Below are 109,396 nucleotides of genomic sequence, written 5' to 3' on the forward strand. Positions count from 1 at the left end.
TGTCCTTACGGTGTCAGTTGGAGTGAGGACAGTGAAGACACTGGGGGCATCCGTTCTTAATGTTTACACGCAGGGAACTCTCCCTTCGCTGTAAAAAATAAAGTGAACAAAACTAAATTGGCGATTTCTAGCTTTAGTCATTTAAATCTCCAGGTGTTGACAACATACAGCCGTGTCTACTACAACACGGCGTGAATGTATTAGCTCCGGTTTTGACAAATATTTTCAGGATAAGCCTGGAATTAGACATAATGCCTAAGGGTAGCTTTCATTCAGAAAGCAGGCAAAAAGGCGGACCACACGCCAAACGCCTTTCAACCCATAAGCTTAACTTCTTTCCTGCTCAAAGCTATGGAAGGCATAATTGATCAATATATTAGAGACGCTTATCTTAGGGATTCGCCTCTCCATGAAAAGGCGTTGGCTGGTAAGGAAATTACCCTCTGTACATTGGTTGACATTACGGGGCACTCGGCAATGCTTCTTTCAGCTCTACAGCTCTATTGAGGAAGGTATGGTTAGGAAGGAAATAAATAGACTAATCAAAGCGTGGGTTCTCAATATGCTGAGGAATAGAAAACAATCTTTGAAACTGGACCAAAAAGATTATGTGTCAAGTCAACCAAAGGATGCCACCTTTGGATATTGATCACTGACGAGCTCCTATAGACACTCGATGATCTCGGATACGAAGTTCAGGGCTTTGCTGACGATCTAGTAGTCATCATGGTTAGAGGCAAATTTGACTCTACTATAACTGATCGCATGCAACTAGCTCTCGACATTATGCAAAACTGGTGTCTGAAGAAAGGACTTTCGTTAAATCCGAACAAAACATGTGTGACACCCTTAACCCAAAGAAGGAAATGAAGTATAGGGACCCTTAAAGTAGGGGATGCCGACTTAACTTTATCGAGGGACATAAAATAACTGGGAGTAATCTTTAATAAAACCTTGACCTGGAAAAATCACTTACCGTACATCACAAATAAAGCCTTGAAAGCAATATACGTAAGCCAAAGGCTTTACGGTAAAGCATGGGGTCTGCGGCCAAAGATAATGGCATGGTCTTGAAAGACAATAATAACGCCAATGATCACCTATGCCTCTCTGGTATGGTGGCCAAAAGTAGACCAAATTAAGACTCAGAATAGCCTGTCTGAGCGTAACGGGAGCAATGAGAACCTCTCTCACTCTATTTTATAGCCAAAGGGTCGGCGGTTAAAGCAGCCCTAAGGCTTCCTAATCTATTCCATCTCAAAGAAGGCAGTCTTACAGGACATGTAAGAATTCTTGGTTCAATCCTGAACTCTCCGTACCTGACAGTGCAGTCCAGGACAAGATGGAAAGGAAACTAGAATTCTCCTATAACTTCAAAGTGGTCATTAGTGATCGTTCAGCGTGGAGAAACAATGGAATATCCTTAAAACAGGGTAGTGCCGGGCCTGGAATTGTCGGACCACATTTCAAAAAAGGAATTGCAATGGGAAAACCACTTCTATTTTCCAGGCGGAGATCCACGCCTTAGAGCTTTGTGCCTGAGAATGTCTACGGAGAGGCACGCGCAGTGCCAATATTAACATTCTCTCTGACAGTCAAGCAGCTCTAAAATCGCTGAATAGCTTCTCATTCACAACACCTCAACACCCTATCATTAAGAAACTTTGTTACCTTGATGTGGGTTCCGGGACATGAGGGGCACGAAGAGAATGAAATTGCGGACACTTTAGAGAAAAAGGGGGCAAACACTTCAAAGGTCCTGAACCTTTCTGCGGGATAAATAACAGCTTCAAAAGTGCCTTTCTGCGTGTGCACGGAACAATGAGGCCTAATCGATTTCTGGAGAGCCCAATCGTGCATGCGGCAATCGAAAAGACTCATACATCCAGAACGGATAAAGGCAGAAGCAATCCTTAACCTGAACAGAAAAGACATACAACTTTACACTGAACTACTAACAGGACACTATAAACTTAATTATCACATGAAAAAGATAGGTGGGAACAGAACACGTTCTATGTGACTGCACAGCAGTGCCACGACACAGACTAAATTACGTGGGAAATAGGGTTTATAGATCCAAACCTCCTGGTAGAAATTAAGCCTACAGCAGTCTTAGGATTTATTAACAGCCAATCAATAATAATAATATCAATGGTACCGCAAGATGGCTTACCTTCTGGAGCATGACTGGGAAAATTCCATCGATTCCTGGAGATCTAAATGGGTCAAAACTTTGTATTGCCCATTCTATTTTGTTGAAAAGACTATTTTCACTTCTTTTTGTTTGTTTCTTCTGGTTTTTTTTTGCGTTCAATAGAGAACTTTGACAGCCAGAGTTGAAGTGTTCTGCCATAAAAATTGTGTACCCAACCCAAAACTGTCATGCCGATCCTTTGCAGAGTTTGAAAATCGCCGCAGCCGAATGGGTTGGTGCGTGACTATCATTCCGAATTCACAGAGGGAACGTAGGTTCGACTCTTGGTGAAACACCAAAATTAAGAAAAACATTTTTCTAATAGCCCCTCGGCAGGCAATGGCAGACCTCCAAGTATATTTCTGCCATGAAAAAGCTCCTCATAAAAATATCTGGCTTTCGGAATCTACTTGAAACTGAAGGTCCCTCCATTTGTGGAACATCAAGACGCACACCACAAATAGGAGGAGCTCGACGAAAACCCCAACAAGGGTGTACGCGCCAAGTATATATATATATGTATAGGTTAGGTTAGGTTAGCCTGGTTGGCAACAAGCTACGCATAGACCTTTTGGTCCCTAGCGATACCAGATAGAGACCGACCTCTATGAATACCTAAAGTAGACATCATGTAGAATGTCAGCGCTTTTGGCGAATCTAAGCAGAGTTGGGAGATCCGCTTTTGAGACGTCCCCCAGACCCTCAAACAGTGGGACTCCCTGGCATTTTAAACGCGTTTTTAATAATGCCGGACAAACGCACAGAAGGTGTTCTTAAGTTTCCTCAACATCCTCTCTACATTTCCTGCATTTGTCCGTGTTAGCAATCCCTATCTTGTACGCATGTGCAGCCAATAGATTGGTTGGCATACCTATAATAGTTCTGCAGTCCTTTCGCGAGAGCGTAAGTACGAATTGAGTCAGTTTTTTGTCTTTAGTTCTACACATGACTTTTGCTGTTTTGCATGTGGTTAGATTAGCCCACCTAGCTTCCACTCGCCTTTTCATGTAGTCGTCCATTTCATTGTATATTGTATTTAGCGGTTTTGGTTGTCGTTCTCTAGTTCAAAAGCTAGTCTAACAGCGCTTTGTGCTATCTCATCTACTATTTCGCTCCCCATAATGCCTTTGTGACCAGGCACCCAATAGATATGCAGCCTACTGTTTACGGCTATCCTTTCTATGGACTTCCTGCTCCGTCGAACATTTTTGAACTTAATACAATATGAGCTTATTGGTTTTATTGCTGCTTGTCTGTCCACGTATATATTAATTGTTGAGTTCTTTCTTGTTCTAGTGTAGGCTAGCTCCGCGGCCTTCCCCACAGCAAAAACTTCCGCTTGGAAAATACTGCTGTGCTCTGGCAGCTTGATAGGCTGCTTAATCCCTAGTTTTGAGCAGTAAACGGCCGCACCCATTCCATCTAAAGTTTTAGAGCCGTCTGTATAGATGTGAAAAGTTCTATGGCCAGGCTTCATGTCTTTGTGCCATCCCTCCTCTTTAATTGTAGTGCGAAACCTGAGCTCCACTTTCTTATTGAGCTGTGACCGAAGGTTCTGCAGGTGAATACCCCCGCAGCCATTAGCCTCCTCGCGGATTTCGCTGCCAGGTTTTCCGCCATGAGGTCAATAGGTGGCATGCTGAGTATCATTTCCAGCGCCGCCGTTGGAGTGGCGAAGTCAACCAAAGGATGCCACCTTTGGATATTGATCACTGACGAGCTCCTATAGACACTCGATGATCTCGGATACGAAGTTCAGGGCTTTGCTGACGATCTAGTAGTCATCATGGTTAGAGGCAAATTTGACTCTACTATAACTGATCGCATGCAACTAGCTCTCGACATTATGCAAAACTGGTGTCTGAAGAAAGGACTTTCGTTAAATCCGAACAAAACATGTGTGACACCCTTAACCCAAAGAAGGAAATGAAGTATAGGGACCCTTAAAGTAGGGGATGCCGACTTAACTTTATCGAGGGACATAAAATAACTGGGAGTAATCTTTAATAAAACCTTGACCTGGAAAAATCACTTACCGTACATCACAAATAAAGCCTTGAAAGCAATATACGTAAGCCAAAGGCTTTACGGTAAAGCATGGGGTCTGCGGCCAAAGATAATGGCATGGTCTTGAAAGACAATAATAACGCCAATGATCACCTATGCCTCTCTGGTATGGTGGCCAAAAGTAGACCAAATTAAGACTCAGAATAGCCTGTCTGAGCGTAACGGGAGCAATGAGAACCTCTCTCACTCTATTTTATAGCCAAAGGGTCGGCGGTTAAAGCAGCCCTAAGGCTTCCTAATCTATTCCATCTCAAAGAAGGCAGTCTTACAGGACATGTAAGAATTCTTGGTTCAATCCTGAACTCTCCGTACCTGACAGTGCAGTCCAGGACAAGATGGAAAGGAAACTAGAATTCTCCTATAACTTCAAAGTGGTCATTAGTGATCGTTCAGCGTGGAGAAACAATGGAATATCCTTAAAACAGGGTAGTGCCGGGCCTGGAATTGTCGGACCACATTTCAAAAAAGGAATTGCAATGGGAAAACCACTTCTATTTTCCAGGCGGAGATCCACGCCTTAGAGCTTTGTGCCTGAGAATGTCTACGGAGAGGCACGCGCAGTGCCAATATTAACATTCTCTCTGACAGTCAAGCAGCTCTAAAATCGCTGAATAGCTTCTCATTCACAACACCTCAACACCCTATCATTAAGAAACTTTGTTACCTTGATGTGGGTTCCGGGACATGAGGGGCACGAAGAGAATGAAATTGCGGACACTTTAGAGAAAAAGGGGGCAAACACTTCAAAGGTCCTGAACCTTTCTGCGGGATAAATAACAGCTTCAAAAGTGCCTTTCTGCGTGTGCACGGAACAATGAGGCCTAATCGATTTCTGGAGAGCCCAATCGTGCATGCGGCAATCGAAAAGACTCATACATCCAGAACGGATAAAGGCAGAAGCAATCCTTAACCTGAACAGAAAAGACATACAACTTTACACTGAACTACTAACAGGACACTATAAACTTAATTATCACATGAAAAAGATAGGTGGGAACAGAACACGTTCTATGTGACTGCACAGCAGTGCCACGACACAGACTAAATTACGTGGGAAATAGGGTTTATAGATCCAAACCTCCTGGTAGAAATTAAGCCTACAGCAGTCTTAGGATTTATTAACAGCCAATCAATAATAATAATATCAATGGTACCGCAAGATGGCTTACCTTCTGGAGCATGACTGGGAAAATTCCATCGATTCCTGGAGATCTAAATGGGTCAAAACTTTGTATTGCCCATTCTATTTTGTTGAAAAGACTATTTTCACTTCTTTTTGTTTGTTTCTTCTGGTTTTTTTTTGCGTTCAATAGAGAACTTTGACAGCCAGAGTTGAAGTGTTCTGCCATAAAAATTGTGTACCCAACCCAAAACTGTCATGCCGATCCTTTGCAGAGTTTGAAAATCGCCGCAGCCGAATGGGTTGGTGCGTGACTATCATTCCGAATTCACAGAGGGAACGTAGGTTCGACTCTTGGTGAAACACCAAAATTAAGAAAAACATTTTTCTAATAGCCCCTCGGCAGGCAATGGCAGACCTCCAAGTATATTTCTGCCATGAAAAAGCTCCTCATAAAAATATCTGGCTTTCGGAATCTACTTGAAACTGAAGGTCCCTCCATTTGTGGAACATCAAGACGCACACCACAAATAGGAGGAGCTCGACGAAAACCCCAACAAGGGTGTACGCGCCAAGTATATATATATATGTATAGGTTAGGTTAGGTTAGCCTGGTTGGCAACAAGCTACGCATAGACCTTTTGGTCCCTAGCGATACCAGATAGAGACCGACCTCTATGAATACCTAAAGTAGACATCATGTAGAATGTCAGCGCTTTTGGCGAATCTAAGCAGAGTTGGGAGATCCGCTTTTGAGACGTCCCCCAGACCCTCAAACAGTGGGACTCCCTGGCATTTTAAACGCGTTTTTAATAATGCCGGACAAACGCACAGAAGGTGTTCTTAAGTTTCCTCAACATCCTCTCTACATTTCCTGCATTTGTCCGTGTTAGCAATCCCTATCTTGTACGCATGTGCAGCCAATAGATTGGTTGGCATACCTATAATAGTTCTGCAGTCCTTTCGCGAGAGCGTAAGTACGAATTGAGTCAGTTTTTTGTCTTTAGTTCTACACATGACTTTTGCTGTTTTGCATGTGGTTAGATTAGCCCACCTAGCTTCCACTCGCCTTTTCATGTAGTCGTCCATTTCATTGTATATTGTATTTAGCGGTTTTGGTTGTCGTTCTCTAGTTCAAAAGCTAGTCTAACAGCGCTTTTTGCTATCTCATCTACTATTTCGCTCCCCATAATGCCTTTGTGACCAGGCACCCAATAGATATGCAGCCTACTGTTTACGGCTATCCTTTCTATGGACTTCCTGCTCCGTCGAACATTTTTGAACTTAATACAATATGAGCTTATTGGTTTTATTGCTGCTTGTCTGTCCACGTATATATTAATTGTTGAGTTCTTTCTTGTTCTAGTGTAGGCTAGCTCCGCGGCCTTCCCCACAGCAAAAACTTCCGCTTGGAAAATACTGCTGTGCTCTGGCAGCTTGATAGGCTGCTTAATCCCTAGTTTTGAGCAGTAAACGGCCGCACCCATTCCATCTAAAGTTTTAGAGCCGTCTGTATAGATGTGAAAAGTTCTATGGCCAGGCTTCATGTCTTTGTGCCATCCCTCCTCTTTAATTGTAGTGCGAAACCTGAGCTCCACTTTCTTATTGAGCTGTGACCGAAGGTTCTGCAGGTGAATACCCCCGCAGCCATTAGCCTCCTCGCGGATTTCGCTGCCAGGTTTTCCGCCATGAGGTCAATAGGTGGCGTGCTGAGTATCATTTCCAGCGCCGCCGTTGGAGTGGTTTTCATCGCTCCTGTTTTGCACAGAGCAGCGAGTCGTTGAATCCTTTCCAGTGGCATTAAGTATGAAAGTTTTCTTGTCGCAGTCCACCATACTAAGGCCTCAAACAGCAATATCGGTCTAACTACGGCCGTGTAGCTTGCATGCGTACAACGCATTACTGGCCTATATATATGTAAACGTTTTAGCAGAATAAAATCGATATTGCCTAAATAAAATTGCATGCATAAAATTTACTAGAAATTACAATCCCCGCATGAATAAAAATATTTTTACTTTTTATTGCAATACATTTTCGTTTTATGCTCATATTATTTTTACCTACATATTTTTTTACTAAAACCAGTTATAACCCATTTAAAATTTGGCTTAAATAAACCAAAAAAAAAACTTGTTTAAATCAACTTCCGTACTACGCATCTGCATAAAATTTTAATATTCATTTATACAAAGTATTCCAATGCATTTATTCGCTTAATTTTCCCAGCCGCTGCGTGTCAATATTGACTTTACCAAAACTCAAAATCAACTTTTCATGCCAACAATTCAAATTCGATTTAAAAATAAAAAATAAACTCCAAACCATAAAGAGAAAAGTAAAAAGTAGAAAATAAAAAATTCCAACGTACAATACTCGCTTGGGTAAATGCATAAACATGAATTGGGTGGAGCGGGTTATAAGTTGTGCGCCTCATCCAGCAATCACTTGATTCTTCCCAGTTTTGTGTTTGTGCTGAATTACGAATTTCGAATTCCAACCATAACCAATGAATAAATTTGGAAAGTACGCGCATATTACTTATCAATTCTGCAAGATTTCCCGTTGAGTTGAGTTCAGTTGAGTTGGTGTCGTACGGCAGGCTGGCAAACAAGAGCAAAGGAGAAATATCAGCAACATCAGCAGCAGCAGCAACAGCAGCAGAATGACGGCGAAACGACAACTTTCGCTTGTTACGACCCCCTTTCTATATCATCCAGATAGTTTGACCAACTTTTGCTTATTTGCCCACCGAGCGCATACGTTGCCAACTTGGAGGATATATGCGTCGATGCCAAGGAGAAAGTTTGTTGGGAAACTATTCCTGCAATTATATGAAATAATGCCGAAATCAGAAAATAAACGCATAGAATGTGACACAGAGCATTCGGCGCTCCATAGATGTATGCTTACATATGTATGTGAATATATGTATGTATGTGTATGCGCATAAGCTTGTATGTGTGCATTCTAGCATGCAAGTGCAGGCATACATTTCTCTTGCCACTTGCCCACGGAAACGGATGTGAAAATGCAATTGTTTGCGATGTGCTTCCCATACCACTTGTGGCAGCCAAGCAACATTGCGTGTATCAAAAACCGAAGAAATAGTGGGAGAGTTGTTGTTAGATCCTGTTTGTATGACACCGACACTCGCAGGTGGCTGATAGGTTGCGGCTGGTGGCTTTACACGCTCACCTCGTATGTGCTCCCAAAACGCACATTTTCCCCTATTTTTCAAATTCTTTCACATGCATGGCATATATCTTTGTTTTTGGAACTGCGAAAGTTTTCGAGCGCACACCTATGCCTTGTTGCGTACGTGTGCGTATTTTTGCCTGTGAGTACACCAAATTCTGCCACCAATCACACTTGAGAGGTTAAAGAAGCTGATAAGGTGAAAAGTTTTTGGAAGCACCGGCACAGGCGCTGGTAGTAAATATTCTGGTCTTTTTTCGTTGCTGAGTAAGTTTTGAAAATTTTATATAAGCTGATTTATTATATGATATTGTAAAATTTTAATTTTGTACTACTTCCACCTTCACCCCTAATCATACATAGGAGTATCAAGAAGTAATACCTAGTAACACTTAACGGTATTAGGAATCACCAAACTGCGTCACGCTGAACAGCAGCGCAGATTTTCAGGTAGAGGCAATAGGCCGCTCCCCCTCCCGTGAAGTATTACCTAACGGTCGCGGGAGGGAAACGGAGCTGGGGTGGGTTTTTAGTGGGTGAGTCGAAAGACAAGTCCCACACTTTTCGGCTTTCAATGCTTTTTGCCACCTCCAAAAAAAAAAAAAAAAATACCAGTCTAACGGTTAGACGCGATAGAAGTGAAACCTTCCGTAAAACAAACTGAGAGAGAATGAGACGAAAGCAGCATTAGGAGCGGGATAATTATAGGTTCATTATAATATTGCTATAAAGTTCATATTTTATTTTCTTCATTTTATTATTATTCATCCTCCATAGCTAAAATATGATACAATGCTTTGGTTTCGATGTTGTCAACATATCTTAGAAATACCGCGTCAATTGTTGTTTTTGATCTCATTCTCTCTCAGTTTGTTTTACGGAAGGTTTCACTTCTATCGCGTCTAACCGTTAGACTGGTATTTTTTTTCTGTCGAAATTCACGACACTTTTCTGCATTATTTTTCGGCATAATTGCGGTAAATATTTAAAAATGAAAATATTTACGAATATAAAAATACGGACGCAATACAGCACACGCGGTTGCTATTATGAGCGTCGTAACGCGTATAATACACAGACGTACTAACATACACGCAAACATTCGTAGGACGCTTAACCAATTGGTTTGAATTTTTTATACATATGTATGTATGCTATACTATGGCCTAGCCTATGTACGTACATACATATTTGTGTTCTGAACTTCCAGCAAAACAATGCTTATTAATATACACATACATATGCATCTACATACAACCGAACGCACAGGCCACTCACTTTATTCCTGTAAATGTGTATGACGTCCAAAGCTAAAATTCTATGCCTAGCGACTACAAGAACAAAATGCATTAATAGACGCAGGCGTAGTGGCCATCATCCTAATTGCCATAGCGCTGAACAGTCGCGGCGGTGCCGAACAGTTTCAACTATTGTACTGGGCAACAAAAACTCATCATCAAAAAATTGATTTATAAATTCGAGCTCATAGTTCTAAGAGCAAGTACTTTCATTCATAAAACGAGCCGCCCATATGCTAATTTTCTCGACAATTCGAAAATAGTCAATATTGGAATATTTCGCGTAGAATTATTTGCCAATATTCAATTTTTGTCAAGTCGAGTGCCCGCGGCTCCGTAAATATGTTTGCACCCATATATGTATGTAAATATATGTTTCTAAATGCTCGACAACCGCAGCTGCCTGTTCAAGGTTACTGTACATTAGGCCGGGTCGATTTGTGGGAAGGCAAAAAAATCGCCCATTGCTCTGTGAAAATCATATTCTAGGGATCAGAATAAGAAATTTTGCTGAAGGAACCATACCTCTAAAACGATTTCTGATGTCCCCCAATATGGGTCGAACTTTTTAGTTTCTTTTCTATAACTCACATTCATTCATTTACATATGTTCTGACTAAATAAATTTCTTAAGAGAAAAAATAGATAATATTATAAATAAATAAAAATAAAGAAAAAAACGTAGCCATTTAGCTGATTTTTTCATGTAAAGGCCAAAAATGGTGATATTTTGAAATTGGGGGACATCAGAATTCGTTTTAGAGGTATGGTTCCTTCGGCAAAGTTTCCTATTTTGATCCCTATAATACGATTTTTATAGAGCAATGAGCGATTTTTAAATCGACCCGCCCTACTGTACATGCAATGATGTGCCTATGAATGTGCGCTGTGCCTATGAATGCGCGCTGGATTTCTTGAGAAATTTTACCGTATGTTTTGCTGTGGCGAGGCACATATGTACATACACACAACATATATACATATATCCGCATATATACATACATATATAAATTCACAAATTTAAATTTGCTTATGCCATCCTTCTGTGTGCCTGGTAATGAAGCATTTTCTTCTTCTTTTTGGTGTCGCTTTTTCGTTTCACTTTTTCTCAAATCACTCCCAACGATTCTAAAGAAGTTTTCACTTCAAAAAGCACTATTTGTTAGAAAGCTTTCCAACGCAGAACTAAGTTGAATGAGCAAAAGAATTAAGTCGGCTTTAGTTTTCTAACTACTTTGTGATTCACTAGAGTAGGTGCTGAAAATGAATCCGGAGTTCAATGGGCAGATACAAGGATGTTAGCGCACTCAATTCGTCTTGGAACAGGTAGGCACTAAAATCTTAGCCTAAGTTTTAATCTTATAGACTAGACAGTAAAAGATGAGCCGCAGACAACAAATGCGGGTATTAGCTGCCTTGATACTAAAAAATAAATACAGGGTCCGGCTCAGCATCAGCTGTCTGTTAGTTAGCTAAATGACAGCCCAGAGTATTGTCTACAAGCACGCGGAAACATTTTGCCGAGAGTAAAAGAGCAAAAAAGAAAATCAGTAATGGATTTCAAACGTAATAGTGTGATTGCATTATATTTGACTGGAAAATCACAACCAGCGATTGGTCGTGAACTCGAGCACCTTAAAGTAAATGAAGTTTTTGATTATCGCACCATTACTCGTTACAATGATTCTGGTAGCACCGCGAAACGTCATGGCGGTGGTCATCAAAAGACTGCACGTCACGAGAAATGGTTCAAAAGGTCAAGAAGCGACTTGAGCGACAGTGAGACTCCCTCTGGTGGTTGGGGGAGTTTCGAAATTAGAAGAAATTAAAAAGCAAGGGTGAAAGCACACCACCCTGCGGTACTCCCTGCTTTCTTTTTCTCTGTTTTGACGTTTGGTCTCGAAATATCACCGACGAGTGAGGACCACTCAGGTAGTTCGCGGTCCACCTCTTCAGCCCTGGCGGAAGTGTCGACTGTAAAATGTCATCTAGTAGCGTGGCGTGGCTGACTGTATCGAAAGCCTTTTGTAAATCCAACGCTACTAGGACAGTCCTCTCGCAGGGGCGGTTTTGGTTTAGTTCGCGGTTTACCTGGGTGTTTATGACGGTGAGTGCCGTGGTGGTGCTGTGCACTCTTCGGAAACCATGCTGGTGTGAGGCTGGAGTCAGGTGTTCTGTAAGGAGTGGGAGTAGAAGGGCTTCAAGAGTCTTCACTACTGGGGAAAGGAGAGTTATCGGACGATAGGACTCCCCTTGGTTGGCGGGTTTCCCTGGCTTCAGTAGTGGGACCACTCTCCCTAATTTCCACTTATCAGGAATGATGAGAGTGGCCATAGACAGGTTGAAGACCTTGGTGAGAAATTCCATTCCCAGTCGACCCAGCTTTTTCAGCATCAGCATGTATAGTCCGTCAGGGCCAATGGCTTTAGATGACTTCATATGTTTAATGGCCCCCTAAACCTCGTCGCTGGAGAAAGCAAGCGGTGCACTGTTGTATGTTAGTTTGTGCAACCGTTTGGTGCAGTATAAATTGCCGGCTAAAGTAGCTCGCGCATCTCTTCGGATCCGACGAAGTACGACCGTTAAAGGTGATATCCACCTTGTCGTTGTGCTTCGTCGGGTTCGACAGGGACCTTACGGTGGACCAGAGCTTGCTCACACCAGAGGTGAAGTTGCAGGACTTCAGATGCTCTACCCATTTGGTCCGCTTATGTCGGGTTACCAGTTGCCGGATCTCCGAATTGAGATCCTTTATTCGAGGATCCCCGGGATCGGCCTGGCGTAGGCGATCACGCTCGTTCGCCAGAACAGCTGCTTCGGCTGGGAAATTGGGACGTATGTCCCGGATCCGTGCAGCGGGTATGAAGCGGGCCGCGGCGGCTGTGATCACCTTGCGGAATGCGCGTTCGCCTGTGCGCACATCAGTGGGAATGGGTAGGGCTGCGAAGATGTCCTCAGTAAATTCCGCGAATCTGGTCCAATCAGCTTTGTTAAAGTTGATGTATGACCGGTGATCCGCGGAAACGAAGTCGGCAGGTCTCTTGATCGAGATGATAATGCGCAAGTGGTCTGATGCAAGCGATAGCATAGGTCGCCAGGTTATGCTATTTATCAGACCTGCGCTAGCAATTGTGATGTCACGCGAGCTGCTGCAATTGCCCACTACCCTCGTGGGGGCGTCGTCGTTTACAGTGCTGAATGGCGAATCGTCTATCTGCTCTGCCAATAGCTGTCCCCTACGATCATTTGAATGGCTTGAATGCCAAAGATCGTGATGCGCGTTAAAGTCACCTCATCCCCTGATGAGTTCACCAATATCAGGGAGATATCCTACCGGACAGCAGGTGAAAGGGGGTATATATATAGATACTAGCATCGCCCAGTGGGCTTCGCACCACCATACATAAAATGTTTTTTTTATATCGCAAGAAATTTTTCATATTAAGTTTTCTTTATAGAGCTCGTAAAATGTTTAAACAGTTGAATAAGTTGATTTTTTTCATTCAACATACTTTCTAAAGATGTCACAATAGCCTTTTTTGTACTTTTTTAAAATTTGATTGTGGTGGTCACCTATATACAGGTAAGGTGAAAGAGCCGATAAAAACTTGTAATTAAACTTTGATTCTTTAATTTCCATTTCAATTTTTTACGCTAAATAAATTATGCTAAAATAAATAAAGTTAAAAATGTTTTTCCAGTTCCTTGAATGCTCCAGTTTTTACTATATTTTCGCCCAAAATTAATATTAACATAATACACTTACAACCACAACAGTACAACAGAAACGCTCATAAGCGGCTGTGTATTTGTTATTGTTTTTCCCATACAGGCATTTCGTATGAGAGGAAACCATTACTCACATAAAATATCATAACTCAGGCACGGCTGCACCGATTACAATCAAACTTCGAACAAACGACCTCCTCAAAGATAGAAAAGAACTCTAAAATTTTTGTGTCAATCGGTTCGGCGGTTCTTGAGTTATAAGATTACCAAGGAAATGTAATATATAACGACACCATGAAATAACCTAGGATCAGCAGTGTGGTTAGGAATTTCAGCTGATATAAGGCTATCGATTTGATCCGGAGTTATTTTATGTACCAGCCTAATTAGTATATGTGTGTGCGGCAATCCCCTTTTCTGCCATTCGATGGAGTACATATGGCAACGCACCTCCCCAAATACATATAATTTCACAATTAAATCCATAAGTGCTTTACATTTTTGCCGAAATGGATACTCATGTGGTTCAAACACATCCTAGGGTTATCCAGGTCCACGTTTTGGTCTATATCTCGAGACCCTAGTTACGGAGGGGCATTAAAAATACTCTATACTATAGAATCATCAGCAGCTTCCATTTGCTACCCATATTGTACAAACACACCTAGGGTTACCCGGGTCCACGTTTTGGATTATATCTCGAGACCCTAGTCACGAAACGGTATGAAAAATACTCTATGCTATAGAAATCATCAACAGCTTCCATTTGCTACCCATATTGTACGAACACATCCTTAAGTTATCGGGGTCCACATTTTGGGCAATATCTCGAGACCCTAGTTACGGAGCGGCATCAAAAATACTCTATACTATAGAATCATCAGCAGCTTCCATTTGCTACCCATATTGTACAAACACACCTTAGGGTTACCCGGGTCCACGTTTTGGATTATATCTCGAGACCCTAGTCACGGAACGGTATGAAAAATACTCTATACTATAGAAATCATCAACAGCTCCCATTTGCTACCCATATTGTACGAACACATCCTTAAGTTATCGGGGTCCACATTTTGGGCGATATCTCGAGACCCTAGTCACGGAGCGGCATCAAAAATACTCTATACTATAGAATCATCAGCAGCTTCCATTTGCTACCCATATTGTACAAACACATCCTAGGGTTACCCGGGTCCACGTTTTTGATTATATCTCGAGACCCTAGTCACGGAACGGTATGAAAAATACTCTATACTATAGAAATCATCAACAGCTCCCATTTGCTACCCATATTGTACGAACACATCCTTAAGTTATCGGGGTCCACATTTTGGGCGATATCTCGAGACCCTAGTCACGGAGCGGCATCAAAAATACTCTATACTATAGAATCATCAACAGCTTCCATTCACTACCCATATTGTACAAACACATCCTAGGGTTACCCGGGTTCACGTTTTGGCCTATTTCTCGAGACCCTGGTGTCCGATTCTTAAAATTTTAAAACACAAACCATCTACTGAATAGTCCAAACAAAGCCTAAAAGTTTGGTTTTGATAGGTGAGCCCGTTCTTGAGTTATAAGATTACCAAGGAAATGTAACTTCTTTTTATATATATAGATTAAGATTATTATAAATATTATATCATCATGCCCGTTCTAACGTATGGCGCAGAAGCGTGGACGATGACAACCCGATGGGGCAATTGGCTGGGTTGTGTCGTACGAATGTATACAAACGCCCCGGCTCTGAAAGTATTCGATGAGATACCAGCTGGTGGTAACAGAAGAAGAGGAAGGCCTCCTTTGGAGAAGATTAAGATTATTTATAAACATTTTTAATAGTGGTAAAAATATCCCTCAGGGTGGCAAAACTAAAAGTTATCTGGGCTATATAATAATAATAAATTTATATTAAGCAATGTGAATGTAATTCCATATTTTCATTTACATTTCCAATTGGTAATAAATCTGCATCCATATAATAATTTTGAGTTAAATTTTAAAATGCCGATCATATGCGATGTTTTCCTGCTGTAAAGAGTAACACATATGTATACCATTTGGAACACTTTAAGAATAATAAACGCTATACAAGTATTTAAAGTTAGTTTAACTACGACGCCTATGATGATGGGCCTGCCTCAACAGCTTTAGCTCTCGCCTGATGATGCTTCGCCACGGCCTCCTGTGCTTTGCTGAGTTTTATTTGGCCTTCAACGGCACGCGAACGTAGCTCATTTTCTACCGATTTATTGACCGTCTTCGAAATGGCATTTTTAATCTTCTGTTGCTCACTGAATTTCGCTTTTTTGGCCTGGATAGGTGCATCTAAAAAACAAAAGGAACAATAAACAGAAGCATAGGCTAAGTTTCGATATGTGAATAAGTGTGAAGAAGGGCACTATGCAAAAACTGATGCTTCTGCAGCTTGCAGCAGCGTTCCCATGACAGTTGGTTCTATGTAACCGGAACGACCCGGATTTGCACCCGGCCAAGGACTGTCAGTTCAGCAGCATTCCCGTATATGTGACGGGAATGTTTATGCTACTATAACAACAACAACAAGCTTGCAGCCGATGCTACTTAATTAGTTTCCCAAATTTGTCTGGCGCTTGTATTTACTTCCTCCAGCACAATCTCACGCTTTACACCACAATATTCAGATACTTACTTGATCTCCTTGTAAAAGCCTTTGCGTTCTTTTGCTTCTGCTTCTGCTGCACACTGGCTGGCAATTTCGCCTTTTTAAACTTTCCCTGGACCATTTTTCTGTTTACAAATGACTGGACTACTCTTTGTGTTTATTTAGTTTATTGATATGACAATAAAGCACGTGCTTCAGAGAACATTAAATTTAATGTTCTCTGCGTGCTTGACAAGGCTGTCAAATATCAGCTGTTTGACGTTTCTCATTCATCGGTGCTGCCAAGCTCCATAATTGAAACTACAGAAAGTTGAAGTATAATTATAGGCGTTATTTATTCAAAAAAATTGCTTCACGTGGAAAATAGAAAAATTACATATAGAAACGGCAAAATCAATACCAATTAATAAAAAATATATGGTTTAATTTGTGTATTTCCGCCAGAAAAAATCACCTCATAGAAAAACATATGCCGTTCGTTCCGATAACAGTCCGTTCTACGTTAACGGAGTGTCCCAGATTTAGTCATATCCGGCGAGGACTATCACTCCAGCAGCATTTCCCTTATGTGCGTAGGGACTAGCATTCGACGTGTTTTTCACTAATATAATTTTACAAAAATATCCAACTCCTGTCCCTTCTGCCAAACTACAGCACCTACTGGTATCTTGCCCGGAACTTTCTTCTTAAAAGCATCACCACTTCACAGGGTTCCTCTCCTACTTTTGAAAGATGTCACTGAAGATAATATAAAAAAAATTATAAATTTCTAAAGGACACCAACCTACTCAGTCATATCTGACCCAACACATGTCACCAGCCAGCCGAAAGCCTCTGCTTGTTGTTGTAGCAGCATAAACATTCCCCATATTCACATACGGTGAATGCTGCTGGAGTGACAGTCCTTGGCCGAATATAAATCCGGGTCGTTTCGGTAACATAGAACCGACTGTCGTGGAGCCTCTGCTGCTTGATATGCTGTTCACTAGGCAGGGCTAGTGTACCCGAGTCATTCCGGTAACGTAGAACCGGCTGCCATGGACCGCTGCCTCGCTGCGTTTGCTTCAGTTTACCAAATAATTTTATTATCATGCAAGTTTTTTAAAATAAAATAGAATGAATAAATGTTTTACAAAATCACTCGAAATGAGAAAGTGTTTTAAAGCGATATATGTAGTTGGTTTATTTACTGGTTAAACATAATATATTATATATTTAAGTTGTTTGTGGTATTTATTTCACGTATCCTTTTAAATGTCTATACGTGCCTCTTCATTATTAACTCTACTAAACATACATTTATTATATATTAATAAAAAATATGAATGTCCATTCACTTCCTGAAGGAGTGCATAATCCTATTCGTTTGTGTGCGCTTTGGAACGCATTGTTCGTCAAAAAAATAGTCATTACAGACTATATTTCAATAACATACTATTTAGTTTTAAATACATCAACGCAGAAACATATACAAATAACAAATTAACTAGTTATCTTTGCGACGATAATACCCGTCACAATTAATCCTATTATCACAGCGATCGCTAAAAGTATTAGAATTTTGCGACGATAACTACGACGATACTGCGCAGCTTTAGCCAGTTCTTCGCGACCCAATTCAACATCGGTTGCGGCATTCTCAACACTATTTTCGATATGATCTGAAATAAGAAATAAAATTATACAATATGCTCCAAATGCTTTTTTCGATCTCTCGCAGCATACTTACCCACTTGATCGCCCTGTGTTTGTACAATATCGTATACTTGTCGCATAATCGCATTTACATCCAGCACATCAGCTTCAATCTGTCGCAACTGACGGTCCCGGTCCATCAACATATCTTGTTCAAATTGTAAACCTGCCGTTATTTGAGCCTGCTGTTGCAAAAATTCTGCACGATCTGCTTCTGCCTGTTCATCCTGTTGTCGTCCTAACTGTTCAATACTCTGGCGCATCGCCGCAGTAATGCGCTTCTGCACAGACGAGTATTTCTCCACCACATTTTTGAAATCATTCGTTAATTTTTCAAGCTGCAACTTTTGCTGTTTGTCACCTCGTCCGACTACAGATGTTAGACGTTGTAAGTCACGACTGGTCGCCTCAATGCGCGTGTTAGCTTCCGCATGTATGTTATGCACTTTGTTACGTGTCGCCCAATTACCTTGACGACGTGTACCAATTACCTTGAGAATTTTCTCCAATTGTCTGGAGCTCGAATTCACGGCATTGATATTTTGTCCAATATCCTCACTCAGCGACATAAACTCAGTGGGACTGAAGCCCGAAAAGTTAACATCGGGCATTATAGCGTTGGTGCTGCTTGAAGTAGCACCATAATCACGATTACCACCAGGTGGATTGTTTAAGTTGCGTGACATCACTGCGTTTGACAAGCGCTCTACGCACAAAGACTGCGTTGTTTTAGCTCAATATGGAGATTGCGTGCTGCAAGAAAATCAATGCAATAAATATATGTATGTATGAGCATTCAAAGGCGAAGATTAGTAATACAAATATGTACAATGAAATGCCATCAGTGCATCGCAGTTTAGAGCAAATTATGCCGCATACAGAGACCGCACATACCGCACGAGTAAACGCTCGCAGCTAAACAAATGATTCATTCAATAGTTAAGGTTGCTGATATCGAATTCTTAACTATGCCCGCATAGAACATGAATAGGATAAGCAGCTGAAAGTGTGTGCGTAGCTCTATGTAGCACTCCGAGATATTTTATGGTCGTTGAACTCAATGTTGGTGAGATGGAGTTCATTGTCGAGATAATCAGCGACTTGTATGGCTTCTTATGCAGATAATCATCACATTTGTACCAAATATTTGCTTATCAACAGCTGCACTACGAAATGCCGAAATCTGAATTATCTGTATTTAATTTACAATTATTACTAAAACTCTACCAAATTCACTGAGCTTTATTCAATTACTCTCAGCAACAATCACAGTATATACTATACTCATATCAGGTAAAAGGCATTTCCAAAGCCTTCAGCAAATTCCATTCAACTCCCCTTGACTTACTTTCTCCAAAAGCCAAAAGGGGAAGTAACAACCACTTTTCAATGAATCGCTTCGTCACGACGTAAATATGGCAGACAAAGTGTTATGCTTTTATTTTGTATTACACTTACCACTAGCACTCTTATCGATTTAAACACAATGTTGAAGAATTTTAAGGCTAAAACAAGTTGTTATTTTAGAAAATGCGTCGCTGTGCAAATGATTGTACGATAGCAATGAAAATAAATCCACTTGCTCAAAACAATGTCATACGCAAAGCTGGCGCTGCCAGATGATGTTCAGCCGAAATTATAACTTGGCAGCACTGACAGTGACCCAGTGAGGCAAAATTGTTATACTTCACAATATGTTCCCTAGGATGATAGAGTACAAGGTTGCGTCTTCCGAATTCGCTGTGTCTTCAGAGCCCGTGAATAAACGAAAAAAAGAAAGGGGAATTACTTGTTTGTGTAGAGGAAGGGAGTAAGGAAAGCAATGGATACATCCAAACACAAAAAATTATTAGCACACACACACATTTTCTTGTCGCGGCGTCATTCGTATAAAAACGCAAACAAACTATTTTGGAGGATTTATATTCATTTTTGCTTTCACAATTTAACACGCGGCACTTCGTTTTTATTAGCTTGTTTAGTTTAAATCTCACTTATCACAATATTACCAAGCCGTGCACTGAATTTTCCTTCTGTTTGTTTTGTATTGGTAAGAGACCTGATGTCAGACTTGTCAAAATCTCGAAAAATAAGCTAACTGGTTTGGGAAGTCGCAATCTTCAGTACACAATTCGCTTTGGTATGCTCCAGTATTTATTTGAAAATTTGAGATATCGATCATTTCTGGCAAAGGACAATTAACTAGCAAAAAAATAACAAAATTACAATGTCAATCAACCATATCACTTTTAATAATTTCTTTGGCGCATTTAGTAAAAAATTAAGGATGGTAGTAACGTAAAAACCACAAGAGTAAGAGAATGCATAAATCTATAAACAAAGATTAACAGATCAAAGTAACTTAAACAAAATTTAACAATTTTGAGACCAAATAGAGAAAACAAAATCAAAATTGCCACCATACTGATGCTAGTTTCGTATTGTGCCTTGGCACCATGTTGTTGCTGTAGCAGCTTACTGAACTCTGCCAGTCTGATGTAGATACCGGTTGTCTTCGTCTGTCTGATCTAACGGTACGAGAGCCAGAAAAAGTGCTGTTTCGACAGGTTGGGTCTAGAAGTAGAGGAGTGTTAGGTGAGTAGGTTTGATGTGCTCCGTCTGGATCTTTCGAAACCACTGCGCGGTATACATTTGAGTTTTATTGCATTTTGAGCTCTTATGCCGAGTTCCGATGCCTCATGGCCTGGTTATATACTTGGAGTTGGGTTCTCGCCCAAATCCGTTCTTTTCGGTTAAGCGATCTCCAGAAAGTTTTCTAATAGTTTCAAATATAAAAAAAATATAAAAACTGGCAAAATCTGCCTTGTGCGGATCTCAGATCTAAGTGACGCAAAGCGGAAGTGTTTCTTTCTAGACAGACTCTACCTAGATAAGCTGAATTAGAGACGACAATGTTACAATTTCTTTTGAACCACGAAAATTCGTCCCTGATCGTGTTGAGCTTCAGACAATCTCCTAATAGCTAATGGATTCTTGGTAAGGGTTTTTCAAATAATGGAAACTTGTATACTATTTAGGCATAGGTTCGAATCTCCGTGCATGAAACAAATAAATGAAAATGTTTTTTTCTAATAGTAGTCGCTCCTCGGTGACCGCCGTAGCCGAGTGAGTTGGCGCGGGACTACCATTAGGAATTCAAAGAGAACGTAGGTTCGAGTCTCGGTGGAGCACCAAAATGAAGAAAAAGTTTTTTCTAACAGCAGTCGCTTCTCGGCAGGCAATGGCAAGCCTCTGAATGTATTTTTGCCATGAAAAAACTCCTCATAAAAAACCATTTGCCGTTCGGAGTCGGCTAAAAACTGTAAGTCCCTCCATTTGTGGGACAATATCAAGACGCACGCCAAAACTGGGAGGAGCAGCTCGGTCAAACACCATATACATACATATGCATCTCTGAACCAAAGGAAATTAGAAAATTTCCTCAAAACAGATTTCCTAAACATTGAGTAAGAAGTCTGAGGGAGGGAAAAGACAAAAGATACGACAAGGTTGTTCAGCTAGTGTATTGACGAAAACGCAAGAATGATATGTGTATTCTCTCAAACGTGACGAAATCGCTTCAACTCAAGTTGGTATCTGAGCGTTCAATTTCTGTAACTTAAATTAGCCATCTCATTCTTGTTTGGCACTATAACCGGTCACGCGATTTTAGCCAAGTTTAACAAATCGCGCCTGTCATTTATTTGTCGTGCTAACCTGCGTCAGTTGGACACACCAAGTGAAGCCAAGTCCTTCCACACCTGTTCTGCTCAATGCAGAGGAGGCATCCTCTTCCTTTGCATCGAATACTTTCAGAGCCGGAGCTTTCGTACGCATGCAAACGACATGACCCAGCCTACGAATTTACTGGGTTCTTCAGCTTTATATTAAAGAAATGACAGAGATAGCCAGCCTATCTGAAACTTCATTTTGATATCACGATTGAGGGAATATTGGAGGTTGCGCATCAGAGGATTGCTATTAGACTCTCAATAAATTTCAGAGTACCAGCTGATTGACGTAAATATAGATGTTTGTTTATATTTTTGTGCTTGTTAACAATTTTTTCTTTCTTAGTTCCGTCACAAATCTCATTTACACTCTTGCAAGGCAGGTTCATCAGGCAACAGCAGTATGGTGGCAATTTTTGATGTTTTTCTATTGATTTCGTCTTCAAAAGTTCAAAATTTGTTTAAGTTACTCTAAACTGTCAATAGGTCTGCTTAGGAGCAAATAATTAATAACAATTGTTACAAATTATCAAGTTTTGGTGTTCATGTATCCAAAAAACTTGCAAAGTAGGAGGAAGTGAGAGAGCAAAATGGCATCTCATTTTGAGGGGAAGTTGCAAATTTTTATTGGATAAATTTTTGCTGTAAGAATTTGAGAGAGAGAGAGAGAGAGTAAGAGAAAAACAGTTGATCACCAAGTGAAAATAAACACGAATTAAACTTTTTGAGCCAGATTCCAAATTTAAATAAAAATGTTGATTAAAATGGAGAATGTATCATAATTAAATATCATTTAGATAAAATTTATAAAGTTTATTGGAAGTCATATATTAAATAGGACTTCGTCAATGATATAAAGCTATGTACTTTTGAGCCACAGCCTCCAGTCACCGTTTCTGCATTTTTTATATTTATTTAATATATTTATTTTGTGTTTTATGCTTGTAGTTCTTTGTTATTAACTAATTCGGCAATATATGTATTGGAAAATATGAAGAAAGCTGTGATTGTCGCAATACAATTGGTAATGGAGTGTTCTTCATCTGACAGCAATGATGAAATGGAACAAATTACTGTGTGACGAAATAAAATCGTGTGATGCTAAGCTCGTTATTTAGCATTTTATTTGCTTTATTTTTTTAATTTTATACTACCTACGAAATTACAACTGAATTTTTTTTAGTTTTTGCGACTTTTCCCGCCGAAAATTTAATCAGCTGTTACTGGTTTTGCGTTCATCTACTTTTCTTTTTGATATTTTTCTCTTTGAGCGCGAATTCTCGGTTAATTAAGTTACTGGCAAGTTACTGGATCACTCTTGGGACCAAAAGCAAAAACAAGATACATTCCTCGTATTGTTTTTGCATCACTGCTGCTAACTGTTTAATGTGTCTTGCACTTGTGCTGCCGCTAAGCTACGCTCATTTTTTACATTTCAATCTACACAATTTTGTATTCTCATTTTATGTCTGATATCTATTGGATATAAAGCGTTTTTCAATAGGTGCGCTTCAACTTTTTTCCAATAGGGAGGGCGAACGACGGAATATTTTTTATTTTTCGCTTGTCATTTGTAAACTTCATTAGTATACATTTCAGCATGGAACGCTACACACTTGAGCAACGATTGCAAATCGTGCAAATTTTTTATGAAAATAATCATTCTGTTGCTGTTCCAATAAATCTGTTGTTTTCCAAAAAATCATCTTCAGTGATGAAGCTCTCTTTTGGCTCAATGGCTTTGTCAACAAGCAAAATATGCGTTACTGGGCAGAAAGCAATCCACACGTGATTCATGAGGCTCCGTTGCATCCCGAAAAAATCACTGTTTGGTGCGGTTTACATGCCGGCGGCGTAATTGGCCCATATTTTTTCGTTGACGAGAACGATCGCCACGTTACTGTGAATGGAAATCGATACCGCGACATGATAAACGATTATTTTTGGCCGCAATTGAATGGTATGGACTTAGACGACATGTGGTTTCAACAGGACGGGGCCACAAGCCACACAGCTCACGCTACAATTGATTTGTTGAAGAGTAAGTTCGATGAGCGCATTATTTCCAGAAATGGACCGGTCGAATGGCCGCCGCGCTCGTGTGATTTGACGCCTCTAGACTATTTTCTTTGGGGTTATGTGAAGTCATTGGCCTACAGTAACAAGCCGGCGACGATTTGTGAGCTCAGAGCCAATATTGAACGCGTAATTGCTGGAATTTCGGCCGATTTATGCAAAAGAGTGGTCGAAAATTGGGTTCAACGATTGGACTTCGTAAAACGTGCACGCGGTGGTCATGCAAAAAAAATCGAATTTCATACTTAAATGTATATGTTCAAACTCGATAATAAAAAAAAATTAGTTAAAAAAGTCAAACCGTTTGTGTTTTATTCAAAAAAAAAGTTGTAGCGCTCTTACTGAAAAACGCTATACATATTAATATATGGGATCAGAAAAGGATTGAACATATGGACAGAGAAAAATGAAGATAAGATACGATGCGCTCAAAGCACAAAAGCTGAAACCTGCACAGGGGTTGCTAAAATGCAAAGAGCAACAAGTCTCACATGTGCACTGCCTTACCGACTCAACCGACAAAAGCTAACTACGATTGATACCTGCCAAAAAAGCATACACACTCCACAATAACCGTGCACAAACTACAACAACAACAGTTGCAAATACAAACTACATACATACTTAAAGATAATAACAAAAACCACCGAACAGCCAAGAAGATACGCGCGCGCACTCAACGCTCTCCACTCGAGCCACATTTCTTTCTGCAAAAGCAAGAAGTTGGCAGCTACGCGCAAACGAGCAAACGAGCCAAACTGACACCAGTAACAGACAGTCACAATTCATCTTTCGCAGCAAACAAACGTTCCTTAAGCGTTGTCGGTGGAGCTAGAAGCATAAAAGCACAAGTAAAGAAGAACAACAACAACGATTTAAAAGTGCAAACTGGTGGTTGAACATTTGTTTAAAAAGGCGCAAACGATCGCACTGAAAAGCCAAACAGGAATCAAGAGGAGACTTTTTGTGTGAGTTAGCGAGAAAGTGATTCGGTATTCAATTGATTGCACACATACCTATACACACATGTGTGTATATACATACATACCCAAATAACGACATTGTGCCTTCACGCTGCGTCGCGCCGCACAGTATGTAATTTAAATTTCGAAATAAATCGAGACTTATTTGAAGGTTCTAGCGCGGAATTGGCGCAAACGCGTGCTGCATACAAACATATGTAGGTGCCTGTGTAAAGCTAAACGTCTAAAAAAGCCTCTACATACATATTTATGTATTTACTAATGTGCCTTGTTCATTGTTACAAAACTTTAATTGGCAACGTAAACGATTTCAATGCAATAATTCAAGAAAAAAAATCGCTCTTTAATTAAATGTTGTCGTTTGCATTTTCGAAGCTTTGTTTTTAGAAGTAGTGAAAACGAAACTAACAGCGAAACAGAAAATTAGAAAGATAAAAAAATTGTTGGTTCATTAAAGAGAACCAAAAGTACAAATTCTTATACATAATTAAAAAAGTAGAATCGAACAAGTCGACAGTGTTTGTTGTTTTTCTTTTTGTGTGTGAATCCATATATAACATATTGGCCGCTCCCTGCGCCCGCATACCGAAGTGTGCGACCTCACTTGCAAGCCGTCAGCCAGCAGTTGCCCAGTCAGCAATAACAATACGTATAATCGCCAAAAACTAAAACAATAACCACTTCCACGGCCAACTTCCAGCGCCAAGCGGCAAAGCGGCCACGAGGGAGTCGAACCGAAAACACCAAGCAAGCACCTAACAGCAAAAAAGCGCGTTCATTCGTTCGAACTGGAGTTGAAATTAGGTAAACATAATTTGCATACAAACAAACATAGATATCCACATGTTGCATACATGTACATATGTACACACATACACACCACATGCATGTACTCGCGCATACAGACACTTATAGGCTAGCGATTAGCCAAAGAAAGTGTGTACGAATGTGGGAGTTGTCAAACAAAATTTCAAGAATTATATCTAAGCCTGTCCCGTGCGCGGTGGGAGGTGCGGGTAATTCCACACTTAATAACTGTGCAGACCGTTACTTTCCTTCGGCGACAATTTAACTGAGTCTTGGTACTGCTTTCGCCAATTTTTATGGCACACAAAACAGCAAAAAAAAAAAATATGTAAGAAATAAAAAACTAACTGAGTTGTAAGTGCTGCTGTTTCCGGTGTTAAAACAAATTAAAAATTTATATTTGGAAAGAAAACTGGTTAATGAAGTTGTTAAAAGAAACGCGGAAAATTATAGAAAATTACCGCAGTACGTAAGAACTTTTTTCCTTTTTTTAATGCATATTTTATTAATAAAAGATTAATCAAACGCCGTCCGCATTTTTTATATTTTTCAACGTTTTGCGCTGCGCATTTGCATGTGTTAGAAAAATATGCGCTTATCGATTGGTAGGTGATTCATTGAAATTCTTTGCAAGTACGCGTAAGTGCATAAAAATCCCATCTTTGTCGAATCTGTGTATGGCGCTGAAAATATGTATTTTCCCCAGTTATAACCACATGTGTTTCAATTTATTGGATGTGCTTCGATTTATTGGAATTAATTTTATTTTTTTATAGAGAAGTTGTATTTAAAAACTATTTTCATTAAAATGTCTTGGTAAATTACCAAGTGCTATTGATTTGCATGCATTTTATAATCATTAAATCAAATTAATTGATTTGTAACGCAATGTTGCTTTTTAATAGCCGGCAAAGTGGAGGCATGGCAGACACACATAATTATTTCAGTAACGCAATGGGTGGCAGGTTTTTTTAAATTTCATATTACATAAAGGTTAATTAAGTCTATTTATAAGAATTTTTACAGAACAGTCTAATTTATTTTTTTATAACAATTTTTGGATCGGGCTTAGTAAAATGCTGCCTGGGCAATTCTAGGCAAAGCATATTTGATCCATTTAATGAAACTTTGAGGAGATGTTAGGAAATGGTGCGAGAACAACCTTTTTTTTTGGTGGGTGAGGTAGGGTTCAAAATGCCTTCGCACTTACAGCGGCCGTCGTCTACTGCGTCGTGTGATGAGGCCACCAAAACGATCCATCCTCTCCTTCTGGGGGGACACCCTTCCCGGAACTGCTTTCTATATTACTTCGGAAGGGCACAGAACGGCATCCATAAAATACTAATTCTATTCACCCACGTCTGGGTCCACCATATTTGTAGCCAGCTTTCATGCCATAGGCTCGCCTTCTTGTGACTCTATCTGTGCGGCTTCGCTTTGTTGCACTGTGTCGAGGTCAATCTTTCTTTTCCTAGTACGTTTTCGATGCATTTCTTTACCGCGTTCCAGCTGTCCGCGCGTTCGAGCGTTTTGCTGATTATGTTGCTCGGCGCGATGTCGCCAATCTGCTCCCTCAGAGCATTTCTTTTCGCGAGCCATCTGTTACAACTAAAAAACGTGCGTTCAGCGTCATTGCTTAGCGCTTCGCCGTATATGCACTTGGAATCGTTACCTTGCCCCTGCGGTATAGGTATCTCCGGAAGTATCCGCGGCCCGAGAGAAACTGAGTTATGAAGTAGTTCACTTCCCCAAAGTTCCTTTTGACCTATTTGCCTATTGATGATTCATCTGCCCCTCAGTTCACTGTCCCATCGGCTTTGCCACCGTAGCATGGTTTGGAATCTCCGTTCCGCGACGCTAGTGATGTCTTGTTTCTTCTTGAAGTCCCACGCATTCATTTCTTCCCGGGCCACGAGGTCTATGGGTATCTCCCTCCTGATCACAAAGACTACAGCGCCAGAGACAGTGCGGTAGGCTGAGGCCTCCAGTGCTTTGCGCTGGGCATTGCAGTTTAAGGCATCTCACAATACTTCGCTGCCCCACAAGAGAATTGAGTATGTGGCCGCTACGATTAGCCTTATTTTACTCTGTGTCGACCCACCGGTGTTTGCCATTAACCTACTTAGCATACCCGTGAGCTTTGCTGCTTTGGTAGCCGCATGCCGTATCTGGGCCCAGAAATTAAGCCTGCAGTCAAGTTGAATACGTAAGTATTTCACTACTTTTTGGGACTAAGGACGTGTCGTATATTTGCATGCTGAGAACAACCTTTTTAACTCCCAATATTACAGAAATAATAGTTTTGCCCTTATTTACCTGCAAAGTGCCTTCGGAAACTTCGCTATAGTTTGGCACATTAAAATACATTTTTTTCCAGACTTCACTTCAATTCATAAAATATACAGTCGCAGTGTTTCATTGAAAATTGAATGCAAATACGTTTATCAACATCATCACTCTCCAATTTTAAACGAGAATAACTATTCATTGGAATTGACAGCAGTACTGTGTTGTCGGATGCCTGCAAATGAAAATTAATTTTTGGTTTAATGGTTTTAACGCGGAAAGGAGCTGTACGCAAAAATACTGTAGATGGCGTAGTCAGAATTGGACACATGAGAGTGATTATTATTATCATTATTTTTTTTTTGATTTTTATCCCAAATTTTCTCCTCCGACAATTTTTTCAATAAAAAATATTGTTTATATTTTCATGTTTCTAAATTCTAAACTAAAGCAAAAAATACTGCAGATTTACAAATATCCCAGTGAACGTCTTTGCTTACGAACTTCATTCTTATTTGAGGTGTCAACTTTAACAATAAATTACCCACGATGGGTGCGGTTTTCAGTTTTAGGAAGGGGGTACAGTCATCTTTCCCTCATTTTTACGAAGTGTGTTGCATTATTCCGAATATTTCCCAAAGTTTTGTTTTTTTTTATTTTAATAATATGGTATTATATTGTATTTGTGCAATAATAATATTGTATTTTATGTTATTAAATTAAATTTCATTTTCTTTTATTTAATTTTGTTTTACAATATTTTATTTTATTATTTAACTTACATTTTTATTTTTAATTTTTTATATTTAAATATTTTTAGTTTTTTAATTTTATCTTATTTAACCTTTTTTTAATTTGTATTTTATGTTATTAAATTAAATTTCATTTTCTTTTATTTAATTTTGATTATATTTTAAATTTTGTTTTACAATATTTTATTTTATTATTTAACTTACATTTTTTTTTTTAATTTTTTTATTTTAATGTTTTTATTTTTTTAATTTTGTCATATTTCACTTTTTTTTCGCAAATGTTTGTTTTCTTTATTCTAATTTTATTACAATATATTTTAGGTTATTAAATAAATGAAAAAAAACTTAAATTAAATTTCATTTTCTTTTGTTTAATTTTTTTATTTATTTTGTTTTACAATATTTTATTTTATTATTTAACTTACATATTTACTTTTAATTTTTTATATTTAAATATTTTTTAATTTTATATATAATTTTTGTTTTTAATTTTGTCTTATTTCACTGTACTTTATTTTCTCTGTTTTCTTTCAACTTATTTTGTTTGTTCAATGTTATTTTTATTAAGTCATTCAACTTAATTTTTTATTTTAATATATTGCATTATATAATTTTTTAAATAATTAATTCTTTTCTATTTTATTTAATTTACTCTTTTTTTTATTACATCTTATTTTGTTATATTGTAATGTACTTATTTTTTTATATCCTTGACAATTACAATTTTATATCCTTGACATTGAATACAAAAAAAAATTAATGTAACGCTACAATTTAGTGTAGTTCCTAGCCGGAACGTAGGGCGGAGTTCTCCGTTTCTTGGGTATTTGGTTTTACGGCTGCACAATCACACGCACGTCAGTGGGGAAAGCTCTGATGGATGCATATTAAAGCATCCAGTTTTTCCTGTCATATCACATTTTTATAGTGAGCTGCTTGCTCCGATCTCACATGATGAATGGGACGTCGAGGAGAGCTAATTTTTTTTAACGAAGCTTGCATCTCCAATCAATAACTTAGAAATAAGTTGTTTTTCGTAACAATGCGTTTCAAGGAGTTGCTTCGCAAATTTAGCAACGAAAAGATTTCATTATAAAATTAATTTTATTGTAACCACAAAATGTCAGCTGGAACCCGACCAGTCGCAGTAGTGTTTTCCGTCCAGGTCGCAATAGGGGTCGAAGTGGATCAGCCGATCACCACCCGCTGCAATTCTGTTCCTGGCCTTAGAAGTCTATGCAAACCAAATGCCTGTGCTTCTCGACGCTCTGCGCCATGTCAAGTGCATTCATACTCAGAACATTTATTAGTTGCGTGGATGGTCTGAGTATGAATGCACTTGACCCATAATTACATTTTAATATAGCATTTCGAGTTCAGCGGCATCAAGTCCGTTTCGTTTTAGTTATTTGCGTTACATTCTTTTTTTTTTTTTTGAAATACCTAATCCCCACCGCCACCTAGTGATTAATACATACATAAGTTCAGATAAATTTTGTTCAGGTAGTTCAAAGCCAAATCGGATTACAAATAACTTTTTTTAGAATACGTCGACTCCAGCGCTGCCTAAGAAACTTTTTACTACGAAATACAAAAGGGCAAAAAGCACTTAGCTTGAACTCGATTTATCAAGATCTGCCAATTTTTTAGAATTTGTCTAAAACATTGTCTAGAAACAAAGCATTTTTTACGCATGTAGAGTTCATCATAACTTATATTTCAATTGCCTTTATTTCTGTTTATTTTTCTACATAACAAAGGCGACTTTTGGAGGAGGAATTACACAATCTTTTCCTCAGGAAAACGCAGAAAAAATGGAGCTCCATTTCTTCATGTGCTACTTAGAAAACCCTTTGGCCACAGTACAATAGACGAAGGGCTCAGAAAGCCTGGCCACTCCACGGCGTTCAATTTCCCCACTAATAGCTGTGTTTACCGGTCGGTCGATCGACACACAAGGGCGAAAGTTAAGTTTACCATTTAACCCCCTTTGCAAAAACTGTCTATGAGAAGGAGACTGCTGAGCACTTTCTCTATAAATGTCCGGGCTTGGCAGCTAGACTATTAAAGTCACTGAGTGCTGCTTTCTATGACAGCCTGGGCCAGTGCGCCAACCTAAATCCCATCTATCTTCTCCATTACATGAACAGCTCTGGCTGGCTGTAGGTATCTGCCTGTTGGAGGTCTCTTGGGGAGTGCCAGACTGGTACTTCAACTATTTCACCTGCCTACCTTCACACTACAATAGTCTACTTTACAACACTACAGAAGTATGCAAGCATAAATTCTAGAAAGTAACTATGAGCAAATGCCAGATCCCATTTATATATCCATTGAGCGTCTGGGACTTCCGCACATGGAGTGGCATTTGATTCCAGTCAAGGGGACAAGTAAACGCTATATGTTCAAATTCGTTAAAATCATTAATCAAATTCATAGCACATTGCAGAATTGGATGTCGACGCGCTATGGGTTGAGCAAGATCGTACTACGTGCAACATAACTTGTCCAACAATCGATCTTTTGCGCACTAAGGTCGATAGTCATGTAATCAGTAATTTTGGTGAAGTCAATCAGTGATGCTCTGCGTTTTGATACCGTTAGACTTGTTTGTGCAATGCAGTTAAATATCAATGCTATGTCGACAAACTAATCTTCCGAAACCAGTTAAGAGCCAAACTTCTATGCATATAAATATGTATGTATGTACCTTTATTAGGTCGCAGTTTTTTTTAAATAAACTAACTGCACCACCGAAAATCAGCTATAAATCATATTGCCACAAATATTTATTAGGCTAATTAATTTAAGTAAATAAATTAACTCGCTGCCATTTAATGCGTTGAAGCTTTACCACTTCCTATTTTTAGAGTAGCGAAGACATCGCTTGAGCACAATACAATACACATGCAATATATGTGTATGCATGTATGTATGTATGTAGTTATGTTATATTTATGTCTACACACAATGCTCCTTAGCTTCCTTCTCAAGCACAAAAAAACCGGCAGACAAGCCAATAAAAAAGATAGTGAGATCCAATAAAAACGCAAAGCGATGTTTTAGAAAAAGTAGTTCTGCCAGTTTAATATACAACTTTTGTTGTTGCTATTATACGTTTGTTTTTAGTGTCGCAGCGAATGTTGCTTATGTGCTTTCCTTAGCTTATTTTCTTTTACCACCACCATCATCATCGTCGTCATCATCATGAACATCATCATCCCCAGTATTTGAACTTCGCTGTGGTATTTGGCAATGTAAACGCTTCGAAACCCATACTAGCTAGCTAACGAGACAAGCAACACAGGCGATAAGACGGCTGGCGCAATCACTTGAAAGCAGCCGGCTCGACCAGGTAGACAATCTGGTTTACGCGTATTGGTGTTCCAAGCAACTTTGAAAGACTTTAACTACAAACACAACAACAACACACTCGAACTGTAACAATGGCATAAGGCACAATATTTTTTATTTATTTATTTTTTTGTTTTGGTTTTTTGTCTTTCTGCTGAAACACCTCGGCTGACCAATAAGTTGGTGAGTCAGCGACTGCGTGTGCGAATGATTTCCTCAATAAACACGACATATGTGCGTATGTATGTGCCAACAACGCTGTAACTGGTATGCTGTTCGACGCTAAAACTCTCGTTGGTGAAATATTGTAAGCGAGTTTATGATTTGCATTAAAAGTGGCACAAATGCTTAATTAGCAGTTTGAAATTAAGTGAGAAAACATTTTAAAATTGCCATACCCACTCGTTTAAACCGTTACATCTTTGATTATTCATCCCAATTGATAATTTTTGATTCCTACTGCTATCAAAGGGAATAACTTGACTTGATAAGCGTATTGAGTGCTTAGCTGTCACTACACCTACACCTACGCACGTTCATATATGGCATGTAAGTGCTGACGAATAAAATCAGCTATGTTATCTTGCGCAACGATCGAAACGAAAACAGATCCATACTTAACAAAGGAACGAGAAAGGCCAAGATGTAGAGTTCTGATTGCGGGCGATTTGATTGAAAGGTTTAGCATAGGCGGACTATCGCTAAGTGGGTGGTAAGAAAATTACTACTATGGTACTTCATGGCAAGTTTACTGGCAAAGATGGAAAAATTACAAAAAGGGCTTTAGCGGCGATACTCTCCCATTTTTCTTGAATTATTGAAAGCTGACGAAAAAGAGTCGCAACTGAGTGCTTGACTGTCGTGGAAAATTTGGTAAACTAATAATTTTTACTTGCTTGATAGTAGAAATATTTCAGTTTTACCACTTCTGTTTCTCAGCAATCACCTGTGTTCGAAGCACAGTATTCAAGGAGGAATCTTGTGTAAAATCATATTTGTTTGAGAACAGCTCTTTCAGTTTTTTCTGATAGTAGTCGCCCCTCGGCAGGCAATGACAAGACGTCCGAGTGTATTTCTGTCAAGGATGATAGATTAACAGTTTTGGCCTTCAGCTATAGTGGAAAAGGAAACTGAGCAAGTAACTTCTGTTGCCACTTTATGGCAGCGGAATTCTGCCCACCCAGGCCCGGAACAGAATTTCAGCGATACACCGGGTAACGCGTTGACGGGTGGTGATCAGCTGATTCACTTCCATCGGAAAATTCGGTCGGTTAAACATAATTGCGGCGAGAGCGAGAAACAAATTTACAACGTGCCGGTTTTCAGCTGACATTTTGTGGTTATAATAAAATTAATTTTGTAGTGAAATATTTTCGTTTGCTATATTTGCCAAGCAACCCGTTGAGGCTCATTGTTACAAAAAATAACTTCTTTCTAAGTTATTGATGATTTGCAGGGTTTATTGTGCAAATCGAATATTATTTGGTTGTTATTTGCCTGCTGTTGCTTGTAAATAAATAAATTGTTAAAAGTTAATCATGAAAGCAGCCCTGAGTCTTCAATAATAACCGACGGAAAAAAATCTTTCCCGCCGCAATTCTGTACAATTTCATGCTAATGAATGGGTTCTAATTTTGACAACCCATTACTCGTCCAATCTGTTGTTGTTCAGATGACAACAAAATAGCATGACCGAAGTTTATATTAATTTTGTTCGTATATCCCCAACAAAATCTCATTTTTTTCGTAAACAAACTGCTGTCGTAACCCCGGTTACGTCAGCCAATCAGCTGATTCTTTTAAATTTGCTGAGAACCGGTTAACAGTCTGATATTGACCCCACTTACTGAATTTTTTTCACCTTGGATTTCTGCCATGAAAACACATCTTCATAAAAACACCATCTGCTGTTCGAAGGCGGCGTAAAACAGTAGGTTTCTCCATTTGTGGAACAGCATCAAGGCACACACCATACAAGGAGCTCAGCCAAGCAAACAACGAATGACGAAAGTGCCCAATTATACAATATATACTCGTAGATATATGTATATAGTATGTATGTATATATGAGCATAGATCTATGTACTATCGTTAAAATTGTAGAAAATTTTTAAGATGCCTGATGGAACGCGCAAGCTTTTTTATAATTAGAAACACCAAAACTATCATCGCTTGCTCTTTTCAAATCTGATGTGGACGTTCTGAAGTAGTTCGGTCGTCAAAAAATGATCAGTGTGGTAACTTTTCGGAGATCAAATCTCTTGGGTGTGCAGTTAACATTTCACTGATCTGGGTTCCAGGACAAGGGAACATAAAGGGAAAAGAAATGGCTGAAGAGCTTGCTAGAGAACTGAATTGGTATCAGAGACCTCTTACGTCGGAACGGCACAACTTATTTCTAAGGAAAGCGCAAAAAAGATGGATCTCCATTTCTTCATGTGATGTTTCCAAAACCCTTTAGCCCCAGTACAGTAGAAGCAGTCCTGGGGACTCCATGCCATTCAATTTCCAAATTCGTAGTTGTGTGTGTACTGGTTATTGAACGGAAAAGCTGGTTTTACCATTTAGCTGCCATTACAGAAGCTGTGGGGATCTTTCAGAGAAGGAAACTGTTGATTCTCTGTAAATGCACGGGTTTGGCAGCTAGTCGGTTGAGGTCACTGGATGTTCCTTACAATACAATAATTTCATATACCAGTTTGTATACCTAAAGGTGTCGGCTCAAAATAATTAACTTTTCAGATAAGATGTTGCAAGCGGTCCAACGCCAGTCCTACTAAATCTGAGCAAGATTTATCTGCTGACTGAGTGAAAGAAATTATTTAGGATATTATTAGGTATGGGTATTAACAGTAATATAGGGAATAAAATGGTGGAAATGGTACCTATATGAGAATAATTTGCTGATTAACAACGTTTATGCTGTCAATTTGCTTCTGGATTCAGTGGAATGAGAAAAATTGGATACAGATTTGCCAAGTTGCTTAACTCTAGTTAGACACGTAATGTCTCTCAAAACAACTACTACTCGGTGCCCTCAAAACCTATCGAAATATTGCATTGTTCGTCTCGCGATAGTCGAATCAATGCCTCCGGAACGACTGCTCAAGGCTGACTCTCCGACAGGATTGTCCCAATATTTTTTGGGGAATGTTTATGCTGTTATAACAACCAAAACCAAGTTGTCTGAAAAAGTTAAGGGATTTTTTAATGAGAAATGCGGGGTGCTAATATATATATAGGTTAACTTTAAATAGGATTCATCACAGTACAGGGCAACCTTTACTAACACTAGCATATAAAAAGCCTGGTTTTTCGTGTATAAAACACAATTATGGCACAGCTGTTTATAATTTGTCAATCTTGATAATGTATGAGGGAGTTTTATGGTAGCTCGAATAATCTGCCCTCATGACTCCTGCTTGCTGATTTTCACTAAAGATATACTATATGAAGGATCTCCAGCAATTACCTATACTCGCATGTATCATACCTACCGATCTAGAGTTTTTAGAATTACAAGTATTATTATGGATGTAGACGATATTGCCATAATATTAACCCTCTAAGCGTTTTGCTTTATTTTGAAATAGTGCACGGGTGTGCACTCATTTTTAACAGGTATTTAGGCCGCGCTTCTGTTACAATTCGTGGCGCATGTCTCGATGTTTCGCTGCAAAAGAAGTGTGCTGCAGTATTTTGCCGCCTTTGAAAAGCAAATGGTTTTTTACGAGCAGTATTTTTTAGCAAAAATATAACCGACGTGTTAAACTGGCATATTATTTGCAGAGAGGCGGAAGCTGTATTAGAAACAAAAGCATTTGTATTGCTTCTATGATTTATGTCCGATATGGAAATAAGCTGCAGCTACTATTGCCGATATGTCGCACACAAACACACTTTAATGATCTTGCTAATGGCGATTAAAATTATACTATAAACCAGTGGGTATAGCGCATTAATAACTAAGTGAAATACGAAGGCTACAACAACAATAAAAGCAGTAAAATTTATGTTATGCCCGATTTGAAAGTTGTAAAATAAAAAAAAATTCCACACCGTCAAAATTAAAAATATTTATTGCTTTTTTTGCAGTACTTTGAATTTCCGCACACTATGCGGCTGACCGCCAACGGTGTGTGTTTTCCTTTTGCTCCGGACGTGAACTTGTTTGCAAACTTTTACCACAGGAACAAATAATATTTCCTAGGCGTAACATGATAGGATGTATTGACTTAACGCTTATACAAGATTATAGGTATACATATGTACGCAAATAATAGGGATGCCAATCTTGGGTTCCCTGGATCCCGAAAATGTTTAAATATATAATTGAAAAAGTAAAAACTTGCTTATCACAAAATTTGATTGCAATAAAATCTTTTCAATTTCCAAGAAACTTGCTTTCTTTTATTTATTATATGTTTATGTTCTAGAGATGTGAAATTACATTTGTAAGTATGCGATAGCGTTGGAATACGGTTCCACCAAAGCCAATGCCTGCAGGTTGCAATGTTTGCAGGTTTAGGGTTTGAGAGAATTGTCAGCTAGTTTCACTCTCTGTTTGATAGAAATTGTCTTTAACATGTACTTCATTTGTTTCCTCCAATGATGATAGATTACCAAGTTTGCTATTTAGCTATGGTGAAAAGGAAAATTTTGAGAGGAACTTCGGCTGACACGTCACTTGCGGATTCGGCAGCCGATTTCTACACGATCATTTTCCATGTATTCACACTCTCGTCCAATCTGTCGTTACTCAGATAGCGGTTGATTTTTTTCGTATATCATCCACAAAATCTCCGTTTTTTTTTTTTTGTAAACACACCCCAGGTGACGTTAGTCCATAACTGACCCTGTCCAATTCGCTCAGAGCCGAAAAACGGTCTGTTAAAGAGCTTACCCTTAAACTCTTTTCACCATACTTTCATGTTTGTGTATGTTTATCTAAATTTTAGACAGCGGCAACCAATCAAATTATCTCGATACTTGACAAGCCGCAAAACATTGTTGCCATGTTTTAATAAGAACCCAATAACAAGAGAGAAGAAATCACTTAAATGAACACTATTGCCATCATTTAATATTAAAATACATGCAAGCCCAACGCAAACGCGCTCTGAAATATGGGTTTGAAATGGAGTTGGGTTATGATTATAATTCAAAAAATAAAAGGTAGTATAAAGTAAGGGAGAAAGGGGCATAAGTTTATCCCCTTTCTGAAAAGGTTGAAAGAAGGTCGATATAAACCAAAGATTTTTCTAATAGCGGTCGCCACTCGGCAGATAAAGGCAAACCTCCGATTATATTTCTGCCATGAAAAAGCTCCTCATTCTCCTCAACTTTATTATTTTCTCGGTAGATGGCTGTAGTGATCGATATCTCGTAAAGTATCGATCAGACAATTTTAAGGGTGTCACACTAAAAAAATTATTTTACGGTTTTTGATTTGTTCCATTCAGTTGTGAGTTACAGGGTGTTAAAAATGATAGTCAACAAAGAGAAAATTCGATACATTTTACAGTTTTTCTTTGATAAAAGCGAAAATGCAAGCCAGGCGGCTGAAATTGTGAATGGTGTTTAGGGTGTAGGTGTTAGTTAGTGTTGGCGTTGGCTGAGAAGGGCAAATTGGGGGTCGATTCGATTCAGGCATTTTTGATGTTAAAGGAAATGTCGATAATGTAGAAAAAGTCAATAAATACACAGAAATAATCGAAGTTGGCTCGCATGTTAGAAGTCGCAGCATTGCCCAGGAGCTGAAGATCGACCATAAAACAGTTTTAAACCATTTGCAGGAAACAAAAAAATATAAATAACGGATTTAGTTTTCCCCAAACCAATATGTTAAGGGTTTTTTTTTTGTATAATTTTTTTTCGTGTTTTTCTTTATTTTAATTAATATTTCCAAAAGTACTTTGTATTTGTATTTCAGTTTTTTACATTTGAAAAATTATTTTACTTAAAAATTCATCACTATTAACTACTATACTATACATAATTTTTAAAATCAGTTTCCTTAATGTCCTTTTAAATGTTTTTGTTTCATGATGTTTGCTTTCAGTTATTGAATTTATTTATATTAAAAAGGCTACGTCCCAAGGTGAAACCCGCTGCATCTCCCAGAATCTCGGGACTACTTTCGAAACCCCGTAATTTCGGGATCAAATTTTTCTGTTAATATTAGCATCGCTAGCGCACACATACATATGTATATAATATTTTGACTTGAATGTCAGCATGTGGGAGCAACTTCTTCACCGGCACGGCTGCAACGCGTTGTTGACCGACTTTACGCCACCACTACGTGCAACCACAAGCATGTGTATGTGTATGTGGCGCGAAAACAAGAAATAAATATGTGTACTTGGGTATTGTTGTTTTGCGTCGATTACCAATTGACAGTGAATTTTGTTTCGTATCCTTATTACAATGCGCTCAGGTGGGTAGTTAGTTGACAAAGTCGGTCAGCATTTGACGTTACAGGAAAAAATAAACAACAATACCATCGATGACTTTCACTGTCGCGCGTAAAATGTGTCAAAACCCATGCCTAAACTGTCGCGTCAACCTTAGGATTTCATATTTAATGCCGCTTAGTGTGTGAAATGATACTTTGATAGTTTTGTGTGAGTTTTGTGTGTTAGCGTGACAACTTAACTATGAAAATAAATAAAAGCTTAAAATTGGGGCAATGAGTCGAGTAAATGGGTTAAACAGCGTAGGACGTGGTCATTCATGCACGCACACATACATGCATAAATTTAATGCAATGTACCTACATTTTCATGAGCGGTTTAAATTCATTTAACATGCGCATTTAATAAATTCCAATATTGAATGAATAAGCATAACCTTGAATGCATTAAAAATATTTTTTCTGTTGTAACTTTTGAAATTCAATACACTGCAACAATGGCAACAAGTACGTGTTTGATGCAGAGCAAAAAATTTTGCGGACCTCATACATTTTATACGCAGTTTTATGCGCGTATCTGCTTAGTAATTTCAAATTGGCAAAAATTGAAATAAATACAAAAATATGAAATAACATCAACGCAATTGCTGGGCAAGCCAATGTTGCCAAAACAGGCACACGAGCAATAAAAGAAAAGCAATAAAAAATCAAATTAAGTCATACTTTAAGATGAGCAGTGTACATACAACTTATGTATGTGTGTATGTGCATATGTATATATATACTTTCAATCTGTACTTGTGTATTATGGGTCTTGGCCGCCAACAAAACGACTGCTGTCTAAAGTACTGCGTTTCACACGCAGGTTAAGCTCATAAACTTGGCCATAAAAGGTTCTTGAGCATCAAAAGCAAGCGAGACTAAACGGCAAAAGACCGGTGGTGCGTAATATATAGAATATGAGGTAATGTAGAAATATTGAAGAAAAGGTAGATGTTCTCAAATGTAATAATCTGCAAATTTAATCATACAAACTGAATATATAATTTTTTTACTAAATAACAAAAAAATATTTTTTTAAGTTTTCTCTTTTTGGTTTTTTTACTAAATAAATAATTTTTTACTAAATAACAAAAAAATATTTTTTAGTAAATAAATAAATAACTTTTTACTAAAGAACAAAAAAAATACTTTTTTACTAAATAAATAAATAATTTTTTTACTAAATAACAAAAAAATATTTTTTTAATAAATAACAAAGAAATATTTTTTACTAAATAAATAAATATTTTTTTTTAATAAATAACAAAACAATATTTTATTACTAAATAATCAAAAAATATTTTTTTACTAAATAACCAAAAAATATTTTTTTTCTAAATAACTAATATAAATAATTTGTTTACTAAATAACAAAAAAATATTTTTTGTTTCTTTGTTTTACTAAATTAATAAATCATTTTTATAATAAATAACAAAGAAATAGTTTTTTACTAAATAAATAAATGATTTTTTTACTGAATAACAGAAACATATTTTTTTAATAAGTAAATAAATAATTTTTTTAATAAATAACAAAAAAATACTTTTTTCTAATATAAATAAATAAATATTTTTTTTTACTAAATAACCAAAAAATATTTTTTTACTAAACACAGAAAAAATGATTTTGAGTGAAGGAAATCTTTATTTTGAGGTTTGAAAATGGTTTCCCTACGACGCCATTTAGAAAAATCATAAATTTTCCGTTGGGATGACTAATTTTGCGCCTTGTATATGTAAAATGCGCAAATCATTCTGATGAGTAGATTACTTAGTTAAGTTAAACCGTTTGAAAGGTCAAACTGTTGCAAAATGGGAAAACGTCCTCAGTTGGTGTGCTTTACTGGTTCCTTAAGGTAACTCAAAAACCAATTGGCGCCTGAATTTGTCGCGCCTCTCGTGGTTGATAATTCATTATATCTGCCGTAGTGGATTAGTCAATCCATTTGGACTCCCAAAAGTTCGCTTATAGTCATGCCGTATATCAACTTAAGCATATGTACTTCCTCAGCGTTTGAGAAAATGCTGGTAGGTTTTGTCACAAAACTGTCGAAAAACATCAGGATGCACAACACAAAGTGGAGGAGGAGTTTGGCCACACACCCAACAAAGTGTGCAAGCGATAAATATATATACAATATATATATATATATGTACATTAAGGCTAGTACAAACCTCTCAAGAGAATGAAGGGAATAAAACAATTTCTAGCAATTGTCGCTTTTCCTTTTAGAAATAACACATGGGTTGAAAAGTGCCGGGCCTAACAAAGAAAGCACGATTTTTTTGTTGTTCAAAATTAGCTGTATTCATCAACGTAATTTCCATCAAAAACAACGCAATCAGTCCAGCGCCGCTCTAACATTTCAGTACCACTTTTGTAGAATGATTTATCTTTTGCCTCAAAACAGGCCTCAGTTTCAGCGATAACCTCTTGATTCGAGCGATATTTCTCATCACCGTATTCGCCATATTTGGCTCCTAGTAGTCAATGGATGTGGCAGCAATTCGAAGTTCAATTCATGTAGTTTTGCCATTGTTTTGATTTACTTGTGACATGGACAAATTTTTTTCTTTTCCATATGCGGATGTTTCTTTGCAATTTCAGCCTTCAAACGCTTCAATAACGCTATATAATATCCACTATTAATGGTATTTCCCTTCTCAAGATAGTCGATTCATGTGTCATATTCACCACGCACATTCCAAAATACCGAGGCCATAACCTTTCTAGCTGATTGCTGTGCTTTTGGGCCCTTTGAACAAGGTTCACCAGTTACAGCCCACTCAGATAACGATCCTTTTGATTCCGAAGTGAATTGATGGATCCATGTTTCATCCATAGGACAGTGGATGGATCGATGCGGAAATTCCTTTTTGGTTTACGTTTAGACATGACCAAACCCTACGCAGAATCATAACACGATCTTTTTTGTGGTCAAAAGTGAGCGAACGCGGCACCCACTTTGAAGAAAGCTTTCCCAGAGTCAAATGCTCATGAAATATGAAGCCAAAACGTTCGATTGATATCTTTACAATGGCAGCTAACTCACACAACTTCACTTTTCAAATCATTCAGAACAATTTTGTGGATTTTTGTATGTGTTCTGGTGTTACCGCCTCATTTGGACGTCTACTGCGTTGAGCATCATCGGTGTCTGTACGACCACGTTTGAAGTCAGGAAACCATCGTTTTATTGTTGTTTCTGATAGAGCGGAGTACTCATAACACTTTTCAAGTCACTGCTTCACTGGAACAGTATTTTTCCCCATCAAGAAGCAGTGTAAAATTAAAAAACGAATTTCATTTTGATTCATTGTTTTGAAAATAAAGCAAGTACTAACGCTACTAGCACAATAGCTCACGAAGTAATGAATAGAATATCTTGAAACTTTAACAGCTGTCTTTTAGGTTAGTGCTAACTGAAAAAGAGGTGAATGCAATAAAACTAGTGCCATCTATGTATGTGTTAGGCACGGGCCTTTCAGCCCATGTGCATATAGTGTAAGGGAGTTAGGCTTTATTAAACTCTCTAAAAACTCTTTTTTTCTCCTTACTCTCTTCATTTATATCAATTCCCCTTAAATAATTTCATTTTTATTTAATATAATTTTATTAGAATAATGGAACTTATGCGTCATATCGAATGAGTTTGACTCCATCAAAAGTGGTATTTTTTATACTTTTTGGTAGTTCTTTGGCAAGATAGTGGTGCGCCGGTATTATCTGTTTTTCTAAAGAAATAATATTGATGCCTTCGCACAAACCTCTCCTCTTCGGCTGACCTCCACCCGGGATCCCAATTGCACTACATCGAGGGTGGACGTATAGAGATTATATGTACGGCAGTGATAGTCTCCACTACTTTCGTCATGAAGAAAATGGAACTTCGGCACGTCTTGTTGTTGTTTTTGTTGCTGTAGCAACAATATTATTTTCCATACAAGTACGGAGAGTGCTGCTGGAGCGATAGTCCTTGGCCGGATATATAGTAAATCCGGGCCGTTCCAGTAACGTACAACCCCTGGCGGGGAAACCACTTGTCAGAAATTTCGGTGTGATCAGACGCGGCCCGGGACGTTGATGTTATTTAGCTCTAACTGCCGCTGCTGAAACAGCTCTATTATTCGGTTTTCTTCGTCCTGCTAGCTAACGCAACACTTGCTTGGCAAACTTGTTTTAGCATCCCAGCAGAGCATTGAACTGCACATAAATAATAAAATAAATAATTGGCGCGTACACTTCTGTTAGGTGTTTGGCCGAGCTCCTCCTCCTATTTGTGGTGTGCGTCTTGATGTTGTTCCACAAATGGAGGGACCTACAGTTTCAAGCCGACTCCGAACGGCAGATATTTTTATGAGGAGCTTTTTCATGGCAGAAATACACTCGGAGGTTTGCCATTGCCTGCCGAGGGGCGACCGCTATTAGAAAAATGTTTTTATTAATTTTGCCTTCACCGAGATTCGAACTAACGACCTCTCGGTGAATTCCGAATGGTAATCACGCACCAACCCATTCGGCTACGGCCAGTTAAATTTATCTCACTTGGTTGTCTTCCAAAGATCGTAGCGAACTACTCACATTCGCTTGCGAGCCTTTATCAGTAGAAGAGTACATTTCTTTCGGGCCATGAACGGTCTACATACATAGGTGTAGATTCCTGGGTCACTTTACAAAACAAACGTTTTGCATTTCAGTATGCAGAAATTACACCAATCAAACTCTTTTTTATGATGTCTAGAATATTCATGTTGATGTCTCTTCACATTAAATGAAAATGGGTCTTCACTTTTACTTAGGAAGGCATAGCAACTTACAACTCTTGAATCAGTTTTTCCCTATTTTTTTTCTCCTCTGGGCAGGTAAAACAGAGTGGCGATCCGGAGAGACCAAATCTATGAAGAAAATATTGGCTGCAGCTGTGTCCGCTCAGCATCTGAGAGAGCAAGTAATCGATTTCTCCGTGTCTTCATGGTAACCACGTAGCAAGGTTAGGGATGAGTGCGTATGTCCAGCGAAAATTCGGAGCACGATCCCATATTCGTTGCCATTCGCTAAGTGACGCAATTCGCTGTTGCAACTTTTAAATTGATAGCCATAATAGCCGCATTTCAGGCTAAAACTTCGGGCCGTTTTGGCTACTGAACGATCTACATAGGTGTAGATTCCTGGGTCACATTCCAAAACAAACGTTTTGCATTTCAGTATGCAGAAATTACACCAATCAAACTCTTTTTTATGCTGTCTAGAATATTCATGTTGATGTCTCTTCACATTAAATGAAAATGGGTCTTCACTTTTACTTAGGAAGGCATAGCAAATTACAACTCTTGAATCAGTTTTTCGCTATTTTTTTTTCGAGTTACGACGTTCTTCCAGCAAAGGTGCGATATTATTTCCTGCTTCAACGTTCGCTATTTCCTACATGATATGAGTTATTTACGTATTTTTAGTACATACATACATACTCGTATATTTATGTGAGAACATCTGTTTCTGCGAGACGCATGCCATAGAAACCAAAACACTACTGGTGTATTGGTATGCGTCATATGTACTTCGACACATTACGTGACAACTATTTACTTATGGATCGGCGGGCGGACAGATCGCTCCACATACAGGCTGATCTGATCTGGATTTAACAAGCAACACAAAGCGCACATAAATCACGAAGTCAGTCAATCACAATTCCACTGGCCATTTGGTTCTCTGCGTATGGTTTTGGGTGCTAAGCAGTAAACTTATGTAAGCACTTTAATTATAACTTTTGCAGATTCTCTTTTAGATCATATTCAAGCAAGCATGTTTTTAAGAGTTTCTTTTTTCGACCAAGAAGAAATAACGAAAACGTGCTTTCCGACACAATGGGACCGACTACAGAAATACAAATTCATAAAACACAAGTACATGGGTAAATAGTGCACATACATATGTATGTATGTGTGTACACTGTTGGAAAAAAAGAAACAGAAATGATAAAGTAATTTTTAACAATTTTGTTTATTTTTGAAAACTTCGAATATTTTGTACTTTTCAAGTTCAAATAACTAATGGAAATTAAAAAAAAGACTCATTTCCAAATATTCTAGAGGATAATACATTTTCATTCAATTTAAGAAACGTACCCTGGAAAAAATATTAAGAAACAAAAAGTTTTACCACAAAAAATCATGGATTAAAACAAAAACTGCTTACATATGGAGAATTAATTTAGTATTTCGTAGCACCTCTGCTGGTATCATGACTTTTTCACATCATCGATGCATTTTTTTCTTCTTAATTGGCGCGATAACCGCTTACGCGATTTTGGCCGAGTTTAACAAGTCGTTTCTTTCTCGTGCTAACCAGTGCCAGTTGGAAACTCCAAGTGAAGCCATCCTTCTCCACCTGATCTTTCCAACGCAGAGTAGGCCTCCTCTTCCTCTGCCACCAGCAGCTAGTACCGCATCGAATACATTCAGAGCCGGAGCATTTGTATCCATTTGGACGACATTACCCAACCAACGAAACCACGGATCTTTATTCGCTACTCTATGTCTATGTCATCGTAAAGCTCATACTGCTCATTGTTCCATTGCCTACGATTCCCGCCGTCGCTAAAGTGCAAAGGTTCATAAATCTTCCACAGAATCTTTTTCTCAAACACTCCAAGGCAGGCCCCATCGGATGTTGTCTTCGTCTAAGCTTCTTCAATGCATTAAATTTACTAAATTTGCATTTATCTGCAGAAATAGAGTACCAAGCCTTTTGAGTTTGGTTCCATATTTCTGCTCTATCAGGCTTTGAAAGGCCTGATTATCATTTTCAGTTCTGCCCAAAGATGCTTAATTGGGTTTAAGTTGGTTTTAGTTATGGCAGCATAATCGTTTTCAATATTCTCACCACGTCCACCGCACACATTTTATCTTTCAACCAAAATAATGGACCTACTCCTTCCTCCGAATAGCATCCCCCCACCGCATTATTGGTCCGCCGTCGTGCTTTACTGCTTTTTTAAGTATATCACGTCCAAGCAGCTGATAACTTCGAGGCTTCGCCTAAATATCCTTTGGGTAGCTTTCGAACATCCGTTTGAGAGCGAGCTAATGTGAGAAGGCGAAGCAATCCAGGGTATCTACCTGTACACTACCCCAATGAAAAACAAAACAAAACGTCGGACGAGATTTGGCCAAAATCGCTGAAGCGGTTATCGCGCCAATCAAAAAGAAGTACATCATGGATCACATGCTCTACTTGTGGGTCGTCGAACATATTCTTTTCCGCCAATATATTTATTGTTGTTTTCTTGCAAATTAAAGTATTTTTGTTTTGTTCTACAAGCTCAACAAAACAACTCTTCTCGGTGTTCTTGCTATTAATCCGGCTTCTACGAACTGTTTGACTTACAACATGCAACTTTATCTCAGCGTTAAGCTCATTTGATGACAAAAAGGTTTGGTTTTGCTAAAACGTATGAGTTTTTTGTTTTGTCTGCTCAAAATTTTCCATTTACTTCATCAAGTTTGAGCTTCTGATGCGTTATGAATAGCATTAACAACCTTTATCTTTGAACGTTTCATTAATTTTACTGTTTTATCCATCGTTTTTCCCTGCTTTCTTAAATTTTTCAATAATCTGGCTTTTTCCTCCGTACAATACCTAGCGCGGCCTATTTTGCTTCAAACGCAAATATAGCGAAAGATTTGTTATAGTAAATGGTGTAAGACAAGTTTGCGTCCTCTTACCTAGTTACATATATTAGCGAAAACAAATCGCGAAGCCCCAGACGGCATTCAATGGCGGTCGTTCCAAACACAGGGAGATCTACATTATGAAAACCTTTGTAAACAAATTTCTTCGAAGAATGTGCTGAAGAAGTCTGGCCCAGACTTAAAACGAATGACAATCTACTAGCACTAACAGAACCTGTTAATATCGACATTAAACACCGGAAATGGTGTGGGATTGGGCACACTTTGCGAAAGGGAAATAGAGACATCGCTAAAATGGCACTCGAGTGGAGTCCCCTATATTTACGAAGTAGAGGGCGACCCAAAGTACATGGATAAAAACGATACGTGCTGCATGTCAACAAATGGATAGCTTGCCTTACATGCGAGGAATTGCACATAATCGTCTCCGCTCTAAGTACCGACTAGGAACTACTCTAAATTGTAACGTTACATTAATTTGTTATTCAATCAAATTTTGTGTTGAATTTATTCTCAAGGAAATAAAAAAAAGTAACTCATAACTTAACGATTTTTACGTTTAGGGGCAACTGAACGAGTTTATAATATTTAAAATTTGTCGCTATCACCAAATAGTTACCGTATCTATTTTTTTTCCAAGCGCAAAACTCTTTTGTGGACTCAAGTGTGACCAAAAAAAGAATGAAACAAAATAGAAGATGATCACATATTGTAAACAATCTTAACAAAAACAAATTGCATATAAGTCCCGATTTACACACAGAGACATCTGGAAGCAGACATTGGAAATTCTCCTTTGATATTTCATTCGCGGTCACACAGGCAAAATTATTTTCGGCTTTTGACTTTTACTTCTTTAGCATATTTCAACTTTTGTATATTTTGACATTTATCTTATTCGTGCAGCCGTATTTTTGTGGTTTTTATAAAGTGCACAAAATAATTTGTCTAAATTTAGGGCCAAAAAAAAGTTATACAGCCATTCCATGGATTTTAAGTTAATATTTATATGAAGTATTTTCAATTGAATTTTTTTTTATTAAAACATAAAAATTTGTGTATATATATGAAGGGTGATCAGATTAGAGGTACTTTTTCTATTAGGGTCTTTTTGACAGATCACGCATAGCCACTGTCAAACTAAATAAATATTTTTTTTCAGTGTTCATTGACATTTCATCATGGTGACAAGTGTTACATCCCTTGAAAAAACCGTTTAGAGCGGCCTACAGGCTGGAGGAATCATCAGCCCATATTTCTTCAAGGACGAGGCTGGCGCTAATGTAACAATGAATGGTGAACGCTATCGCGTCATGATAAACGACTTTTTGATGTCTAAAATTGAAGCCCGTGATCTAACCAATATTTAGTTCCAACAAGATGGCCATACAGTCAATCAATTTGAATTTTCGATGTTTTATTTCAATTTAAAATCCGATACCTCTAAATAGATCACCCTTTAAATAAAAAAAAAAACGATTTATCTATTTTTTAACCAATCCAATCCACGGGCGGCCGCCGAAGCCGAATGGGTTGGTGCGTGACTACCATTCGCTATTCACAGAGAACGTCGGTTCGAACCTCGGTGAAACACCAAAATTAAGGAAAACAATTTTCTAATAGCGGTCGCCCCTTGGCAGGCAATGGCAAACCTCCGCGTGTATTTCTGCCATGAAAAAGCTCCTCATAAAAATATCTGCTGTTCGGAGTCGGCTTGAAACTGTAGGTCCCTCCATTTGGGGAACAACATCAAGACGCACACCACAAATAGGAGGAGGAGCTCGGCCAAACACCCAAAAAGAGTGTACGCGCCAATTATATATATATATAATCCACTGTTGGGCGGTTATTGAAATGCAGCATCATTCTGTTTTTGGTGCTTGAGTGTCTAGAAGTGGGAAAAAAGTCAGAATTCAACATAAACATGTCCCATAAGTTTTTTTTTTAATCTTTTAAACTGTACTAATAAAAATCATACCATATTTCCCAATCAGCGTTCTGTTGTTTGTCATCTATTTTTTCCATTTGATTGGAAACCAACACAGAATTTTTCCACACAAAAGAAGAAAACGAATGAAGCAACTGTCAAAATTGTTTTGCAGCCAGCATCAAGTTTGACAATATAAATAAGAAGCACAAAGCGTGTTGCCAGTACGGGACACAAAAACCCTCTCTCTTCCCCGTCCGTCATTCTCCACCTTTTCAAATGTTTCACTGTGTAAATCGGGACTAAGCAATCTTAACAAAAACAAATTGCATATAGAGATTCAGTCTATTCGAAAAATTGAAGTACGCTGTTTCTATTATATTTTCCAACAGTGTATGTATGTATGAACACAAATACCTAACATATGTATGAAATAATGAAAAGCATAAAAGTAAACCGCAGGCAATAAAAAAATTGGTCAAAAAACACTTTTTACACTATAAAGAGCAGCCTGCATACTTAGGTACTCGTATTTGCCCGTATGCATGTAGGTGTGTATGGTTGTGCATAGTTGCCACAAAATAGATATTTAGTAAGTTTGACGCTTGTTAGTTACTTTGTTGTAAGTAACTGCAGATATTGCTTCAAAAAAGCAAGTATACATGTATGTATGTGCGTGTGTAGGTATGCTTATGCAATGCACGATTCATATGAAATGCCGACAAATTATTGTTGTTTCAACGTTATGTCAGACTTACCTTGTCTTAGCTAAAGCTAATTTTAATTAATTACCAACCATTTGTTAATAGACGCCGTGAAACGCACAAAGCTACATAATTCCCATATCGCCAAACCACTAATGGTTAATGGACACCCCTTTAACATTAATCATTTGATGCTTCTTTGCTGATGAGAGTTGTTGATTTTTTCACTTTTCATGTAGTTTTATGCCTTCATTAAAACTAAACGCCTCAGAATAGTCATAACTAATGTGCGCATAAAAACGCCGGTAGCAATTTATACCTAATGCGAATTATGCTTATAAAAATCTTGCATGCTTTCCGCTTGACGATTGCTAAGTGTCGATGCATGTATGTATGTATGTATACATGTATGCAAAATACACAGAAAAGTGCATACTAAGTAATATCGGAATGAGGTGATATTAAATTCTTTGTATGTATGGGGTGAAATACATTTTTACAGAGATATGTAGATTGTGCTTTATATCTCGAGCGGTTTGCAAGTTGAGCGCATAAGAAAATGTAATTCTAGTGGACCTCGTAGGTGCACTTTTCATTAGAGTTACAGTAAAGCTGTAAAAAAAATATTTTTAAAAAGCCTAACAATTTTATATGTGTGTATTATATTACAATGATTTTGGAACCCTTTGGCCACTACTTCTAACTGACCTTAGATCAAATAGTTCGGCCCCATGATGGAAAGAATAATTAGATGGCGCCTATTGTAGTACCGTTAATTTGCTCTCAGCGAATTTGACAATGAGTTACGTCGTTTTAGCACCAGTATGGCCAGATTACCATTTTCGTAACTTGATTTAGCATTTTTCTTTTGTTATTTAATCTCGGAGTTTTAGTTTTTTCTTCATTACATTTTTATAATGTCTGTTCTAATTAAAAGTAATGTTTATAAATTTGTAAAATATACATTTTTTAAAAATTAGTTGAATAATTCACTCAGTTTTATTTAGCTTTACTCTTTTTAAAATCTAGTCGCATTGCCCGCGATTGCAGTTGTTGTCGGTGTTCTTCTGCTTTAGCAGTCAAATCTCTCTCCCGCTACTGAAGTGTTGCCTAGCTTTGGATATAAAAACGCACTAAAATGCCCATTTAAAGAAAATAAAACACCAAATTTTAATTGAATTACTTAAAGAACTTTTTATGCGTGACACATTGTCTTTAAAATGTGTTTTTTTTTTTTAAATAAATGTGTTACGGATATGTACAATTTAATTTATGAGTTTTTTGTTAAGAGAAACACTTTTGTTAAGAGAATGACTTTTTTGCTATATTTCAGGTTATGTAACAAGTTACTCTTTTTGTAAAAATGCCGTTATATTGTAGTTTCTCCAGTAGTTGTTTGTTGCTTATTTTTACTACGAGTATGAATACACCTCTTGATGCCCCTTGATGAGGACCGGAAGAATGATGTTTATTCGCATACAGTAAATTCAAATGCTTTTTAAAGTATGTAAAAAGGTTTTGATGTTTAGAAGAGTTGAGAGAAGAAGATTTAATTTTCTAACACAACCTTAAAAGGAGAAAAAAATTAAATTTATATATATATAATTAGCGCGTACACCCTTTTTGGGTGTTTGGCCGAGGTCCTTCTCCTATTTGTGGTGTGCGTCTTGTTGTTGTTCCACAAAATTTAGGGGCCTACAGTTTCAAGCCGACTCAGAACGGCAGATATTTTTAAGAGGAGCTTTTTCATGGCAAAAATACACTCGGAGGTTTGCCATTGCCTGCCAAGGGGCGACCGCTATTAGAAAAATCTTTTTCTTAATTTTGGTGTTTCACCGAGATTCGAACCGACGTTCTCTCTGTGAATTCCGAATGGTAGTCACGCACCAACCCATTCGGCTACGGCGGCCGCCTTAAATGTACACTTTCAAATGGTGAGCAACACTGCACAACTTGGCAAAGGTGACGTCACGCACTCTCTGTTGGGTGCAATCTTGTTTCTATTATTCTTGGCTCTGCCCAGTATGTGGCATCTCTTTATCTTCAAGGTGAGTATCACAGGCGATAGAAGACATAAAAAAATAAATAATTGGCGCGTACAGTTCAGTTAGATGTTTAGGCGATCTTCTTCTCCTATTTGTGCGGTGCGTCTTGAGGTTGTTCCACAAATGGAGGGACCTGCAGTTTTAAGTCGACTCCGAATGGTAGATCTTTTTTATGAGGAACTTTTTCATGGCAGAAATACACTCAGAGATTTGCTATTGCCGGCCGAGGGGCAACCGCTATTAGAAAAAAAGTGTTCTATTATTTGATGTTCATGCTCGGAGATTCGCACTATCGAAAGATAGTAGGCATCAACCCATTCGCCATAAAAATCGAGCGGTTCCGTCGCCGTCCGAATGGGTGCAAACGTTCCAGTTCTGAAAGTATTCATTCCTCCTTTGTGTTGGAAAGATCAGATAGAGCAGACTTGACTTCATTTGGGGTGTCCAACTGGCGCCGGTTAGCACGAGAAAGAGCTTTTTTCAACTCGGCCAAAAACGCCTAAATGGTTATCGCACCAATTAAAAATAAGCTCTGTGTCAGGTCGGTCCACATAGCATAAGTTAATTATACCTGAGAGGTAACTAGACAGGTCTGGTCTAGAAAAAATGAGTACAGAACTGTGTTTTACAACTATGTATCTGGACTGGACTTCTCTCAGTACAGTAGATGGTATTCAGACACAATGTGTTTAATGGGACAGAGGATAAGCGTATGGGATTTCAGAACCAAGGAAGCAATGGGAGCATTTATCACTACCTCTGCCACTGTCTCGCTCCTGCTAGAATGCGACATCGCTGTGAAAACTTTAACTTCTTTCGATGTCTGGTAGATTTAGAATCCACAACTTTTCATCCTTTATTATAGAGATGAAGTGGTTTCACCTCATCGGGAATTATAGAAAGAACTTGAGCCCACAGTTGTGGTAACACAATAGGCCTGCAAGTATAAGTGAGTCCCTCCATACCCTTAACCACTGTATACTAAACTAGCCTAGAGGGAGCAATCAGAATATAAAATGCTTCCTAGATCCAACTCTTTCTTAGTTATTGTATCATTTCTTGTATTAATTTAGGTAGAGGGTAATATTTAATTAGATAAAGATTGTCGATATGCTTTTTAAAGTGGTAACACGGAGACCACTGAGCTCATAGGATAGGAAACAAGATCATTGCCAGCGAAGCCTTATTTATAGGTAAACCATCCAGATGATACCTATACAGTACAGGTAGCAATAAGCCAAAGAAATTTGAAATGCATTCTTCGAAGTGATGGGTATTTATCCAGGAAGTGTTGAATAGACTCTGCCTTTTTCTTTTCTCCTACTGGCATAATCGTGCGGGGTTTTATACTAACGCAATTTTAATGATGAATCCCAGTAATCTTGACACACAAAAAAATGGTGTTTGATTTCGACCTTAGTAGTTATTGAGTCCAAAACAATTTTATTGATTTGAAAAATCGTTATCAACCTCATCGGTTGTACTAACCTGGAAAAATGATAGAAAAATTAAGTGATATTAAAAGTACATATGTATTGTTAAGGGCGAATAAGTTTGCGAGTGAAGGAAACAGTCAAGTGTCATTGATTTTTTACACACATATTGTTTTACAGACGATTATGGTCTTCACAGTCTTATCTTATCTAATTAGATTTCTTTCATAGAACCGTAATTTTTATTTATTTACTAATTTACAGTTCTACGGTAAGTAGTGCTTGAAGGAATATGATCCAATAGATATAGAAGTGCATATTTCGTTTGAATCAGACACATTACACTGTGCGACAATTTTGGGGTCATCAAAATCAAACCACACCGGACCTTTTTTTTTCTGAAAATATACCTATTCAATAGCAAAACCCTCGCTGTGTTTTTAAAAGTTAGCTCGATTTTTTTTTATAGCGTTTTGAAGTTTTCTATTTTCATGAGATTTTGGAGTTTTACCTGTACGCTAAATTTGACTTATAAATCGACCTTTGTTTGATTTAATCGATTTATTTTGTCATAGCTTGATGCAGAAATTTCGTACATGTACAAATAAACTTATTTTGAGAAGAACCTATATCTCAATACGCAATTTTGAATACCAAAATTTCGAAAAATTGTATGTTTTTACCATTTTTTACTGTAATTATGAAAATAATTAAAATTTCTCACTATTTCTTCTAGCAAAAATGTTGCAAAATGAACTAAAAAAATAAATTTTTAACAAGATTTTTCTTCATAAAAATAATTTTTTTATACTCTGCTTTAAATTTTTTTTTAAATATCTAAAAACTCTGTAGGTAAAAATATTAAATAGATTAAGTAAAAAGAATATAGACTTGAATTCTTATAATTTTTTTTTTTTTTTAATAAAATAAAGAATTTTTACGTACTAAAACCTTAGAGACGAGCTCTTTTCGACAATGATTGAATTTCAACATCATCATTATCAGAGTAATCAGATTCATCATCGGCTTTGAGTTGGTTTTGTCAAGTAAAACAGCTTTTAAACTAAATTTCGATCTGTCAATAAATAGCCTCCAGTCGTCTGGACTGTATTTAATTCCCATTTCACTCATCAACTTTACAATATTGTGACAATGAGCAAACGTCTTTTCCTCATTAACCGCAAAACAATGATTGAATTGTTCTTTCCTATTTCGATACGCCGTAACTTTCGTACCTCTTTCTAACAAGTTATTTGATTTTAACATTGATGCTAATATTTCTGATTTCCGCTGTGTTAGTTCCAATTTAGCAACAATTTCATCTAATTTACTTTGCGTTATTAGAATCGGCTGGTCTGACGTTGATGGTTCGGTAACATACTCGGAATGTATATCAAATAATGATGGCTGTGTCATAACAGAAAAAGATTCACTTAAAGCATCAAAATTGGGACATTTTGGCACTGGAATATTTTCATTATGATCAAGCGGTAATTGTACACACTGGACTGAAACGTATTTTTTGTTTTTCGCTTTCTTTTTGTTCAATCCGATCACAGTATTTGCACAACTATAACAATTTTTTGGATCATGTTCTTCTGGATTGTGCCATAGCATTGGCATTCCAAAAGGCATTCTGCTATGTTTTTTGTGCAACCAATTAACTAAACCAACATAACAAGCTCTACACACTATGTTTGGCGCCCAAGGTACATTCAAAATAACTTCACGATCAAAATAATGTCTGTATGCCACAGTAAAATCATCACTGATTGATCCATGCTTTTCACTCGCTGGTGTGAAACGTCCACAACAATAGCAGAAAACGTTAATATTTGCAGGACAATTGTACATTTTTTATTTTCTTAATTCATAAAAAATTCACGTAAATGAAATTAATAAATTCAAATATGTTAACAAAAACTGTATTGTTCACAAAATATTTAGCGCGTCAAATGTGTTTTAGGAGTTGTTATGCACGAACCTGATCTCGCAAGACTGCTGCGATCTTAGAACAGGTAAAATCGTTGGGAACAAATTTTGGAATTTCTAAAACAAACATTTCCTGATAAGACAGACTACAACCTTCTTTATACTTTTTATTTTGGAATGTGTGCTAGCCACTTTTCTATGTACTTAACAGGCTAAAAGTCTTGTGAGACCAATCTTGCTTTTCACTACTCACGATCACATTTTGTTACATCCAATATTCATTGAAAAACCGTATCTGGAAAAAATACTAGCAAAAATAGAAAAATCTGAAAATGTGTATAACGGGTGGTTACGTATAAAATTATTTTCATAATTACAGTAAAAAATGGTAAAAACATACAATTTTTCGAAATTTTGGTATTCAAAATTGCGTATTGAGATATAGGTTCTTCTCAAAATAAGTTTATTTGTACATGTACGAAATTTCTACATCAAGCTATGACAAAATAAATCGATTAAATCAAACAAAGGTCGATTTATAAGTCAAATTTAGCGTACAGGTAAAACTCCAAAATCTCATGAAAATAGAAAACTTCAAAACGCAATAAAAAAAAATCGAGCTAACTTTTAAAAACCCAGCGGTAAAACTCCAAAATCTCATGAAAATAGAAAACTTCAAAACGCAATAAAAAAAAAAATCGAGCTAACTTTTAAAAACCCAGCGAGGGTTTTGCTATTGAATAGGTATATTTTCAGAAAAAAAAGGTCCGGTGCGGTTTGATTTTTGATGTCGCACTGTGTTATCTAACGGCCAGTTGACGTATAAAAATTTGCTTGGACAGATTGATTTGGTAGGTAGGTGACATGGTTGAAGTACCGCTTTGACACTCCCCAAGTAGCACTAAAGCGCCATTTTGATACCATTATGAGACCTCCAACAAGGAGATATCTAAAGCCAGCCAGAGCTGTTGATGTAATGGAAAAGATTGAAGGGGTTTAGGTTGGTGCACCTGCCCAGGCTGTCGAATAAAGGAGCACCCAGTGGCATTATTCATCTAGCTGCCAAGCCCGGACATTTCCAAAGAAAGGGCTCTACAGTTTCCTTCTCTTAAATGTCCCACAGTTGCTGCAATGGGGGTTAAATGGTAAACCGCGTGTATGCCTAGAAGCTTTTCCGCGTGACAGCTACGAATTTGGAAATTGAATGGCAGGGAGTCCCCAGGGCTTTCTGAGTCCTCGTTTATTATACTGGGTCCAAAGGATTTTCGAAGTAGCACATCAAGAAATGGACCTCCAACTTTTCTGCGCTTTCCTAAGAAATAAGTTGTGCAATTCTCCTTTAACAACAGTCAGGGGGATGCCCATGTTCGGACAGGCGGTCTCTGATCAATTTGAGTGGCAGGGGCATCTAACACACCATATACTCGTATAGCAAAACCAAATGTAATTATTATTGTTACTAGCCCTCCGCGCATATTTTGTAGCACTTAAAATTGACTTCATTGTAGTTCTTTATTTGATATTTCGAATAAAAGTCCCGGAGATCGACAAAATTGGCTACACTGCGTACGCATTTCGTTTGATGAATTCAAGGTCTTTTACATGGAAGGTTAGCATTCAATGCAAAGCTTTATTTAAAGCTACATTTCTCGTTTTGTTTTCCGGTGCGTAAACAAGCAAAAATGGTGATTTCCCGACTTGTGTTCCATGTGACAGAAACTCCAAGTTAATCACGCAAACTTACAAGTACTGACAAGGTTATGATTTATTGATGGTCGATGCATGTGCATTCTCTCCTCTGATGGCATTGCTCATGAGCTTTTTCACAGGTTAATTGGAGTTGTGCAACATAAAGGAATAATTTAAGTATGAATATAATAGGGAGACTTTTATCGACAGCGCCAAGAGGCCTATCTATGAGCCATGGATCACATGTACATAAATAAATATTAAAAATAAATAAATAAAAGAACTCATCCCGAATAAACGAGCGATTTACACCAAGCCGCAATACCGCTCATTCGGAATGGACCTGCTCACATAAACAGAATTTATAGGTGATATGACATAAGTATGCATGCAGATTAGGGAGGGTCGATTTAAAAATCGCTCATTGCTCTGTGAAAATCGTATTCTAGGAATCGAAATAAGAAACTTTGCCGAAGGAACCATACCTCTAAAACGAATTCTGATGTCCCCCAATTTGGGTCGAACGAAAAATCCCACTTTGACCCATTTAGAGTGCTCCAATCGAGTCCAAATGTATGACCGACCCCCACTAACTTTGGACGGCCGATTCACCCATGCCAGTGGCACACCCCCTGGAACTCCCCTGGGGGGTTCCCCATACAATCATTTCAAAATATCACCATTTTTGGCCTTTACATGAGAAAAGAAACTAAAAAGTTCGACCCAAATTGGGGGACATCAGAATTCATTTTAGAGGTATGGTTCCTTCATCAAAGTTTCTTATTTTGATCCCTAGAATATGATTTTCACAGAGCAATGGGCGATTTTTTTGCCTCCCCACAAATCGACCCGGCCTAATGCAGATATATACATACAAAGGGTGTATTTTTAAGGGTGCTACATCTTAAAATCATAAACCAAAACTAAAATATTTTTAGAGTGATCTTTTTTTTATAATCTGGTAGATAATTGAATGGCTTTTATTTTTTTTATATGATATCCTGCATATGTCCGCCGTGACCACGAGTTACATGGTCCATTCGATCAATAATAAATCTAAATGAGTCCAATCAGCAAAAATGCGACGCAAACGATGGGCATTTGGCTTAAATTCTTTCATGAGCTGTTTTGTATAGGCACGTAAGCAAATATTCTTACGTAAAATTTTACTCGTAGTCGAAGGACAAAGTAGGTTGACAACGACGTCGAATCGACATCTCAGCGTCTTCTTCATCACTTCGTTCTATGAACTTTGCGAACAGTAAATTCAAAGTAAATTTCCACAATTCGGAAGCGTTGTTGTGGCGTTAAACGTTTCATGAGACTTGTCAAACCCTACTGAATAGAAATGTCAACACAGTTTACCATTCTCAGCTCTCAAAGCTAAAAGAACACCCTTTATAAAAAGTTTATAACGACAAAGATATTAGCAGATCCTATTTCCGCATATCTGTATACCCATAAGTGCTACCGCGGGGAGTTAATAAAACTCCTTCTGGCTGTGCACAAAGTTTCTCGCAGTACTCAGTTTTCATTTAAATCAATAGCGTAAAACTCAGTCTGCATCGGGTCGAAAATTAGTGCACATATGTAGAAACATTAAATTCCTCAAAAAATGATAAATTTTTTATAGCAAGTTATTTTAAGATAAATTCGCACGTCATTCAAATACTCACTCATTTTGTTATGCAAGAAAGAAAAACCAATCGTACAGCTGCAACACTTATGGCTGTCATATTTTTATTAAACCAAAAAAGTAGAGGAATAAAGTTATAATTTTCTTTATCAGTTTGATAAAATGTCTACATGCATGTATGTACGAGTATGTATGTATGATACCAAATGTCATATTATCATTATCAATTAGTAGTACAGAGCGAAATCATATTCAGTGAAATTGCACCAAAAGATAAGCTAATGTGCCGGTTTTATTGTTGATTTTAGCATTATTATGCTCTTGGAAATATTTTAGTAAAATAATTCAGAAAATACCCATATTTTAATTATCAGAATTTAGTACTTCACATATCGCTGTAGCCGAATGGGTCGACTACCAGCCGATAGAACCCTTATACGAAGCCCACTGTGGGCATGAAACATCAAATGATAGAAAAGTTTTTTCCTAATAGCGGTCACCCCTCGATGGGTAATGGGAAGCCGCCGAATGTATTTCTGCCATGAAAAAATCTCCTCAGGAAAAACCATCTGCTAGAAGTGCGTTTAAGGTATTGCCATTATCTGTCACGAGGGGTACCGCTATAAGATGGTGGCGGTATGTCACGAAAAAGCCTAATGCCTAATTAAAGTGGAAAAAAATCAACAATTATGTGTGTCCTACATACATACATACATTTACCTACATATGCGTATGCACGATACATGCAATTATTATCATTTTCAGAATACTAAGAAAGAAAATTTTTGGAAAATAAATTCAGTGTTAATCTTGCTGACGAATGTACGTATTTATGATTTCAGTGTAAACAGTTTATTGTTCAATGAACTCAGAAAAATTATTTCATATTTATTTTCAAAGTATGATTGCATGTGGCTATGACTCTTATTGTGACTTAAAATGAGAGTAATGAAATGTGTCAATACTGTTGCAAATGCAATATGTCATAAAGTCTTATCTCGAAACAAATATTTTGCTAATAAGCAATATGAGCGTTCAACAGATACCGTTGTACAAATATTCGTGTAAATAAGTAAATTGTCTGACTAGAATTTTGTCTGAGTAAGAATTTTGTGTAAACCACCCAGAGAATAAAAATTGTTTTCGAATGTGTTAATTAAAAAACCCCTCTTTTGGACCGGTGACTATCTTTTTTATTATATTTTTTCTGAGAAAATAAGCCCTGTTTTTTATTGCTTGGATAAAAAACGCATGTTACCACTCTTAGTCTATGGAATAGAAACTGGAGGTGTTGACTTCAGACTCGAAATCCAAACGAAATCCCTTCCGAAACACCTGCTTTGATTATTGAGATATTGGGGACGCATCACCCTTTTACTGTCACATTTTCGATGACTTTTATATTAAGAATTCGTCTACTTTCTTAAGCCCATATTTGCACAAGCACCGACAAGTTTACGCAGAAAGATCACTTAAAATGATATGCAATATTTTCTCTTATACACCCTAGTAGTTATACGAGGGTGGCCTTTATATTTTGCGCCTTTAGAACGCTATGTGTGATGGCCTGCATTTGTTTGGTATTTGACATAAATTTACATATAAAGTTTTCGCTTTATTTATTCTTTTTCCAGTAAGTCAAAAAATTCATCTCGCCCAAATGATGGAATTAACACGTGAAAGTTTTCGTGCGATGATATATTACGATTTTTGACGTGGATTATCGAACCGGGAGTGCATTGATCACCCTACTCCGACTTTTCTTGCTACTGATACAACGAATTGCAACGTGGCTGTCGAGTTTTCCGTAATTTGAATTTCGTAAAGTCTGTGTAAAAAGCGTTGTTTGTGCCAGAAACAATTGATGCTCTGCGTGCATTCATGACGCAAGATCGTCCTGTGACATATCGCAAGATAGAGTGAGATCAGCATCAATTCAATATTGCATGAACGTTTGGTCGTCAAAAAGACTTAATGTTATTCGATACCGCATAAAATGACTCGTGTCAATTGGTGTCACCAAATACTGAAGAAATTCAGCTGTGTTGGTTCAAATCACGTCTATAACATCGTAACAAAAAAGTACTCGGACTCGTGTCAATTGGTATAAAGAAATGTTAAAGAAATTGAGCCGCGGTCAATCAAAGCACTTCTATGACATCGTAACAGGGGAAAAATCTTGGATCTTTACATATGAGCCCAGAACAAAACAGCAATCGACAGTTGGGGTGTTCCAAAACCAGCTTAACCGAATACAAGTTGTTCGTGGAAGAAGCACCTCAAAGCAAATGGTTGACTATTTTTTGGCAAACTCTGGTCATGTCGCAACTGTGCCAGCAGAGGAACTTAAAACAATAAATTCTGAGTGTTATACACACCATTAGTTTGCCTGAAGTTGCGGAGAATTGGGGGAATTGAAAATTAGTTTGGGCGAATACGAAAATGTATCGACTCCTAGAATAATATTTTGAAAAACAATTAAGCCATTTTTATTATTATTTACTGTTTCGTAGACGCAAAATATAAAAGGCAGCAACACCATTCGGTAATGTTCGGGTTCGAAATCCGCTGTGTGCTCGAAACAACAAAAATTATAAAGGGTGGTTCAAGGGCCGATGTTGAATGTGAACCACGCCTTAATGTTAAGTATTTTTCTGCATTTCCTTTAACATTTTTCAATTTTAGACTAACTCAATTTGAACCATTGAAAGTTACACAATCGAGCAGCGCGTTAAAGTCATTCAGGCTTATTATGAAAACAGGCGTCCAATTTTCGAAGAAAATCATCTTCAGTGATGAGGCGCATTTTCACCTCAGTGGATTCGGCAATAAGCAGAATTGCCGCATTTGGGCGAATGATAATCCAAGAGTGTTTGCCGAAAAACCAAATGCACCCACAAAGAGTGACTGTTTGGTGCGGTTTATGGACCGGTGGCATCATTGGGCCGTAGTTTTTCCAAAATGAGGCCGGTCAGGCAGTTACTGTGAATAGTGTTCGCTATCGTGAGATGATAACGAACTTTTTATGGCCCGAATTGGAAGATATGGATATGGACGATATGTGGTTTCAACAGGACGGTGCCACTTGTCACACAGCTAACGAAACAATGGCTATTTTGCGCCAAAAATTTGATGGCCGAATAATCTCATGTCGCGGCGATGTCAATAGGCCGCCAAGATCATATGATTTGACACCAATGGACTTCTTTCTTTGGGGTTATTTGAAAGAAAAGGTATACGTCGATACGCCAGCAACAACTCAAGAGCTAAAGGATGAGATAATTCGGCACATTAACGGCATAGAACCTTAATTATGCCTCAGCGTCATCGAAGATTTGGACCATCGGATAGAGGTGTGCCGTCGAGGCCGCGGCAGCCATTTGGCCGATATTTTGTTCCATACGCAATTGAGCTATGCCAATATTATCATAATAAAGAGTAATGATAATAATTTCTTAAAAAGCTTGTATTTTATTCAAAATCAACACCGGCCCTTAAAACTTAACCACCCCTTAGAAAGGTTTTTTTCTAAAAGCTGTCACTCCAATGCAAGCAAGGAAAAACCTCCGATTGTATTTCTGCCACAAAAAATCTCTTTGATTTGCTGCTCAGACGCGACATAAAATTGTAGGTCTCTCCATTTGTGGAACAACATCAAGACGCCCAGCACAAATAGGAGGAGGGGCTCGGCCAAGCACCCAACAAAGAATGTGAGCGCCCATTATATAAAAACATCCTATGTAATATATATGCATGTAAAATAAATAAATAGGTATATCGCTATAAAATATAAACAATGTCCACTAATGATAAACACAACAAAATTACTAATAATTTCAATTTCTTAAAAAATATATAACTCAATAATAATTATTAGTCACACATTGAATGTACATTTGCACAAATGGATATATACATAGTTATACATATGGGCATGCATGTATATAAACATGTGTTGATGCGTGTACATAGAGTGCGATAAAAAATTCAACGAACAATTAAAAACAATGTACTCAAGTTTATGACTTTTTTAAGTTATCCTAACATTAAACATTTACGAGTACCAAGTTTGTATTACAAAAAACGCAAAAGTTTTAAGTTTAATATCATGCTGATAAACAATTAAACTTTAGAGCGAACATACATTCGAGGTGTGTTCAAAAAGTATCGTGAATTTTGAATTTTCGCAGGTTACGTATATTCGAATTTCGATTTTTTTGTGGCGATATGTTGGTGCTCATGTCTCTCACTCATGCCGACGAGTTCGGCCACTTTGAATGTTCAGTTAATTGTTGACAGCTGCTTTGCTTGCACGTGTTTCGGCTCGTCTTCGATTTTTACCTATTCAAAGAGATGGATCAAAGAACCTGTACCATTGGAGAAGTTGCTAAGGACCCAGACATATCGATAATCGTGCCATTCGATTTTTTTCAATGATTTGGCCATGAGACGGGTCGCCGCAAAATTCGTACCAAAACTGCTCAATTTCCACCAAAAGTAGCATCGAATAAACTTTGCTAATGAGATGTTGGACTCCAGAGGGTTATAACTGGTGACGAATCGTGGATTTCTGGTTATGACGTGGAAACCAAAGCTCAATCATCTCAATGGAAGCTGCCGCACGTACCAAGACTGAAAAAGGCGCGCCAAGTTCGGTCGAATGTAAAAGTTTTGCTTACCGTTTTCTTCGATTGCAGGGGCGTTGTGCATCATGAGTTCTTGCCACAGGGTAAAACGGTCAATAAGGAATACTACCTGCAAGTTATATGCAATTTGCGAGAAGCAATCCGCCAGAAACGCCCGTATTTGTGGAAGAACAAAATACATAATAACGCCCCTCTCACACATCGTTGCTTGTGCGCGACTTTTTGGCCAAAAACAACACTCTAATGATGCCACAGCCACAGTATTCCCCAGATCTGGCCCCCTGTGGCTTTTTCTTGTTCCCGAAACTGAAGAGGCCAGTGAAAGGATGACGCTGCACCACGATTGACGAGATAAAGACGGCATCGGAGCTGAACAAGATAAAAAAAAATGATTTTTCGAAGTGCTCCGAAGATTGGGGAAAAAACGTTGGCACAAGTGCATAATATCTCATGGGGATTACTTTGAAGGGGAAGATTAGATATTATTGAATAAATAAATCATTTGAAAAAACACAAAATTCGCGATCCTTTTTTCGATAATTTTTTTTTTATTTTCTAAGTCCTTTTGTGACAGAATCGTATTCACCATAGAAAGCGCTGTGGAAAAGAAAAAAGTATGTCCAGCCGTTTTTCTTGATGTACCTATAGCAAGCTTTCATCAAAGTACTACATATTATCGAAATACTAGAAGGAGCTCTGGGGCAGTTTAGATTACCATCAATCAATGAAACGAAATTCCGCTTGCAGACGGAGTGACATATCTAGGAGTAGTGCTAGATCAGAAGCTTAACTGGAGGCACAATGTAGAAAAGCTTATATAGCTTATTATGTACACTTGGAAAATGGTTAACAGTAGAAGCTGTGGTTTAATGCTTGAACTCACTCTTTGGATGTACACCGCCATTGTGAGACCGATTAAGTCATATGGCATTAAGCAAACAGTATAACGTCAGGCGGCTAACAAGTGTACAACGAGTAGCCGCGCAGCAGGAGTAACTGGAGCTGCGAAATCGTGTTCAGCAGAGGCACTGAATGTCATGCTCTACCTGTTACTAGACTAACAGCAACGAATACCACCTTTAGAATAAAATAGGGTGGTTTTTGGGAAAGAAATGGGATTTGAATTCAGTAGTCAAACAAAATATATGTAACTGCACTTTGCACTGACGGATCCAAGATGGACTACGGCATCGGCGCCTAAGTATATTCGAAGAACCCCGAAAGGTCCCAGACTTTTCGCCTGGGAAATTGGAATAGTATCTTTCAAGTAGAAGTTCTCGGGATAAGGGAAGCTTGCAGGATAATTAGAAACCATTCACAACAACTACTGGTAGTATGTATTTTTTCAGATAGTCAAGCAGCCATCTTAGCCTTAAAGTCACCTACAACGAATTCAAAAATTGTCACACAATGCAAAGAAGAATTTAATGCCTTAGCGCGCACGACGGACATAACTCTCATCTGGGTAACAGGCCATAGAAATAGAATAGAATAGAATATAGAAGGAAATGAGAAAGCTGATGAACTGGTAAGACAGGGGAATCCTATAATAAATTCGAAGTGGTAGAAATAGGCTGCCCCAAAGCGTGTGCCATTCCAAAAGCAGGCCGCTGACAGGTAAACTAACACGGAATTGCAAATTACTAAAAAACAAATTTCAATAAATCCAGAACTGAAGAGCTTAAGAAAGTCACGAGCAGACATATTCGGAATTACGTTAACAATAACCGGCCAATGGCCTTTGGGAGGCCATGCCAGGAGGATGTGGTGGCCGTACAATGATAGATGCGGAAATTGCAATCAAGAAAAATCTAAGGAAACAGTATTTCACAATTTGTGTGAGTGCTCAAATATGGGTGCTCCACGACATAGAATACTGGGGGACTCGTGAAAAATGAATAAAAATGAAAAAAAAATTGTATAGTATAAAAACCATTTTTTTCAGTTTATTTGATATCATTTTGGTATACATAGATTGTCAAACTTTATTTATATTTTATCATACTCTAAAAAACATACAGTTTTATGCAAGAAAATAATACGGCAATTGTTTTTGGTGAGTTTCTAATTTGTTGACGAGTTTCATTTGTGTGTGTTTATTCGGTATGACTCACTAGTTAGAACTATCTAACTTTTAGATAAGCCGCCCCCAAATCAAGCAGGTATTATTGTAGTACTCGTAAATCAACCAATCACGTGAACAATTGAGTCGAGAATTCTGTTTCCTTTTGATAAAATTTTTGAAATGGTTATTATGGGTATAAATTTTAAATGTGGCCTTATACATAGGAATGTGTATAAACATCCATATATACATTAGGGTACTTCTTATTTTCCAACTTTCAGGAAGTAGCCGCGTTGCATTTCGCTTCTATTATCGAGTAACGAATGCATGATTTGTTTTTTATATTGAGTTTTTGGGGTCGCTACAACTTAGTGGGATCATAAAAGTGTCATATATGGCGTGGGCTTATGTATTCATCGCAAATGGACTCAGAATGTCTTGTCTAAAATATGTCTAACTTCAGTTCAAGATATCAAAAATTCGCTTGACATGTTGTTGCTCCCCAAAAATTAGCAGTTGTTTTGTAATCAAATCTGTGTGCTACTTAAAAGAGAGAGAAAAGTTGTCGCTTCCGTTCTAAGAGCAAAACTAAGAATGTGGCGATTTTCTAAAACGAAACTTTAGTTTTCTAAAAAAATTTTTAATGCTCACTTTGACACCTTCACTTTCTTCGTAAAAGTAAAATAGAAGGTGGCGCAAAATTAATCATCCAAATTTTTTTTTTTAACTATTTTTTTTACAGAGTAAAAAAAAATGATTTTAAGTGATGCAAATCTTTATTTTAACGTTTTCGCGCTCCATTGCTTGCCTGTTTGCATTGCGACGCTGTCTAGTTCGCTATTAACAAAAATTGTAAATCTTCCGATAACACTTCTCAGTAATTCTAATGGTGCCAACCAGAAACAAACTTGAAAGATTTTACTCTAGTATTAGGCTGCGTGCTACTAAAATACGGAAGTACTAACAAAGGTAAGGTAAATTAAATCGAAAAAATTATACAATTTTTTTTAAATCTTCATTCTTTTTTATCTTCCTCACTTACGTGAGGATTAATTTCAATACATTTTTTTAATCTGTAAGTCCATTGTTGAAAACAGTCCTCAAAATCGCGTTTTTGTAGCTTCCTAAGTTAATTGCTACCAAAGACTTCTTCTCTGAATTTTTTTTATTTTTTGGAAATAACCAAAAATCACACAGAAATCTGGAATCTTTGATACCACTTACAGGGTTTGGTTGAAGAGTAAATTTGTTTAAGCAGTTTTATTAAACCTTTTGGCTTATACAACTAATATACTTCAAAATAGGACCCTTGAGCGTCAATACACCGCTGGTAGCGGTCCTTGCACTGCAGGAAACATTTTTTTAACTCATCCGCCGGAATCGAGTTCAATTCGGCTGTCACAGTTTTTTGGATCGCCTCCATGGAATCGAAAAGCCTCCCCTTCAGCTTTCGTTTCAGGCGCAGGAACAAGAAGAAGTCCGGAGGAGACAGGTCTGGGCTGTAGGGAGGGTGGGGAAGCACCGGAACCCCCATCTTGGCCAATGCAGAGGTGCAGAGGAAGGCGGTGTGCGCCGGCGCATTGTCGTGATAAAGGGTCCAATTGTTGACGAGGTCCTCACGGCCTTCCTTGAACGACTTGTGCCACTGTTTTACCTGAGCACTGGACAGAGATTGGTCCCCGTAGGCCGCCCTGAGTAGCCCAATGGTTTCGGTACTCGGTTTGTTTAGCTTTACGTAAAATTTGATCGAGTAACGTTGCTCCAACGATCGCTGCATTTTCGCCACTGCAAAAACCTAACACACTTTTAAAACAGCTTTCACGCGCGGAGTGATGTTGACTGCCCCGCTGTTGCCAACGAACGGTTTCTAGTAGAAGGGGAAGGTCCAACGAACATTTTCCCCCACCAGCCGATTCGGTTGATCGCTTGGCAGACGCTCCGCGCGGGAAGGCTCATTACCTTTCAATCAAACCCTGTACAAATAGTCTTAAGAAATGAGGTGTACGTTTTATATGCACAGGCTTGAGGGAAACCTGAGAAGTGTTGAGTAACGAATTTCCTGCTGGTGCTGGCGAGATTTCTACTGATATTGAATCAATCATTTTACGTTTTCTCCAGCCTAACCTATTTTTTTGAAATTTCTAATGAAACATCGTAGAACTATAACAAAACTAATGGTATTCGAAATTTTTTCAAAAAAATAAAAAATACCAACGATTTGCCGAACTTTTGTTAGCCCCCGTAGGCTATAGCCCCGTAGGCTAAAGCCGGCATATGTCCGCCGTGGCTGCGAGTTACATGGTCCATTCGATCAGTCGAAGTTTGGACTACCTTTTCTAATAAATATGAATAATAAATCTAATTGAGCCCAATTAGCAAAAATTTGTTGCAAACAATGGTAATTTTGCCTCAATTCTTTTATAGGCACGTAAGCCAAGATCCTTTCATGTAGTCGAAGGACGAAGGCCAACAAATTGAGAACGATGACGAATCGATATTTCGGTGTCTTCTTCCACACTTCGCTCTATGGACTTTGCGAACAGATTTTCGTTTTTTGTTTCAAAGTAAGTTTTCACATGGAAGTGTTGTTCTGGACGTAAACGATTCATGATGAGCACTGAGCAGAAATGTCAACTCAGTTTGCCATTCTCAGCTGCGAAAGCATAGTCTGGATTTAGCCCCCACAAACTTGTATTTGTTTCTTAAAATAAAAAAAAAAACGCGCTTTGAGGAAAAAAGTTAGTGATGATGATGAGGTGAAGTTGGTTATGTAGTAGACAGATGTCTACTTTGAAGGCCTCAACAAAAAATAATTTCATGGTATAAAGAAGGCATATGAATTACTATCATTATTATGATTCTTATACACTTTAGTATGTCTCATAATATTGAAGTGCCTGAAATTAAATGGTTTTGCGGCGCGATAATCACAGAATTCTTTTTTATTGATTCATTGAAAGTGTTGCCTATTTTTTCAATAATACTTGAAGTATTGTGCATAAAAACTATTATCATACATAGATGTGTACGTATGTACTTATAAAAGATTCAATTCACGTTTCAAAGACGACTTCGCGATGAGTAACGCGCAAGTAAATCGCATATTCGCACATAATAAAGTGGCTCGCCCCGATATTTCAGTGCAAGTACATTTAATTCGCAGATGTGAATATCCAACCTTTGTTTGGCATCATGGTGAGTCAGCACAGCAGGTCAATAATAAAAAACAAGATTTGCCAATTGTTTATTTCGACACTTTTTTCTTTTAGCTGCATAAACAAATTGTAAAGGCGCCAAGCGTTGATTCAAATCACTCTTGAGTGTAGAAAAAAAAACGAGTTTAATGCTGCCAAAAGTTTTATTTATTTGAAATTCAACCAAAATTCCATAAACGAAAGAATGATGGTATGGACTCTTTCTCTTTCACATTTTCCTTCTTCTTTGATGTCGTCGAGCTCCTTGAGTCTTCAGCGTCAATCTGTTGTTCTAAATTGAGATTGCGAAAGCGTGCGAAGAACGGGAATGTGCCATTAGCAAAAGGAAAGAAGGGAAATCCGCCGTAAAAGGGATAACCGCCGTAAAAGGGAAAACCCCCGTATAAGGGATAACCGCCATAACCGGGATAGCCACCATAGCCGCCATAACCAGGATAACCACCATACCCAGGATAACCACCATACCCAGGATATCCACCATACCCAGGATTACTACCATAGCCTGGGTTCCCGCCATAGCCTGAGTTCCCGCCATAATTAGGATAACCGCCGTGTTCATAACCACCATCATGACCCGAGTGATAGTGGTGTGGTGGTGGTGCTCTTGTAGTGTACGGATATTGTGTGGGCACAACTAACTGAAGATAAGGCTTACCACCGCCATGAAATTTAGGTGTGGCAATTAAGTTCTCCCGACGCTGCTCATGTTTTTGTTTTGTGGAGTCATTTTCACAGGATACTGGCGATTTTGGTGCGGAATCGGTGACATTATCTGTAGTATTCTCACCTTCAACAAATTGCGCTTCCACCACTTCGGTGTCGATGTCTGCTTCCGTTGACGTTTCAGCATTTGAGTTTTCCGCTTCTTTTTTAGAAATCGAGTCTGCGATCTGTTCCACTTGTTTTTGTTCCTTTATACTCAATGTACTCAAATCTTTTTTTACAACTCCACGCACTTCTTCAGTATCTTTTCCCACTTGTGGTTTTGAATCCTCCGTTAAGGTGTTGGTTTCATTCGCCACAACAAAAGCCACTGTTAGAAATAGAGAAAAAGTTTATTAAAGCAGTTTATTTGAAGAGAAATCCCTTTTCAATATACCCAAAAAGAGACAACAAAATATGTTCCACTGCATCTTTCCAAAAATGTACTACGATTTTCAAATGCATTCACCTCGCTTTTATACAAACCCAAAGGCTTTTATAGTGATTTCTATGTTAAAAACATGCAAATTGCACCTGATTATTAAACTAATAAAAGTTGATATGAATTTAATTTATCTTAGTGATTTTCGAAAAATAAACTCTAACTTGTCTTAATTCTTGCTATGCCTCAACTACTTACCTACAATGCAATGGCTGCATTACCATACAAATTGATGGGGCTCGTTAAGTTGAGCGCAAGTATAAGGCGGAGAAAATTCTAAAGTTTGTGCATTCATATGAATAGTGAAGTAAATAAAGAAGTTTTGCTTTACAAGTCCATTATGTTGATGTTAATTTTAGAGCAAGTATAGCCAACTTTCTCTCGTTACCCAGATTTTTTTAAATTTTCATAAAATATTAATATAAAGTGAAATTTACACAGCTGAATTGGAATGAGTCAGAAAGTATATCGCAAACAAAAGATCGAACAGAATATTGAATAAATGTAGATAATGAAAATGAAAGGCTGACAAATGGGAGGAGCAAAATGGAAGGTCTGACCTAATTTCAATAAAAATCATCCACTTTTTTCTTGATTGCCTCTCACTCAAGCATTCTTGGCTGAGACCAACTTGCGATTTCCAGTTTCTCTTAAGAGCTGGAACGTTTATATGCATTTATATATATTTATTATAATAGCAAATTATATATTTTGAAGGTGCATTCACTGCAATCTGCTGATGATCGGTTGTAGGAAAAAATTAGATGAAGTAAAAGTGCTGAATGTTTTGCGCGAGTCTTGCCTTTTATACAGTGGCTCAATAAAGAACACGGACACCCAAGTGATATGGTTTTAAAACTAAAAGTATATATTATTATAAAATGCAAATCTAATGCGTTTATGTGCCAAATTTATTCTCGTTCTTCAAGTGTATTTTACAAAATTACTAAAAAAATAAACAAACTTCAACGCATTCGTACATAGAAAATATCATACAAAACTTAGCAAAATTCCTGACAAAAAAATTCGGATATTTATATAAAGTAGAGTTTGGCAAATCATCGAAAAAAACAATGTGATGAATATTTAGTCGGCAAGCCTTAATTTTTTCTCATAGCATTTGGTCTTCTTGACATAGATTCGATCAGCTCTTTATATGTTAAGTATCCCCTTCCCCCCACTCCTCTTTGATAGCATCTTCTAACTCTTTCTTGTTTCTAATGACAAGGTTTTCAGTTGGTTTTCCAAATGAGCCCACAGATGTTTAATTATGATGCATTGATGTCTGGAGATTGCGGGGGTGTTACAAGTACTTTAGGGCAGTTGTACATAAGCCATAGACGGACATCAAGTGCCTTATGCGTGGGAGCGTTGGCTTGATAGCACTGGAAATTGTACTTAATTCTCAACTCTTCAGCACTTTGGACCAAATTTTCGTTCTTAATTGTTAGGTGTTGTTTGTGGTCCATATTGCCCAACTTCCCAGTACCAGTAAGTACGGACGTAAGTTTTTTCCAGCAACTCTTCATTAGGTCACGTCCACTCAAATGATTGCCCATCTAACCTAAATATGTTAAACTTGCTTTCATCTGCAAATAAGACATGCTTCCAGCACTCGAAATCCTTATCCCCATGAGGAGGATACTAATTTTATTCGGTTCGGTGACGGTTAATCTCGTTGATGAACGATTTTTTTCGTGCAACTTTTCCATTATAATTATTCGTTCGCAACGCTATACGTATACTCTCGGGGTTGCAGTTAATATTAAGCTGCTGGACTACGTCTGTTGCGAGCTTAGGATCGCTCAAATTTTGAATCTAATTTGGATGATTTTTAATTTATTGCTCTATCCACCGTTCATCCTTATCCGTATCAGTTTTGGACGTCCCGATTTCTTCTTATTCAATACACTTCTACCTTCGCTTGAACCAATACTTCCAAAACGAGCTGTTTAAAGGCTTCAACATTGCAAAAGGTTAACCTCGCATATTATTTTTCATGTTCAGAAACAAGAAGAAATGACTTGGTGCCAAATCAAGGCTGTAGGTGCCTCCGGCGGTTGGTTTTCCTTAATTATCCGCAACCTTTTGACAAACAATTGGTTGTGTACCATTCAAAATTGATTGTTTTAAGTTTCTCTGCTGGTACAGTTGCGGCATGACCAGAGTTTGCGAAAAAATAGTCGACCTTATGTTTTGACTTTATTGAATTAAGCTGGTATTTGAGCAACCATACTGCTGAATACTGTTTTATATAGATCCAAGATTCGTCACCTGTAAAGATGTTTCGATGTTATAGACATATTTTGCACGACCCCGGCTGATTTCTCCAACATTTTTTTACACCAATCGACTCGAGTCTGAGTCTTTTTTTGGGCAATGATCTAATTATGCGGTATTAAACGAGAAAAAATCTTCTTGTCGACTAAGTGTGCATGCAATATTGAATGTGTGGTAATCCCACTAATGCTCAAGGATGCCTCTCGCGATTTGTCTCATGACGATCTTGCGACATCAATTGTCTCACGGCATCGATTGTTTCTAGTACAACTGTCTGGTAGACGGACTTCACGAAATTCTTCTTTCACAGTAGCTAAGTGTGATCCTTCAACGACAAAATTCGTAGTAACTTGGACAATGCACTCCTGTCTCTATAATTCACATCGAAAATCTTAGTAAATCATAGCACGAAAATTTTCACGAGTTGAATGAAAGGAGGAACGAGATGAATTTTTCAACTCACTGAAAAAGTACATATAAAGCTCGTAGTGAAAATGTTAAATGCAAGTTCATCGCATAAAAAAAGCATTCGCTGCACTCTGCTTATGATCGGCTGTAGAAAAAGTTAGTGAGCCATTTCTTACATTTTAATTAGACTATAGGGTGATTTAAATGCGCTTCAAACCTAAGGTGGTACTACTGGTGAAAAATCGAAGCAAACACGTGCAAAAAATGTGTGTTGCGTATGAACCCAAAATAGTAACGAATCCAACAGTGAAGTGGTGATGCCAAAGATTGCATTCTGGTAGGTCAATCGTCAAAAATGTCGATAAAGTCATAGAAATTGTCGAGTCGGGTCGGCAAGGGAGCACTTATTCCATTACTCAGAGCGTGAAGAATGAAAAAACTGAATTAATTAAAAAATTCACTTAAGAGTAATTATTATTGTCTTAATCTTATTGTTTAAATAAGGCGAAGAAACGTTGAGTACTTTTCACTTCACCCAATATTTGCCCACACACCACAAATTTGAGGATAAGCTTGTTATACGAGTGTTGCGCTAGTCTCTTTTATTAATTAAAGTAACAAATGACTGTTTGTAGTTAGAATTCCCACATCAGAGTGTCCTACAAATGGGTAGTGGCATTTAATGAGACACTTTTTCATAGTTCGCATGCGCTCGAAAGCTTAACATTGTCTCCCGCGGGCCGGCTGTTCCCATTTTTTTTTTTTTGTAAACTTCTTTAAGCAAAAAGGAATATTATTTTAAATATTTACATACATATGTGTATATTTTTTATTATTTGCAGTAGTATCTATTAGTGTCTAGTGGCGGCTGTCTGCATCCTGGCAGTCTGGCAGTAGTCGCCTTTCCATTCTGAAATTTACGACTCTGGAACAAAAAGAAAAATTTAATCATTATTTATTTCGCTTAAGGATGATCATTATCTCCGGGCTCCAGTTTAATTATCATTTTTAATATTTATTTTAATTCTTTTGTATAATCACCACACTGGAGAAACGTTTAACTTTTTAATTTAGTTTCGAAAATTCAATTCCTGTTCAATCATAGTCAAAAATCATGCGATAATTATTATTTTGAATAAATTGTTTTTTAGAAAAAATATATATTTTTATTCATAATGAAAAAACTAAGGAAAATTTCGTAGTTGTAACATTGTAAAAAATATTTGTAAGCCTCTTCGGAGTAGATTCTTTTTTCATACAACTAATACAGGGAACGTTGCTAACCGAAACGACAGACTATTTCTAACTTAAAAGTTAAGGCGACAGATACCTGTAAACGGCCATATTTTCCCTGATTTTCATTAAAATTATTTAAAATGAAGAATTCAATATTTTTTTTTTTCAAAATTGGCATACAGTTTATTTATACATTAAAATAATATAAAAGTTTTTTTTTTTATTTTAATCACTTATGTATATTATGTATGTACACTCAATTCTTCCAGGAAGGCCGCAGCGGGGCATCTCAATCGGCGGGCATTGTAGCACGGCGTCAGGGACCTGAATACAAAAAACCAAAATTTTTTTGTTTATTAATATATGAAATAAAAAAAAATGGAAAAAAATCGCGGGATAAAATGCTTAAAAAAATTAATTTCGGGGCAAATTTTCCTAGTATTTTTGCTTCGAAAAAATTATTTTTTCGAAAAATTTTCGAATTGTAAATTCACATAGAAAGTAATATCATAAAAAAGATGTGTGCAAAATTTCAGAGAGATCGGTCAATAACTTTTCGAGTTATCGTGTACGCCAATTCCAAAAATATAGTTTTGAGAAAAACGCCTCTAAAGTTTGAATACATGAAAATTCCTCTCCCAGCGCTCGAACGCAAAGAATAGAGTCGTCACGGTTGGCGACCTATAATATAAGAAATACTTAAATTGACGTTCTAAAAATTTGGTGACATGTTCTTAAAGGATTATATTAACATTTTATGAAAAAAAATCGAAATTTTACAGGTATCTGTCTCCTTAACGCATTTCATTTCCTAAATTATAGGGTTTTTCTTTTCTATTAAAGATATGTACGAGTATATATATTTTTTTCTACTAGCGGTCGTCCCCCGGCAGGCAATGTCAAACCTGGCATAGACCTTTGTAATGAGGAAGATGGAACGCCACTCTGAAGTAATGCGAAAGGGGTTCCATAGTGGGTAACGGTTCCAAGCGAAGGGAAGTTTTTTAATGTCCGGACATACCAGCTTTGACGGCAGCTTTGAGTATGCATTAGGCATTTTAAGCAAAAAACAAAAAAAATTAAAAACTTCCTCATAAAAAAAAAACCTTTGGCGGTCGGAGCCGGCTTAAAACTCCATCGTGGAACAACATCAAGACGCACACCACATTTTTTTATTTTTTTTTATTAAAGATAAATTTGCTCGGGGGATTTCACGAACTTACAAGTTTGTGTACTTGCCCAACGCTCGTTGAGTTGGCGCGAAGCCCATCTTTCCAGGAGCAGGACGCAGGAAGTCAAGGGGATCCCAATTCTCTCCCTTCGCGGCGAAATCACCTCACATGTTCCTTGTCTGGCCAACTCATCGGACTCACAGTTTCCCGCAATGTCGCTGTGACCAGGAACCCAGATCAGGTTTAAGTCAAAGAATTCGTACACAGTCGAAAGTGAGGCCAGGCATTCCCTGACCAGTTTCAAATGCACTGTCATTGACCCGAGGGGTCTAATTGCCGCTTGGCTGTCGGTGCAAATATTTACTTTCTTGGCTGTTAGTACGCATGTGAGCAGCCAATCAGCTGTCTCCTGAATCTGCCTGGAACACACTACAGTGGTCCGCTAACCTGAATTTAAGTCTGATGGGGAGCTAATCGCAAAAAACTCTTGGGGGAGGAGTTTTTTCTTCCAACTTCGATCCATCCGTGAACAAGTTGCCCAGGCCCTGTCCCCAAGTGTAGCTCCCCGCCCACTCTTCCCTTGATGGAATATGAGTGGAGAAAGTTCCGGTTGTTCTAAGCAAGGGTGTACATTGATCCATTGACAGAGGGATGAACTCGAAGTTTCTAACGATGCTTGAGAGGCCTATAGCCCGAATCCCTCACTGTGAGTGCTGTACATGCAGCGGCAATTCTGCCTGCGATGTCTACGGGTACCACATTTAACATTGCGCTGAGCGCCAGAGTAGGAGTCGTTCGAGGCGCCCCACTGATTCCAATGAGCGCTAACCTGCCGGTAGACTAAGGCAGCGTACAATAAAAGTCATACGTGCATAGAGAGTATTGAAAAGCTGCGGTGACAATCCTGTTTCTAGGTGGAGCGTATAGTTTGGCGTGTTTGGAGGTAGAAAAATTAACTTTTTTAGAAAGAATCGCACAAGTTTCTCTACTGGGTCATATCTATCAACACCCCATATCTGAGCACCGTGAAACTTTATCGACCTGGACGCAGCGTAGAAAGTTTTCAATTCTTTGGAAATATTTATCCTCGAATTGTAGTAGTGAATTGAAATGTATTTATCGTCCTGATAAAGAGAGCTGAGCTGTACTTTTGGAGGTGCGTTCAGAAAACAGCACACATTTTTTTTTTATAAACTTGAAAAAACTCTAATTTTTGCAACAGAATGCAGAAACTTGCGTACCTTCATATGTTCAAAGTCACTTTCTTCTGCGGGAATTGCAATTCAATGATGCTTTCCTTTATATGTGAATTCGGTAGACAGACTTACATATTGAATTGCTTTAAAATTTAATTAAAATTCTTTAAACAATCACTTTTACATACATATGTATATGTTATACATCCTTCGTTAATAAATCTATCTACTCATATTCATATTTATACTAAAAATGGTAAACGAAATTGAGCTGATTACACGAACTCTCGCTCTCTATGAAAACAGACTATGGTATAAAAATCCATTTGCGCCATTTTTGCTGTCAAAAATAAAACCTTTTCAATGTTAAGTTGCATATAACATTTCAACAAATAAAATTAAATATAAAATTTCAACAATTTCTGTTTTTCTGCTCTTTGTAGGCCTTTGCGGAAGTATACATTTGAAGGTAAGCGCTAATTGATTGATAATGATTTTTATAAATACATACATACATGCGAATATAACCGTACATACAAACTCACTTAACGTTTCTCTATCAAGCCTTTAAATACTATTTCAGAGTTAACAGTCATTAACCATTACAAAAAAATCCATTCATATATAAAATTTAATCAAACGAAGTATTTGTGCAAACCCTAAGTTACCTTTTTTGCTTTACATTAACATTAGTTCTGTATGTTTGCGAAAATATTTAACATACGCATATACGAGTATCTGAAAGTATCTGGAGGCAGAGGAAGAGGAAGGTTTACTCTGCGTTGAAAAGATCAGGTGGAGAAGGACTTGGCTTCACTTGCTGTGTGCAACAGGCGCCTACTAGCACGAGAAAGAAACGAAGCGCTTTGCTAAACTCGGCCAAAATCGCGTAAGCGGTTATCGCACCAATTAAGAAGAAGATATACGAGTATACCGTCAGCGTTAAACAACCGTCAGCGTGTACATATTGATAAGTGTTGACTATTTATTTGTGATTTCAATTATTTTTTTATAAAAATATAGCTCATTCTACAACAACTACTACATAAAGCAAAGTTTCGAATTCTGTATAAAATTTTAAAAAATTTGGCGAAATTTCATCCAAATTTCAAATTTTTTTAGACAAAGTTTGGGTGTGCACTTTTATAGATTATGGAATTTTGGTATAATAAAGTGCAAGTTTGAAGTGATAAAAAATCACGCTGATTTTTGAAAATTGTTTTGTGCTGACGGTGTTGGGTGTTTTGTTCCGTATAAAAAAATGTCGAGTGGGCGTTAAATGTAGAAAATGCATCCGAAAAAAATTCGCAAAACTTATCAATAAGTGGTGTGCACTTTATTTTGACGCTGGCTGTCCATATCTCAGCATAGGTATATTATATTAGCGCCTCAAGTCTAGGGATGAAAAATATTTTATATATTCATAAGTATAAATAAAATGCAGTATTTTTGCTTTGAAATAGTTCGAATGAAATTTGAGAGTACTCAAAATGCTTTTTTCCAACGAAAATGTTTAATTGAATTTTTATCCATTAGTAGTTGTATCATTTAATCTGGTATCTGTCAACACGCCAATTGAATAGACGCAATAATTGATCATTTTGCATTGAGGTGTTTTCAGATTATTTTATATGTATGTAGTCATTTGTGTTACACATATGTATATATAAGTATATTTAAGTATGTGCCAAAAAATAGAAGCTTAAGAGCCTAAATTAAAAGTAAAGGTATGAAATATACATTTACATATCACTCTTGTCTTCAAATGATTTTTCACACTAAATTGGCAGAAAAAACAATCGTTATTAAGTAAGGTTTCTCAAATACTACTTTGTTTTGTTTATTGTGTACATATATGCAAGTTTTACTATTACCAGAGAATTTATGACCATGAAATAAATATCAATAACTATTTCCATGCTTGCAGCTGTATATGTACTCTGTAATTCTTAATCTAACATTCTTATGTTAATTAACATTTCGCTGTTACGCTCACTTTACGCATAGCCTAGTTGTAGGCAATGATTTTTTGTGTACCAACGATGGCGATGGATGATTAAGTGAGCATTGATATTCTTTAGTAGCGAGGTTTAGAAATGTTTCACTTGTATAAGTGCACGTACATATGTACATACATACCTTCTGCTCAAATATGAACGAGACGTTATCAATAACACGGTCCGCGGATGACATATGGCAAAAATAAATTTTTTGTTTTTTGGTAGGACTGTTATAAGCTTGCATGGCAAATTTCAGCGTGATATGTCACATAGTTTGTTTTCTGTGCTACTGTAAACAAGTCAAGTTCGAGTGTGTTCTTCGAATTTAACGATGGAAATTCAAAGAATTTGTTTGAATTTTTGTTATTCCAACAAAATTTCGGCTTCAGATGCCTTAAAAATGTTGCAGACAACCTATAGGGACTCTGCTCTATCGCGTGCACGTGTTTTCCAGTGGTACAAATCGTTCAAAGAGGGCCGTACATCGGTTGAAAACTTGCCTCATGGACGTCGTCCAGCAACATCAGTAAACGACGAAAACATCGGAAAAGTAAAGGAAATTGTGCTTGAAAATCGCACAAATCGCAAAATCGGTTAACGCTGAATATTATTTAGACGTTTTAAAGCGTTTACGCGAGAACATTCGTCTTAAAAGGAAGGAATTGTGGGACAACAAGTCATGGTTCTTGCATCACGATAATGCACCAGCTCACACATCACGTCTTGTTCGCGATTATTTGAACAAAAATAATGTTAATATCGTTCCGCAAGCATCGTATTCGCCTGATATGGCTCCATGTGACTTTTTCCGGTTTCCCAAGCTCAAGTTGCCGCTCCGTGGAAAACATTTTGAGACAATTGAAGTCATAAAAGAGAATTCGAAGAACATACTCGAGCTTGACTTGTTTACGGTAGCACAGAAAACAAACTATGTGACATATAACGCTGAAATTTGCCATGTAAGCTTATAACAGTCCTACCAAAAAACAAAAAATTTATTTTTGCCATATGTCATCCGCGGACCGTTTTATTGATAACGTCTCGTTCATATTTGAGCAGAAGGTACATCATAAGTCTACGCTCCTTTGTGGGATAACATGAAATAAGTTTTTAAGTTTTGAACTCTATTTGGTAATTAAATCTATTGAGAGTTTTTACGCGTGTCCTATTTTCAAATTTGTAATATAATAAAATGTAATGAAATTTTTTGACATTTGAAAACGGCGAGCCTAGAAGCACCGAGAGAATGGTGACTCCTAAAACACTCAGGCTAAAAAGCCCATTGTATTCGAAACTCTGGGAAGTAAAAAGGTTGATAATCAAGGAGAAAAGGAGTGAAGTAAAAGAGAGTAAGGGATAGAATGGAGACAGAGACAGAGATAGCTAATCCTGTGAGAATTTCCCAGATTCTTTGGCAAATCTAAAAATATCCTGCAGATTGAGAGAAGAATTTTTACTCATTGTCATGACATCGAAACCCAAAATTCGTAGCCTTGCTCTAGCAAAGACAGGACACTCACAGAGCAAATGATCAGTGCTATCCGCCATCTGTAAACAACGGGTTATCAATGATTCTATTGGTGATCATATGCTGACTCCATGAGTTGTGTCTTGTAATAATACCGACCCTCAATCGAAAGCCTTTTCTACCAAGTTTTAGAAGAAAGTCCAACAGTTTTCTGTTCGGGCTTGTCACAAAATACTTTACAGTTCTGCACCATCGCTCTTTATGTAAATTACATACATAATCGCTGATACAAATCATGATTCCTGTAGAACTGATTCCGATTATTGGCTCTGGTTCCTGTGAGGTAACCGCTGATACGCAGTTAGCCAATTTCATTTCTTTGAACACCCCGGTGTCCTGGAACCCACATAAGTACAAGCTTATTCCGTCTTGCTAACAGAATTAGGCTTCTTCTTACATTCTTGAACAATCTTTGAAGCTTGCTTTGCGTTCTCCAGGGCCTTCAGTGCAGCCTGACTCTCACCAAGGACTCCAATCTGTTTCCCGCTCCATCTCCTCTAATTATCTATTCTGCTACTTTCAGTTGCCGCCCTCCCATAACAATAAAATGCAATACTGAATATTATTTTGTGACAGATTGGAGTTTAAAAAAAAAGTTTTTGAAATAAATTTGAGTAAAAAACCTAGTTCGCACTTTTTGTTTTTTGGAAAATAAAAAATGTTCAACTACTTTTTTGCAATTGTTTCTACATGAAGTCATTCGTGTAAGTAATGACGATCATTTTGAACCCAGAATCATTAAAATCGGTTCATTTTCGACTAAGTTATGGGCATTTAAAAAAAATCTAATATAGATGCTTTACACGAATGTCTTCATGTAGAAACAATTGCAAAAAAGTAGTGAAAATTTTTTATTTTCCAAAAAACAAAAAGTGCGAAACAGGTTTTTTACTCAAAAATGCATTACTCAAAAACAACTCATTTTAGCTACTGGGTATTCAGCTCAATTGAAGTTTGAGGTGTCGTCTTGATTTGGAAAAAGTTATAAAAAAAAAATACACTTTTTGAAATATTGAATTTCGAAAAAATTTCAATTTTTTTTCTTTTTTGCTAAATAAAAAATTTTCAACTACTTTTTTGCAATTGTTTCTACATGAAGTCGCTCGTGTAAGTAATGATGATCATTTTGAACCCAGAATCATTAAAATCGGTTAATTTTTGACTAAATTATGGGCATTTAAAAAAAAATGTTTCTTATATAATTAAAAAAAATCGATTTTGAGCCGAAAAACAAAATTGCCGATAACTCTTGAAAAAAAAAATTTTCGGGCGAACAAAAAAACGTGTCTCATTATTTTGACCAGAGAACAACATATTTAAGTTACATCAAAATCGAAGAACATGACCCAAATAGCCCGGTTGAATTGAAATGGAAAGCATCTGTTAGTTATGAATTTTCTTTATGCAGCGCCATATCAAATTTCCTCCACACATTTTTTTTCCTTTGTTACCAAAAATGCAAAAGTGCTTTCATCCGAAAAATTAACCCGTTTTCAAAATTCTGGAGGATTGTGTATAAGCTCATTTTCAAAAGCTATTCGTTTTTGCCTATTTAAGGGGGGGGTAAGGGATAAACGCTAAAAAAAAACACTTTCTTCATGAATTTATTGTAGCGAAACGGTTCAAGTCAGTTTATTAAAAGTTGTTGCATATTATAAAGTAACATTTCAAGAATATTTTATAAAATTTTCATGTAAAAATATTGCAAAATGAGCGAATGAGAGCACATTTACGTAGACGTCTTTTCAAAAATACATTTTGCAGTAGTCAGCATATCTCAGCGTAGAATCATCTGAAATCAAAAAAATTGAATAATTTAGTTAAAGTATGAGTTAAACTTCCCCCCAACGTTTATTTTGACGATTTATTTTCATTTTCAGCCATTTGGTAGTCGTTTGAAGTAAAAAGTGATTTTTGGACGAAAAAATGCCGCCATTTTGTAGGTGTAAAACCACCTTAATATAAAAAAAAATGGCGAAAAGAAAACGTTGGGGGGAGGTTTTTTATATGTAAAATATGTGTGCAAAATTTCAAAAGGATCGGTTGAGTAGTTATCAAATGCCAATGACTACGCACTTAAAAAAAAAAGGTTCGAGAAAACCGCGTTTAAAGTTTGTAACGGACTACGCGCGCAACTGCTGCGTCGCGGCAGATGTTTGAGTCGGCTCGGCTTTATGCTCTATAACTTAAAAAGTTTTGCTCGGATTGACTTAAAATTTTAACACGGTATTTTTGAAATGTTTTACTACAATAACATGCAAAAAAAAAAAATCGATTTTTATCCCTTACCCCCCCCTTAATAGGGAAAGATATGACTTCTTCCTAGGAACTCTTCCATGATTGCCGGATTTTTTTTATGACTCTTCTGTAAGTTGAAGTACTAATATATTTTTGAAACTTATTCCTTATTTCATCTTTCACTTTTGAAGCAGTTATCTTTACATTTTTCTTCACAAGCCCTCTAATACTGCGCTTTTCCCCTTCCTTTAATTCACAAGGGCGCCCTGCTCTTAGCTTTGAAGTTATAATTGAGGTATTTTCTTAGTTTTGAATTATTGTCCTAACTAATGGTCATACCCTGCCTGGTGTTCTTCGTATTTATCGACTAGAATTTTAGCCTTCTTTCCACAATTTTATTACGATTTTCCCCGCTCCAATGACAATTTCTTTTAATTTTGTTTCGATCATCATAATTCTATTGAAAATCGTTAAACTAAAAGCTTATTAAATAAAAATAATAGTTTTCCTTAGCAAAAAGTGGTCCTAAGAACATAAAAAGCGAATCCGGTATTTTATTTTGTGCTTCTAACACCTAAGAAAATGTGGGTAAGTCAATAATAATCTCAAAAGGAAGCGAGGCTCTATACTCATTTTTTCGCCTACGATGCAAAGAGTGACTCTTTTTCCATCGACATTAGAAGCAGATATCGGTCACTTTGATTCTAATATTTGGGTATATCTATAAGTAGTTATATCTCGTCGAAAACCGCATATAATCGCTGTTCTTGTAAGCTCAAGAAAGCTAATAAAATTAATGCGCAAATTTGGCCAAATGTTTTGACAGCTGGCATTTAGAGTAAATTCGTACAAATGAGGAGCTCAGACGTTTTTGATTAATGTCTTTAAATAACAAAGTGCGTATTATTATACTACTATCTAAAATTTTCTTGTATGTACTGCGGCATGTATGACATAGCAAAATTGTTCACATCTCACATAAACTCCGACTACATCATTGGGCGTGTCCTACTTTTACTTGATTGAGAAATTGCAATTACTCGTAATCTTTAAACGAATTCTATAAAGTCTGTAGCGATTCGATTAAGCGCGTTAAGTCAATATTTTAATAATAGAAAATGTATATATGTATGTGCATATGAAAATGTAAATATGTCATTGCATACAAATGTATGAGTAATTTTGTGCACTTTTGAAAGAATTTTTTTTTTTTTTTTAAGTAGCCCAAGGTTAGCAATGCGGATTGGTCAACTAAGTGGTTTACTAACGGGCCAAACTGTCAAAGATATTTTTAAATTATTAAACAGGAAGGTATTTAGCACATTGGTAAATTATTTGAGCGAAAAAAGTGAACAATTTTGCTCTAATTTGTGATTCAGGCTTAAGAAGGCTATCAGAAAATCCAAAAAAGGTCTTAGGTTTTTTGCAACAAAGATCAAAATTTACGGAAACAAATGCCCTAGAGAATTCCAGAAGGCAAAGGAGAGCTAGGTCACCATCGTCAAACTGGATCGTTGTGTCATGAAGTATTTTTAACATAGCCGTATAGGAGACATGCTAGGGCTAAACCCTGACTGCAGTGGGAACAATAAATTATTTTCCTTCACAAATGATGAAATTCGCCTTGCCATCAGTGGCTCGTACACCTTTGAAGATACTAGTAAAATGCTTATGGACCTACAATCACTAATGTTAGTACAGAAATGTTGGCAGCCTTTTTTATACTGATCCCAAAAAATTTGCTTTGTCGGTGATCTATTGCTTCACGCCAAAACAGGTAATTCAGTAACTAATAGGAAAAAGATACCTATCGAGGACAAAAATAAGTATCAAATTAACAATCGGTGCACTCACGTATCGGCACCCACGTCACTGTTGACAATTATGATTTTGAAGTTGTGAGAGACTTCGTTTATTCAGAAACTAGCATTAACACCGATAACAATGCAAGCCTTGAAATCTCACAGAATCGCTCCTCCCAACAAGTGCATCTTTGGACTAAGTAGGCAATTGAGTAGTAAAGTCTTCCCTCGACAAACAAAACTGACGCTCCACAAGGTTCTCATTATGGCCGTCCTATCATAGAGCGCAGAATCTTAGACGCTAACAATATCCGATGAGGCGTCCCTTAGAATATTTGAGAGAAAGATTTTGCGGAAGACTTTTGAACCTTAGCACATTGACGACAGCGAATATCGCAGGCAATGGAACAATGAGCTGTATGAGCATTACAACAACATAAACAAAGTAAAGGGAAGAGAGATCCAGTGGCTTCGTTGGATGAGTCATGATTCAAACGCTTCGAATGGATACAAACGCTTCGGCTCTGAAAGTAGAAGGAGAAGGACTTAGCTTTTCTTGGTGTTCCTAACTGGCGTCGGTTAGCACGAGTACGAAACGACTGGTGCGGTATGTTAAATTCGACAAAAATCGCTCAAGCAGTTACCGCGCCAATCAAGAAGAAAAACAAGTTCTGGATCAAGTCGGTCTATAACGCGCAAGCCAACAGTTGATGGGCCACAGAATCCACTTGTAAGGTTACTAGACAGGACTAGAAGGAAGCCTAGACTCCTCATCCTTCTAGACCTGCCTTCCACTACTACAGTAGTTGGTATTATCACCGGACCCAATGTGTGGCCACAAGGCGGGCTATGTTAAACTCCCCCAATGTCGCTGAAGCTGTTATAACGCCAATCAAGAAGAAGAATATATACCGTTTAATGGGATATATTTTAAGTAATTAAAAAAATTCCAACAGTGCTCGCCTCTTGGCTAGCAGTGATGGATATGCGAATACATTTCTGCTAAGGGTTTTTCCATGCTTAGGGCGAGCTTAGAAACTCGGCCTAGGTAAATAAGTATGTAGGTATGTAGAAGTGACAGACGGTGTCTAACTCAGCTCACTTCGACTGTTCTCGATCCATTGTGATACCACAGTAGCAGTTTACTCGGCCTAACATCGCATACAAAGTTGTATGCACCAATGAACTACAGAAATGGGAGAGTTAAAAATTGTGTCATTCTTTAAACATTTGCTGGTACAACTTGGTTGTATGAGAATTAGCATTATGCTGTGCATAATTTTGTGTTTATTTGATAGCAACGGCCTTCAAATAATTAAAAGATAACTTAATGTTTATTTTTAGTTGCTAAGCAAATGGTACCAACATCAAATGGTTCACAACGAAAATATGTGCATATGTACATATGTACATACATACGTACAAATTTGAAAATTTTTCTCATTACAATTTGTTTCTACAACCATTGCATGGTTGTTGTATTAAAGTATATTTAGCGAATATTTATGCATATAAATCAATTAGCGTACTTGCCCGCCTCAATCATACATTGATGTATGGGCATATGTACATATGTACAATTTTGCCGGATCAGCGGTGCGGTGACGTGAGTTGTTGGACCAAAACTGAACTTGAATTCACAACAAAAACATCGAAGTAAACAACGTATTTAGCACACTGATAACAAAAATTGTGCGCGCATTGGATGACTGCTGGGCTGCCAGCTCCAAACCACACTCCAAATGCTCGTATGCCACACACACTTATAATTTCCGTTCCCCAGGCGTGTGATCGCTTGTGGCACGGTGTGCAGTTACCATCCAGCCACCAGAGACAGAGCGTCGCTAAATAGTACGAATATTGGCAAAAATATTGTACATAAATAAACACAAACTAGTTTGATATTTTTTTGCCGCGTTGCCTTACAACAAGATTACTCATAGACAAACATTGTTAACAAAAACAAAAAAAGAAAAACCCGTGCCTTATCAATGACATCTCAATAGACGAGTGAATTTGTTTGACTTTCCCGTGCACTGGCATCGAATCAATTAAATGTTTTCCATACCTACCCGCATACGCAGTACCAAATTTAACGAGTAACCTGTATTATGGGCGCTTTATGCAGAATTTCTATCAGCTCATACCTACTTCAATATTTTATCTAATCACAGTTATTGTGCTAATAAAAAACGCAAAGACAAAAACTGAGCAAAAATTAGAAATAAGTAATAAAGTTGGAAAATAATAAAGAGACGAAGAATAATCAGCCGGTTCAGAGATAAAATATGCTATGTTGTAAGAGTAAAAAACGTTAACTGAATGATTCTGCTACTCGAGGCACCTTAATCGCAAACACTTCGATTCAGTTCGATCCGTGCGGTGAAAGAGTGGATGCGAGCGTCTGGATAACGCGTAACACAGTGTGCACACAAAGAAGTATTACCAAAATAATTGAGAGTGTTTTAAAAGTGTATGAATAGCTCGCACTAAGAGCAGTTGTGGCTTGAAAAAAAGGATTTCATATTTTGACGCTAATACGCGAACGGTGCAAATAAACAGAGAAAAAAATGGCAAGGTATACAAAATGAAAAAGAAGAGTTAAAAATGTTAACTTTTAAATACATGGGTGATTGCGATAACAGAGATTTCAACGTTGAATACTACACACAGGAATTCAGCCTTTCTTTTATTTTTTTATTCCTGTAATTATGTTATGCCATTTTTTACAAGAAAAACACCCCAATATCCCCTCAATTGTGGGTTTTTGCGGCATTTTGCCATAGTAAAAGGCTGATAAGACACATGTAGATATTTTGTGGCTAATTTTTTCGCAAAAAATTGAGTAATAAAAAACAGATAATAGATCTGATCGCTGAATTCTTGATTGGAGTTTCATTAAAGAGAATGAAATGCTAGGGGAGTAGCAAACACATGCAAATCACAACACCGCCATGGTCAATTGTACCAAACTCCTCAGTGTGGTCGTAGCTGTAGACATTGGTAAAACCAAAAAAGTAACAGACTTGCGGGTGTTAGCGTCCTTAGTAAGTCTGGATAAATCGTACCCAGCGGGCTGTAGGGTGTGAATAAAGAATTCTGCAGTACTATTCCTATATCTCCGCCAGCAACTGTACAGTTAATTTGCACCATGTTAAAACTCCCCATGCCTGCACATCCGAAGCTTTGCAGAAATTAGTGAGCCAAAGTTTTTCTTAAAATTGGTGAAATGAGCACGATGATCAAAGTGCAATAACTTGCAATAAAAGAGAAAAAAACAAGCAATTGAATACAAAATTTGTATCTTCCGATCAAAAACAATACATAAATAAACTTATATATAAAAGGTGATCAATTTAGAGGTATCGAGTTTTAAAAAATAATTGAAATAAAACAACGAAAATTCAAATTGATTGGGCAATCTTTATTATTTTTGTGTTCTATTCATGACATTTATTCTTTAAAGATAATCCCTTTAAAATGTTGGCCGTAACTACGCCGCAATTCGGCCATCCGTAAACTCCCATTTTGAACGACTCGCTGAAGGACTTCGGTCGGTATCTCGTGAATAACTTTAGTAATGTTGGCTTCCAGTGCCTCAATCGAAGCTGATTTAGAGCATTTAACATTTAGACTTCACCTACCCTCACAAATAAAAGTTCAAAGGTTTGATATCACTCGTTCGTGGTGGTCAATCCACTGTTCCTAGACGAGAGATAAAATGCTCACCGAAACGACAATGCAGTTAATCCATTCTTTCACGGGCTGTATGGCTAGTAGCGCCGTCTTGCTGGAACCAAATGTTATGGAGCTTCAATTTTCGACATCAAAAAGTCGTTCATCATAGCGCGATAGCGGTCGCCATTCACTGTTACATTGGCGCCAGCCTCGTATTTGAAGAAATATGGGCCAATGATTCCTCCAACCCACAGGCCGCACCAAACAGTTGTTATGGCAATGAATGTAATGGGTGTTCTTGAAAGCTTCAGGTTACTCTTCAGTCCAAATTGATGTAGCCATGAAGCCAAAAACGGTCCTCATGGGCACCATAAGTTGGCCTGAGCGCGCGATGAACACTTTTCACAGAGCCTCGATTTTTGTAATACAATTTGAAATATCAATGAATGAAAATAATGTTTTTAGTCTGATAGTAGTCATGCGTGATTTGTCAAAATAGCCCTATTGGAAAAAATACCTCCAATCTGATCACCCTCTAGTTCAGTTCTCATAAGTGCAGTCAAGGTTCTGAATATGTTCCCTGGACGCAAAGTGTCAGAATTTTCTGATTTCACTAGCAATGTGACTTCGGAGTAATAGATTATTAGCCTTGCAACCCTATCCTCGTGATGGAGCTCCCGCCTTAGGTATAGCATTTACAGGACACAACCGCTCTTTACGAGCCGCTACTCACATGAAGACAGACACTGCTATGTGGAATTAGGGCAGAATGCTTATTTGAAGGCGGCACTTGTTCGCCTTGTCAGTAGAAGTTATCGGACGTTGTGGATTTTTTAAAGGGCTTGCCATACCCCAAGGAAAAACTAGCCACACCCATTAGTCCTACCCGCTGCTTGTTTGGGACTACTTATTTGTAAATAAATATTTATTTACAGCTTCCCTTCATATCTGAAGGCCGTATCTCTATTCACAACCTGGGACCCGTCCGGTAGCCTGCAGCTCGGCTTCCATGCAACTACGGAACTCCACAATTCCGCGATACCGGATTACAGAAATATTTATTTTAAAGTAATTTACTAATGATATATTTACTACTTACGCAAGGTGGCGCAAAATCAATCATCCATTTTTATTTTTTAATAATTTTCTCACTAAATAAAAAACAAATGACTTGGAGTGATGAACATCTTTGTTTTGACGTTTATGCTGCAGCTGTCCACTTCACAAGTGTTAAATATGATTGGCATACGACGCCATTTGCAAAAGTTATAAATGTTCCGATAGGGTGATTAATTTTGTGCCTTTTTTGCGAATTTAGCCGAGCTCTTCCTCCTATTTGTGGTATGCGTCTTGAACTCTTTCCACAAATGGAGGCACCTACAGTTTTATGCCGTCTCCGAACGGCAGATTGTTGGTTTTTTGTGAGATGATTTTTCATAGTAGAAATACAATTGAAGGGTCGGCGTTTGGCATTTCAGGCCCGTGGTTTCGAACCCTGACTCTACCAAATAGTAATAATCAAAGGGGGATTACAAGGTCAAATAGGATACAAGGTTGCGACTTCTGAATTCGCTGTGTTGTCAGAGCTCTTGAATAAACAAACAAAAGGAAGAGGAATTACTTGTATGTGAAGAGGAAGAGTAGGCGAAAGCTATAGAAACTACCGAACACAAGAAATTATAAACACACACACATTTTTCGCCGATTCCGCAGAAAAACTGCATTGGAGGTATTTTTATAATTGGTGTTTTACCAATTTAACACTCGGCACATCGTTTTCACAAGTTTACTTAATTTAAAACCCACAAATTTTCAAATTAAAATATTAACAAGCCATTCACTGAAAATTGTCAAAATCGCGAAAAATAAAGTAACTGTTTTGTGAAGACGCCACCCTCCAATTGCAGTCTACTTTAAATACCCTCTGGCCTACTATATAGAGACATTTTAATAAGCGGCAAATAACCATTTTTTTGTTTCTTTACAAAAAATGTATTACAACCAAGACTAAATACTCTGCTCTATTACCTGTTGCATAAGCTGAGGTGCTATAATTTGTTCTGATGCTTCTGATGATATGAGCAATTAATTATACTCTTACAAATGTTCTAAAGGCGTGACTACTTCTCCATTGCGTATATGAATGTCTGTATATAAATCCAAATTTTATAATTTTGCCTTATACGGCAGCACTTCAAGTTACAAGTGCCCACCTTCCTTTCTTAGAATCCGCTTTTAAACCAATTGCCATCTGTTTGACAGCTTGAAATGCTCTTCATCAAGCAAATTGTGCCAACGGCAATTTATGGATAAATATATGCAAATATGTGTGTATGTATGTATGTGTGTACATCAGGTAGGCGGCAAAATGATAAAGTGCTTATAATACTTGTGTGCTCTAATATTCCAACTATCGAAAATTATATTATTTCTTCTACACCTTTCCTGATGGATGAAAATATTAAGCAATGCTCAGAGCAAAGTTTGTATCACATTTTTAATCTTAATGATTAATCTAAAGCCTATGGAGAAATAATAATTTCATATTTTTACTATTATTTATCTTGTGTGTGACCTCGAATTTCACCCGTCTACCGATATACTGTGTGTTCCACTCTGCGGATGGCCACCTTGCATTCACGCGTTCATTTGTTCTGGTCTGTTATTTTCGATTTATCAGCGATCTGAAAAATTTTGTTTTTAATAATTTTTCGTAATGAACAATCAGAGGGGAGTCATATAGATATTTACATCCATTTCCAATGGTGAAAGCATGCACGCGCTTTTATGCGGCAATCAAATTTCAGTTCTTCTCTCAGGAAAAATGCAACTCTGGAATTATTTGTTTGATTCTTGCATTTGGTATTCTTGTATTTTTTTACTGTAAATTCAAAGTCAATGGAACTTAACAACAAGCATATCACAATCATTGCAATCCTTCCTAAACCGTTGCCTATGAAAGATAATGCAGATATTATGGCCTGATATTATAGGCAACAATGTTCTTTGGGCGGCTACCGGGCAAACACCAGTTCACATAGAAATTATGCATCGCAAGTGGAAATGGATCGGACACACATTGCGCAAACCACGGGATGACATCGGAGGGACAGCGCTAGACTGGAATCCCTAAGGAAGCCGTAGATGCGGGAGACCAGCCAACACATGGAGGCGACAAGTAGCTGCAGAGGCGGGCAGAGCAGGCCGTTCCTGGAGTCAAATTAAGCGTCTAGCTCTAAGCAAACGAAATTATAACTTGGGGGAAAAAATATACATATATATATATACAGTGCACTCGCGATAACTCGAACTAATTAAAACAGGCGCTGTTCGATTTATCGAATTTGTTCGACTTATCAATTGAGTGTGCTATGTGAAAAAAACAGTCATCGATATCGATTTTTCGATCGATTGTTGAAAATGGAAGCCAGTAGAAAATTTCTGTAGTATAGTTTCGTTATACGAATTACATTTTGGTCCATTGGCTGGATCAATGGTGTCACATTCGGCGGCATAAACATAGTTAAAATTAAACCATCCTCGGACTTTAATTCGATTTCGTTGGGATGTGATGGGGCATTATCAATTAGAAGAAGAGCCTTCTCAGGTAGTCCCCCATCTTTCAAATATTTTCTTACCTAAATATTAAAGTCATTTAACTTGGTTAAAAAAATTGTTTTAATGAATCTGGATTTTACCTGCGGCACGAACGAATTATGAAACCAGTCTTTGAAAATCGCCGAAGTCATCCAGGCTGATTTGGAATTTTTGTACTCCACCGGACAGTTAAAATTTTTGAAAACACGAGGATTTCTTGCTTTGTCAATAACGAGAAGTTTAAGCTTATGGTTGCCGGTAGCGTTAGTGCAAGCCATAAATTGCCTTATCTTTCTTTTTTATAAGACTTATGGTGGACTTGGCTACCCCATATTCCCTCGCTAGAGAAGTAACACTACGTCCACGTTTAATTTTGTTAAGGACTTCAGCCCTCTCTTTTAATGTTAAACACTTCAACCTTTTACGATCCATTACTCACGTGCACTGATACACTACAAATGACAAATTTAAAGCAATTTGGTCAATGCAAGATGTTGTTCCCAGAAAACTAACGGGATATTAACGCGGAAATATTCATAGGGACAATACACTAGTATACATATAATTTATATACATATACTATTACATATGTATCTATGTACAAAATGTACATGTTTGAAAAGAATGTGTGTACAAATAAATTTGTTTTTTTGTTCGAGTTATAGCGCTTTTTTATTGTTCGAGTTACAAAGAAGTCAATAGGGGAAAAAATGTGTTCGAGTTAGCACGTCGTTCGACTTAGCGGCTATTCGAGTTACCGCGAGTGCACTGTATATATATAAATTCAAAGTTCGGTATGGATTGTTCCAGCCGCGCTTCCCTCCCAAAAAAAAATGTTGTGTCGCAAAAAAGCTGTGCAGCTGCCATTTGCGCCAGTTTATATCCAAAGCGAAAATATTGAAAGCATTTGCATTTATGTTAGTAAACAAAATTTTTGTGTAGGTTGCAACCTTTTAATTAAAATAGCAATATAGGGGCTATATAATAGACCGATTTATCTATTGTATATATCCACACAATTATTTATTACTCAGTCCTAATACTTTGATTCAGAGTACAAAGTTCGTTGTTCGATTCATTTAATTTTTTAATTTCTTTTTATTTCACAACAACACATTTGAATAGCGGTTCGTATTTTAAGTAACCTAATTTTTCAATAGCGATTTCAAATAACCGTTCGCTATCGAGGATTATATAATAAGTTTTGCTTATCAAGTGGATTGATTATCAGCGCGAGTTATTTATTAGTTATGTAGGATTTTCCTGTGTTTATTGAAGTGGGTATTTATGAACGATAACCGGCATTTTGCAAGAAATAACAACAAAAAACTGTATAAAAGGAATAAAAATTAATGCTGAGTTGGTTGATTTCAATTGGTAATCTATATAACGATTAGCCAGCCACGCCAGTATTTCGACAACTGTTTGTACTAAGTTGACAACAAAGCATTTTTATTAAACGTAAACTAATACGAACAACATTGTAAAGCATATTCTGTGAAAAAAGTATATAGAATTTTACAATTATACACAGCAGACGAAGGAGATGCACTGAGTTTCTAATTTGTTGTGATTTGTTTCTAAGTACATACATTGACATCTGCATCCCCTTATCTTTATCTCTATCCATCTGTTCTTTATCTCTATCTTTATTTTTATTATTTTCCTTATCTGCATATTAAACTTCACCTTTCCCCTTATATTAAGTATGTAAATTTACCTTCATCTTTATCTTTAATCTAATCTTTACGTATGCCTTAATCCTTATCTTCTTCTACATACCATATTCGTCTTTACCTTCAATCTTATCCCCTAATCTTAATCTAAATATTATATTATTCTTAACCCCTTGCCGTGCCATTTAGCTCGACGAAACTCGAGCCCAAGTGTTAGGCTTCAACGCCTGGTAAACAGATCAGACTGATGCGCGAGAAAGGTCACAATATGTGCCGAAATGTAAATACCTCTGATATAGACACTTGGCACAATACTGCTATTGTGGAAATAAACTCGAATACCTTTTGTATTTATTATTTATTTGAAATCGATTCATTACATTACGATCCATTCGCCAGCCTGGCTTGTCATATTCATGTTTGGGCCAAAACTTTCATCACGATTCAGACTCGTTAAAGCACGGCAAGGGGTTAAAACGGTGCTCAACACGTTTCTTCAATTCAGTATCAATATTAAAGCATACATTTAGGAGACACATACGCGTATGCATATTTTGGCGTTTGCATTAGTGTCATTTTTGAATCAATGTTTTCTGTTTATATTTAATTAAAGTTCCTTTTATTGTAAAATAATAATTTATTGTTATTTTCCGCATATTAAATAAGTAAAATAAAATATTACACTAATTTAAAATTTAATTAATTTGAAAAATTTAAATAATAATCAGCAACAAAATAACTTTCGAATGATAAAAAAAAATGGTTGACCCGTCAGCGAAATCCTCTCTGAATACATTTCCGCATTCCAAAAGAGCAGTAGCTTCTCAAACTTTTATGCTCTTTAAAGGCATTAAAAATTATATTCATCATTATGTTGAATACACAAGTTTGATATGAGGTTGGTTTCCAATGCACACCGTCAAAAAGTGCCCATCATCTCATGGTTTTGCCTGATCGTCATCACTAAGCCTTATAGGTTAGCCCTAACCTCATTTTATTCAAAACTCTGTTTTTTAATTGCGTATATGGTTACCGTAGTGGAAAGATCAAGCTTTAATTTGGATATTTGCCGCAGTGTCTAGCACGTCAAGTATTTGAGAAAAGTAGAGGTAAAATACTCAATGAGTTTCCCAAAATCATGACTCGATGACCACTCTGGGACCACAAAGTCGTATTCGGCTCTTAAAAATAAAAATAAAAATTATGTTAAAAATGTACCGCTTGGAAGCTAGACTCATATAAAAAAGCAACGCCATGCGAATCTATGTCATCAAAGGGTTGAAAAAAATATACAATAACATAAATTGTATTTTAAATCAAAAATTTTGGCTTTCGTTTAGTTTTTAGCACTTTAAAGTTCAAAGCTTTAATATCAGTTCAAATAAATTGCAACAATAAATTTATTTAACTAATTTTATTTTTCTTTCTTTTCAGCGAGTCAACCAATAGACCGAGAATGGAGCGCGGATTGCACGATCGTGATCGCGCGGGCGTACAAGATTTTGTGCTGCTCGAAAACATTCAAAGTGAAGAGGCATTTATCGGAAATTTACGCAAACGTTTCCAAGAAAATCTAATCTATGTAAGTGGGCAAAAAACCATGTAGAACCATATATTTACATAACAATTGAAAGTTGTATTTGTATAAGTGAAGAAAACGCGCGAAATCAATTTCTTGCAAATATTGGGTTGTTTACAAAGTAATTTAAGTGAAAAAAGGTATACAGTTTTCTTTCTTTATTTCTTTTTCTACTTATTTATTTCCAAACTACTTTTAGTAAACTTCATAAACGCAGTTCATGTGATGCGCATTTACTGGAAGAATGCCACAACTCAGAAAATCAGAAATTCGAGAAAAACACCTTGAAAGTTCTCAATCAATACTGTCACCCTGAGTAAAAGTAAATGTATATTTTCATCTAATGAGAAAAGCTTAATAGATTTTGCCAAGCAGGTTGTCGCTTCTGCACACTTACAGTGCGGTTCACTTGATTAGAGGCAATAACCAAATAAGAAATATACGAATTTTCTTTTGTGCATTCACTACTTAAAACTTAATAGTTTATGCTGCCCCCTTGTTTATAAATTACTTCGTAATTACTTTGATGAATGGATTTGTACAAATTCTCCAGCTAACCTAATGAAATTTCAGACCAGGCCTTTTTAATGATTCGAACTAAAGCATTATTGTCTTCAAATTGTTGCCCATTCTCATAAACCTTACGAGCAAGTCATCCCCATAGATTTTCAATAATGCTCAGATCTGGGGTCTGTGGTCATACTAAAGTTTCAATGTTTTAGTACACAATCTAAGTTTTGACCACACTTAAAGTGTGTAGAAAGATCCAATTAAAAGGTCCAAAGATGATTCCCACAGAGCTTTATAGGTGTTTCCCGTTATTTTGCAGCTACAATTTTCAATTCCTTACTTAAGTCATGGAATTGTAATTCTATCCATCCGACCCATCTAGATTGAACTTCTTTTCATCACTAAATACTACATTTTTTCTTTCACCGGGACCGTCATTTGTAACAGAACTCCAAGCCATGTGGTTCCTTGCAAAATCGAGGCGGCGTTATTTGCGAAATTTATTTATAGGTGTTTTTTTTTAACTTTGCATGCTTGATGTGGTGCTTTTAGAATAGCCTCGGTAGGAAGGGCGCAATTTGATGCAATCCTAAGAATTTTGCGGGTTTCCTTCGGTGTTAAAGACGTCGCCGCGCCATCTTTGTAGTTCTTACCATAGGAGGCACCTTGTTTCGCGTAAAGATCCGCAACGTTTGGACTTCGGCAAATATTTTTTTGTAATTTGGCGATTTGAAAGTCCCTCTGAGGTCAAGCTATCGATTTGAGTTTTTCGCGATCCGTTAAACCTTTCTGCTTCATTTCATTAGAATTAAGAAAGCGAATGGGTCTGGTGGTGATCGAGGACAAAACGAAGTACCTCCTGTCTTCAAACAAACAGTCGGCGCACTCGCGTATCGGCACCCACGTCACTGTTGACGGTTATTATTTCAAGGTTGTAAAAAACTTCGTTTAATTAGGAACGAGCATTAACACCGATAATAATGTCAGCCTTGAAATCCAACGTAGAATCTCTCTTGCCAACAAGTGCTACTTTGGACTAAATACAATAAAGTCCTCTCTCAACGAACAAAACTAACACTCTACAAGGCTCTTATCATGCCCGTCCTAACGTATGGCGCAGAAGCTTGGACGATGACAACATCCGATGAAGCGACGCTTGGAGTGTTTGAGAGAAATATTATGCGTAAGATTTTTGGCCCTTTGCACGTTGGCAACGGCGAATATCGCAGGTGATGGAACGATGAACTGTATGAGCTTTACGACGACATAGACATAGCGCAGCGAATAAAGGTCCTGCGGCTACGTTGGCTGGGTCATGTCGTCCGAATGGATACAAACGCTCCGGCGTTTTGGTGCGGTACCAGCTGATGATAGCAGAGGCAGAGGAAGGCCTCCTCAGCGTTGGAAAGATCAAGGGGAGAAGGACTTGGCTTCAATTGGTGTGTCCGATTGGCGCCGGTTAGCACGAGAAAGAAACGACTGGCGCGCTTTGTTAAACTCGGCCAAAATCGCGTAAGCGGTTATCGCGCCAATTAAGAAGTAGAAGAAGTTTTCGACCACGCACAATGAATGCTTAAAAAACGATTCCTTTTCACAGCTTTAATGCACAAACAATGTAGGCTAACTAAGCGCCTCAACTCAAGTGAACCAATAAAGCAAACACAATATTACAACTGCTGAAGTTTTACTGCTGCAAAATACAGTTAGAGGGAATAATATTTTCATTCATGTTTATTTTCATGCACAGCACAGAAAACCTTGTGTTACTAGATCAAATACGGTTGCTGTAAGAACCATTTTCTTCCATAAAAATTATTGCCTCTAATCAAGTGAACCGGACAGTAGGTAAATTTTTCTATAATGGCACTCTTGCCGCAAGTGAACGATAAGTGCCAGTTTGATAGTTGGTAGTTTGCCACTTTTCGTTTCATTTATGACCTTTTCCATAAATTATGGTCTGGTCACCAGTAGCCATTCGCATTAAATTAGTTCTATTTCATTTAACTTCAGTGGAAAAATATTCATTTCGATCTTTTTAGACTAGCCAATATTACACTAATTCATTTAATTTAACAGTTATTTAGAAAGTAGAAAAAGAAACATTTAATAGCTATTGCCTAAATCTATATATATAAAAAGAAGTTACATTTCCTTGGTAATCTTATAACTCAAGAACGGGCTCACCTATCAAAACCAAACTTTTAGGCTTTGTTTGGACTATTCAGTAGATGGTTTGTGTTTTAAAATTTTAAGAATCGGACACCAGGGTCTCGAGAAATAGGCCAAAACGTGAACCCGGGTAACCCTAGGATGTGTTTGTACAATATGGGTAGTGAATGGAAGCTGTTGATGATTCTATAGTATAGAGTATTTTTGATGCCGCTCCGTGACTAGGGTCTCGAGATATCGCCCAAAATGTGGACCCCGATAACTTAAGGATGTGTTCGTACAATATGGGTAGCAAATGGGAGCTGTTGATGATTTCTATAGTATAGAGTATTTTTCATACCGTTCCGTGACTAGGGTCTCGAGATATAATCAAAAACGTGGACCCGGGTAACCCTAGGATGTGTTTGTACAATATGGGTAGCAAATGGAAGCTGCTGATGATTCTATAGTATAGAGTATTTTTGATGCCGCTCCGTGACTAGGGTCTCGAGATATCGCCCAAAATGTGGACCCCGATAACTTAAGGATGTGTTCGTACAATATGGGTAGCAAATGGGAGCTGTTGATGATTTCTATAGTATAGAGTATTTTTCATACCGTTCCGTGACTAGGGTCTCGAGATATAATCCAAAACGTGGACCCGGGTAACCCTAAGGTGTGTTTGTACAATATGGGTAGCAAATGGAAGCTGCTGATGATTCTATAGTATAGAGTATTTTTGATGCCGCTCCGTAACTAGGGTCTCGAGATATTGCCCAAAATGTGGACCCCGATAACTTAAGGATGTGTTCGTACAATATGGGTAGCAAATGGAAGCTGTTGATGATTTCTATAGCATAGAGTATTTTTCATACCGTTTCGTGACTAGGGTCTCGAGATATAATCCAAAACGTGGACCCGGGTAACCCTAGGTGTGTTTGTACAATATGGGTAGCAAATGGAAGCTGCTGATGATTCTATAGTATAGAGTATTTTTAATGCCCCTCCGTAACTAGGGTCTCGAGATATAGACCAAAACGTGGACCTGGATAACCCTAGGATGTGTTTGAACCACATGAGTATCCATTTCGGCAAAAATGTAAAGCACTTATGGATTTAATTGTGAAATTATATGTATTTGGGGAGGTGCGTTGCCATATGTACTCCATCGAATGGCAGAAAAGGGGATTGCCGCACACACATATACTAATTAGGCTGGTACATAAAATAACTCCGGATCAAATCGATAGCCTTATATCAGCTGAAATTCCTAACCACACTGCTGATCCTAGGTTATTTCATGGTGTCGTTATATATTACATTTCCTTGGTAATCTTATAACTCAAGAACCGCCGAACCGATTGACACAAAAATTTTAGAGTTCTTTTCTATCTTTGAGGAGGTCGTTTGTTCGAAGTTTGATTGTAATCGGTGCAGCCGTGCCTGAGTTATGATATTTTATGTGAGTAATGGTTTCCTCTCATACGAAATGCCTGTATGGGAAAAACAATAACAAATACACAGCCGCTTATGAGCGTTTCTGTTGTACTGTTGTGGTTGTAAGTGTATTATGTTAATATTAATTTTGGGCGAAAATATAATAAAAACTGGAGCATTCAAGGAACTGGAAAAACATTTTTAACTTTATTTATTTTAGCATAATTTATTTAGCGTAAAAAATTTAAATGGAAATTAAAGAATCAAAGTTTAATTACAAGTTTTTATCGGCTCTTTCACCTTACCTGTATATAGGTGACCACCACAATCAAATTTTAAAAAAGTACAGAAGAGGCTATTGTGACATCTTTAGAAAGTATGTTGAATGAAAAAAATCAACTAATTCAACTGTTTAAACATTTTACGAGTTCTATAAAGAAAACTTAATATGAAAAATTTCTTGCGATATAAAAAAAACATTTTATGTATGGTGGTGCGAAGCCCAGTGGGCAACCACAACAGTACAACAGAAATGCTCATAAGCGGCTGTGTATTTGTTATTGTTTTTCCCATACAGGCATTTCGTATGAGAGGAACATTACTCACATAAAATATCATAACTCAGGAACGGCTGCACCGATTTCAATCAAACTTCACACAAACCACCTCCTCAAATATAGAAAATAACTCTAAAATTGTGTCAATCGGTTCGGCGGTTCTTGAGTTATAAGATTACCAAGGAAATGTAATATATAACGACAACTTGAAATAACCCAGGATCAGCAGTGTGGTTAGGAATTTCAGCTGATATAGGGCTATCAATTTGATCCGGAGTTATTTTATGTACCAGCCAAATTAGTATATGTGCGTGCGGCAATCCCCTTTTCTGCCATTCGATGGAGTACATATGGCAACGCACCTCCCCAAATACATATAATTTCACAATTAAATCCATAAGTGCTTTACATTTTTGCCGAAATGGATACTCATGTGGTTCAAACACATCCTAGGGTTATTCAGGTCCACGTTTTGGTCTATATCTCGAGACCCTAGTTACGGAGGGGCATTAAACATACTCTATACTATAGAATCATCAGCAGCTTCCATTTGCTACCCATATTGTACAAACATATCCTAGTATTACCCGGGTCCACGTTTTGGATTATATCTCGAGACCCTAGTCACGGAACGGTATGAAAAATACTCTATACTATAGAAATCATCAACAGCTCCCATTTGCTACCCATATTGTACGAACACATCCTTAAGTTATCAGGGTCCACATTTTGGGCGATATCTCGAGACCCTAGTCACGGAGCGGCATCAAAAATACTCTATACTATAGAATCATCAGCAGCTTCCATTTGCTACCCATATTGTACAAACACATCCTAGGGTTACCCGGGTCCACGTTTTGGATTATATCTCGAGACCCTAGTCACGGAACGGTATGAAAAATACTCTATACTATAGAAATCATCAACAGCTCCCATTTGCTACCCATATTGTACGAACACATCCTTAAGTTATCGGGGTCCACATTTTCGGCGATATCTCGAGACCCTAGTCACGGAGCGGCATCAAAAATACTCTATACTATAGAATCATCAGCAGCTTCCATTTGCTACCCATATTGTACAAACATATCCTAGGGTTACCCGGGTCCACGTTTTGGATTATATCTCGAGACCCTAGTCACGGAACGGTATGAAAAATACTCTATACTATAGAAATCATCAACAGCTCCCATTTGCTACCCATATTGTACGAACACATCCTTAAGTTATCGGGGTCCACATTTTGGGCGATATCTCGAGACCCTAGTCACGGAGCGGCATCAAAACTACTCTATACTATAGAATCATCAGCAGCTTCCATTTGCTACCCATATTGTACAAACACATCCTAGGGTTCCCCGGGTTCACGTTTTGGCCTATTTCTCGAGACCCTGGTATCCGATTCTTAAAATTTTAAAACACAAACCATCTACTGAATGGTCCAAACAAAGCCTACAAATTTGGTTTGGATAGGTGAGCCCGTTCTTGAGTTATAAGATTACCAAGGAAATGTAACTTCTTTTTATATATATAAATAAATATTTAAAAAAATATGGAGCATTAACAAATACATATTTATTTTTCCTTTCAGACTTATATCGGTCAAGTGCTTATATCAGTAAACCCCTATAAACAGTTGCCAATCTATAGCGAAAATGACATCAAAGAATACCGAAACAAACACTTCTACGAGATACCACCACATATGTAAGTAAATAATCTTTTTGTTACGCTCATAAAATTTTCATATCAGTCAAACGAAAAATATGATTGAGGTAAAAATAAATATTTATAAGCGACATTGAGGCAAACATTCTTTCATAATTTTATAACTCACACAAAGCTTGAAAATATTCATAACACCTACACATTTTCTATTAATATGCCTATCGCTTAAAGGAAATAACTTTATAGACAGGGTGGTCCATATAGCGATTTATTTTGTTAATTAAAAAAATGGAGCAAAAATCTATTATTTCGGTTGTTGATCAATTCGAAAGAGCAAATATTCCTATTACTAATGGAACACGATAGCAATTATGTGGCTGCCTTAGCATGGTACAAGGTGGAGCAAAATTAATCATCAAAATTAACTTTTGACAAACTTTTTCACTAAATAAAAAAAATGTCAACAATCATATGCCTGATTTTTCGATCCCCAGATGCGGCAAATTTGCTTGTTAATATGACCGCCGAGAAGAAATGCCCTTCATTAGAAAAATGATTTTGATTTTCAATAGATTTCGATCCAATAATCGCACAGTTTGGGCTCCACCACTTTGACTTTAAAAAAGTTTGCAATATTTCCCTAGACAATTCAAGATTAAGGTGAATCATTTCATCCAGCAGAGATATGATACTGACTAGTTTTTGAGATTTCCGTGAGGAAAAGCTGTCACTATCTAAATCTAACATCTGATTAGAAAAAAATAGTATATGGATCACCCTGCTATATAGTTCAAATTTGTCTCGAAAAAAGAGACAATTTTTACAATTATTTAATTGTGAAGCATAAAAAAATTTCTTGATTTTTTATTAAAAGGAATTGCTAAAATAAAAGGATTCTTAGGTCATTTTTGTTTATCTATAAATTAAATATTATTATTACATAATATAGCCTCATTATTAAGCTGGTTATAATCAAAAGTCCTCCCCAAATATGTAATAACTAATGTATTTTTATTTCTCTTGAACAGATTTGCAGTGACGGATAACGCTTTCCGGTCATTAATTGAAGAGAATAAGGGCCAATGTGTTTTAATTTCCGGTAAGCATAACTAAAACGGGGAAATCGATATTATAATAGTAAACTTAATTGGGATGGAGATAGAATATTTAGCTTCTACGACCACTTAGATGCGGGCCAAGTTGAAGTGACATTCGCATTAACCCTCCATTGGGCACACAGGTCTGACCAGACCTTTTTCGACTTTGGACGTGAATTTAACATATTTTTATTATAGCTAACGACTTGAGCTTCTAGGTAGCGTTCTAAAATTTAATTTTCTATGAATTTATGGATATAACTTTCTATGAACGATTCTCGAACAGAACGAAAAAAGGCTTTAAAAAGTTACACCTTCGGTTGGGCACCCGACTCTGGCCAGACCCCTTTGTATTTACATACATTTGTATGGGAATATGTGGCAAATGCGCCACATTTATAATTCATTTTTAAATATCGCAGGTACCTTTTCCATTGTTTGTTTCGTCAAAAAATTTCGTCCTGCATGACTTTTTCTGAGCCCAAATACAAAACGTTGCCAATGCCATGACATCCAACGTGTTGCAAAAGAAGGCAAAGTTCCATCGACTTGTTGGTCGTGAGGTAAGGAGTGGTGTCCAACGGAGCATTAGCAAACTATAGACTCTATCCAGTCTCATTTGCTGTGAACATAGGACACATTTTCAAATTTCAAGCTATCGGATAGATAAGCTCTTTGAATTTAATGGATTCCATCCTCTATCCGAGATCATCATTTCAAAATTGGTTATGATTTATGTGAAAAAGTATGCGAATTAGCAACAAAAAGGTGTGGCTTAAAGTCGAAGGATTCCCGAAAATGCAAAATTAAAAAATTGTAATTGTTAACTCATTTGGTAGGTTGCAATTGAAAGTTACCCGTACAGAGTCATGACAATAGATTAGAGGTGCTAAAGAAAAAAAGAACAGAAACAGAAAGAAAGAGAGGGAAAGGACGATAAAGTTAACTCTTTTTAACGACCTAGCTAAGGCTAGTAGAAAAAACTGTTTCTATCATTTGGTGTTTCATGCTAACAGCGGATTTCGAACCTGTGCACTTCCGAACGGTAGCCACGCACCAGTTCATTCGGTTACGGCCAGAACCTGAACATATCTTAATTAGAACTCCATATCGACTTTAATGTAACAAATGAAGACAAATCTTCAGTAATAGTTATTATCCCGATACGCTCAATGAACTATAAGGAGAAGGAAAATATAATAAAAATCTGACTAAAATAACAAGGGGAGCTCAAACGTTTTAGACTGAAAAAGTTTTTCTCAGCCAGTGAAAATATCCATGAATGGGCAATACTTTTTATGCAGCTTCTTCCAAATACATATCTAAAAAAATGAAATATTCGGCCAAGATTTACATCCGGCCAAGGACTGTCACTGTATGATGCTACAACAACAAGAACAGTCATGGTCAACGGATGCTAGCATTCGTTCGTCGGAATTGCTTTGCTTTCACTAATCGAGGCACTCTCAAAACAATCAATCCGGAAGATTTACCAAAGAGATTGTGGTTGTAACAGTACACTAGGTAGTGCCAGTGCGGTGTAATCTCCGATCGGGATCGTCTGTATTGACAGAAATATATTGAGAATGTCGGGGATTCATTCTGGATAGGTATGAATTTAACCTGCTACAATAACCAGACCCGTAATTGAGCCGAAGTTACATGCGTCCTATGAAGCAACTGAAGCCCTTCGTCTATATTGGGTGGTAGTTGGACTTCAATAGGGTCCCAATGAATGTCGTTAAAGGTCTGTTTATATAATATCCGGTCCAGTTGTTTCAGTGGTATATAGTCCTGGATCTCGTCGATGTAGTGAAACAGATGTCTCCTGACTCGCATGGGAGGTGGCTGAGGTAGTCTTACCAAAGAGGGCTCTCTAATCGCCTTAAGAGAGCTCAACAAGATTTTTTTTTGTGATATTTGTGCTCCATTCACTCAACTTTTCAGAAACTTGGGAATCGTTCCGTTCTCGTTGCTTACTGATGGACCTAAACATCTTGAAATCAGAAAATCAATCCTATGTTGTTCTATTGTTGCTAGTACAACTTCTGGTAGTATGAATTGCCGTCCCCTTCTTATTAAAATTTAATTTAATGCTCTTCACAAGAATCTCCGTATGGATTTCTGCAGTTCTAATTATATTGTGAATGCTCCTCACACTAGGGCATGGGTTGAATGAAATTTGTTTTTCAAATCTTTAGTTGTTGATATTTGATGAATTTAAATGATATCCGGCCTTTTTTTGTAACTATACAAAAATAATTTATTATGTTAATTTCGAGGAGTTTATATCGATGCTTACTCATCTCCATGTCATTTTATCAAATTAAAAAAAACATAATTTATAGAGCATCGGTAATTGTAAATAAATTAGTGCGGATAAGACTTGCACGTCTGAAGTTAAGCTCAAAGCCGTCAAAGAATGTAGAATGCAATAAATAAAAGAAAATTTAAACGAATTTGTATTCATACAAGACCTTCAAAGTTTACCAGAAGTTAACTTAGTTAACACAGCAATTAAGCAACTTTGCCAGCAATTGGCGACAATTCTTTTTGTTGAACATTCCATCTACTTCAAATTACCTGATAAGAGTTGTAAAACGGGTAGTAATGATTAAAAATATGTACGTGCCTAGACAACATTAAATATAATCGTATTCCATAAATATTACCGTTACGCAATATTAGATGTTCCTTCGAACTCACCACCCAAGTTTATGTTTATTGCAGGCGAGAGCGGGTCTGGGAAAACTGAGGCTTCTAAGAAGGTATTACAATACATCGCCGCCTGCTCTGGCCACCAGTCCACCGTTGAAAGTGTGAAGGAAAAATTACTCAAGAGTAATCCGGTGTTAGAAGCTTTCGGCAATGCCAAAACGAATCGAAATGTTAACTCTTCACGCTTCGGGAAATATATGGACATACAGTTTGACTTTTCGGGTACACCAATCGGTGGACACATTCTCAACTATTTGCTGGAAAAGTCACGCGTCGTCAATCAAAATGCGGGCGAACGTAACTTCCATATTTTCTACCAACTCTTGGCTGGTGCTAGCGAAGAGGAGTTGAAACAATTGCAGCTTAAACGTTCGCTGGATTCGTATTATTATCTAAGTGATGGGGTAAGTATTGTATAAAGTGGCGCAAAATTAATCACCCCAATGGAACGTAAACATCAAAATAGAGATTTCCATCACTCAAAATCACTTTTTTTTTAAGTTAAAAGTTGTTAAAAGTTCAAAAAAGTTCTTCAAAAACAAATTTGTATGAGTAATTTTCTCGCCACCCTGTATAAGCATGCAAACGATGAAATTCATTTATAATTTTTTTATTTTTTTTTAATAAAATATTAAGAACTCCATTTAATATTTCTCAATCTTTCCAGCAAAAAGGCGTTGTGAAAGGCATTGACGATGCCGGCGATTTCAAGGTCGTAAAACAGGCCATGAGCGTCATCGATTTCACGCAAGCGGAGCAAAAGGAGATTTTCGACATCGTCGCAAGTGTGCTGCATTTAGGAAATGTGGGTTTCAATGAAGTCGAAGGTGTTGCTAAAGTGGTGAAACCCGATGCAGTTGCTGCGATTGCTAAATTGCTTGGCGTTAATCAAAATGAACTGATCGATGCGCTCACCAATCGCACAATCGATGCACGAGGCGATGTCGTCACGTCACCATTGAATCGCGAGTTGGCCATTTATGCACGCGACGCACTCGCAAAGGCTATCTACGATCGGCTATTCACCTGGCTCGTGCAGCGTTTAAATATCTCTCTGCAAGCCAAGGATCTGCGTGATGCACTGAACAATGTTATGGGTATCTTGGATATTTATGGCTTTGAGATTTTCAAAAAGAATAGCTTCGAACAGTTTTGCATTAACTTCTGCAATGAGAAGTTGCAGCAATTGTTTATTGAGCTGACCCTTAAATCCGAGCAGGACGAATATCGTCGTGAAGGCATTGAATGGGTGCCAGTGACATATTTTGATAATAAAGTTATTTGTAATTTGATTGAGGAAAAATATAAGGGTATCATTTCCATACTCGATGAAGAGTGTTTACGACCAGGCGAACCCACCGATATTACATTCTTGGCGAAACTTACCGATAAGCTGTCTTCACATCCGCACTACATTTGTCATGAGAAATCCTCGATACAGGTGCAAAAGACAATGGGACGTGATGAATTCCGTTTGGTGCACTATGCCGGTGATGTGACTTACAATGTCAACGGCTTTTTAGACAAAAATAACGATCTTTTATTCAGAGACTTGAAGGAGACCATGAGTAAGGCAGACAACGAAATTATACGCTCCTGCTTCCCAGAGGGCGAGTACAAGAACAAGAAACGTCCAGATACTGCTATTACTCAGTTCAGGAACTCTTTGAACAATCTTATGGACATCCTTATGTGCAAAGAACCGTCCTACATACGCTGTATTAAACCGAATGACCAGCAACAGTCGGGAGTATTTGATGATGAATTGGTGCTGCATCAGGTGAAATACTTGGGTCTGATGGAGAATTTACGAGTACGTCGTGCTGGCTTCGCTTATCGCAGGTAGGATACGAAGATTCACTATAGTGAAACATTCTTATTGAGTACTGTTTTAGTGTAGTCTATGTAATTTGTCTGCAATTCTCAAAAGCTGTATTAGCTGGACCTTTAGCCATTGGTAAATTACTGTAGAAACAGGGTGCCTCACTAAAAATAGTTGCGATTTTTTCACTCGAGTTATAAATTTACTTATATTTTAAGGCTTCCGCAAAAATATTTGTGAAAAATATTAAGATTTACATGAGCTGGACCGATTTTAAAATACCTCCAAACATTTAGTTTTTTATAATTCAAATTAGTTTTTAAAAATATTTTTTTCCAAAACATCACCTCGGATGATAGAAGATTTTAAGCTTAAAATATCTGCATAAAAATGTTTAGAAATCAAAATAATGCAATTTTTGAAAGTACTTTCAATTCGGTCGAGCTTAAATATTTTTCCGAAATGTTTTGGCGGAAGTCTTAAAATATAGTTCCCCATTGCTGCCCTGGATGCCGTTTTGCACTTACTTGCTATCGACTCTTAGGTTATTTCGAATACTGCTGGTGATTTCCAGTCAGGCGATCCTGCAGACATGCAAATCGCTTAGGGAGCGTGGAAGCGAGTGATATATTAACATTTTTTCGGATAGTCAAGCCGCGATCAAGGCTCTGACGACGCCATAGTACAGATCCAAACTATTCAACTTCTGCAAATCTCTTGGGCATCCAGGTTACATTTCTCTGATCTGGGTTCCAGGACATAGGAACATGGAGGGAAATGAAATTGCTGATAAGCTTGCCAGGAAGGGGACTGAGTTGGTCCCAGGGACCTCCTACCCGGTCATCGGCATACCCTTGACTGGTATCAAAGGGGAATTACACAACTTATAAAGATGGAGCTCAATTTTTTTATATGCTATTTTGAAAACTTTTTGGGCCTAGTATAATAGACAGAGACTCAGAAAGTCCTGGCGATTCCACGCCATTCGATTTACAAACTCGTAGCGGTATTTACCAGTCATTGGACAATCGGCACAACCGCAGAACAGCTAGGTTTTCCATTTGCCGTTCAGAGAAGGAGACTTTTAAGCACTTTCTGTGTAAATGTCAGTGTTTGGCAGCTAAACGTTTGAGGTCACTGGGTGCTCCATTCTTCGACAGCCTGGGGCAGTATTGCAATCTAAATTCCATCAATATTCTCCATTGCATAAACTGCTCTGTTAATTCCGATGGAAAAAGAGAACCGATTTTCATTTGCATGGAAGTGATGCATCCTAATGTACACACATTTTTGTTTTATGACCGTATTAGGGATCATATTTGCACCGTGATCGCCTCTGGCTGTTCCTCGCCGCACATACTATATTCAAAGTCTAGGGGTAGTAGTCTTTTTAACACAGTACCAAAAACATACTTCGTACTGCACTTGCCTATTCGCCGCGATTTGGTCGACATCAAGAATATAAGACAGCAACATGTTCCTTCACGCCAATCGCTAAGTAAGCATATTTCTTCTTAGCTTGATGTTTTCAACTTAAAGCAGACCTCTTTTAGATGGCAAATCTAGCCAGCGGAGCCACTGAAGCTTAATTCGTTAAACAAAGTTTATGTTGCCTTTAAGTGCCATAGAGCTCAGCATCCTATAACCTGAGATTCTTATTTACTGACTTTCCCAAGCGAAGATGCTTTCTTTATTACTATTTGTGTATACATATAGTTATAAATTCTTACTAAGTACTTAGCGTCATTTTTACTTTAAAAACTTTCCTTGTTTTCTCCCGCAGATCTTACGAAACATTCCTTAACCGCTACAAGTCGCTTAGCAAGGCCACCTGGCCGAACTTCAAGGGCTCACCCAAAGAAGGCGTACGCATACTCGCCACCGATCTACACTATGGCCCGGAAGACTATCGTTTAGGTGAAACTAAAATTTTCATACGCTTCCCCAAAACACTTTTCGATACAGAGGACGCCTTCCAGGCGAAGAAACACGACATTGCTGCCATAATACAATCGCGTTGGAAGGGACGCCAGCAGCGTAAGAAATACCTCAAACTACGCGAGCAAATCATCACATTGCAGTCGTATTGTCGCCGACATCTGGCCATTCAGGCGCTACAGCGGCGCCGTGAGGCTGCCAACAAAATACGTGCCTTCATCAAGGGTTTCATTACACGCAACGATGCGCCGAATGGCTACAACGAAGATTTTATTGCGAACATGAAACGCATGTGGCTTATGCGATTGGCCAAGCAATTGCCAACCAAAGTGTTGGACGAGAGCTGGCCACCTTCACCGGTACACTGCCAAGAGGCATCCACCTACCTTCATCGTTTGCATCGCTTGCATTTGGCACGCAAATATCGCCTGAGTTTATCTAATGAGCGAAAACGCCAATTCGAATTGAAGGTGTTGGCCGAGAAGTTATTCAAAGACAAAAAAGCAAACTATTTGGCCAGTGTGCCATATTGGTTCCAAAACGATCGTACGCCCAAGGAAAATGCTGCAGAAATCAACAACTTCATTGCCACTTCCTTAAACGGCGAGAATTTGAAATATGCGTCGCCATGCACAAAGTACGATCGTCACGGCTACAAGCCAAGGGAACGCTTTGTGTTGCTAAGCAACAAGGCGCTCTACGTTTTGGACGGCAAGAGCTACAAACAGAAGCATCGTCTGCCGCTGGAAAAGATCGATTTTGTTACCACAAATCATAGCGATAGCCTGCTGGTAATACGTATACCACTTGAACTAAAGAAAGACAAGGGCGACTTAATCCTTGAGATACCCTACATCGTTGAGTTCGGCACCTTGGTGGTGGACACTGTTGGTACGGCCAACATACTTAGCATCGTTAGTCGCGACTCGTAAGTGTTTCAAATTATATAATGCTGTGGATACATACACATACATATATGTATATAAATTATTATGAAATTTTTCAGTTTGGAGCACAACGTCGTTAAAGGCAAGGCAGGCGTTATCGATATTCAAACTGGCGGCGAGCCAGGCATTATACGTGATAAGGGTGGCCATCTTGTTGTTGTGAGTTTAACTTGATATGCTTACAATGAATTAATAAATCAAATTGATTAACAAGCACTTAAAATTTATGTGTTTGTTTTTTTCATTTATTTTTGGCAGATTGCTGGACAATAAATATCAGATAGAAGTGCTAACTACCTTTAACAAGAAATCAGGGCTTTAAAGACAACGGATGTATTTTATATATTTTGTTATATTTGTTATCTGAAATTTGCAGCAGTATCATTCCAGATTTTATACAAATTTTTTAACTATACACGTACATATGTACACATAAGTATTTTATTGTATGTATGTATTAATGTGTGCGAACGGTATTTACTAAAATATTATAATTTATTTCATATAATACACAATTGATTGTACTATAATAAGCAAATTGTTTTCATATTTAAATGATACCGTTAGTTTTGAGCTCAGCGAAAACTATTTTTGAACTAAGGTAAGTCAGTTAGAACGGGAAAGAAACAACTGGCGCGCTTTACTAAACTCGACCAAAATAGCGTAAGCGATTACCGCGCCGATCAAGATGAAGAAGAATTATTTAGGTAATTCAGGTGATTGATTTTCAACGTTTTGAATTTAACATGGTAGCTGACCTCAAACATACGATTCAAGAGCAAAATAAACTAAATGCTAAATTATCATACTGGTAGTAAGCAACGGCAGCAGCTGCGTAGGGTATGACTGTCATTCAGTTGATTTGATGTTCGATGTCTACTGTGGCGATGGAAATAATATGTTTGTTATAGCATAGACAGACAACGACGTTGATCGAAATGAACGACTTTATTCTGAATTATCTTATTATACGCGTACACCCTTTTTAGGTGTTTGACCGAGCTCCTCCTCCTATTTGTGGTGTGCGTCTTGATGTTGTTCCACAAATGGAGGGACCTACAGTTTCAAGCGGACTCCGAACGGCAGATATTTTTATGAGGAGCTTTTTCATGGCAGAAATACTCTCGGAGGCTTGCCATTGCCTGCCGAGGGGCGACCGCTATTAGAAAAATGTTTTTGTTTTTATTAACTGTGGATTCAGAATGGTAGTCACGCACCAACCCATTCGACTACGGCTACATAACTCCCATAATTTAAGCGATGGAAATTTTCGTTGGCAACGCCGTCGGCAGCAACAGTTAAGGGGTTATATACAGTTAGAAGGTCGAAAAAAACGAATTTTCTAGAATTTTTTCTGAGAAAACTTTTAAATTTATTGATTTCAAAATTTTTACACATAGTATGTTATCTTTTAACTGCATTTTAAGACTTAGTATTAGTAAAAATATTTATTTGGAGACAAGCTACAGCTGATCTACGGGAGCTCCTCTCAAAAAAGACGTTTTGCGGTGACCACTATATCTTTGAACTGGATCTTCTGAAATTAAAAAAACCAGCAGAGTTCGTTAAAGTAATGTTAAATCTAGTAAATAATCGAAGAAATAAGCAAACTAATTTTTTTTGAGAAAATAGCGGT

General features: G+C 37.5%; 4 protein-coding genes across 6 annotated transcripts; 1 reads left to right on the forward strand and 3 right to left on the reverse strand.

The window, feature by feature from the left end:
- Positions 1–15,500: 15,500 nt before the first annotated feature.
- On the reverse strand, positions 15,501–16,476 carry LOC128862200 (uncharacterized). 2 transcript variants are annotated; one of them, XM_054100689.1, is made up of 3 exons: positions 16,284–16,476; positions 15,705–15,940; positions 15,501–15,643 (listed from the first exon to the last, which is right to left on the reverse strand). In XM_054100689.1, exons 1-2 carry the CDS (start codon positions 16,375–16,377, stop codon positions 15,735–15,737), a joined length of 300 nt encoding a protein of 99 aa, XP_053956664.1. In that variant the 5' UTR covers positions 16,378–16,476; the 3' UTR covers positions 15,501–15,643; positions 15,705–15,734. The 2 variants fall into 2 exon arrangements, with proteins under 2 accessions (XP_053956664.1, XP_053956663.1); XM_054100688.1 differs by having other exon boundaries at positions 15,501–15,940; positions 16,284–16,475.
- A 937-nt stretch (positions 16,477–17,413) lies between these two features.
- LOC128862201 (syntaxin-12) lies at positions 17,414–19,565 on the reverse strand. Its single transcript, XM_054100690.1, has 3 exons — positions 19,410–19,565; positions 17,986–18,704; positions 17,414–17,917 (listed from the first exon to the last, which is right to left on the reverse strand). The coding sequence occupies exons 2-3, from the start codon at positions 18,635–18,637 to the stop codon at positions 17,739–17,741; spliced, it is 831 nt and encodes a 276-aa protein (XP_053956665.1). The 5' UTR covers positions 18,638–18,704; positions 19,410–19,565; the 3' UTR covers positions 17,414–17,738.
- Positions 19,566–24,514: 4,949 nt separating this feature from the next.
- LOC128860445 (unconventional myosin IC) lies at positions 24,515–108,289 on the forward strand. Of its 2 annotated transcripts, XM_054097978.1 has the most exons (10): positions 24,515–25,545; positions 75,264–75,289; positions 92,774–92,921; positions 99,162–99,277; positions 100,267–100,337; positions 103,066–103,457; positions 103,721–104,895; positions 106,659–107,741; positions 107,820–107,919; positions 108,019–108,289. In XM_054097978.1, the coding sequence occupies exons 3-10, from the start codon at positions 92,796–92,798 to the stop codon at positions 108,031–108,033; spliced, it is 3,078 nt and encodes a 1,025-aa protein (XP_053953953.1). In that variant the 5' UTR covers positions 24,515–25,545; positions 75,264–75,289; positions 92,774–92,795; the 3' UTR covers positions 108,034–108,289. The 2 variants fall into 2 exon arrangements, with proteins under 2 accessions (XP_053953953.1, XP_053953952.1); XM_054097977.1 differs by lacking the exons at positions 24,515–25,545; positions 75,264–75,289 and adding an exon at positions 84,231–84,966.
- Positions 67,543–68,517, reverse strand: LOC128861941 (translation initiation factor IF-2-like). Its single transcript, XM_054100314.1, has 2 exons — positions 68,484–68,517; positions 67,543–68,417 (listed from the first exon to the last, which is right to left on the reverse strand). Exons 1-2 carry the CDS (start codon positions 68,515–68,517, stop codon positions 67,543–67,545), a joined length of 909 nt encoding a protein of 302 aa, XP_053956289.1.
- Positions 108,290–109,396: the final 1,107 nt, after the last annotated feature.

The sequence above is a fragment of the Anastrepha ludens genome, chromosome 4 (genome assembly GCF_028408465.1).
Source record: "Anastrepha ludens isolate Willacy chromosome 4, idAnaLude1.1, whole genome shotgun sequence".
Classification (NCBI taxonomy): domain Eukaryota; kingdom Metazoa; phylum Arthropoda; class Insecta; order Diptera; family Tephritidae; genus Anastrepha; species Anastrepha ludens.

Coding starts and splice junctions, on each gene's coding strand:
- LOC128862200 (XM_054100689.1), bottom strand. CDS start 16,377: ATGGTCCAGGGAAAGTTTAAAAAGGCGAAATTGCCAGCCAGTGTGCAG. Junction 15,941..16,283: donor GGCTTTTACAAGGAGATCAA/GTAAGTATCTGA, acceptor TTTGTTTTTTAG/ATGCACCTATCCAGGCCAAA.
- LOC128861941 (XM_054100314.1), bottom strand. CDS start 68,517: ATGCAGTGGAACATATTTTGTTGTCTCTTTTTGG. Junction 68,418..68,483: donor ATTTTGTTGTCTCTTTTTGG/GTATATTGAAAA, acceptor TATTTCTAACAG/TGGCTTTTGTTGTGGCGAAT.
- LOC128860445 (XM_054097977.1), top strand. Junction 100,338..103,065: donor CCAATGTGTTTTAATTTCCG/GTAAGCATAACT, acceptor TGTTTATTGCAG/GCGAGAGCGGGTCTGGGAAA. Junction 107,742..107,819: donor AGCATCGTTAGTCGCGACTC/GTAAGTGTTTCA, acceptor GAAATTTTTCAG/TTTGGAGCACAACGTCGTTA.
- LOC128862201 (XM_054100690.1), bottom strand. CDS start 18,637: ATGTCACGCAACTTAAACAATCCACCTGGTGGTAATCGTGATTATGGT. Junction 17,918..17,985: donor AACACAGGGCGATCAAGTGG/GTAAGTATGCTG, acceptor TTCTTATTTCAG/ATCATATCGAAAATAGTGTT.